The sequence below is a fragment of the Cucumis sativus genome, chromosome 7, assembly GCF_000004075.3.
Source record: "Cucumis sativus cultivar 9930 chromosome 7, Cucumber_9930_V3, whole genome shotgun sequence".
NCBI classification, from domain to species: domain Eukaryota; kingdom Viridiplantae; phylum Streptophyta; class Magnoliopsida; order Cucurbitales; family Cucurbitaceae; genus Cucumis; species Cucumis sativus.
This window is the reverse complement of record NC_026661.2, coordinates 2,224,098-2,365,196: the sequence shown is the minus strand read 5'-3', so window position 1 is coordinate 2,365,196 and position 141,099 is coordinate 2,224,098. Positions and strand designations below refer to the sequence as shown.

Genomic DNA, 141,099 nt, shown 5'->3' with positions numbered 1-141,099 from the left:
AATTAATAAACAATTTGAGCTAATTTGTAATTTAAAACATTTTTCTTTAAAATAATTAGACACTTATGTAATTTTGGTTTCTATATATACCAAAAACATAAATATTTAACTTCTAACATAAATATTTAACTTCTAAGTATTAATTATTTTACATTTCTAATCACAAACAATAATTATTTCAAATATATAATTAAATTTCATATATTTAAGGATTCTTTTAAAAAATATAACAAAGTGCGAAAATATTTATACTGTATAGAACAATTTTAAAAAAGAAAAAAATAAATAGGCTGACAATGTGAAATAACAAAAATATCCCTGCAATTAATTGGTCACACGCGCGTACGAAAATGGTTTTGTATTCTGTCTAGACAATCTTGTATTCAATTTAAACGATATCGTAGCATGTCTAAATGATCTTGTACCATTGTACCTAGTTTAAACGATCTTGTACTCAGTCTAAACGATCTCGTAACAAGTTTAAATTATCTCATATACCAAGTCTAAACGATCTTGTACCCACTTTAAACAATCTTATATCAAATCTAAATGATCTTGTATCAAGTCTAAACGATCTTATACTAATAATCTAAACGATCTATTAGTGACAGTGATCTATCTTTGTTTATCTGGGTTAGACAACTTACCGTTTAGATATTAGTATACGATCGTTTAAATCTTGTACCAACATCGTTTAAATTGATCTTGTACCAAGAAAAAAAAATGAGAAATGAAGAAGAAGGGAAAAAATTCTTGACGAAGACATAAAGAAATTAGTAAATATTTACATAAAGAATCATAAATTGTAAACGGAAGAAGTAATAATACGAATAGAAGATGAATAAATAAGAAAGAGAGAAAATGTAAAAGTAAAAAATAATCCACACTATTGAAAGACAAACCTGAAATTTACGAAAATATTATAAATTTTTTTATTTTGTTACATGCACGGTAATATTTTGATGTTTTATTATATTTATAAAAATTAATCTATATTTAATATTCATATCCAATTAAACAATATCCATCACGTGATCAAAATAGAAAATCCACACACCCTAATTAATTCTCTCAAAATACTCTTTTCTTGTCGCCACTGAAGTAGCAACTAATATATATTTTGAATCTAACACACTTCTTTTAATTCATATATGTTAATTTTCCATATCTCATATCATATAGTTGCAAGCAATTTGAGAATAATTACTTTGGCAAAAGGTACGTATTTTTAGTTTTCATGTTTCATTTGCTTGTACAAATTTAGCTTTCATGCTTCAATATTACTTTTATTAATTTATATATATATAGGACTATTCAGTTACATGTACATCATTCTAGATTTAATTCAAAATTTTAGTGGAGAGATATTATTAAAAAAATTAGTAAGATCATCATCAAATTCTCGCATATAACAACTTTGTTATTATCTATCTTATTAAGAATTCTATTTCTTACACACCAATCTTTCCGTAATTACTTTTATGTATAATATCTTTCTGGATTACTACGGAAAGACCAGAAAGATATTATACATAAAAGTAATTACGGAAAGATCGTTGTGTAAGAACTAGAATTCTTAATAAGATAGATAATAACAAAGTTGTTATATACGAGAATTTGATGATATGAAATCTAGCTTGTAGAGGACATGACGGTGATGAGTTAAATTAATTTTTTTCAATTGTTTGCTTATAAATAATTTCTTTATATATCCATTTTTGAGTAAAACTCTCCCCAACAAAAGTTTTAGTGCTTTAGTTTTCCTTCGTTTGCTCTATAAATATTGTGTATGCCATGTTACTAAACACAATTCAATTAAATTCTTCAATCTGTTTGGTTTGTTTTGTTTGTTCATAGGAGAAAGGCAAAACAAACAAAGCTAAATTCTGTGTGTAATCAATTCGGATTTTGATTTTTTTTTTTAAGTTTTATCCAAATAATAATTTAGTCTATGTTTTTCGACTAATGTGAATAATGCTATATATTTCCACACATATGATGGGTCATCAAAACGTCAGTGGGTACTACATGACTGGAGGGATGAAGAATGTGTGAAAATTTGGAAGAAATGCCAAAGAAGCAATCAATGGGAATGAGAAGAAAGGAAAAGTAAAGGTAATGGGTATGGTGGTGGGCAATAACAAAACAGATGATTCCATTGAAACTCAACTGTTCTTTGATATGATGGTGATATGCTAATGGTTTGTGGAAAAGAGAGAGATGTGAAAAAGAATGGACTCGTCTTATTAAAGAAGCTGGATTTAGTGGCTACAACATATTTCCAATTTTGGGTTTAAGGTCGATCTCTTATTGAAATTTATCCTTAACAATTAATTACATACATCTTATGTAAGTTCAGATCAAATTTATTATTGTTATTGTGGTAAAATAAAAGCTATGTTTAGAGCTAATTGTGTTGTAAGGTGAAAATTGAAAACATTTTTTTATTAAGGAAAAAATTAAATTCAAATTAATTAAGTATATAGTACAATTTTAAAAAATTTGTTAAATTCTATCAATGATATAAGTCTATCACTGATAGACCATGTTGTAAATATTAGTCTATTACTGATATATCATATAAAATCTATCAGCGATACAAGTCTATCAATGATAATTGTTATATTTGTAATTTTTTTAAAATATTGTTATATCCTTAATTATTATTACTAAAATATTCCTTCATTTCAGTTTCCCTTTACCTTTAAAGTATGCCATGACTTTTAAACCATTGGCCAAACATGGGCTTGGCATCATGCCAAACCCACCTTATGCCAAGCCCCATAAGAGTAAAGAGGGGGAAAATGAGTTATTTGTACCAGCGGTTGCATTAGAATGGCCATTTCATTTCATTATAAACTGAATGAAACCTAATAATATCCTCACACAAGAAGACTCTTTATTTTACAAACTTAGATGAAAACTGAAAAACATAAGAGCATCCTCCACACAAGATGCTAAGACTGATCTAAATGCAGTTAAACGACAACGACAAGGACGAGGATGACAATGCATAACACCTGGTCAGTTCTACATTCCATAACAATCTTCTTTCCCTTTCATAAATACAGAAGAGGGGGTGAAGAAGCCAAACTCTACCAATCAGTAAAGGGATTGAATGCTCAAACTTCATTTCCTTGGGGTATAACAATCTGAATTTGAAGTATGTCACTTCATTCTTGAGATCTTGTCACCTTGGTGGGTATCTGTTCATCTTCCACGACTATGAAATCTAAAAAGTACAAATAAAAGTTATGATGACGAATTACAATTCCAGAAAGATAAAAGATGGGTGCTGAGCAGCGTGGCTTGTGATTCAAATGTAAACCATCTTCATCCTTGGAAAAGTATCCAACTTCAGAATGAATCTGTTTGAGCACAATTTGTTGCCAACCATAAAAATCAGTGAGAACACAAATTGACACCATCCGTGAAGAAATATGAATGAAAGCATTATTTACTAGAGGAAGTCTATCATATGAACAAAAGCAAGTTCAATATTTTTGTTTGAGTCTAACCAATCAGCCCAGTGAAAACTTTTTCAGTACGACTGCAAGGTGGGGGATCAAATCACCCACCACTAAGGAGAAGGTCATGTCAATATCAACTAAGCTAACCTTAGTTTGGCTTATGTAAGCAAGTTCATGTGTGTCTGTGTGATGGGGAAGAAGGGTGCATTTATTAATCAAATGTCGAAGGATAAAAAAGGCGGCCTAATTCTATAGGTAAAATTCAACGGCCAACACATTTACAAAATTTTAGCACGACAAACAATCAAATTCTCTAGAACTCAAGAACCCAGTTGTACAGCCTATAGAATAGAGCATCAAGTAAGCATGTGGAATCATAAAATTTTATCAGGAACATCTGTTTTGAAGGTTTGACCTATTGGAAATGCATAATTCATCACATCATTTCTTCAAAATCCATAATTTTCAACTATGAAAATGTAAAGCCCACAAAGAGAATGTCCAATACACGATCTAAATCAAGCATCTCACACAAACACATCATCTCGTTCTCAAACTTCTTCAAATCCATGTTACATATACTAGAACTCCCAAATCTATATGAAGCACCCCTTGATTAAAAAAAAATGTCACAAGCCAGTGACACGACCCGAGGAAAACAATTAAACACAAGTCCAAAAGTTGAACCTCTTCATGCTCATAGAACATTCTGCATTCTAAAAAAGGTTTGTAATCAAAGAAAAACAACTTAGGCAGCCAATGTTCTTCTTTCCTAAGAGAACCTTACACGTTAATGGCCAACACTCAACAGTCGAAAAACAGGAAACATAAGGAGCCATCTGCTCTATGATTTATTCATGAGATTAAATAGTTTGATTCAATCCGCACAGCTCTTCAGAATCAAGAGAATCTCATAAAAATAAAAAAAAAATAAAAACCCATAAACAAGAGCATCTCACTATCTTGGTAAAAAGGTAATAAGGCAATTACAATTTCCATACCTAAAATCCAATGCCAAAATTAGCTACATGGTTGTATCAATGATCCTAATTCATTGAGACAGAAGGATCCGTCTACTTTGTAATCATGGGATTAAAGCGATTCATCTCAAAGCCAACAAACATGAAGGGAGTGTCGTATGAATCAAAAAGCCATAGCCAAAGGCCCAACAGCATCTAGTGTCATGATAAAAGTGCACTCAAATAAGGCAATTCCATACCATACCTAAAATCCAGTGCCTGTATTAACCAAGCCTTTGTGTATCAAATTATCAATAATCCCAATTCATTGAGACAAAAGGATCCATCTAATCTATAATCATGAGAGAACATCACAGAGAAACTCTCCTAAAAAGCCATAGCCAGCAGCCCGGCAGAATCTCGGTGACATGGTAAAAGGGCATCCAAAGAAGGCAATTCTATACCCAAAATGCAGGGCCAAAATAGTTCATTTTTAAGTACGATTAACTACACGTTTATGCTCCACAATCCCAATTAATTAACCACGACATAGAATTTAAAAAGAGCAAGTACTTGACAGAAACATACCATCCACTAGAACTCGGCCGATTCCCACTGGATCTTGGCCGATTCACCATCGCCCCCAGATCTGCCTCACCCACCTCTTTCATCCTCTCATACCCACCACCGGATTTCGGCCGCCCATCTTCACCGTACCGGCCCGAAGACCCATAATTCCCGTACTGCCTCTGGTTCCCTTCCCTAGATCGGATCCCAACGTTCACAGGTCTCTCCTCCTTCCCGACGAACCCCGCCCGAAGATGAGGGGGCACAAATTTCTCCGGCTTATGCAACGTCACAACCGGAGGGGTAATCTCCCTGTCCTTCTCCAACACCGGAATCGGAGAGGGAGCGATCGCACCGGTACCGGTCCGACCGAGAGGGCGAAGAGAGATCGAATCGGAATCGGATTGCGGACGAGGGTGATCCGGAACAGGACGATGATCGGCGGATGAAGGTCGAGACTGGGGTTGAGGGGAAAGGGGTTGAGGCGAGGTAATGGGTCTGGGGGTGGGACGGGTCAGGACAAGCATGCGGCCATGGGACTTGTTAGGGGAAGAAATGGAAGAATAAGTTGCAGTGGCGAAAGAGGAGGAAGAAGAAGAAGATGGGTTTTTATTAGAGGATGGATTGTTGCCAGTTTTGGAATTGGAGGAGAGATTCTTGTCGTAGATGTGATTGAAATTGATGGAGGTGTATTTGTTGGTTTTTGCCATCCACCACCACCAATATAGAACTTTGAAGGTTGTTGGGATTTGTTGGTATGATCAGAAACAAAGGAATTAAGAAGCTTTTTGAGAGGATCTAAAGGAGGAAGAAGAAGAAGAAGAAGAAGGAGAATGAAAGAGATCTTTATAATTGAAGCGAAAATGGATTGCTTGGCAATGGGGAGATTGTTGAAGACTTCACCGTTTTGAGGTGTCGTCAAAGGAAGATCATAGATTCAACTTTAAAGCCAATTTGGATATAGTGATTAAGCCATGGGATTGAAGGAAACAAAAATACTATTTTTGAGATTTCTCTCTCTATATATAAACAATCTTCTTATCTCCTTTTCCACAACTGAATTTAGTACGATTGAACAAACTACTTTACAAGTTTTGTTTGTGGTTGCTAATTGGTTGTCCTATGATCGTTTTACCTCTTTTAATACAATTCAATCCTATGCATTATGCCTAACAAATAGAAACTATACATTTTGTTCCATCCAAATTTGTGAGACTTCACAATGTTTGCATTAGATTAGTTGAAAGGTTGTGTAAAATCTTTTATTATCTCCCAAACTGCTTTCTTGTCTTGGTCTCATCATCTTCAAAACCATAAATGGTTATCTAATTCTTAAATTTTGTATTCATTACATTCTTACATTATAAGTTTTTTAACTTATATTTATCAAACCCTTATAATTTGTATAGTATCGTTCAATTTGTTAATATTTAAGAAAGAAATTGGATGATAAATAATAAGTAATTACCTAAGCTCCAACTTTACACCATAAAAGTTGGACCTAAATTAACATTAAACTTTATAATGGAAGGATTGAGTGTTACACTACAATAAAGTTTTAATTGAATGGTAAATAAGTTGATCTTTATCAATTTTAGGACCAAATAGATGTGAAGTTTTTAGAGAATGTTTGCGATGAGGAGTGGGTTATTATAGTTTTAGATTATTATAATTATGCTATAGTAATTTGTGTCAAGGGTATAGATTATTTTAGTTTTGGTTATAAAAGTATGTATTTGTGGTTTATATTTTTACAATAAATATATAATTGTTTTCTTAACTTCATATGAATCGACAAAATTTAGTTTTCTTTTGCAACACCAGATGTCAAATCATTATTATCAAGGTTTGACATAAGACATTCGGCTTTTTTAAGTGCCAAAGCTTCATATGTGTTTGCTGATTAGAAAATAGAAAAAGATTTCTTGTTCTGATTTTTAGTATAATAGATAGTTATTTTTTATAGTAATACGGAATTATCATATAAAATGCTTTTATTTTTGTCAATTTAGTTCCTCGTTCAATTGACTTCTAATTATCATATATAATTACTATATATTCTTTTTCACATAACTTATAACTTTTAATAAAATTACAAAATAAAATATTAAGCACCTGACAAACAAATAGAAATCATAAATTACTTTAAAATATCTATTAAAAATTACATGACAATCAAATAAAAATCACAAAACAATCAAACAAAAATCACAAAGTAAACTCTAAACTTACGTACTTAATATCATTTAATTAGAAAGCAATCACATAACTGCACGATTTGTAATTTAACCAAAAATAAAAGTTTGAGCAAACTTTGAAATTTTGTGATTGTTAATTAAGTTGTGGAGACCCAAGTTGAAGCCCAAGATTCAAGCCCATGTTGTTTAAATACTTATGGGCTCATAAGACAATAAAAAAAGGCCGCTGTATCATAAAGAAGCCCAAGTGCAAACAATTTTTAAAATTTACTAATAAATCAATAAAATTGAAAACTCATACATTTGAGTAAAACTTTTCTTCTACTATTTTTTTGTCTAATCATTTCTTCTACTATTTTTTTGTCTAATCATTTCTTCAAAAAAAATGTAATATTTGCAGATGTTTCAATAATTTGTGAATCCAATGGATATGTGTTTTTCTTATTTTTGGTATATTCTTGCCTAATTTTCCATTTACCTTTTATATAATATAAGAGATACATTTTCAAATTAAATAAAATATAATAAACCAAAATATCAAAATATCATATTCGTATTTAAACTTTGAATTTTTTTTATATTTTGTAAATTAATTTTAACAGTTTTACCATTTACAATGTTATTTCTTATTAATATTTAATTTTTATAGTACATTATTAAAAAAAAGTAACAAATTATTCCACAAACCTTCAAGTTAACCTTAACCAATCTCCAAATAATTCATTAGGTCACCCCTCCTCCTAAGGATGTGTATTATTAACATCTAAAATCTTGTCAAAGCTCTAAACTTAACTAACTCAATAGTATATACATCATCTCTATCAAATAAATGTGACAAAAACACATTAACAATGGAAGGATATCATTAACTATACTACATTAACAGTTAAGAAGTTAACATTTTATACCAACTAAGGAAAGCAAATCCTGAGTTCAAATCCCCTTTTTCCAATTTACACTTGAAAGAAAAAGGAAAACAACTAAGACTTTTCCAATTGTTTATCATTTACAAGTTTTGAAGAGAGAGCAGAGCACCTACTAAAGAAACAAAATTTGGGTAAATATAATGTATTGAGAGAGTGCATAATATACATAACATAACACCGTAGACTTTTGGACATTATTATTCTCTCTATATATAATTCTATTCTATCTTTTCTCTCTTTGCGTCAAGCTCTTAGTTGTCACCATTAAGTCCAGCTCATTCCCAACCAATCCCATCATCTCCCTTTAATATATAAATTACCACTTATCTCCTCCTCTCCTTCACTCCTATATCTATTATAACTACTCTCTCCGCCATGGCCTCCGCCGCTCTCCTCCTCCTCCTCCTTCCCTTTGCTCTCTTCTGCCAAACTCTTGCCCAAACTCCGGCTGCACCGGGTCCATCTCCTCCTGGACCCATCAACTTAACCGGCATTTTGTCCGAAGGCGGCCAATTCAGTACCTTCATCCGTTTGCTGAATGAAAGTAGATTAATTACTCAGCTTGATAATCAGCTCAACAATTCTCAAGGGGGAGGATTGACCATTCTTGCTCCAACTGATAATGGCTTCAATTCCCTTAGACCCGGCGCCCTCAACGCCCTTGACGACCAGCAGAAGAGCCAGCTTCTCCTTTACCACGTCTTGCCTAAGGTATATATGTATATATATCTTTAAGATACTCTCGCGCTATGGTTGCATTATCTCAGTCTAATCACACTTTAATTGTAGAAATTTATTCCAAGAATATAACTGTAATATGAGGCTGCAATTCTAAGTATTACTCTATTTTCATTTACGTTTTCTAGCGCATATCTATGGATGCAATAGTTATATAGCAACTTATTGACAAAATAGATTTCAAACTTAACTATATGTTCTCCAAATTAACACCTAGAATTCATCTAGTGAGTAGTTGAAATTTTCCAAACACTCATTTGCTAAATTAAATAAATAACTCTAAATATTACTTTCGGTTTTTGTTTGAAAAATAGTAATCATTCTTGCAAAAAGAAAAAAAGTTTTGAGTTATTTCAAATCTATTTTAGTGAAAATTATTATTCTTTCGAACGAAAATTAGAACTTTGAAATGTCGTGTGATAGTGACTTGAAAGAATATTAAAGTTTAAGTGCCACCACATTATTTTAGGTCACTCTCATACTCGAACACGATTTAAATCTTATAGTTGATCTATCAATATTTTCAAAAAAATTTAGTTTTAACAGTACCAAGAAAAAGTTAATATGCAAGATCTCAACTATTTTTAGAGAATAATAATATGAATTTTTTAATTGAGACTTATCAATTTTTTTATAGAATAGTGAGAAGTGGTTTTTCTTTTCTATTTACTTTAAAAAATGGTCATAGGATGCATAATTTATTTGTTTAATTGTCAACATCCACCGACGTTATTTTTCATGCAATTGAAAGCTATGGTATTCAAAATTTAAAATTTTGGTTTTTTGAATTTTGATGACATACAGTTCTACACTTTGATCGAGCTGCAAACAGTCAGTAATCCAGTGAGGACTCAAGCTGGAGATTGGGGGCTAAATTTCACTGGCCAAGCAAACTCGAACCAAGTCAACGTTTCCACCGGTATTATCACAGCGCCAATCAACAATAAGCTCAGAGAGCAATCTCCATTGTCTATTTTTGTGGTAGACCAAGTTTTATTGCCAGATGCTCTTTTTGGGAACCACACTGCTGCACCTCCTAAAGCTCCAGCTCCAGGGACCGATAAGGCACCTGTCGACGGCGAAACACCGCCAAAATCCGATGCTGCAAAGCCACCAGCTAACGATAAGAGTGCAGTTACCAAAAATGGTGTTGGATTGGGTTTAATTTTGAGTTTTGGTTTGATTGTGATTAGTGTTGTTTCTTAAGATCATTTATGATGATGAGTTGAGTTTGAGGAAAAGTACTATTTGTTCTTTGTGTGCTTTTTCTTGTCATATATGCTTTGATTTTTTAAAAATTTTCTTGTAATTTTAACATTGAATTATTATTTCTTTTCATAATTTATATGCATATAAATTGAAAATAAACCTTCTTCCATTTATTTTATTTATTAACCTTTTTTAGTTTGACTAATCTCAACTTGGAAAATGTTCAACCATTACAATAAGGGCTATTGGCAAATATCAATATCCTAACATGTGGCAATAAATGAGCTATCTACTAATAATACACCACTTTGTTCATTTTTAATTAACCACTTTTCTCATTGTCTTTTTGAAAAATAAAAATTGAATCACGTTGACATATGAGTATTGAAGAACTACATAAATTCAAATAATTAAAAAAAAAAAATTGGAGTTAGATAGTGACTCTCTATGCAAGCAAGACGTATTTTTCTAGATCTTCTAAATGATCGAATCATATGAATTCTTAAGCTAAAGGTAAGACGTTTGAGTTAGAGCGGTTTTATAGTTGGATGAGCTAGCTTTCTAGTTTCATTTTCCAAAAAATATTATATCAAATGATTTAGTTAATTTTCACTCTAAAAAGTGTATCGAGTAGGTTGATAGAATGATCCATGTCAAGGTCGTAAAGTGTCGAATCTAAATTTCATAAAACATTGATGGTTGTTTCTTCTATTTGCTTTTTTAGAAGAAAGCAAGTTATTGAGACTCTAGGAGTATCGACAAAGTTCCATAATTTGGTTCACTTGACCTTTCAATATCCGATTGTAATACAATTTGTAACTAAGAATATAAGTAAATTGATGGTTAAAATAACATAACTCAATTGACGTAAAACATATATTATATATCAAACTTGAAGTTAGAACTCTTTTTTCTTTTTTATTTTGTTCTCTTTTTGTTGACAAATGTGACGAATCAAACATCTAGCTTCGAGATTAAAATAGTGCAAACATTATATCAATTAAGTACGAATAGAGGTGGAGGATTTGCACCACGAACTCTTTTGATCTTCAACATACAATGATGTTAGCTGAACTAAGTTTTTGTCCGACCAATTTATAGCTTGTTTAATTTAAGATTTGATTATTGAATTCTCAACATTGGATAAGACTTTATTCAAAATGGAAAATAATTGGAAGATCGATGGGACTGAATTAAAAAAAAAAGGAATTAAAAGAATAGGAAGTCACATGGTATAGCACATGCAATGAAGTATGAGTGGAAGCAAATGACAAACAATTAGAGACGAAATGTGTTCTTATATGGAACCACCACTTTTGCTCTGCTCTGCTCTTTCTAATCCTTTTATTTACATCTTCATCTACCTGCTTCTTTTGACTTCTTTCATATAATCAGTTAATCAATGAATCAATTATAAGTTTAAATCTTCGTTAAGTCTCCACAACATGTGAAAATAAATTGTGATTGAGTAGAGTAAGATATATCACAGCTAAAATAGACCCCTTCTTTGTTGGGACAAAACCTCCCAATTAGCAACCACATAGGTCTTCCACCTAATTGTAGAGTCCAAAGAAACTCAACCATCAAATCAAGTAAATTCAATGGCTCAAAATTCACCTCTAACGACATCCTAAACTATGTACAAAATTTAAAAATAACCAAAAGTATAAAATCAAAACAAACTTAACCTAACAAAAATTGACAAAAATGAAAAAGTTATTCAAATCCACTATTGTACTTAAAATATAAATATATATTATTTGATCTCCGCCGACGTTGTGACAAACAATGGATGAAATTAATTAATTTAATTTGATTGAAGAGAAATGAATTGATATATACAACAGTGTCTCCAACCAACCATTAATTGAATCATTTCGTGGTTTAATATAGGGTGTTACAAATATTTAATTTTTGGACATTAATATACGCATTTTTCCCCTCTTATCTTTACAATTAATAATTAAGATTTAATAGAGAGTTTGAATAATCAAAATTTTAATTATTTTTAGAGTGTTTTTATAATGGGTGTGGAAGTGGAAGAGCCATAAGTGCTTATCAGTTTCAATGTATAATATAATGACATCTTGACACGTTCTTCAAACAAATACCAATTCTACCAATTATTATTTTAATCCCCACTTTTCTTTTCTCTTTTTTCTCTCTTTGGTAAGATGCTTTACTTTGAATTTTGTCCAATGCCAAATTTTCATTCCTATTCTAATCTATATATAAACACACACTACTGTACTTCTTAACTTTTGAGTTTCTCTCTCTCCCAAAAAATTAATTAACTTTTGAGATAAGTTTGAATTATATTCCTTGAATTTCTTTTTAATAAAGAATAAAAATGGATGCGATCTCTGTAGTACAAGTATTAGAAGGCAGTGATTTGGAAGATGGCTGGAAATAATTTTAAAAAGTATCGATTAAAGTCTTTCTCGATGGAAAATTGTCTAAAAACCTATTAAAGATTTCATGTTATCAAAATAGCACTCTTTTTTTAAAAGTCGTTCAACTAGTTTTTTTAGTTTTTTCGCTCAAGATCTAACATCTTTTCAAATGTTATCAATTGTTTTGAGAAATCTCGAAAAATCTTCGAGTAGTATTAACACCGAGATTCTACCCGTTTTTCCATAAAAAATGAAAGCTTTAGATGAAGTTAAGAAGTTAACTTTTAGACAAAATCTCGGTCTTTATCTCGGGTGAGTAACAACAAAAAAAAAGAAAAGTAGTTTGGCAATTTTTCAAAAAAAGAAATCTATTTTGTTGAAGTGAAATCAGACAATTTTCCTTTTCTCAACCAATCTTCTGCAAATAATATTTTTCCAATCCTTTTGTTTCCTCATCTAATTAGATTGGAATTTGGGAATGGACGCTTGGAATAAGAAATATTTGAAGAAGATCACCAACCTAAAAGATTAGGTAAGATTATTTGTGTTATTTGAGGAATTAGTGAATTAGGGATTTGGATTAAGAATAGAGAATTTAAAAAACAAAGTTTACCTACCTATAATATTTGGAAAAAAATATTTGGGAATAGTAACAAAATAAAAGTATTTGGCCCTAATCAAGATTTGGCTTTAAATTGATGATTGGAATGCTTTGTTAAAATATTTAAACTTTTGTTTGGTTTCTAATCATGACCATTAGCACAATTGGCTAAAAAGATTGTTATCTTATTCTAAAAAGGTTTTATTTATAAGAGAGAGAAGTTTTTTTAAAGAAAATAATTTTGCTCAATAATTTCTTCTTATTAAGGAAAATCACTCCATCAATGTTTAATTTCAAAATTCAAGGGTAAGATTGAAGCTTCAAACACAATTTAAACACTTAGGTTAAACCCAAAATATTAGTTTTTGTCACTGTATAAAGTTTATCCAAGGCTTGGGACATGGTAATTAATTCATACATGTAGGAAACAGAAATTAAAGATAGATTTCAATAATTAAAAATTGGAAAAAAGAAAAAGAAAACAAAGATACAAAAAGAGTAGATGCCAGTTGGTTTGAATTTGGATTTATTAAGAAAGTAAATCAGAGAGAGAATATTAAGAATCAAGCCAACTGCTGTGGTCCATATAACAATAGTTGCAATTGATAACTATTAATAGCTGTTGAAACCCCTCGATATTTCAATCTCCATCTAAAATCCACTTTATAAAGAAATAATAAATCAATTCCAACCACTATTTGGATCACTTGATTGACACCCATAACAGATAAGAACCTTGTGAGCAAATTTCTAGTTGTCTATACAGAAGAAAGAAGTATGTAGTGTACTACCATAGTAGTACAATTTTTTCTAGAAGCACATTGAAATTAGTGCACATACTAAATTAGTAAATTACTACATAACAAATTAGTTTACATGGGGGGTTGTATGAAAAGAGTAATAATGCCAGCCCCAGTAGTGTTAAGATTAAAATAATGGTACTATCTAGCTCAAAAAAATGAAACAGGTAACTATAGCACAGACTAAATTATCATGTATCAAATTCATTTACTTACAGAGTTCAAATTGAATCAATCCAAGAATCAAAATCATCCTTGGCAATGGAGTTGGTTCCAGAATGGAGTGAAAGAGATTGGATATGAGTGTTGATAGGCTTTTCTATATGGGATGTTAGATAGGATGTATCTTGAAGCAATTCATCCAACGCATCATCAAGTTCTGAAGCAATGGGTGGCTTCTTTGTTGAATATGGACCTTTATTTGGAAGGTGAAAAGAAGGTTTAGACACTTCATCTATGCGGGACGAGCTACTTGCAGCGGTGGTGCCCAGGTCTATTGTATCACTGAATGAGTTCAGAAGCATATCCAATTCGGCTTCTGCAGTTGTTGCTTCAAGCTTCGTGAGTTTTTTGTTTGAATTTTCAGTTGTGAACTTTGTGTTAGCTTGGTCTGTGTACTTTGGATCCTTAGTTTGGCTGGATATTTCCAACTCAATTGGACAGGCATTATATTGGACCTGATTTGACAAAGTTGGTGATGGATTGAAGGTTGGATCTTGCTGGTTACTTCCAAAGTAGCTAGATGAAGAAGCAACGATCGCATCCTGAACTCTGTCTTCGACATTTCCTTTCTCAGTGACTGATGAATCAATATTTCTTTCTGCCTCTTGACACTCAGATGGTTGCATCTGTAGCAATGAAAAAATAATAGTATCAACAAGCAAACTTCAGAGCAATTTGACTTTCAAGGATAACATCCAAACTTCTAAATTTGAAGGAAGAAGAGCATTTTTAAATGAGGATTTAAGAAGCAACCAATTCAACTGAGGCATTTAAAGTTCACTCCAAACAAAAATTTATAGTTTATCCAAGAGTGAAACGTCAGACATACCAGTTCTGATGGTAATATATCCTCCTCAATAAAGAGCCTTTGTGCTACGTTTAATTTCTGTAGTTGATCTGCTAACATATGCAGATTTAATGAAAGAAATGATGCCTGCAAAAATGAAGAAAAAAATCCAGTTTCCATAAAAAGGTGGAACAGACCTATGAAATGTTATGATAAGAAAAAGAGAGAAATGGCTGAATTTTAAAAGTATATTCTAGGCTATCAGAATTTTATTTTTGATAGAAATTGCTTGTAGGAATAAAAGGACAAACAAAAAAAACAAGCCCAGAAGAAACCCTCTAAAGGAAGGTTTCCAACTTAGTAACATGCTACCTATAAAATAATTACAAAAAGTATTTGAAACTGAAACCAGAAGAGAAACATGAAACCTTACCAAGGACCAAATATTGGTCACTCCACAACTCTAAAGATTAGGAGCTTAGTACATAGTTAGAATACGCCCGATCTGTCCCCGAGGTAGAGTCAGAGTGTAGCACTTGGTGACCCCCCCCCCCAAAAAAAAAAAACCGACAATAAGGTACACACCCCCAGCAAACAATAAAAAGTAACTTCCCCTTGAAGAAACATGGAGGAGGAGCTCCTTGATCAACTCCTAAACATCCCTCTAGCAAGCTAACACGACATGGCCCACAGGAATTGTAGTCCAGTAAACAGATACATTGAAAAATTATCAAAAGAAGATTATACTAACAATTGTCAAGGAAGGGAACAAATAATCATGCAAATTTCTTTTGGTCCCATCGAACAGCTGAAATAACATGTAAAACAAACTCCAAATGGCTGTAAGGAATTGATATTTGGTTCACCAATCTTGACCGGATCACAATTTCATTTTACTGGACTGAATACTTTTTCGGGCTTTATGGCCTCTGAGGCCATGTTTGATAGCATTGGGTTCCATCTCAAACCCAATTAGTCATAAAAGGAGTAGACCATCTATCTTATAAAAAGTTAATCCCCTTGGTTTTTCTAACGTTCTCAACAGTTGTGCTTCAAAGACATGGCAAACATGAGAAGGTGTAAAATGTTATAAGCCTATGCTTCAAAAGTTCTTGAACACAGTATGATTCATATTTAAAATTCTGTGCTCAGGTTCCCCATCATTTTTTAAATGAAACAACTACTTTCAGACCAAATGAAAGAATACAAAGTCAGAACAAAAAAAATAAGGTGATAGTTATGAATAGCACAAAAAATGAAACTATTTACAAAATATATCAAAATTGATTTCAAATGTGCTATAGAGAGTTTAATGAATTTTGCTATATTTTGTAAATAGTTTCAATATCTTGCTATATGTGAAAATGTCCCAAAAGAATAAAGTCAATAAAAACTCCACTTGTGGTCGGGTTCTCCAACATATATGATAGACCATAAATGGTTTTCACTAATCAAAAAGTACTACTTTATATTATTCTCAACACAAAGAAATATTAATAAACGACTGATTACCTCAGGAATTGAAGTGGCTGTTTCATCCACAATGAAACTATCATCTTCAACCCAAGACAAGAGGCCTTCCCCCCTTGCTGCAAGCATAGCAGATCCTCCACCACTCAACTCACCTGTTAGATTATGCATATTAATATCTCTACCAAACTTTTCATTCTTGATATTGATATACTATTATTACTAACACTACTAGTTGAATCTATCAAAACAAAGAAACACAATTCTCTTTTATATGTTCATTGGAGGTCTAACCAACACAGTAAGGATGGTGGAAAATAAATGATTATATCATAATGTACAGAAAAAAACCGAAAATTTAGCTGGCATTAAAACCATAAACAGTTGCCAATTCAACCTTACCTCAGAACATGAATTACAGCAACTCTACAATCAACCAAACTAACTGAGACATATATTTTTCACCAACAACAATAGCACATTCATATATTCATATCAGCAACCATTCCAATGACTCAAAATTCGAAGAAGAAAAAAAAAATAAAAGTGACCTAATTACAACAATTCAAAAGAGAGAAAAAAAAACGCGGACTCACCCGGGAAAACATCATCCAAAGACGGAAAAACATCCGTAGAAGTACACGACTGCATCTGCGATCGAGCCTCGGCAATGAGGTGGCGGTAATCAGCCCCTTTGCTCTTGGGCAAAATAACATCGGGAAGCGGCGCTGGCGTAGCCTCAGCGGTGGAAGTATTTTGGCCGTAACGATCCCAATTTGAAGGAAGATTATCGTTGGGAAGCGGGTTTTTGAGAGATTCATTGGTGGTGCCATTGAAGGGTTTCTGTTTGTGATTGGAATGGTACTTCTTGGTATGGTGTTGAGAGTGAGCTCTCTTAGATTTGGCTAAACTTTTTGCATCCATTTGCAAATTGATGCGGCTCGTCTGTTGGGAAGTTTTGAGAGTACCGATCGTAAAAGATGGAAGGGTTTCTGGAAAGAAATTGGAATTTTTGTTAACGAATGAAAATTTGTTATCACAAGTAAGGGATTATCGGATTTAATAGAGAATTAAAAATAAACGTATAATGTCCCAAAATTAAAATCTAAATAGGAATATCAATTTATATAAATTTCCATAAATATATGGAAACACCAAAATATTTTTCTTTTTCTTCCCTGCATTTGATAATTTCCTTTCTCTATTGAAAATTTTTCTTTCGACAAATTTGCCTCCTACTTACCAACGATCAAACTCCACTAAAAAGTATACATAAGTTTAAAAATATTTTTTGTTAAGGTAAATTTTGGTAAGCATCCTAACCAGCAAGTTTCATTCAACATAATATGTTTTATTTTGTTTCGTCAAAAAAGCTCCAGATTTGTCCTCATTTTCGCCTTTTTTTTTTCATTTTACATTTTTTTCTTTCTTTTTTTATTTTAGAAAATTCTTAAAAATGGAAGAACTGGTAAACTATTTACGGTTCATACTAAAATTTTAATTCGAGTCCAAAATGTATAACCAAAATTTTGACCCAACTTCAAATATTTTTTTTTCTAGGATGTAAGTACTTTTCATTTTCTTCCATTTATGTAAATTTTCATTTATTTTATCGTTGTTGAAATTTGGCAAACCAAAATCAATGTGTACTAAATCACTCATACCAAATATATTAGGCCTACAGCACTTAATCTCGTGTTAACGACACATTTTGTGTATTTTTTTATCGTAGATCTATGAGTTTTTTTCATTTTGAGAGATGTAATTATATTTTTAAAAAAAAACATTTATCATATATTTATCATTACCTTATTATAATACATTTTTTTTTAACTTATAAAGAAAGAAAAAAAAGTTTGTGTTTTATAGTTTAGGTTAAAAATCACACTTTGGTATAAAAGCATTGATAAAATTAAAACGATAATCAAATCATTCAATTCCAATAAATAATAATTTTAAAATTAAATGAAAATAAATATATTAAATTATAGGTAGTTTTGTTATTTGGACTCGATATATATATAAATTTGTGCTTGAAAATTATGGCAATACTTTGTTGGAGAGATACTCTACTTAAAAGCCCTTTGGTTAAAGAAATTTAGGCTTTGGGCTTTTCCACCAAGTATTATGGGAGTTTTGGGCCAGGCTATAAGAACCTGAGAGCCCATGTAAGGCTTTGTTGAAGGCCCAAATTTACTCAAAAATAGGGAATAGCACATAATGAAAGTAATCTTTTTTGTTCTCTTTTTGAAACAAATGAAAGTGATCATACATAACATATATCTTCAGCTTAATTTCATTTCAATAGATTAATAAGTTAACACAAATGTCCCTCTCTTTAGGGACAGAGAGAAAGAAGAAGAAGGAATATAATGAATGAAATTAGTTGGGTCAAATTATCTCAAAAGGTATATATGTGATACTAACACCAAACAACAAAGAAGGTTGGTTGATTTTATAAATCAAAAAATGATAAAAAAAAAAACTGTTTAAATGTATAAAAAATTTATATTATTTAGTCATTCTGTGATTTAATAATAAGATATCAACTTGCATATCTATACATATTATATCATGAAAAAAATAAATATTATTTTTTGGTTGCTACTTTCTATCGATAAAACGTATAATTTAGATACTTTGTACCATTATAATTTCTCTTATAAATGGTTGAAGGTTTGAATCTTAATTCTTACATTTATAACCATATATATTTAGCTTTAAAAGAACCATATGTCTTATCTATCTGAGACGACATGCTTTGGATGTAATTCAATTTAATCATTTTCAACTAATTATCTAATCATGGAATACCTTTTATAATAATTTAGAAAAACATGGAAAAAAATAGTAAATGGGAAATGGGTCTTACCCTTTAGGAACGTGATTTTTGCAAACTATAATATATTTCCCATCAATGGATGAGATATTTCATATATATATATATATAGAATTTTGAACAATACTTTGTCTTTTCTTGAAACTCATACCCCTTTCTGTCTTGTCTTCCAATAATTCAAGAAATTGGTATCAATATTAATGAATAGTTCATCAATTTGAATTCTCCTCTCTCTCTCTTCCAAAAAGAAAAGAAAGAAAGAAAGAAAGAAAGAAAACTTTAATTTTGAAATAATTGTTTTATTTTTTTCTCTTTCTCTCTAAATGGGACAAAAGGGGTACCTTAGGTGCCTAAGTTTTCACTTGAAAATAAAAGGAACATTCTTGGCCCATAACATACAATTTTTTATTGGAATTTTGTTAAGAAGAGAGGTGAGGGTGGGAAAAAGTAAAGGATTTTTCAAATTTTAGTGTTTGCTTTCCAGGTAGAGAAAAAAGATAAACTTTACATTACATATATATATATATATATATACACACATATATATATATCCTTTACATATATATCTTTGCTTAATTATTTGGTGATTTGTCAATTTTATCCTTCATCCTTCGACAAAATTAATTATTCACGCCCACTCTCCACATATACAAAAACAAGGTTTCTTTTATAATATATATATAAATATGGTGTGTCAATTGTTCTTTTCTCTCTTTGGGTAATTGCAACATTTTTATAATGTTTCGTATAAGATTATTGATTCATCCTTTATCATATGAGGAGGAGGACTAGATTAAGTATTTTTAAAATAATAGTAATAATAATAAAAAAAAAAGTTAGAGTTTGAAATTTTGCTTTGAAATCAAAATATTTTTGTTTTTTTTTTTTAATGACTTAGGGTTTAGATTGAAATCGAAATATGAGATATGGTGTGATATAATGAGAGTGTGTTAAAGATATGTTAGTCTAATCGTGGTGCTTTGTTGTTATTGAGACTACTGATCTTTACTAAGAAAATAAATGTTGATTTAGAAAAATATGTTGTAAATAGAAAGTAAATATACACTCCAATTTAAAATGAAAATTATATTTTTGTTTACAAAATTATATATTTTTTAATAATATACAAAAGACAAGAGGAATTTCAATAGTCTTATATCTTAACTAGATTGACACATCCCTAACACCTTTATCCTCTTCTAACAAAATTCAAAATTTTAATCACATTTAATCGTGCTAAATAAAAAAAAAAAACATGATTACACTTCCAAACTTGTTAAGTCAATTTTTTTCTTCAAAAAAATACAAGAAGAAAAGGTATGGAAAGGTACATATTCTTATTAGTTTAATTTCTATATATGCATTAGTACTTATCCATAGCGTTGCATGCATGCTTACTAATAGGTTTAATTAAATAGGTTTAATTAAAGTTGTTTGATGCACATATCAACCATCTATATATCCTTTTCAATACAATACTTTTAACACCTACAAATCAAATAATTTGAAATTTCAAAAAAATATATTTATAAAACCTTCAAATTAAATTCGATTAATGATCCAAAAGAGCTCTCTTTTACGTATTTCTTTTAAGCAAGAGGAAAAGAAATATCTTATAAATTTTTTCAATGTTCATAGATTCGAACGTCTTTCTAAGAGGATATAGTGTATATAAATCTTTCATAGAAACCAACAAAAAGGGGGTGTGATATAGAATAATTTAGGACTAAAATGGAACTCTACAAAAGTAAAAATTAACAAATCAGAATTAGGTAGGAAGATATATATTGACCCAAATGCATCACAAATTAATATATATATATATATATAAATAAAGTTATAAACCCAAAAGGGTTGAGTTTTAGGGAAAAAAGAGATGAAAGGGTTAAAAAGAAGAAAGACAACATAATAAGATTAGGGTTTTGTAAAAAGGGATAGATTCTCCAACTTTTAAACAAGGCCAAGGCGAAGGGCCTAAGGGGCAACCTAAGGCACAAATGCATGTGAGTTTCTGTAAATGTTGGATTCCACAATCCAAACTTGCTCTTCTTTTTGGGGTTTTTTCTTTCTCTTTCTTTTTTTGTGTGTGTCAAAAGCCACACTTATCCCATATTTCCAATAATCTTCCTTACCAAATAAATTAAAATTAAAAGAAGCTGGAAAGAAAAAAAAAGCCCCATTACTCTAAATTAAATGCAAAGTTCGAATATATTTGTTGTGTCAACTTTTCCATCTTTGTTAAGTTTAATTTGTTTAGTACTTATAAATATACCCCTCCTATATACTCTCCTAAAAATAAAATCTCATTTAAATATATAGCTCTAAGAAAAGAAGAACCCTAAATAGATTAATTAGCTTTGTGTGTAAAAGACAAGGCAAAGAAAACAAACATCCCTCCTTAAATGACAATCATTTACTTTTTTCCCTAAACCCATTTGTCTTAACATTAATAATCATCAAGTATATATATATAATTAGTTAATTAATCAGCTATTAGATAGCTAGGGTTTTTCTTCTTATAGTGTATTATTAATCTGCCTTAATTAAATTAAATTTGATGAAAGTATATGTGTGTGTGTGTGTGTGTGGGAAAACAATAATAAAAAATAAAAATGTGAATTAAGAGAGGAATCTTTGAAAGGAGCCTCGAAAGTTGAGTGTGTGTTTGGGTGAAATGTGGGAGAAAGGGAAAAAGAATATTCTATAGTCATAAGAGTTCATTAGCAAAACTCCAAAAATTAAAAATTAAACAAAGTGTTAAAGCAAAAACATGATTAGATTATGATTAAGATTAGCAGGAAAAGTCAGCTCACAAGGGGACGACTGCTCACACTTCCAAAAATTCACTGCTCCCTTTGTCACCTAATTAAACTATATGTTTTCCCCTTATTAATTTATTTAATTACCCTAACTATTTATTCTCTCAACAACATTCAATTATCTATCATCAAATCAAACCAAATTAAGTAATGCAACATTCAATAATCAACATAGAGTTGTGAAAACTTAATCAACATGATGTGTTTTCTATTATAACTAGATGAAGTTTTAATGTGAACGCAACACGACATATAAAGAGATGTACACTACGTATTTCAAATTGCTATTAGAAGACAACCATATTTTGACGGTTTACGATGATCAATAATTTTTTTAACATTGTATATACATTTATTACAATAGTAACCTGTTTCCATATATGATAATATCCATAATATTAGACCTCTAAAAAGCAATATTTATTTTATTTCACATAATTGAGAGAGAGAGAGAGAAGGGCAAAGAAATTATGGGATAATCATTCAAAAGGAAAAGGTAGTAAAACTAGCTTTATGTATATAACTTCTCTCATCATATGTGTCATCATGCACCTTTGCCCATCAAATCCCTTCTCCCTCTAACCTTTAACTTTTTTCACCCCCTCCCCAACAAAAAAGAAAATATTTTTTATTATACTAGTTTTGAAATTATTGGAAAAAATTATTCAATAATCTAAATAGAGAGAGAAAGAGAAGAAAGATCCAAATCTTGTCAAATTTCTCTTCTCTTTATAACATATATATGAACACACTTGTTGCTTGGAGTCCAAACACTTTTACTTCTAGGTTTGTTGTAGATTGTTTGAGAGTGAGTCAAATAATTATACACTAAGAAGACAAACAACAAAAATCTTCTTAAATAAGATTATTTGTTGTTTTGTTAGAGAAGATCAAGAAAATGTCTGAAGAGCAAACAATTTCAAGTGCTTTCATTTGCAGCATCCCATCACTTGGATCCATCAACAACAACAACAATCCTTCTGTTATTGTCAAGAAGAAGAGGAATCTCCCAGGAAATCCAGGCAAGAACAAAAAAAGAGCTTTGCACTTATATGATCTTCTTTTTACTATTTTTGTGGCTTATGTTTCTTCTTTGTGTAGGGGGAATTTAGGGTAGAATATTTTGATGGATATATTCAACTTTTCCATCTTAAAACTCTTTGTTTCTCTCTGAAAAATGTCAGAAAACAACCTTTTCTCTCTCATTATTGCTCTTTTGGAACCCTCAGATTCTGTTCTTCTTTGAGTTTCTTAAAAGGAAAAAAAAAAAAAAAAAAACCCTCATGGAAAGGGTTATTACAAAGCAACCATCTTTTCCCTCATATCTTCATGAATATGAATAAAAAGATTAAAATTTTCATAACTCATCTGCTTAAACATTTGATTTTTGAGTCTGATATCAGAGTCGGTTTTCTTCGATTAATATTGATAATCATTTTTGACAGATCCTGAAGCAGAAGTAGTGTCGTTGTCACCAAAGACACTAATGGCAACGAACCGATTCTTGTGTGAGATATGTGGGAAGGGATTTCAAAGAGATCAAAACCTACAACTACATAGGAGAGGACACAATCTTCCATGGAAGCTAAAGCAAAGAAGCAATGGAAACAAAGAGCCAAGAAAGAGAGTTTATGTTTGTCCAGAGAAGAGTTGTGTTCATCATCATCCTTCAAGGGCTCTTGGAGATCTCACAGGAATTAAAAAGCACTTTTGTAGGAAGCATGGGGAGAAGAAGTGGAAGTGTGAGAAATGTTCTAAGAAATATGCTGTGCAATCAGATTGGAAAGCACACTCCAAAACATGTGGTACCAAAGAGTATAAATGTGACTGTGGGACTCCATTTTCAAGGTAACCCTTATTAATACATCTCTCGTTTTTTGTTTTTGAAAATTGCGCTTGTTTTCTCATCAACCCATTTCTTATTTGCAGTTTTCAATTTTGTATGTAAACATTTTAAGAAACAAATTTACCAAAAACTATCCTTTCTAGATTTCAAATTTTGGTTTTGATTTTAAAAATATATGACTAAAAAAAAAAATGTTTCTATAGATTTAACTTTCAAAAATATAAAACTAAACGATTACGAATCAAGGATTTAAATTTCCTTCTAGCATTATTTAAATAATATCATCCTAATGTAAAGAGTTTAAGCTTCCATAAATGTATTCTCTCACTGTGTGTATATATCAATATAGATTCATTCTATCGAGCTAAAGGTTTTCTGATCACATTGTTTGTTTGTTTTTTTTAGTTAACAGACAGAGAGAAGAATATATATAATGAAACTACATAAACATAATATCATGAAGATATTCAAATGGTTTAGGTTGAGATGACAAGGCAATCTAAAAGCTTAACTTGATGGGTCTATATATAGTAATTTACTTTCTACATTTGCCTTCATATTTTTATCTCTCACCACTCATTCATAGGTTTGAAAGCTATCACAAGATTCAGTCAGATTACTTGAAATTATATCATAGGAGTTTTGAATGTATGACCTTCTTTCTCTCTAATACTATACATAGGTACAATTTAAACTACTGATTTATGTTCTACTCAAGCGTTCTTAATTTATACTCTCTAACACATCCAATCACTCCTATCAACTTAAAAAGAAAATTTTAAATATTTCGCTATTATATTACTCACTTTGGACAAAAGTATTCGTGGTTTTGCCTTTGGATTACCAAGAAGGTTTTATACTATTGAAGCTAGCTTTCTTGAAATTATAAATCTATATATTTTTCTATGAGTTTCTTTGACATCCACGTTGTTAGAAGAATAGGCGAGTTGTTCTATGAAATTAGTTGTTATTAGAAGAAAATTGTTCTATAAAATTAGTTGAGGTGCATGTAAATTAGTTCAAATGTTCACTTATTTTAGAAAAGAAAAATATTTTCCTTATCAAGTCAAGATTGGACTTTGATATGATCCCAACAACTTCAATACGACGAACCTTGAGTTCAAAAATAATGATTAACTTTTGTTTTTCTTATTTCTTTCTTTTTTGTCCTTATAGAGATGGGTACATAAAAACGTTTGTGTATGTGAAAATGCAGGAGAGATAGCTATGTCACTCACAGAGCATATTGTGTAGCATTGGCAGAAGAAACAGCAAGATTAAATGCAGCATCAACCAACATTGCCAACAACAACAATTCATTAGCTGATAATTACATCAACAACAACAATCCTCCTCAATTGTTCTTCCCTAATTATTCCTCCAACCTTTTCAAACCAAATGAAACTTCCCCCTTCTTTTTCAATAACAATAATACTCCCACAATACCACTCCCTTTTTGGATCCCAACGAATCCTCACCAAATCAATAATTTCCATTATCCAACAACAACAACTACAACAGCAACAGCAACAACAAATTCTGATGTTCTTTCTGTTCCTTCCTTATTCAGCAATGAAGAACAACAATCATCCCATCAATTTATGTCTTCATCACCCAACATGTCAGCTACTCTTTTGCTACAAAAAGCTGCACAAATTGGTGTTACAACAGATCACCCTTCATCATTGATGGAAAGTCTTGGTTTGAAATTCAGTTCAATAACTGATGGCAAAGCCTTGCTTTCAGGGATTTATGGGTCAATGATAAACTCAAATTCCAATAATGTTATTATTCCTCTTAGTGAAGAAAACCATCATCATCATCACTACTCTGCACCACCAGCAAAGAGAATGAGACATACTGTCAGTGAAGAGAGTGTTAATGGTGGAGAAGGAGAAACAAGGGATTTCTTGGGTGTGGGAATGCACACCATATGTCATCCATCAACAGTAAATGGATGGATCTGATTTTAAATTAGATAAAAGGACCAAAAAGAGGGAGAGATGAGATCAATGCATATTCTTCAGTTTGAGGAAAAAGACAGAAAGCTGATAGCTTTTTGTGTTTTCTGTTTAAAGGGGCAGAGGAGAACAGAGCAATTGGGGGGGAAATGAAAAAAAAGTTGAAAACTTAAAAGGACCCATTTTGGAAATCATTCTATGTTATTTGTGTATTTCTTGCAATCTTTTGGTATCCTCTTTTTCTTGTGGTATCAAATGTGGGTATTGGGAAGAAGAGAAAAAGAGGGTATATTTTTATTTTATATTATTGAGTGAAAAGGGGCATGAATTCTTTTCGGTATAAATGTACCAGAAAAGTCTGGTCATTCAAAAGAAAAAGAAGAAGAGAGAGATGACGATGATGCTTACATATTTACTTCGTTGGTTTTTTCAAGATAGGAACATAGTCTCACGTCAATTAGAAGTACAAAGAATACGTTGTTTTTACACATTATATGATTAAATGCAATAACTTGTTTGATGAAATAATACTAAACTGTGTGAAATTAGGATTGGAGTATAGAGTTGTTTAGTTTGAAAGTAGGAAGCATATTACAGGGAGGGGAAAAGAAATTAATTAGAAGGTAAAAGCTTCAACTTTTTTCTTTTTTTTTTTGTTTCATTTTCGCTCTTAAATTATGCTTCACAAAATGGAAAATACTTTATGAATGGGAAGGTAAAAGAAGAAGAATCTTGAGACATGAACTATGTGAAAATAATTTTTTTAAAAAAATGGTATTTCTTTTCTTAATAAACCATTACTTTCCACTCTGGATAGCAGTGTACTTAACACATGCATGCATTTTTTTCCTTCCTTTTTATTATTGAAAAAAAAAGGTATGGTGAATAAAATGTAAAAAGAAAAAAGAGGAAAAAGTGAAGAGAAAAAAAGCAACCATTTCCCATTATGAATAATATATATTGAATTTATTTCTGCTCTATTGGTTGATAAATTCATGTATTTGAATCATTTTTTGAATGAAAAATTGAATTTTTGACTTTTCAAATTGAAGAAAAAGATTAAATTAGGACTTTGTTTGTTTGTTTGAATCAGAAGGGTGTTCTCCAAAGTTTGGCTTTTGAATAGTAATTATGGGTTTAAAAAGGTAAAGTTGGCCATGTTGACCCACTTCACCCATTATCTACTCTTTATGTTGACATTTATGATGTTATCTTTTCCATCTTCCTTTTCATTCAAATTAGGTTTAGTGTGGATCAAGAATCTCTTTTTACATCTCTCTTCTAGTTTTGTACAGCTTTACAATGGCCACCATTTTTAATGATAATATTTAAATGATGGCAACATTTAAAAAAAGATAAAAGAATTCCAAATATAACAAACTCTATTGATTATAGACTTTTTCATTGATACACTCTTACTCGTTTGATATAATCGATTACTCGTGGATTATATCAACTAATACTTTACGCTCGATTTCTTTAGTGGAGGCTAATTAGGGAGTCCATTAGTACCTTCTTAAACATTTTAGAAAATAAATTCATCTTAGTGGCATTTAATCTGATTATATATGTGTTTTTTTTAGTTGATTTGAACAAGGAATGCTGTTGGCCAAGAGTATATGTGAAAGTAGCTTAGTTATATTAAAGTTAGCATCTTAGGCATAAGATTATTTTAGCAATTCAAGGAATGTTTTATCTATGTTACCTTTTTGTTAGTTATAGGAAAATTGAAATGAAGGACTATTTTAGCAATAATAATTAAGGATATAACAATATTTTTAAAAAAATTTGCAAATATAGCAAAACTATCACTGATAGACTTGTATCGCTGATAGATTTCATATAGTATATCAGTGATAGACCAATATTTGCAACATGGTTTATCAGTCATAGACTTATATCATTGATAAAATTTGACAAATTTTGCTATATTTACAAATTTTTGACAAATTTTGCTATATTTACAAATTTTTTAAAATTATGTTATACACTTAACTAATTTGAATTTAATTGCTGAATTTGTAATATTATCAAAGAGAGGGCATGTTTGTAAGGTGTAATTGGGCCTACACCATTATTAAGCCCTAATCTCAAGAGCCCAAACACTTTGTCCATCCTTCATTTGTCTCCTAGAATGTTTCACTAAAACTCCCTTCAATGCCCAATATTACTATATGTAATTTTTAAAAAATATTGTTAAACAATTAGCTATTAAATTTTTGGTATCCGTTAAAAATTTTCGTAATGGAATGAGTTTGTAATGTAATAATCCAATTTGTAATACAAAACGCATTAGGTTTCGATAATTTTCCATCCAACCATTTTTTGACGCTTCACGATCTCATTTTCGTTTCGTCTTTGATTACTCTCGTTTTCCAACACTTTTCTAATTTTCAATAATCCATATTACATTTTAACTCCCTATGCAACCCCTAAATTTATTTATGGGTTAGTTGGACCCTAACTTCATGTAAAAATAGGTTACTTTAATTATAATAGTTGGTGTTTCCAACAATTATAACCTAATAGTTAACTACTATATACTATTTCAAATCTTTTATTGCTAATGTAATAACTACCCATTATAATAATTAAAACTTCCCCCAAACGTCCTCTTGCAAATTCCAACTACGGACCTACGTTATATAACTTGAAACACTTGTAATAAATTTATTTATGCACGATAAGTTAAAACAGTAGTATTTTAGATCAAGAAAACCATAAAACACTCTCAAATTTGCAAATATTTTATTTCAACAATGTCTTAACTTTGTATAAAGTCATTGCTTTAGTCTTTTAACACAGCCTGGAATTTATTTAAAACTCGAATTCCCAACCTACTTTATATCAATCAACTTCAATCACTCAACATCAAACATCAAGTTTAATTTTTGCTAAAGTGAGTATACTCCACAGCAAATTTTGTGGACTTATACCTTAGCCACTCCACTACGGTTCCTATCAATTTCATGTTTGAGCCTCCAGTGATAAACGCACACGAACAACCATTTGATTCACATGAAATATTATTGGATTACTAAAAATATAGGAATGAGCAAATGCCTTTTATAAGATATCGTCTTCTAAAATAGACATGTCAGGGGCATGTGTTCTTTGTGTGCAATATTCATCAAAACTCTTTCTTAAGTCTTTCATTGGCAAACGGTATTATGCCCCTAATGGTCGCTGACTTATCATCTTTCATATGTCACTACTACAGACATTTGTAAAGATTTAACGGATAAAACTACGATCTATAGACAAGAATTTGTGGCTACCTACACTAAAGCTTTTGAAGGACCAACTGCCATAATTCAATTATGCCACAAGTGTAACTTATATCAAACTAAATGTGTTAACTCTACGTTGAGTCAAAATTCTGTTTCAATCCAAATTCGATGTCATAGAAGGTCCATTGGAGGATTGGGTGCTAAAGAAACTAGAGGAGGTAACAAGCCATATCCTACTCAATCTCTCTCAGATGATGCAGTCAGAAGATCGGAAGGAGGTATGCATCCCTTAGAGTTGGAGTTCAATTTCTAAAATCTCATTTGACAGTCTAAAAACAAATCTAAATTTCTATTTTAAACTCGAGTATAAAAAGGAAAAGAAAATAGTGGGTCATAAAAGAAATAAATTTCTTCTGCAAAAATGAAAAACCAAATCAGAATCAAATCAAAATTTACAATACTAAAATTGAATTCAAACATAAAAACTCTGTTCTTTCTCTAGATTCATAATTTAACTAAAAAGATTTAATAAAGAATCAAAGAAAAATCATTCCTATGGGAACTTTTATGACACCAAACACTAGGCATTCATTTAAATCAATAATTGAAAGATATGGTAGCTGATTTCCATTGGAAAACAAGGGCCCCATTTTAGTAAATAAGGGTTGGCTAAGAAACAAGAGGCTATTGCCCCATTGGCTTAGCATTCATTCCATCTTTTATTACAAAACAAAACAAAATATATATATATTTATATAAAACATGTCCTGCCAAACAGGGACTTCCTCAATTGTCCCCACCAAAATTGTTGAATTTGTGGAAACAGCAATTTTTTAAGAAACTTTCTGGTTAAAAGAATTATTTGGTTTGTACCACAAATCTCTGCTGGCTGCCAATTGATGAACATTTACCCCCCTTTTTGACATTTCCTCATTACTTGCACCTTACATACCAAACTATGTACCAAATTACCAAACTTCTATGTTACAGAAACCTACAGACCTTTAATTAAAATCATTGATGAATGATGTCTACATTGTAGAGGTTGATTGTAACTTGTAAGAGTAAGATTTTAGCAATTCTACATGAGCTTTTCTTCAAAATGTCATGTAATAGAATTCGATATACAAGTTAGAGAGTAGGAAATTTCAGGCATTTGATGTGAATTAGAGATTAGTAAGTGTTCAGAGACATACTAGGACAAATATGGAGAAAGTTTGACTTCCTTTTTAACAATGGCGGGTGGTCTGGTTTCTATGGCAGCCTCCTGCAGTAGTTTAACGACTCTCCTCATTGAGGGGCGGTTGATAGGGAGTGAGCTTGTGCAAAGCAGTCCAACATCAAGGACTCTGTATATTTCTTCCTTGTATTCAGAACCGAGCTTAGGATCAATTACTCGGTCGAGTTCTCTGCCATCGACAGTAGCATATACCCACTTTGCCAAGTCTTTATCTCCAAATTCTGGATCATTTGGTGGCCGTCCTGTCACTAGCTCTAAAATCACCACCCCAAAGCTGTAGATGTCACTCTTTTCGTTTACTCTTAAAGTATAAGCATATTCTGCATCAAGCATATGACAGTCAAAAAAAGTAGGCAAATTCTATAATCCAAATATGAACAAAGAAATCCCAAGGAAAATGTTCATTTGTATAACAACATCTAAAAGTTAATACGAAGGCATTCAAGTCTCACAGATTCATCCCACCTTATATTTAAGTAGACAAGATCATAACATCCATAGAAATAATAAAGATGGTCATTTGCCCAACACAGGTTTATAATCATATAATGTAAGAATTACTCATATTTCAATTCATGAAAGAAGGTAGAGAAACCAAGTTGGTACCTGGTGCAATATAACCACAAGAACCAGCAATGACAGACATAGATTCTGATCCCTTGCCAGCATTCAAAAACTTTGCCAATCCAAAGTCAGCAACTCTAGCCCCAAACTCAGAATCAAGCAATATATTGTTGGACTTAATGTCCCTATGAACAATTGGAGGAGCACAGTCGTGATGCAGGTAAGAAAGCCCTTCAGCTGCATCCAAAACTACTTTATACCTTGTAGGCCAATCCAGAAAGCGCTTCTTGCTGCCGTGCAACAAATCTCCCAAACTTCCATTGGGCATGTACTCATAAACAAGCAGCTTGCAGTTGCCTGTGTTGCAGCAGCACCATAACCTTACAATATTCTTGTGACGAATCTTCCCTAAAGTCTCGACTTCAGCCTCAAATCCATCTTTCTCTGACTCCAAACTTGTGTCCTCTTTTCTTGTTCCTTGCCATAGCTTCTTCACCGCCACAACCTCCCCATTTTTTAGCACGACTTTGTACACTTTGCCGGACGCTCCACTTCCAATGACTTTGTCTTCACTGAGACAGTCTGCTATTTCATATTCACTAAAACCAAGTTTATGAAACGATCTCCACTTGGAAATGGCAATTCCTTTCTTACTCTTCTTGAATTCCTTGTACTTGAAGAAAAACCAAATGACCCCAACAACAAAAACAATGATAGCAAGTAGAAAAATGGACCTGAGAAGCCAATAGCCTTGGTTTTTTCCTTTTCCAACGTGAGGACAAAGACTTGGGTCGTTATTGCACAAACCTGGATTACCCAGGAAGCTATCTCTGTAAATATCCTCAGCATAAAGAGGAGGAAGTACACCTGATAACAGATTGTTCGACAAATTTAGTAAATTCAGTTTCAAATTCTGCAATTCAAGAGGTATACTTCCACTGAGATGATTACTAGAGAGATCAAGATAATTAAGCACTGGAAGGTTTCCAATTTCACTCGGGATATTGCCAGATAGTCTATTACTTGCTAAATTTAACTCATTTAGCCTTTTCAAAGCTCCAATTCCCATTGGCAATTCACCAGAAAGTTTGTTCTTGCTTAGATCGAGTGTGCTCAACAGGTTTAACTTTACCAAAGCTCCTGGGATTCGACCGGAAAACATATTGTCATTACCTGAGAGTTCAGTCAGATTGCTTAGCAACCCAATCTCGTTAGGAATTGACCCTGAAAATTGATTTTCTGAAATCACCAGAATAGAGAGATTCTTAGCGCCAGATATCATCGAAGAAATAGACCCAGAAAGAGAATTCTCAACGAGCTCAAGCAAATACACATTGGGCAGACCCCAAAATTCATCAGGAACCGGACCAGAGAGTCTGTTGTTCCTCATTCGAATCCGGCTTAAGCTGGTGCATTTTCCAAGGCTTGCCGGGATTCTTCCAGAAAACGAATTGTAAATCAATATAAGCTCTTCCAATTTCCCTTTTGCACACAAGTTTTCAGGAATTCCGCCAGAAAACCCGTTGTATGAAACATCAAGATGAACTAATGGCGAGTTTTGGCCGAGTTTACTAGGTAACTGTCCACTAAGCTTGTTGTTAAACAATTTGAGCTCATTCAAGTATGGGGAATTAACGATACTCTCCGGCAAAGGGCCTTCCAATCGATTCTCGAACAAATTTAACGACTCAAGCTGTAATGCGCACAGTTCATCCGGAATCATTCCCGTCAAGTGGTTCATGGACACATCAATTCGTCGAAGTGAAGTTAAATTAGACAGTCGTAAAGGCAACTCCCCAGAGAGCGAGTTGTTAAAAAGTTCAATTTGAACTAAACTTTTCATTTGAGTGAGTGAAACCGGAATCGACCCACTGAGTCTATTATTAGACAAGTCAAGATTCTTAAGCCGAGTCATCCCGCCAATGGTTGCCGGAATCTGACCGGCAAGATTACAATTAGCAAGCCAGAGAACCTCCAGCTTCGTCAAGTTACCGAATGCACTCGGAATCTCACTCCGCATAAACGGATTATAAGCAAGTTGAAGCTCTTTCAAACTCGAAACGTTACCCAAACTCCCCGGAATAGTTCCATTCAATAGATTATCAACCAAATTCAGCGTCTCAAGTTGCGTAAACCCACCGAAACTCGTGGGAATCTCCCCAGAAAAATTATTTCCAGAGAGATCCAGAGAACGAAGATTGAAGATCTTGGAAATCCCATCGGGAATAGAACCAGCAAGAAGATTCTGAGACATGTTAAGGAAGTGAAGGCCAGAACAGGAAGCAACATCGTCGGAAAGAGAAGCGTTAATAGCGTTATTAGAGAGGGAGAGCGAAGAAAGAGAAGGAAGACGACAAATAAAAGTGGGAAAGGGTCCGGAGAGCTGAAAGTTGGAGAGGTCGACGGCGATGACAGAATGAGTGAGGGAATCGCAAGTGATGCCGGACCAGTTGCAGGGAGTGTTGTCGCGAGGGTTCCATGAAGAGAGGGAGTGAGTGGGATCGGAGAGACCGAGTTTGACTCGTTGAAGATACAATCCTTCTTGATTGAGAGAAGAGATCAATGGAAGAAAAGGAAGAAGAAGAAGAAGAAGAAGAAGAGGAGGAGGAGGAGGCATGTCTGCAGGGAGAGAGTTAGGGGAAATGAAATGAAATGGAATTGAAGAGTGGGAGTGAAATATGAAGGCGTGAAAAAGATGGGGCAATGTAAAGTTGTAAAAAACAAACAAATTTAAAAAGATATTGGGGGAAATTGTAGATTTTCGGCCCCCACGTTCTTATTTCTTTCTAACCAAAAACTACTACTCCTTCCCCTTCAAATTTAAAACTATTTCTATCACATAAGACACCAAATATCGTACTCTCCCATTAGAGTGTGATACATATTTATTAAATAAGATATGAGTCAAACCAAAACAAAGTCTCATCAAATTCTATGATTACGATGAAATCAGAAATGAAAAGAATATTTTAAGAAAGAAAGAAAAGGAAATGAATTGAGTAGGAGTAGAGAGTGGGATTAGAATTAATGAGTCGATGATAATTGTGTTGGGGAAATGCGCAATACGCGCACATTTACGAGAAGTTCTAGAAATAATTTTAAAAAAATATTCTTCTTATTTACGTGAAAATAGAAGAAAAAGGGAAGGCATTTTTAATGTAATTAGAGAAGGGGGTTGGGATGCCATTCTTCCCCTCTACCCTCTAACTCCATCTTCTCTCCCTCTTTTATTCCAAATTTTCCGAGAAAATTCACCCTGTGGCTTTACGTGGAATTTTATAATAAAATCTTTAAATCACTAAAACACAATTATTTTGTTCTTTTTTTTCTTTTAACAATTTTTTTTTCTTTTAACAATTTTTTTTGTAGAATTGTTTTTAAAAATAGTAAAATAAATTAAAATATTTACGAGCTATACCAAAATAAGATAGACGGTCACATTTTGTTATATTTGTAAATATTTTTTTATGATTTAAAATTAATAAATAACTTAAACCTTTTTTTATATGCAACATATATAAGGTTAAAAAGTAGTTGGGTATTGGCAATTGAGATTAAGATGGATGTGTACAGTACAACAACAAAGACTCCATTGAATAAAACTTAGATGAAGTGCACAATCAGACGATCCCTACTCTACGTTACTCTTCTTCCTTCTTCTTCTTTTTTTTTTTTAAGAAATTAGTGTTCTATGCTTATATGTTTATTATCAAATCAAACAATCTCATGAATCTCATTTTGACAAACGACTTGTAATTGAGTTTGGTTGATAAAAAAAAGGAAAAATTCAACTACCAAATATATTAACAATTTAAGAGGGTTGTTATTTTGTTATTTGAGTTAGTCATAGTTCTCACCCCGTAACTTGTATAAACTTATATTTTTCATTTCGTTACTTGTGAAAACTTTTAATTACTCTTTCCTGTAATAATTATTAACTCAACTTCCCAAAAAAATAACCCTAATTAAATATCTTCAACACATTTGTATAATTAAATGTTAATTAATCCAAGCAACCATTTTTATAAAAAGATTCAAAACCTACCGGGGTCAAATTTGAGCAAATTTTAATATAAGGTTTGAGATTCAATTCTAATTTTATAAACAAGTTTGAGATTATATAAATGATAGATAATTGATAGAATATAAAATATTGTTATATTTTGTAAATATTTTAACACGGTTGTCACTTATAAAAGTATCCTTAATTTGTAAATATCATTAATTTTCTTCTATTACTTATAAAATGTAATGAAAATAAGGAATAGTGGTAAATATTGCAATTAGATTCAAAATAATTAGGTATATGACAACACATATAAAAATTACAAATATAACAAAATTTGTCAAAATCTATCATTGATAAATCATAAATAACTATTGAACTATATCATTTATAAATTTTGCTATATTTACAATTTTAAAAAAAATATTGTTATATACTTAATAATTATTCATAAAATTGTTAACTATTATAATTATCCTTATACTTAGATGTGGGGTGAGAATAAAAGGCATGTATATATCTAAGATGAAATCAACTCGGCTTAAGAAATCTTAAGAATAACATTAAGAGTATCATTTATTTTATTTATAAAGTTTACATAAAAGGTTCAAACTTAGGTTATGGATTAAAATTTGAAATCGAAAACATCATCACAAACAGATCCAGTGATAATGAAGTATGAAAATCTCAAATTCTTGAACACGTTAGCATGAAGAAGGTGGGGCCTTTAGCAAATGAAATTGACAATTTTTCGAAACCTTTAAATAGCTCATCATATGGTTTGCAAAAGTGGTCACTATGGGGGTGGAGTAGTGTTTTTTCTTCCTTAGAAAAAAAAACCCTAAAACCATCAAAAGTGACCACTGCATGCGCTAGATGGTGAGCAACGACCGTTTGTCAGCAGTAGGGACAATCAAAAGACATTACCTATGGATACATCAGAAGCGTCTTGATCTTTGAGACCAAAGAAGACAGCTTAGTCAGGTCCAACCCTATCCCAGAGAGAGCATGAACAAGTTGATCAGAATAATCATACTAAAAGACATGGAAATGGGGAAATACAATACATAACCTAAAAAGTATAATAAATGTCACCGCAAGAGCTTCCAGGTTTTTAGTGCCCTAGTCATAGTGAATCAACTAGAATAAGAGAACGAGTGAAGTCACGAACCACCCAACTAATACTACTAGAATTGAGATTACTATATTTAATACTATAATGTTTAGTATAATATAATTAAAGTTAAAAATTGAGAAGCTAAATTTAAGATTCATCAAATTAAAAAAAAAAAAAAAAAAAAGAAAGAAAGAAGAAAAATTGAAAATGGAAGAGGACAATGTGAGGGTCAAAAGAAGAAGAGGAATAATAATAGAAGAAGAAGAAGAATTTTGAAGGAACTTTTTAGGAGAGGACCCACGTAGAGCAGTGGTTATCTTATAAGAAAAACAAACAATAATTTTAAAAGCTACGCTAAGTTCGGGTCCTTCTCCCCTATCTCTCACATTTTCTTCTCTTTTAGATTCTCCCATATCAATTATTATCAAAACAAATACACTCTCCAAAATTAATTTAACATCAATCAAAACAAATTTGCCTTTCTTTTTTCTTTTTTCCTTTTTATTCCTAAAATTTGTATTTAGTTGTTACCTACCTAAACAATGGAAAGACGACGAATCTAAAATTATAAAAACTATAACAAATAAAAGATTTGAAACAGTGCTAATGATAAATAACTCGAGAGTACAAAATAGTATTTAATATAAGTAATAAGTGGTTATTTTAATTTTAGGATAGTTGTTAAAGCTTGACAATCACTTAAAATTGCTTTTGAATTGTATTTTAAACCGTTTTTATCAAACGAGTTTAAATAAAAATAATTTATAAAAAAATCATTTTTTTCTTAAATGTTCAATTCAGAATCGCTTAAAAGATATTCCAAACGTGTTTTTACGCTTTATATATATTAAAATAATCCAGATACCCTTCAATAACAAATTGAAAATATAGATAGTATGTTATTTAATAGTATACTTTTTTTAATTTCATGTAACTATGTTAATTAAATTATAAAATGTTGTAACATAGAGGTTTGATTATTAACAATCAATATAATTTGTTGGTGGTATGTACATTATTTTATAATACTTGAACAATTGACAATAGTAAAAGTAGCATTGGTAACTTTTTCTTAATTTTTTTATTCCAAAAAAGGGGGTAAATTAGATATTTAATTATGTTTTAAGAACTAATATTAAATTATTGGGAGAAAGAAAAATGTTTATTAGTGGTTATGGTCCTAACTTTATTTGCTTTAGGTTAAACTTTAATAATGGACTTAATTTATAATTTGTTCAAAAAAGCAATTCCATTAACGTTGAAACATTAATTACTTTCCTTTGTTTATTGCAACAACTTTAGTGATTAGTTCTAGATATATATCATATATATATATATATATATATCTTTCAAATTAATCGAGATGGCTAAACTACTAATTTGATTTATTAATATATTATAGATTAGTTTATTAGTTAAAAAATATATAGTCTAAAAAATAAGACGATGAATTGTTATATGAGATTAATCGAGGTGATCCCAACACTTATAAGTATTTAGAAAAATATATATTTTTGAGAAAAATATATATAATTTTGGCATTTAATGTTTTTTAAAGCTTTGTTTATAAAATTTAATATTACACATTATTTTATACATTTTCAATAGTGCAAAACTATAATTAAATTATATTTATAGCACAATTCCATTCGAAGACAAATAAAATAAATTTAAATGTTGTGCAATTTTCAATATAATTAATCTCTCTCTAATAATTTGAAATGGAGGAGAGAGAACCTCATTTGAGATTGACAAAATTAAGCATTACTTAGTTGAATTATACCAAATGCCTCTAAATAATAATAGAGTGGGTTTGATGTATAAACAAAAATGAGATATTATTTACAGCAATTAACTATCTCAAATCTCATCATTTATTTTATACAAAATATATTTTTAATACATATATATTAAATAATTATATTACAATTAAATTAAAAAGTAAATTGAGAGAGAAATAATTATAACCACATGATATGAAAATTTTCTAAAATTAATTTTTTTAATTTAAAATTTCATAAGAAAAATACCATTCTTTTAAATTTGAAGAACTAAAATAATAATTTTTCATATGCATTTTCAAATATACCAAAAAATTTAATTAGACCGTTTTACAAAATATAACAAATTCTATGAAATTCTCAATGTATTTGATAAACAATTCCACTTTTTTAGGTCCATAATAATTTATCTTTTAACTTTTCCATTAAAAATAGAGTCGAAAAATGTCATTTATCCCATTTGGTTTAACATCCAAACAAATTGATAGTATATGTTGTCTGGTTCATCCTATGCAACAACTAATCACATACTATATTAATTTAATTAAATTATAAGTTTATAATAATAAGTTAAATATGTAGGTGAAATGATAAGACATTTCCCATTACTTTAGGGAATCATTTAATGTGAAAGTGATGAAGAGAAAGAAAAACTAACCATTTTTATTTATTTATTTAAAATTAAATTTTTTAAAAAATGGGGGTAGGAGAAATATATATATATAGTGTTGGTGATTTTGATGTGAGTCAAGTTTGAATGAATAATAAATGACAAAGTTTGAATATTCATAAATCTGAAATGTCTAAGTATTAATGTAATTATTTAAAAGAGGTTGGTTGCAATCTCCTAATGTAACAATGACTTATGACCCCCACCAAATCCCTACTACCACACACCTCCCCTCCTTCTCCTAAATTCAACCTCCCAATAAGTACATATATGTATGTATATCAATAAAACATAAACATTGGCGAGTATCTTTTTAAGAAGTTGTTAACGAAAATATTGAAAACATATAAGTTAAGTCATTCTTTGTATTCATTTTAAATCTACGAAAATGTAAAAATATTGACAAGTCAATCAAAATTAACTAATATCATATAGATACAAAATTAAAATTTAGACTTATTAAACAAGATTAGGTATGATTTTGTTGTAAAGTATTTTTAATTATATAGTTTGAAAAAGAAGTAATTAAAAGAAAATGATAAATGAATTGAGAAGGGAAGGGCAGTGAGGTTGTTGGAAAGTTAAGTGAAAGTCTAAAGTACATAATTATTAAGGATGGAGACGAGAGCCAATTGAGGTGCCTTATCTTTTTGACCAATTTAATTTCTAATTTCACTCTCAACCAATAATTCAAACTCACAAATTATGTTTAAGAAACCTCCCATGTGCTCGAGTCCAATTCTATGCTTAGTATGTTACCGTATTTACAATTTTTTTCAAACTAAAATAAATTACTCATTTAAATTAAAATATTCTACGCTCTAAACACAAATCACATTCCAACTTAACTACGTAATATAATATAGGTTACGTGGCAAATTTTCAAGTTCATATGGATATAAATTCATCCCCTTTAACATAAAAATTTAAAAAAGTCAAAGAATAATATTGAGGTGGAAAACGTATAAGTATTCTGATTCAACCACCCAAAATTAAAAAGAATAAGTTAAAAGATGTTAAAGGTTACATCGATTTATGTATATGTTTTGCAACTTTGAATGTTAAATTTTTCATTTGCATTTACGTTGTGAAACAAGAACCGAGTTAACATGCTACACACACCCCACAGGGATACTCTAATTTATATTTATGCTCTTACGAATTAAAAAGTTGTTTGAGAATGTTCAAAACCATGTAGCTAAGGGGTGTAGAATTAAGTGGAGTTGTAATTTTTATGAAACGAAAATAGTTGAGAGAGTTGACGCGAATAACAAAGTGAGAAATATTAGGTGAGTTTTTTTAGCTAATGCCTATGGTGAACCAACCTAACTTTCATAATCTTCAACACAACTCAAGGGTATCGATCAAAACTATATTGAACAAACTTATTGTTTGGCATCATTGTTTCATTTCTTTAGCCCTGGTCAAATTATGCTGCTGTGTGAAGAACAATCAAGATTATGTAACTGCTGCAATTTCGAATGAGCATATCAAAGCTCTGATCAGGGACAGCTAGATTGCAAACGAAGACAAGAGAGTATTAGAGGTGGAAAAGCACTGAATAGAACAAATTGCTTGAGGACTGTATCCAGCAAGGGAAGTACTGGCACCAACAACAAAATAGCAAGGCAGGAGGATGAACAGGGAGGATTTAGGCGTGGTCGTCGAACTGCTAGAAAGTAAATAGCAGGAAGGAAGATTGAGTAAAATCAGCTTGAATAAACTATCAATGAGACATCAACTTTAAGTTTGCAAGAACAACAGCTGTGAATTCTTTCAATTACACTTCCTTTCCATTTGAAACCCGATTCTATTCACAACTTAAACACCGCAAATATAGTGAGAATCCTGCATTTGTTGCTGCTAGGCAATTCAATTATTTTAGCTCCAAAGAACCATTCAACAAAACCACCATTGCTCTTGTCCTTGTTTGAACAACTGATGCCTCAAATTCGTTGGAAGATGAAGGCTGTAAAGCAAGAATTTCTACTTCATACTTAAAGCACCTAGAGAATTCATTATTCTCATTGGGCAAGGATGATAAATTCATTGGGCAAGATTTTTTGAGAAATGAGACACACATTGAAGTTCATCACCTGCCTGAATAAATTTGCTTTTGACGATGTTTAGAAATGACATGATCCCACGCTTTATCGATTTACCATATTTAGAGCTGTCACAGTTACTAGTAACTAAAGTTCAGTTCGTATCCACAAGTCCCACAGCTGAAATAAACATCTGTGTGAGAAGAAGGAAAGAGTGAAGGCAACAAAAAGAACTAGATGTGAGTTTCAAGGGCGTTAACCGTTTTTGAAGACCGGTGATTGCCTCAGAATACCACTGAGACATCAATATTATCCCAAGACAACAGTAAAAATGGGATGACAACCGAAACATTAGGATGTTTCAACAAAGTAATGAAAGTCTAAGCAGCTCTGGTAAGTTCCTTTCCATAGATAACATTGTCAGAGTTGAATATAACGATATGCCAGTAGATGACCATATTCGATCTCGACAAGCTGACTATCCACCAGTTAGCCAAAGTAATGAAATGGATGAAAACATAGAACATGATCTCTCTGATGGAGACGGAGAGAGGGGTGTACACACCATGGACGAAGAAGGCAATGAGTATGACCTTTCTGTTGATGGAGAGAAGGGTAACGTTGAACAGAATGGGGAGCACAATGAAGAAAATAATTTATAGGATAGTATGGTATCAGAAGATATACAATCTGCCTCCTCCTCAGATTACAGCTACTAAAAGTCTAAAACAGGATTCAAAAAATTAGGCTGTGTTCTGCCCACGGTCTTGATAGGAAGTTGATAGATACCTTAGAACTAATGTAATATCATTGTACATATCTTGCACAACTTTGATTAATGTGAACATGACTTTTCCTAACAAGAGACAACACGTAGTCATTGATTACAATCGGTCAACTTCTACTTAATAGCTTTATTATCACCTCCACAATGAATGTCCTTCGCACTCTTTTCAATAGGTATAATATCAAATAAATAAAAACAGATCTACAGAAGTTGAGAATCCTCATAACCTGAGCTCTCCAACGTTTGAATCTTGATACAAATGTTGGCAAGCATTCACCTATTTTAGGTAGAAAAGAAATTACTGCATGGCTAAAGAATTCATTTGATGTTACTCTAAGGAAATATATTTACGGAGAAGTTAATGAATTCCTTAAATACAAAAACAAGATGGGCCCATTTTAGCAAAATTTTCAAACACTGTATTGTATTCGCAATGAGTGGTTCCTGGGTTGATTACAGAAAACCAAACCAACAAATCATAATATTACTGACCCAAGAGTTTCTTGATCCCAGCCTTCTGCTCTGTAGTCAGCCTTGATGGGAACTTGATGTTAAATTTAATTCTCAAGCTCCCCTTCTTTGTTGGATCTTTCTGCATAGGCATTCCTTCTCTCGGGACAACCTCCTCGTAACTTGGATTTACCACATTGTTAATTGGGATCGTTAGACTTCTCCCATCCAAGGTGTTAAGATGGACAGTGTAACCAGTCAATGCCTCGGCTAGAGATATCTTCTGGGTGACAATTAGGTCATTCCCGTCACGAGTGAACACACTGTGTGGTTTCTCATCAATGATGAAAACAAGATCTGCAGGTATTACATTAGGCTGCTCATTCCCTTTCTCAGGAAATGTGATCTTTGTTCCTTTCTTCCAACCTGGTTTTATATCAATTGTTAAGATCTCTTCCACTGTTACAATCTTCCTGTTCAAAAGGAATGTGGAGAGAGAGACAGAGAGAGGGGAGAGATGGATGAGTGTATATAGAGAGAATAAGAGGGGGAAACATGCAGCTTCAAATGAGCATTGAATCCACAAAATAAACTAAATTTGGAAGCTATCCTACATGCTTCATGACCCCCACATACATATATTGCATCTAACGAACAAAGTTCCTTTTCCTAAATAGCAAGAAACAAGAATTTACCCCGTTTGCAACCGTAACAGACAACTAGCCAAACTCATCCATAAGACCAAATATTCAAGAGGGCGAACAACAACAATCCAGAGTAAATGGTAGAGCTCTTGGAGCTGAAGACCACAAATTACATAGTCACACACAAAATTTATAAAACAACATTTCCATTTGGGAAATGGAAAAGAACAGTCATTTTGATAATTGAAGGACGAAACTTTAAAACTAGTTCGAGCAAACAAGTTGCATGCAATCAAATCAGTATAAGTACAGCAAAGAAAGATGATTACCCGGTCGTGTCTGAAACTTCTCTAGATATTTTCATTTTCTTGGTAGTTCCTTTGTACAAATCTTCAAGGCTACAAGGCAATCTATTCTCAATTGGAGCAGCTTTACGAGAAGACGCTTGGTTCATGGATCCTCCCCCACTTTCTCTAAAAGAAGTAAATATATCATCACCAAAAATGCTACTTGAAAACCTTGGTCCCCCTCCCATTCCTCCAAACGGGTTTGAAGACCCAAAAAATTCAGCATAAATATCTTCAGCATTGCGCGGATTGAATCTAAATGTTGATGACCGGTCGCCGGTGGAAAAGAAAGAAGCCCCTCCAGCTGGGCCACCAGTATCAGGCGGCGGCACCTGACCCTTTAAACCCTCTTCACCGTATTGATCATAAATTTCTTTCTTCTGGGGGTCGCTAAGAACCTAAATGCAACATTCAAACAGAACCACAGAACCAAATCTAACATGAGGTAATCGAAAAATCCGAGAAATAGAAGAACGAATTCCAGAAGTATTGATATTCAATATAAGACATAAGAGGCAAACCACATGTCAATTTCAACGCAGACAAGTGCAATAATCTGATGGATCGATCTCAACAAAGTCGTGGGCTTTTTTATTCAGATAAGAGAGGGGGGAAAGTGATGAAAGACGAACCTCGTAAGCTTCAGAGATCTGCTTGAATTTGGCTTCGGCTTCTTTCTTGTTATTTGGGTTCTTATCGGGATGCCATTTCATGGCGAGCTTCCTGTAAGCCTTCTTCAAATCATCATCTTTGGCATTGCGATCAACTTGTAAAACCTTGTAATAGTCGATTCCCATCTCCCCTTTACGCTATCCCTCGGGTTAGTCCCTTCTTCTTCCGATGGTGTTCTTCAAGGGCATAGAAGAATAAACACTATTGGTTCGATTGAGCAAACTCCGTAGAAAGTTCCAGAAATTATCCTTCTTCAACAACCTTCCTTTCATAAACCAAAATTTAGGGTTTTTTTTTCATTAAAATAACATTAGGGTTTTTTTAAAAAAAAAACTTATTCCTCTCATTTTACATTTATGTTTCTTTTTATTTTGTAAATTTGGTTGTAGTTATTTCTTTGGGAGGTTTTAATTTTTTATTGAACAACGAAAATATTTACATTTTGAAAAAAAGAAAAAACAAATAACAAAAATATGATTAATCGGTCGTGTTCAGTGTAAACGATTTTGTACCAAGTCTACCTCAATTACACATAGTTATCAAACATCCCCTTTACACTATCATCTAATAATAAAGTAATAGAAAAAATTGACACGAATTAATAAACCTCTTCAATTCTTGGTACACCTAAACAGTGCGTACGTTTTTTTTATCGATCTACCTCAATTACATATAGTTATCAAACATCCCATTTTCATTAAAGTTTAAATTTAAAAGTAGGAGGGTAATCAAATCATCCATTATTTAAAAATCAAAATTAATTATCACCCTATTTTAAAAGAAACATTATCTTCAACTAGTGTCAATTTCACATTAAGCAAATTAATATGATTTTAGAAAAATCATATTTGGTTATTTAATGCATGTTATATATATATATATATTTTTTTCTTATCATTTAAACTAAATAGTTTTTTTTTTTTTAACGTTGGTATGAGTTTAAGATTTTTTTCTTAAGCCAGTGAAAATGGAACTGCCTAACAATCTAATCTAATTAAAACATAGTATAGTTGATGTAATCATAAATTAAAGTACGAAATGCACTGCTCACTACTCACCTTTCTAGAGTTAAGATTCAAATCCTCTCATTCATACTACAGAAAATATAAAATATTTGTTCTACCAAAAAAATAAACATTCCACTGAAATTTCATCCTAAATTTTGTATGCATAACTTTTATTTTTATATAAAATATATTTAGATGATATAAAAAAATTGGTACTAAATTGTTGGTTTTGTGAAAGTTGGGTGAGCTAAAATTAAAATAATATGACCAAATTTACCTGATACAGTAATCATACTCAAATTACATACGTTTCATTCATAGAAAATTTTAGATTTAATTATCAAAGTATTAAAGATAATTGATGACAATTTTTGAAATAATAATTAAATATACCATATCCCAATTGTTTCTAAATCTCAACAATTGGGCTTCGACTTTGTAAAAGCAAAGCAAACAATTGGACTCTAGTTTCCACCTTCCAAACCGTGGGTCATGCAACCGGGCCGGCCCAACCCAGACAATATGCATGCATTACAGGCCGAAAGCCCAAAGTGAGAGGTGACATTTCTCTGTGTCATAGTCCACCAAACTTTCCCTTTTATTTAGAAAGCTAAAGAAAAAAGAAGTAGAGATTTGAATTAAAAGAGAGAGAGAGAGAGGTAAAGGTCAAAGAGTTTGTTTAACCAATAAATGAAAAGGCGACATAAACAGTTAGAAAAAGCAAAGGGTGTGGGCTGTGGAGGTAATTGGTTCCTATGATTACGCCATGGATCCCTAAATCCATATTTCCTTCAACTTTACTTTATCATTTTGTTCAACATCACGTCCCCAAATCTTCCTCTTCCCACCCCTTCCAATTCAATCATATCTTTCTTCTTTTCTTCCTCCTTACCTTTTACCAAAACTAAGTTCAAATTTAAGGCTTTTTATTGTGTTTATTTATTCCCCTTTTAATTTCATCCCAATAAATGCAAAAATAGAAATCTAAACAACTTAAAAAGTATATACCTCAAATACTCTCGTATAAGTAGTTTCAAATATAACTCTTAAATTACTAGTTGAGTGGCTGTTCTATTTTTTTTTTTTTTTTGTCATTTATTTGAAATATTTAAATTTATTTATCACATCTGTATTATAACTATAATCATAAAATCCTAACAAAAAATATAATAAAAGTTTATAAATTCACACAAAAGAAATGATTTTTTTAATACTATTCTAACGTGGAAATTGTTTTTGTTCTCGTTGGTACATTTAAAGGAGAAACTTTTTGAAGAGAGAAAAAATATCAGATTATTTACGTAATAGAAAAACCATCAATAGTCATTAAAAACAAATAATGCTGACTCCTACGTAAATTTGTCAGAAACATCTATCGATGATAAAACTTGCATCGATTTCTTTGAATGATAGTAACAATAATAGATTTTTATTGATGTGTACATGAACTGAACTGAAATAAATTAATTTTTCTTTTGTTATAATTTGTAAATAGTTCAACTAACAAAAAGTGGTGGATGATTTTAAAGTAAATAAAAATGGATGGTTGGTAATTGGCTTCATCTCTAGTCCAATCTCTTTTAATGTCCATGGAAAAGCAAAAAAAAGTGTTTACACTATAATTTTAACGACCACTAAAGGAAAAAACAAAATGGTACCTTTTTGACTATGGAACATTTCCTAATTTTCTCTTCTTTTTTTCTTTTTCTTCTTCTTCTTCTTTTTCATTTCCATTATTTTTATATAGAATTTCTCATCAAACGTACCTTTTGGTTAACTATCCATTTTACTAAGTAGGATTAAAAAAGATTATCGTTTTTCATATTTTCATTTAATACAAATATTTTTAATGTTAGTTGAGGTGATCTTGTCATTCATGAATTGTCACGTAACTTTGCGGTGGGAATAAACTTATATTCCTACTGAAAATGAAGAAAGTAATGTGTGTTTTGGATGTAATTACATTAAAAGTGGAGCATGCAAGTAATGTGTGATTTAATTGTCACGTAACTTTATAAAGTGGAGCATGCAAGGTTAAGGGAAGGAGAAGCAAAAGAAGAGAGAGTGAGAGGAATACAAAGATAAATTGTTTTCTTTTCAAAAATCTTAGTAATTGTAGTAAACAAAAAATAATAATATCATATTGTAAATCTTTTAAAACAATTTTTCAAAACATATGAACTTTATAGTCTGCGCTATGAAATGTTAGACGAAAACAATCAATCATGAAAATTTAAAACTAAGAAAAATATAATTGTGGGTGAAAAAAGTATGATAAGTTACATCTTCAATTCTTAAAATTTTAAGTACGTGTCTTAAAAGATCAACAAACTTTGAACTTTGTGCTTAAAAGAGTTAGTTACTGTGTATTTAATAGACCCTTAACCTTTTCAAACTTTGGAAAAACTAGCCTAAGGATATTACACATAAAATTTAAATTTATGTCCTAAGGCTCTGTTAGATATGTGATTCATTTTCATTTTCGTTTGTATATTTTAAAAAACAAAAGAATACAAATAAAATAATTAAAACGTGTTTGGTATACATGATTGTAAAAAGGATTTTTGAAAACAACACGAGAAATAACCCATTTTCGAAGACAATAAATTGTCGTATTCTTTGTTTTAAAAATAACTGTGAATGTGAGATATACAGTTGCATTTTCACAATTCACAATGAAACACAAAACTTTTTTATTTTTGAATTTGAATTTTAAAATATCAAATTGAAACTAAACATGTTTTCAAACACACTGGAGAATAAGAATTTGTTTTTGTTTTTTTCACAAAACAAACGGAGCCTAAACTTTTTACTAAGTGCCTAATAAAAAATAACGTGTCAAAAATCCACTCAACATTTAAATTCCAACGCCTTATCAAATGCATAAATAAAACCTAAAAGTTCCTAAAAAGATATTAGCATTTTTACGAAATCATGAGACTAAATAAACACAAGCTAATTTAAATACTATCTTGATCTTGATCGTTATGCTCTCAACTTTCATTAAATTTGTATCATTATACTTTCAAAATGTTCATTATAGCTAGCTCCTTGCTACACATTACCCATTAGCTAGGACTATTAACATCATTTTAGTTAAGTTATGATAGTTTTATTTTTATAATCTTAAAGAGAACTTGTAATTATATAACAAAAATAGTATTTGAATTAAATAGAAAGATGAAAGTGTAATGTATAGCAAATTTAAAAGTTAGAAAGGTAAAATTGGAATTAATAATATGGAAATGTTTGTAGTTTTGGGGAAGAAAAATTAGGTGCGCCTATAATAGTGGACATTCAAGTGCTTTCCACATGCAGCGTCAGCGTGCACTCCATCTTTCCATTACCATTATGTTCTCCTCTGTCCCACACTTCCTTCTTCTTCTTCTTCTTCTTCTTCATCTAATTCCCTCAATCCCCGCATAATTCATCGCCTCCATAATCACACAAACAACAATTCCAAAGTTCCCATCAACCCCTTTCTCTCTCTTTTTATATAAATTCACCCATTACGATCCTTCCATTTCCATACCTTTTTTGTTTTCTTTTTGTTTTGCTTCAGTAGCCATGGCAGCAGCTTCAGCTTCCGCTACTTTCAAGTTCAACCATCTCTCCTTCTCCTTCTTCTTCTTCTTCCTTCTCCTTATCTCCTCTGTTCAAATTGAAGCTAGAGTCAACAAATTCTTCAGTAAATTCATTCATACAGATCACGAGGTTGTTCCCAACACACTTTCCCCGGCGCCCCTCTCTGTTCCGCCTGAGACTTCTCCATCTCTTGCACCGACACCGGCTCCTGCGCCATTTTTCGACGAATCCCAGAATGCTTACGGTCTATACGGCAGTGATCCCGATGCCGATGAAAACACTCGGACGATTACCGACGTGGAAGAGGAGATTCTCGGAGGAGAAGGCGATCAGGACGAGGGGAATGACAAATCTGGGTTTCCGATGAACAATTTTGTTGAAACGAGAAATGAGGAGGAGCAGTACCAGAACAAGAACTATGAGAACAACAATGGGTTTAGAAATTCCGAGTACGATAACCGCAATGAGTACAGAAATTCGGAGTACGAGAACAATAACAATGAGGGTAGAAATTACGAGGACCAGAGGAATTTTGAAGAGGGCGGGTACAGGAGGAGCCGATTCGAACCGACAGAGCAGGAAGGGATGAGCGATACCAGATTCATGGAGAATGGAAGGTATTTTCATGACATTAACTCGAGGAATGATGAAGAAAATGGATCGTACGGAAGTAAGAAGAAGTATCCAAAGTACGAGTTCGATTCAATGGAGGAGTATGAGAGGAGTGAGGGATTGCTTCCTTGATGAAGAGAAGGGGGGATTTTAATTAGGGTTTAACTTAAATCTATGGAAGTTTTTTCATATATATGTTGTGTGTGTGTTTATTATCTTTGAGTTGTGATTGTTTTTGCACAACTTGAATGGATATGTTGTTCTTGGATGTGATTTGAATGGAAGGGAAGAAAAAAACATGGTGTTTCCATTTTGGAAATAAATTCCATAATGAGATTTTATAGATTATATTCAATGTTTACATTTCTTTACAAAACTTGGTACGTGTGAAACTATACTTTGAATTTACGAGTTGGTACATCTCAATTTGTGGAAGAACAAAAATTAAAAGCTATCAGTTCTTTAATGTTAAGTCTAAATGTATATGTCTAAGTTCCCTACAAGAAAAATTAAAAGCTATTAAGTTATTCGTAAGAAGTACGTTTTTATTTTCGGTGGTCTGTCCATTTATTTTGATAATATTTTATATTCTCCATGTGTTAGTTAAGCTCAAGAATTTGTTCTTATCAAAGTTGTCGTACGCATATGTTGTATGAGTTTGATAATAGAGCTTTGTTACTTGTTAGTGACTTTTGCACTAATTATTGTGTTTGAATACTTGAGTTTTCTTCAAGTGTGGTGACACATTTTGCGAATTATTTATGCTAAGATTGCATAAGAATGTGTGAACCAATATACAACTTTAGGATGAGAGCCTGAAGTCAAATCATTCGATAAGGATTTCTCAGCCTTAGAGGAATCCTAAGGCACATTCTCACGAGAATGGAGTTCTCAAATGGGGGAGCCTAAGTTGCTCAAATGAACGGAGTTCACATGAAGAAGGAAAGATAACCTCAAGTAAGAGAGAGTCTCACATACTTATAGTGAGTCTAAGTCTACTTCATTGATATTCACATACTTAGGGTGAGCATAAGTACAAAGAGAAAGGGAGTCTCGCATTTAGGAGAGACTAAAATTTTAAACGAGTTAGATTTTACAATTGCCGTTGTATTAATGATTAACTACATATAAGTACAACATTGTAATAACTTAACTTGACTATGTTAGTATACTATTTTTCCTGCCCCAAACGTAGGTATTGTATCACCGAACTGGATTACCAACTCTTATGTGTGATTGATATGACGTTCTATATGACATCTCTAATATGCATGAAATAGCAACCTCCAAAAAAATTTAAAACATTTAAAGTGAATCTAAATTTCCAATTCCACCAAGAAATTAATTAAGGATGCAAGATTTTTAATCTTTATCCAATGACTTTCGAATGGAAACAAAATTTGAGACTTACCTCCTCAAGCTCGAAATCAAGTTAGTTAGGTTAGATTTTGTTCATACAAAATTGATCCCGAACTCGATTGGTTTAAAATAAATTCAATCCATGTGATTTAAATGTTAATTATGCTCAACTAGATAAAAAGAAAGAAAGAAATAAAAGGATGAATATTGTTAGTCTAAGAAATGGACAATGTTATGATAAAGTAGGTATGATAATGTTGTATTTCTAGGCACATATACATTTATATCATTAGAGGGGACCCTTTTCAACTTTCTTGTTAGATTTAGTTTAGCCGTAACAAGGAAGATACCAATCAATTTATTTGGGTGGCCCAACTTCATTTTCTCCTTTGTTCGTGATTAAAACAATATTTAAGTTTACCACTTTCCATATAATTCAATTCGATGAACATTTGGAAATATAAGTATATTATGTTACAAGTTAGATCCATCTTTTTAAAACTAAAATATGTAATAGGTAAAGTATTATAAATTAGATACAACTATAAAAACTAACAACTTCAATCTTAGGAAGAGGATTGTTAGTAAATTTAATGGATAAGTATAGCATAGTGAGTATCAATTATCCAACACATTGCGTAGGACAATGATTTTATGGGCTGCATTTGAAAAAGCCCAATAAAAGAGGAGCACTCAAGAATTGTTCGGGTCTAATTAGATTGGGCCCATGCAAAGTCCACAGAAAAGCCCATTAAGTCACACGATCGAATATAACCCGACCCGACTGGAGAGAGGAGAAAACCCCCTAAAACACCCCAGGTTCAAGTTTCTTGCTCAGGAGGAAAAGGAAAAAGCAATACCCTTTCGCTTATTTTCTTCGGTAGAAGAACATACACACAATCCCCATATCATTCGGGGTCAATTTCTTCCATTTCCATTTCTCTTACTGATTTACTTCACTCCCTTTTTCTCGTCTTCTTCATTTTGCCATTTCATTCGAGGGTTTTGATTCTGCTTATCTCCTTCTCTGCTCAATGGCGCGTGACCCCAATGGCTCTGCTGGCGGCGGTGCTAGTAACAACACCCAGCGTGAGGAGGCCACTCTGAAGGTCCCATCGAAGGACCCCAAGAAGAAGGATGAGAAGAAGGATGAGGATCTGGTATGTTTCATTCAATTCTTCACTAGTTAGTGCTGTTTGATTTCCAGGACATCAGAAAAACCCAAATTTCAACTTGGGATGGTCGGTTTGGTGTAAACCGTTTTTGGTGTACTTTGAAATTTGTTTACTCAGCTTAGCTTAAGTCGTTTCTGTACTTGTATGAGGTTAATTCGTAGTACGAATGGAAGCCAAGGGAATGCGTAGATTAGTTCATGTGTCTCTTGTGTTTCCTGTAGTCAGTTGGGTATTGATCTGATATGGGTTATTGCTTGTACAGTCGGAGGAGGATCTGGCCTTGAAGCAACAGTTGGAGTTGTACGTGGAGAGAGTTCAAGACCCCGATCCTGGGTTGCAGAAAGTTGCCCTTGAGAGTATGAGGTTTGCATTTTTATCTATAATTCAGTTAATGCAGAAACTGTTGCTTTATAGGTATTGTACACTGAGTGTGGAGGTTTACAATTATGATATAGATTGGCATGTCGGGTTGAATAGGTTTATGCAGAGTGTACATTTTCTTCGGGCTTTTATTTTTTGAATTTATTTGAGAATTTTTAATTCTAGGCAGGAAATCCGAACCTCCACAAGCTCTATGACTTCTGTTCCAAAGCCTCTAAAGTTCCTTCGCCCACATTATGGAACCTTGAAAGCTTATTATGAAACAATGGCAGACACAGATTTAAAGGTCGTCTTCTTGATTATGGCCCTTCAAATTTTAATATGTTTCCCATTATCGATTTAGTTTTTCTAAAAATTGTAACTCTACTTGCTTCTAAATTGCAGAAATACATGGCGGACATTCTATCAGTATTGGCACTGACAATGTCTGCAGAGGGAGAACGGGTTTGTCTGCTTTCCATAATATTTGATCGCAATATGTTTACTTCATTTCTTTGTTTTAATATCATGTGTATGGAGCATTTTCTTTGCTTTTGATGTCTCTGTGTCTTATGCCCGTATGTGTATGTCTTTTCTAGCTCTGTTACATATCCATTTGCAATTGTACTTACATATAAATCATTGCTTGTGAAACTATCTCAGGAAAGCCTGAAATACAGATTATTAGGTTCGGAAGGTGATATTGGTTCATGGGGTCATGAGTATGTAAGGTGAGCGTATGGTTAGTACAACATTCCAGTGCTTCTAAATACATGTTTTTTTTTTCCTGGTCAGAGTGGCACTCGTTAGAAATATTTTAGAAAGTAGTATCTGTATTATTCTCATTAAATTTTAATGATTTGTAACCTCAGGAACTTGGCTGGAGAGATTGCTCAAGAATACACCAAGCGACAGGTAATGGCAGTTGCAATAACTTCTCTTTTCTTCTTTTCTGATCTAATTAAGAGATTATAACATAAATATGCATGCTGTCTTTATGCTTGGTATTCATTTAATATTTTTCTACTATAGAGATGTACTTACCGCTGCCTTCTTTTTTCTTTTTTTCTTTGTTTCAGGCTGAAGAGGCTCCCATTGATGATCTTATGGAACTTGTTCAAGAAATTGTTGCTTTTCACATGAAAGTATGTCTATATAATAAGACGGTTGATAAACTTTGTTTGAATCTTCTTTGGACACCAAGCCATAGTTTTCTGTAGATAAGACCATACTTTTAGCAACGTCTCTAATTAATGTTATTGATCTTCAGCACAATGCCGAACCTGAAGCTGTTGATCTACTAATGGAGGTGAGACCCTATTTTCTATTATTGTTATTTTTGGTATTTTTTTTGGGGTGGGGGGTGGGGAATGGTGTATGACTGACTGAATTATCCAATTGACTTATACCAGGTTGAAGATCTTGATCTGTTAGTTGAGCATGTTGACAGCACAAATTTCAAAAGGACCTGTATCTATCTTACCAGTTCAGCCAAGTATGCAAGATCATTTTTTTGAATTCTTGTAATTCATATAATTGCACTTCCTTCAGTTTTGCTATATTATAGGAATTATTGTCTGATACGAATGGTTTTTCTCTTTAACTTGTTTTGGTTCTCTGTCTATGATGGACGAGTGTAATGTCTTATCAATTATGTGTATGGTTGTGATACGAGGAAATCAATTTATTGTTGTTTTACCCTTCTTCTAAAGTAAATGGTTTACCTATTTAGTAGTTGAATGTTGACATATTATATTATGACAATGAAGAAATATGTTACCGCCTGTTAGACCTTTGTCAATTTTGAACAGGCCTCATGGCTTTTTCTGCTTTTTTCTTTGTGGGGGGTGGGGGGTGTTGTGGTCTTTGCTTGAGAATATAAGGAGGATGTTTAGACAGGTTTAGTGGTCTTGAGAGAGGCTTGGTTTGTCTTAAGGTTTAATATCTTTTGATGTTGGTCCCAATGGTTTAATTGTCCAGTAAGCTCAATTATTTTAGATTGGAGCTCTGTTAATTTTTTAACTTATTTTTTTGGTCTTGTATGCTTCTCTGTAATATTTTCTTGAAGAGGCTAGATTTTCTATTAAGAAGTCATAGTATATGATTATTATTTATTTGCAAACTTATAACCTCCACGCAAACTTATAGCCTCCACTAGTGTTGGTTTTTCCTTTTCCTTTTTTTGAATAAATTTCCTTGATTATGATAGTTAACTCAGCTAACATCACAGATATCTACCTGGACCTGATGACATGCTAGCTTTGGACATTGCATATATGATATATCTAAAATTTGAAGAATATACCAATGCGCTTCAGATTGCTTTGTTCCTTGACAACTTGCAGGTTTTCCCCCTATTTATTACCTTAACACTTTTGCCCTTCTCCAATTTTTATGTAACTAGTATATTTTTACTACTTAACCATTGAACTTTGTCCAAAACCACCTATGTCTGTTTCTAACAATTTAATATGCCTGTTGTCAGTATGTCAGGCAGATCTATCAATCCTGTGATGATTTGCAGCGTAAAAAGCAATTTTCGTACATACTTGCTCGACAGGTAACTTTTGAAAAATCCATATTTTAATTCTTATCTAATTTGATATCGATTCATTGGATCTATTTTCTGATGCATTAATGTTAAGCGTTTTGTTTCCAATTTTAATTTGTATCTTATACAAAATTGATGTATTGGTTTTGGTTTTGGGTAAAATGCTTAGAATGTGAATCCAATGTCACAATTGTGTAGTAGTTTTTCCCGTATTGCCTTGAATTTGATTCCTTTGGGCGTGAAGAGATGGTTGAGTGGGGTACAAGATTGTATAGTACACTATGGTGCATATGTATCACTATCTACCATCATAGGCTGGTTGCTGGATTATTTTGTGAGATACAGCATTTATGATTTATGAATGCTTGACATGACCAGTTCTTCAGTGACCAACTATTATCTATTCATTTGGTTCATTTTTTAAAAAATTTCATTTCACACAGGGCACTTGTTTTGAGCTTGACGAGGAGATGTGTGCAGATGACGATGATAGGGAGGCATTGCAGGAAATTATCAATAATTCCAAACTAAGTGAAGGTTATCTCACACTGGCTCGTGACATTGAGGTCATGGAGCCTAAATCTCCAGAAGACATCTATAAGGTATGGGTATTCTCTTTGAGATAGTGTTTGAAAGAATACACAATCCTTGGAGTATTTTTCTTCATTTTCTTAGGATAATAAACAATATTTTCAAAAGGACAGAATGGCCTAAAAGATCAAGGGAAGAAGAAACTCATGCCACAAAGTAGTTAAACGAAGGAAAGGCTGTCTAGGTTGATACTAAATACTTCATAAAGACTTGTGGAGGGCACTCTGGTTATAAGTCATAATTTGTACAAGATCACAAAAGGAAGTACAGTAGTTCTGTTGTTTTTGTCTGAGGAGTTGCTTTAGCAACACTTTCTTCTGAGTGAACATAAGGTTAACTGTAATCAAAGATAATTAAGACATTGCAGGTGGCTCAGTTTGTACTCTTTCTTCATGTACTTTTTTCATAATTTTAGATGGTTATTTCATTTCCTGTTAAGTGTATTTTAATCCTTTTTAAATGAGTGACTATGCAAATGATATTCATTCCCCATAATACACCGATGTTAGTTTCTTTGGCGAATTCTTTTAAAAAGTTTCATTAGTTATTTTAAATGTATAACACTCCTGATTCTTCAGGGAGCTTTCTGTTAAGATTGGTTAACACTTTTACGATGTAGATGGCTGTTTGATCCATACACAATGCGGTTTAGCTTTTAATGTTCCTTAGTTGTTGAGTATCTGACGGCTGCTTGTTCATTACTTCGATATCCTTTACATTGGTTGAGGTGGTTTAGCTTGTTGTTTTCACATAGTATGATATTTATTTATTTATTTTTATCAATTTTGTTGTTTCTGTGACCCATTTGAGAGTCTGAAGACGGTCAGTTTTATTCTGATCTGAAGCACAAAATTCTGTAAACTTCTTTTCTTTTAATTGTTTTTGTTATTCACGAGTGTTACATCCACGTTCTCATTATACTGGTTTTCATCCATGAAATATTTCAGGCACATTTGCTTGATGGCCGGGCTAGTGCTGGTGCAAGTGTTGATTCTGCTCGTCAAAATTTGGCTGCTACCTTCGTCAATGCTTTTGTGAATGCTGGTTTCGGTCAGGTAGAAGGCGTTCAATTGATATGCAGAGGAAATGACTTATTATTTTGGCTTATCATTTATTATTGTCATTCCAGGATAAGTTAATGACAGTTACACCAGATGCATCCAGTGGTGCTTCTACGGGAAATTGGTTATTTAAGAATAAAGAACATGGGAAGATGAGTGCTGCAGCAAGTTTGGTAAGTTATCATTTACAATATTTGTCTTTCCATTTTGATTAGTATCTGGTTGTCTTATCATTTTTCATCATAACTGCAGGGTATGATTTTGCTTTGGGATGTGGATGCTGGACTTTCTCAAATTGACAAATTTTTGCACAGCAACGATAACCATGTTGTTGCTGGTGCATTGCTGGGAGTTGGTATTGTCAATTGTGCTATCAAGAATGATTGTGATCCTGTAAGTGTTACTTCTTTATTGTGTAGAATGTTGGAACCACTTCAATTTTCTTAACCTTGGCATCCACCTTTGCAGGCATTAGCACTTTTAATAGAATATGTAGACAAAGAAGATGCATCGACTCGTATAGGTGCAATAATGGGCTTGGGAATTACGTATGCCGGAACTCAAAATGAGCAGGTTATCCATCTTTCTTCTTTCTGTTTTTTGGTTTAATGAATGAATTAGTCTTTTGGAAACTACATTTTTTACCACTGACAGTGCCAATGGTGCTTTTGGGATTTTTACCAGTCACTGGTGCTTTGGTTTCTTATTTTGTTTGATTCTTTTCAGGTTTTTATGTCCTTTTCTTTTTGTCCTGACATTAATTGGGACTTTGTATATTAAAAGTTTTTTCTTCCTTTTCATTTATCAAGGAAAAATTTGTCTCTGGTTAAAATATATAAAAATATATGACACTCTACTTTATCAGTGTGTTTCCGCATGTTAATTATTTTTTTCACTTCTAATTGATATTTTTCATTGTACATTCTTCCAGCTACGTCGAAAACTGACCCCCATATTAAGTGATTCAAGAGCATCACTTGATGTGATTGCATTCACTTCACTCTCGTTGGGCTTAATCTATCTTGGCTCCTGCAATGAGGAGGTTGCTCAAGCAATTATATTTACATTAATGGATCGAAATGAGAATGAATTGGGGGATGCTCTAGGTCGCCTTCTACCACTTAGCCTTGGTCTTCTATACCTTGGAAAGCAGGTATGCCAGCAGTCTACCGTGAATACATTATCTGTTATAATTTATGATTGTTTTCTTGTTTTTTAAGAATTGACCTTGAACTGAGGTTTTAGGGATTATGCATTTTGAGGAAATTGAGGCTCTTCCTTTGTAACTCCCTTCTGTTGGTTATAACAGGAAAGTGTGGAGGCCACAGCTGAGGTTTCCAAGACATTTAACGAGAAAATCAGAAAATATTGTGACATGACGTTGCTCTCCTGTGCATATGCTGGAACTGGGAATGTACTTAAGGTATGCAGCTTTGTTTATCAATTTATAAATACAATGCAGCAAGAATTAAACTGAGTTGTCTGTTTCTCACTCATTCAGGTTCAAAACCTTCTTGGTCATTGTTCTCAACATCTTGAGAAGGGTGAAACCCACCAAGGAGCTGCTGTGCTTGGAATTGCAATGGTGGCAATGGCCGAAGAATTGGGTTTGGAGATGGCAATTCGTTCATTAGAGCATCTTTTGCAGTATGGAGAGCAAAATATTCGTCGTGCTGTTCCCTTGGCTCTTGGCCTCCTTTGTATTTCAAACCCCAAGGTCAGTGTGAATTGTTCTTTGACCAAGAACCTGTTATGTTTCAATCTATTCGTTAATTTCCAAACTATACAAAAAAGGTTTCGAGCAAAAAAATAGTGGAAAAAATTGTAATTGCAAGGGTCAAGAGCTTTATAGTTTAATGAAATCAGTTAGCAGTATGGTACTAAGGTTTATAGCATGTTTCAATTACTTGTACATAAACATTCCAACGTCCTAGTATAGAGAAGTCGCCACAAATTCCTACTACTAATAGGGAGGCTACATTATGCCAAGGCAAGTTTTTTGGTGAGTTGGTTTTGAGTGCGGATGTTTTCATGCCAAATTTAATTGTACGATTGGATAATTTGACCAGGTTAATGTTATGGACACGTTAAGCAGACTGAGTCATGACACGGATTCCGAAGTAGCGATGGTGAGGGCAAAGTTTTTTTTAAAAATTTTTTATGTCTACATTAATTTTGTTGAGATTCAACATCACAATTCTTAAATGGATGTCACAGGCAGCAGTAATCTCCTTGGGTTTGATTGGTGCGGGAACCAATAATGCAAGAATAGCTGGCATGCTTCGAAATCTTTCGAGTTATTACTACAAAGACGCAAGCCTTCTTTTCTGTGTAATGAGGCTTCTGAAATTTTATATTTTGGAGTTCTCCTTCTACTTTGTGGGAATAATTAGTGTCTGATCCCTTCACCTTGTAAATGTTTGCAGGTCAGGATTGCCCAAGGGCTTGTACATTTGGGGAAGGGCCTGTTAACATTGAATCCTTATCATTCTGACCGATTCTTATTGGCACCGTTAGTGACTGCTATGGAGAATCCTTGTTCTTTTACTTTATCTTCTGGAAGTTGTTTTATAATCTACTGTCTTGTTTTTCATTGCAGGACTGCGCTGGCAGGATTAATAATTACGTTGCATGCATGTCTTGACATGAAAGCCATTATCCTGGGGAAATATCATTATGTGCTCTACTACCTTGTCTTGGCAATGCAGGTCAGTGTTGGTTGTTGTTCAACTCTTGTCGAAGTCAGTTTTATATTATTTTGCAGCATTCTTACTTTCAAATATGATGTCTGGCAGCCGAGAATGCTGTTGACTGTGGATGAGAATCTTAAGCCTCTCTCAGTACCTGTTCGGGTGGGTCAAGCTGTTGATGTCGTTGGACAGGCGGGTCGGCCAAAGACAATCACTGGTTTTCAAACACACTCAACCCCAGTTCTTCTTGCTGCTGGTGACAGGGCAGAACTGGCAACTGAGAAGTACTAGATTTAGCCTTATTGTTTGTGTAACTCCCTTCGACATTGATTAGTCCTGAGCTAACTTAGCTTATGTTTGTTCAGGTACATTCCTCTTTCGCCAATCCTAGAAGGATTCGTTGTTTTACAGGAGAACCCAGAATATAGAGAGGAACAGTAGCAAGCCATTGTAATTAGAGGAATGGTTAAATCACTGCTGATTGATATCAATTCTAACCAGCATGTTGCTGGACGGCAAAAACATAATGCGGGATGCGGGGTTCGAGTTTAGTTATGATCGTCTTAATCTCATCCGAGCAGTGCATTGTTAGTTTTGATGAACAGCCATGAGTTCGAAAACGTGCTTGAATTGATCTTATTCATGTTTTCATGGTGTTCCTATTTTAGTTCCCATTGACTCGGGATCTTTTTGTATTTGATTTTTTGGGAATAGAATCTCTATTTGCTTAGTCTAATTTGATGCAACCTCGATGTTGTGTCCCATCTTTGCATGGTATAAAATGTTATCGATCTTTTTTATTGTTTTTGGGCCTTTTTGACCATTATTTTAAAGCACAAGGAGATTGAACAACCAAGCTTATGCCCATGCTACTGAGTTAGGTTTCATTTTAGTTGGTCCTTCTTTGGCTACTTGTTTTTCAGCTTTCTTTTGGTGGGATGAAATGATCGTGACTACCTAGTTTTGCTGCCCACATTCTCTTTTCGAAGAGAATTTAAAATTTAAAGCAGTTCATATAATATGTATCTATTATAAAAACTAATATACTATATCATTTTAGTTTCTTTTTACAAATACTATATTTCAAGAGAAGGTTTGAGCTTTTGGGTTTATCTACGTACATTTCGAGATGTGCTTAATAAACTTTTGAGTTTTTAATTTTGTTTTCTAAATAAGTCATTAAATATTCAATTTTGTATTAAAAAGTTCCTTCATAATCAACATTTTTTAAAAAGAAAATCTACTAAATTGATTATTAGAGTTTGTGGGTATTGTATTTTTGTGGTTCTAATAATCTACTTTGTGGTGCATTGTCCTTATCGTTCCATATTAAACATTAAATTTACCCTTTCTAATTATTATCTCCTACCATTAATATTACTCTATTTTTTGTCATACTATTTTTTATTTTTTGTTAGACTAATTCAATGCTCTCCCATTTTGAATTTCTTGGTACATATTTAAAGTTTCGAGTACCTGAATTAAATAGCCAAAAAAAATTAGGAAATTGAAAATTAGCCATTAATATCCATATATACCGGGTCAGGGGTATAATTGTAATCCGCCACTCATTTTGAGCACGTGTCCTAGAGTGCAAAAGTTGGACAAGTCCCACGAATCGAACCGCCAGCTGCGCGGCCATCTTCAGCTGCCGTTCATCTCATCCACGAAATTCTTCGTCTTCAGCTGCTCCTCTTCGCCTCCACGTTCACGGCCAGCTTCTCTCCAGTTCCCCAAGCCTTCATCTTCACCGTTCAACAATTCTATTTTTCTTCCAAAAGCCTCCATCTCGCCACCGCATCAAAATCGGTTAAAAACTGACCGGCCGTTATGAACCGGAGTCGGTTGGTTCGGTTCACAAACTTAACTGATGGTTCTTAATTTGGCCCATCAGTGCAGGGTTTAACTCCTTCAACCTCGTTTCTCCATCTCCTCTCTTTCCCTAGTTAGGGTTTTACTCAACGATGAAGGTCAAGGTGATATCCCGCTCTACTGATGAATTCACTCGAGAACGAAGCCATGACCTCCAGGTGATTAACCGGCGGGATTTACTTATTTATTTATTTATTGTTCGATTTCATCTTGCTTCAAGTATTGACTCTGTATTGCTTCAATTAGAGGGTATTTCGGAACTTCGACCCCAGTCTCCGTACGCAAGAGAAGGCGGTTGAGTATGTCCGTGCTGTTAATGCTGCGAAATTGGACAAGGTAATGTTGGGATTTGAATCATTGTTTCAAGTTGCCGAGTTGTTGGGAAAGTTCAATCAATTAGTAAAGATTCTTATGTTTTCTATGTTTAGATGTTTGCAAAACCATTTATAGGAGCAATGGATGGGCATATGGACTCCGTTTCATGTATGGCGAAGAATCCTAATCACTTGAAAGGGATATTTTCCGGTTCGATGGATGGAGGTAAATTATTCAATGATTCAGCTGCTAGGTTAACATTGTTAGTTTCTTCTTCCTTATGATTTCTTCCTCTGTTTTTTGTTGAGTTCACAGAAGTTTGGTCGGAAGTTTTTGGGAAATTTACTTCTTTGTGTGTTTGTGTTTAATTCTTGTGCTGTTCTGGTAACCATTTATAGTTGTACTGTTGCTGGGTGTTTATATTCTAGAATTTTTTACTTAATTTGCAATAGCTTTACTTTTTCTTCATTTTAATTTGTAGTCTCCATTCAGTAAATAGTGCTGCAATGCTCTTGTTCCATTAAAACAATGATATTAATTTGTCTTGCATTTTTGTTGTTTTATATCTCCATCAATAATTGATTTTTATGTCTACAGATATTCGTCTGTGGGATATTGCAAACAGGTAAGATGATGGTTTTTAACATTTAGTTCTATGCAGTTCTGTTTTTATAGTGGTCAACAAGCTTGACACAAATTAGGCTACAATTAAAAATCTGAAAAAAAAAAATGCTGACCCACATACGTTATAGGCGAACTGTTTATCAGTTTCCTGGACATCAAGGTGCTGTTCGAGGCTTGACTGCATCTACCGATGGACGCATCTTGATATCATGTGGGACAGATTGCACGTAAGACACAATTTTGTAATTACATTATTTGATGCATTGTAGAATGTTAAGACTTTTATAAATTTTTACTTGGGACCGAAATTTTCTTGTTTGTTGTTTTAGTGTCAGGCTATGGAATGTTCCAGTTCCCACTCTGAATTCATATGAAACTTCAAATAATTCATCCGAGGTGTGCACTTGAATTATCCATGCGTTGTAATGCTTGAGTTATCTTTGTTGTGTTATTCCCAACTAACCTTATGAAAACCATGTTTTCAGCCTCTGGCAGTTTATGTCTGGAAGAATGCTTTCTGGTAAGCTACTAATTTTAGACAATGCTATAACCCTTTTTTTCTGCTTCTTTTTATTTAAAGGTCTTTTTGAATTTTGAGCCCTTAGTTTCTGATTATAGGGCTATTGATCATCAGTGGGATGGAAATCTTTTTGCTACTGCTGGTGCTCAATTAGATATCTGGGATCACAACAGGTATTCATCACCATTCATTTCACTTGGCACTTTCTTTTCCTTATTATATATTGAAGTTTTTTTTTTTTTTGGTAGGTCTCAACCAGTGAGCAGTTATGAGTGGGGAACAGACTCAGTTATCTCTGTTCGTTTTAATCCTGGGGAACCCAATGTCCTGGCAACGTCGGCTAGGTATGTATGATCACAAATGCTAGTTTACTTGCTAACGGTCCATGCATATCAATTTGAGCATAGCCATAGGTTGATGGGTGGATCGTTGAACCTTGCACAATTTGAACTAAAACAGAAAAATAATGGTCAATACATGTTATGCATTTTTCTGTTGTACAAGATCTGTCCTTCCACTATTTCCAACCCCCCCCCCCCCGCCCCTCATTTTGTTGCATCAATTTTTGGACCGTAAACAAAATTTGAGCTAATAGGTTCTGTTTTTGCTTTTTTATTTTTTTTAATTTAATTTTTTCGTGGTCAGAGTGAAAGTTACTTGGGGCATTATTACATTATCTTTATCCTACTTCTCCATGACAGGGATCTGTGAATATTTGATTCAATAAGTTGTTTATGCTTTAGTAAATAGTTCCTATTGATAGTGGGCATTCATGGAAATACACGATTTCTTTTCCCTCTGAGTTAAAAGAACCTCTGATATTATGGATGTCGGGAGTTTTGTGGTGATTAAATATATGTATTACATCTTCATAAATGAAGTAGTGTGGATTTGAACTAGCTCTATCAAAGGAAAAAAAGAAAAGAAAAAGGATGAAAAGGGCAATATGGAACTAGTAATGGTGTTTAATCCAGTAAAATTTTCCGTGTTGCTGATCACTTCATTTTCATTTTTATATGATGGGAGTATTTTTAACCCTCTATGCTATTTTTTTTCATCTTGTAGTGATCGAAGTATTGCATTGTATGATTTGCGCATGTCATCCCCTGCAAGGAAAGTAATTATGAGGGTATGATGGTGGCAGTTAGTCAAAAGAGTTGCTTTGAAATCTTTTGTTTCGTTTTGTGTATTCTTATGGGTACCTTTCTTGTGACAGACAAAAACTAATTCTATTTGTTGGAATCCAAGGGAGCCAATGAACTTCACTGCTGTAAGCACATGAATGGATCTTTAAGATTTGATATTGCTTGATGTTGTCTTAGCTTTTTGGCTTTGTTGCTTTTATCAAAATGCAGACAATATAATAATCAAATACTTCTTTGTTCTTACGTGTATAATAGTTTATAGCAGGCCTCATTAAATTTTATAAGTAGTCTAACTTTTTATGTTCTTGTCATTCTTTTAACCATCTAGTATGTTTACAATTGTTCTTTGTTCCCTTAAGAATAATTCCTCTTACTCTATGCTTTCCAGGCAAATGAAGATTGCAACTGTTATAGCTACGATTCTAGGAAACTTGATGAGGCAAAATGTGTGCACAGAGATCATGTATCTGCAGTGTATGAAACAAACTTTTTATTTTGGTTTATAAGAATTAAATAGTGCCACTCCTTAACTTCAAGCTTTAGTAAAACTCGTGTTAACATTTAGCACTTTCTTTCAGAATGGATATTGATTTTTCACCAAGTGGTCGAGAATTTGTTACTGGCTCATACGATAGAACAGTGAGTTCCAACCCAGGTTATGTTCAACATTTTGTATCTTATTTTTCAAGTTATGTTTTTAACCTATCATGTAATTAATTTTGCAGATAAGAATCTTTCCATATAACGGGGGTCACAGCCGTGAGATTTATCATACCAAAAGAATGCAAAGGTTGCACCATTATTCTAGCCTTTGGTCCAAGTTAATTATTTGTTTTGTAGGTTTATCATTTGATTGAAGCCTTCCGATGTGCAATTAGTTTCAATACATTTAATGTGATTGGTGAATGCTCAAATATGAATAATGATCGTTCTTTTTTGCTGATGTTACTGCATCCTTTTTGGTTTTTTAGGGTGTTCTGCGTCAGGTTCAGCTGTGATGCAAGTTATGTGATATCAGGGAGTGATGACACCAACCTTCGGCTTTGGAAAGCCAAGGCATCTGAACAATTAGGAGTTGTAAGAATCCTCTCTCTCTTTATTTTTGCCAAGTATCTGCACTTGCTCGAGCTGGATAATGAATACGTCAATGTTTACAGCCCTATTTTTATTTTACAAATTCTCTTTTGATTGGAGTGTATTAAGTGCATATTAGCGATTAGTTGAGTTGTTAGAGAAGATGGTTGTTAATACAGCGAGGTGATCTCAAGATTGGTATGGTCCAAGTACATCTACCACATGAATTTATCGGGTTTATCTTGTTTTCAATTACATTTATCTTTCAATACATTTGGGATTTATCAATTTACTTCTAAATTAATATTTGCTGCAGCTTCTTCCGAGGGAGAAAAGAAAACATGAATATCAAGAGGCTGTTAAGAATCGTTATAAACATCTTCCTGAGGTTAAGCGTATTGTGAGGTAAAACTCTTGTCCGGTATTCATGCACTGCTTATTTGTTTAGCCTCTATCTGCATCCTATAATTTCATGACACCAAGTCTGATGTGTATGCATCATACACACGCACATTTAATCGGTTTCTCTTTTACCATCGGAAAGAGGATTCCTCATTGCCGTCTCTTGTTCTTAACTGCCGTTTCATATGCTGTAACAATAAGGAAACAGTAGTATTGGAAAGGGATTTTAAAACTTTAAACTCGGGTTTTTCACTACAGGCATAGACACTTACCGAAACCGATATTCAAAGCCGCTGCACTCCGACGCACGATTATTGACGCCGAGAGAAGGAAAGAAGAGAGGAGGAAAGCTCACAGCGCTCCTGGGAGCATTTCGACTGTGCCACTCCGTAGGAGAAGAATTATCAAAGAAGTTGAGTAAACTGAGTTCGAAACAAGAGAAGGGACGTTCCTTGGCTGTGGTGGTTAAACACTTTGAGGCACCAATACCTCAGGAAATCTTCCATAGATTCCGTCTCATGACACTACTTCGACTGACAGTTAATCATGAATGAGAGAAGGAATTGAAATTTTGCGGTGTTGTACAAATTCTTGATTGTCGAGAATTTTCAGCTTGCTTAGTTTAGCTTCATGAATTTGTTAAAGCTTATGATATTTTAGCTCAAATGTTCTTCAACTATTTTATAAAAGATGGATACACATTATACAAATTAGCACATTTTGCTATTGTGTGACATTTTTGTAATTTCAATTGTACTTCCAAATTTTAGTAGGTTTCAATTATGCTTATATTGTTTCGTAGTCTTTATATTAACCTTTATTTCTATTTCTGAAACAATCATCTCCTTATCTTTGCCCATTTAAAACGAAATAGGCCTACACACACAAATTAGAGAAATTTAGTTCATTAAAGTTATGTTATGCATTTCGGGGGCAGAGGCGTTGTTGGAGTGGGAGGAGGATTTGAATCATATACTTCATTGCTAATAAGATGTTGAATTTCTTAGTTTATCATTTCCCCATTTTAGTTAGTAATACACACAACAGAGATTCAAACATTAAAGTTTTTGTTGGAGGAGATTTTCATTAAACATAGCATCTTGTTAAAACCATTTTTAAAATCAGTTCCCAAAATTTTTAAAGTTTAAATGAAAATCTAGACCTCCAATCGAGTTTCGAACAAGTTTTCTAATTTTCAAGTATATGTATATCTGGTAAGTTTTGGACTTATCACATTTTTTTCCCTCAACTTAAGTGAAAATTGTGAAGGTTCTTTACGGCTCAAGGAAAGAGCTTTGCAAAAAGATCAAAAGAAGAGTAATACATCAATTATAGACGTCACAACTTTCATTTGGTCGTGATATGAATAGTAATTTTGATGCACATAATTTTTTTTTATTGTTTTAGCAAAAAATAGTGATGATCACGAATTAAATATAGCAGGAAAAAAGAATGTGATTTTACAAAACTGATCATAAAACAAATTTACCTCAAAACACTGCTTATATTAACGAAATCATTGGCTTTGTGGTGAGGGTTGAGAACACATATACGTATCAATAGGAGCCATGGTTCCTAAGGGGTTTACGATTTGTTTATTGATGATAGGGCGTGGAATAAGTCCTCTGTCTTCGAAAATTTTCTCCCAAGTGATGCAATGACTATCCTGAATATCCTTGTTAGGGGTTGTCGTGGTGATGATGAAAACCTTTCTGTTGAGGGAGGTGTGTTCCGTGACGGGGTTGGCTCCCCTTTAGATGGAAACCTTTATGGAAAGCTATATGGAAACTTGAGGTGCCCCTAAGGGTGAACGCTGTCTCCGACTCCCTACCTTTGCCATAATTTGTAAAAAAATGGAATCTCTATTAACCCGCTTTGTTTTCTTTGTAGGAAATGTTTTATGGGCTGCGATGCAAGTTTTGTAGAAGCATTTGATTATTATTCTTCCCTTCCTTATTTGGGCTTTTTGGCGATTTCAAGAATTGTTGGAGTCTGTCGAACTGCTGATATAGGGTGGTTTCTACGACCGAGGTGCGTAACAGGGTTTGCGGCTATCCTACTGTGGGATGTGTGGAATTACGGAAATGTGGTGAAGCGTTGCGGGTTCGAGCCTGATCGTGATGCTCTGTTGAGAAGAATCTTCTTTACACTTGAAGGGAGATGGGGCTCCATTTTCGCTTAGGAGGGGGGAACCCGGTGCATCATGCTTCTTAGATTCCGCCTAACGTTGGGGTGTGGATGCTCAATATCGACGCCTCGTGGTTGGAGGATGTTGGGGCGGGTGGGGTTGTTCGTGACCTCTCAAGGTCTCTCTCATCTACGGGTTGCATGCCCGTTCTCTCAAAGTGGCCAATAACATTTTTGGAAGCCTTTGGCCTTATCAAACGGCTCCAGTCTCTGTTTTCTCTATTTCCTAGTGTCATTCTATTTCTCATTGTGATTGTTTGATTGTTTTGATCTTACTTGTGTCCTTCGACTTAGTGTTGTGAACCTCTATGAGATGAATGATTTTTTGGCTGAGATTAAAGGTCTGTTGTGTTGTGATTACTCACTCTCAGGTAATGCGAATGATATGGTTCGTTGTCTTGCAGGTGGTTCGTGTGTAATTTTCTTTAAGTATAAAGTATTTTATCTCTTCAATTTCTTATTTTTGTCGATTCTTTCACTTCAATTTCTTAATAAGTATAAAGTGTTGTGAACCTCTATGAGATGAATATTTATTATTTTTGTTAATAAATATTAAATAACATTGCAAAAATATAATTGACTTCTCCTAATAGTTGATACGAAGAGTCAAGTAAATCTGACAAAGTATATCGATAAGGGGTCGATTTCCATGAATGCAAAGGCTACAATGTATGTATCAAATATACCTTTCCTCAAATGCAAGTTAGCAGAATACCCCAATAGTTAATAGAAATAAGGGACCAAAACAAAGCTACATTGGTAAAGCATTCTATTTACTTTTCAAAATAATAAGTAGACCAGATAGTAACGTTTGCACTTTGCCTTTGAAGATCTTTATCACATCAGATCCAAATTAAGCATAGTTGGGCACATCAATAATCAACTTATATTACTCTCAGCAAGATTTTTGTGTTGCCATATAGAAACTGTATACCAGTTAAATAGCAGTCCACCACACAATAAAGAAAGTAAATCCATGATAATTAACACTGCATAATTTCAAGTCATTCTTCAACGTTAACCAATTCATATTCAACCAGTGAGAGATTGTTGTCTTCTTTAGCCTCAAAGTTGGCTGGTTCAGCTACTTCAACTCGTCCCCATTTATCTACTGCTAACCTCATAGAACCTTTGAACATGTCAATCTTTGCATTCCTTAGGGTCACAGTGTTTCCTGGCTTCATGAGATCAACTGCAGAGTTTACAACCATTCGTTTAGATAATATTACACAATAAACATTAATTACATACAAACATACACAAGTTTGTTTGGGAGCAGGGGGGAGGATGAGCAACGATTGAAGATCACTTCCACCAATACAAGCATTTTACCGCCTATAATATACACGATACATAGCAATAGGTTGTTGATACCAAGCAGACACATAAAAAAATATCAATCACTAAGTAAGAGGCAATATATAAAGAAACGGGCCAAACGGCTCTGCAATTAAAATGACAACAATGCAACATGAAGACTAAGTATGTCTACACCCATGAACCTAAATCCACCATCTCAACGGTCCTGACTTGAAGGAGATAAACATAAAAGAAGCTCTATCCTGACCAGTAACATCTAATCCCACAGACTAAAAAACTCACACACTAACTGTCCTTGAGGATCATTTCAAGTGCTTGAACAAAAGATATCCTACCCTACAGTAATTCTTAGTGTTCTGTTTTTGACAATGTAGTTCACTTTGCGCAACTAGTACATAAAGGCTAAAAAGAAGTGTTTTTAAGTGTTAAAAAAAAGTAACTTTAAGCATGTAGAAAGTCAATCCAAAACACCCAAGTGTTCTGCCCAAAGTGTATTCCTATTACAGACCTTGTTAAACGCATTTTCAAGTTATCTTGAATCTCAATGTTTGATTATGATTACATTCCTTGTAATACAATTATCTCAACATTCAAATTCTGTTTATATTAGAATATAACTATTAAATAACTATTATCCACGGTGGTTCAGCACAGAGGAGGTCATCCCTAGGGTGAAATAAATTTTCATTGGTGCAACTCTAAAAGATTATGTAACACTGTAAAGGAGAGTTCTTTGCAGTCTATATTGTAACTTCTCAGTTATCAAGGACTTCCACAAACAAAAAAGAAGACCACTAACTGTTCCAGAAGAATTCAAAATCACCAAATGACATCCAACGAAATGGAAACATACAAAAAATCGTCTCAGCAAGCACTCAATACATTCAAAAGATGAGAAAAACGTAAGCTTTCAAACAAAATCATCAGAGAAACACACCTTGGTCGTTTCGAGCTGTGAAGACGATGGAACCAGTCTCATCACCAACAAGACATTCAGAGATTCGAGTTAATTGCTGAGGGCGAGCAGTAAGCATGGTGGATCGTCCACCTTTATTAACAACCTTAACATTTTTGGAACTCACAACCTTGACGGTGAGAGTGTGGCCACTGGTACCAGGCTTTAGCTCTTCTACTTTTACGAACACAGGCTTCCTCTTTGCTGGAGCATTGGCTGCTGGCGTCGCCATGGAAATCCAAGAATATGAACGAATTTCCGTTGCCGATGAAAATAGAACGCGAAAATGGAGAATGAAACCGAACCTGAGGGTCAAAACCCTAACCCTAAGAAATTAATTTCGCGTTCTACTCACATTTGGGATTTCCAGATTGGGTTTTAGAATATGGGCTCATTTTCCAGCCAATGAATTGGGCTGCTTTCCCTTTGTTTGGCCCTCGTGCTTAAATAATTCCATAATTATAATTGGTCGCAACTTCACAAATAATAATTAGATATATAATAACATCTTAACAAAATTTAGGAAAATTTATTGTTATTATCCACCATAAATTAATATTTATCACTTTAACAGATTTTGCTATATTTATAATTTTTTAAAAATGTTATTATATACTTAATTATTTTGAATCTAATGGTTATATTTATTATTATTATTGTAGACTATACAATTAAAATATTCAAAATTTAATTAAAAACAGATTTTTTTATTTAACAAAGACTGTTAATTGTTGAGCATGTTGAATATTTCTTATAAGATTTTTATATTAAACTGAAAGTTGAGATATTTATTTGGACATAATTTTAAAAATAATAATTAAATTTATATCGTTTAAAATAATGGTAAAGTAAATAACAAAGGGAAAAAAAGAAAGTTTACACATATATGTATACACACCCAGATACAAAAAAATCTTAAGTTTTATTTTCCCATGTTTATATATACTAATTTTAACTATATGTGTTGCACGAGTCTCATAATGTATGTATATATGTATGTATGAATGTATATAATTGAATTAAAAGTCTTATAGGCAATAAACATAATAAATCAAATTTGTTAGAAAAAAACAAACAAATTATTGGTTATAATAATAATAGTAATAAGAAAATAACACCTAGGATTTGAATCTGATCACCAAGTCCGAGTTGAAAGGTACCTCGTCCTATAATACCATCATTTGATATAGATTAAATGTAGTTTGGCACATATTTCATCTAGTATTTTATTGAGTGTTTTTGTGCAAAAGAGTCATTCTTAGTATTAAACTACAAATATTATAATAAACTTATTTTTAATAAGAAAAACTTATATAATAACAGTAAAAAAGAAGAGTTGTACACAAGAAATAAATTTGATAGACGATGGGTAATGCAAAACCTCCATTATGAACTTGATTACAAGACACATTCTACATAAATTTGTTCGTGAGGCACTAAAAACATAAAAATTATAAACAATAATCTTTCAAATTTGTTGGACTATATAAGAATGACAATATAAAATCAATCATTTTCCTTATCTTGACAGAAACCAACTAGTCATAGAAATCATAGATACTCCAAATGATTTTCAATAACAATACAACAATGTGACGTTAAAAAAAAATCCACCAATTTATAGGGATTGTTATAAATAACCCCAGGGGTTTTACATTTTTAAGTAACATGTGTGGCTAAGAAAAAAAAAAAGAACGTTGATTCTGTTTCTTGCATGATGGGTTCTTGTTTGATTGGTTTTGTAAATTTTTTTATTCTTATAATCAAGAAATGTGATTGTTTATATTGGTGGGTGAAGGAAATTTTGCAGCAAACCCATTCAACCTAGAGATCCTTAATGGAAAATAAAACAGATTGTGAACAATAAACAAATTTTAGTTATCAAAATTTGTGCATAGATGAAAGTGATGGACGGTGGGTTAAACAATATATCACAAACTAAGTTCACAATCCTCGTAACCTCTTTTAGGTTCATTGCATATTGTCTTTCAATTGATATATATATATAGAGATCTTGAATGCAAAATAAAACATCATCCTCATACAAAGTTTCCAAACATCAAACATAAAGAAGAATTTAAAAGAGAAAAAAAAACGATATGGGTGTGATTAAGCATTTGATCTTATTGGTTACTACATTCTTGATGTCATTGCTATCATTTACTATTGAGGCTCGATCCCATGTTGACATTTTTTCTTTGAGGAAGTATGGTAATATTGTGTCTGGTGCCGATGTCACTGAGGTATAAATACATAATAAAAGTATATACCAAAGTGATGACTTAATGAATTAATTAATTGTTTTTGCTAACTTTTGTAGTCTTGTTGCTTGTGAAACATAGGCTTTGAAAGATGCATGGAATGACGCATGTGCATCTGATCGTCCAAGTGCAGTGGTTATTCCAAAAGGAACATTTAAAGTAAGAGAAGGAGAATTTAAAGGCCCTTGCAAGAGCCCTATTGAATTTCGAGTTCATGGAACATTGCAGGCTCCAAAACATCCTCATGGAGATAGTTGGATTACTTTTGCATATGTTGATAGATTGAGACTATCAGGTGGAGGAGTTTTTGATGGCCAAGGAAAGGCAGGTTGGGAAAAGAATGATTGCCATAAACGTATAGATTGTGCTAAACTCCCAATTGTAAGTTCTATATCTTTTGTTTTCCTATCCATTAACTACATTCGTCTTTGTTCATTATGAAGAGGTTTGTTAGATTTTCGTTCTCTATTATTTTCATTTTTACAATTTGGTAAATGTGTTCTTAATACCATACGATAATGATTAAGAAATTAAATATTGAACGAAACTTAACCATAAAAAATTAGGCAAAAGAGCCATTTTTTTATATAAAAATATAAAGACTAAATAGATAGAGAAAACTCATAATTTTCATCCCTCCCTAATAGTTTGTGCATGACTTTCTCCCCCATCTCTGACACGACTTATTGATCGCATATCAAATGAGCAGAGTTTAAGATTCGACTTCATTACCAATTCAATTGTGAGGAGAATAACATCACTCGATAGCAAAAACTTTCATGTCAACATCCTAGGGTGCAACAACCTCACATTCCAAGGTGTTAACATAATTGCACCAGAAAATAGTCCCAACACAGATGGAATACACATTGGTCGATCAATTGGGATCTCAATCTTGAAATCTCGAATAGCAACAGGAGATGATTGCATCTCACTTGGAGATGGAAGTAAACGAATAAAAGTCAATAATGTGATATGTGGGCCAGGGCATGGAATAAGCATAGGAAGTCTTGGAAAATACAATAACGAAGAACCTGTTGAAGGTGTCATAGTAAATAATTGCACAATAATAAACACCACCAATGGTGTTAGGATCAAAACATGGCCAGCCTCTCCCGTTGCTGGTATTGCCACCAACATGCATTTTTCAGACATTACAATGGTCAACGTTAGCAACCCAATTCTCATAGACCAGGAGTACTGTCCATGGAATCAGTGCAATCGTGAGGTATTGATCACATTCTTAAAACTTTGATTTTGAAATTCCTTCATACATTTCAACTTCACGAATAAACTTTGATTTTCACTTTCAATTTTTCAGATTCCGTCAAATATTAAGATTAATAAGGTGAGCTTCAAGAACATTAGAGGAAGTTCTGCAACTCCAGTGGCAGTCAAACTTATTTGTAGTAGCAACCTACCATGTGAAGAAGTAAAAGTAGCCAACATTGACCTCGTTTATAATGGAATAAAAGGTTCTATTACTTCTGAATGCATGAATGTGAAACCAATCATTTCAGGAATACAAAATCCTCCGATTTGCTCTTCTTCTTACACCACTGCTTCAAAATGATGGACAACCTTAATTAGAATATAAGACAACTCCTTTGTCTTTTAATTTACTTTTATTTTTTACTTTTCCAAACAAACAAGAGGCTGAAATGTTTGAGACAAACTTGGTAATATGAGTACCCTAGATTTATTAATGAAAATTCTTGGGTAATTAATATAAGAAGTAATCCTAAATTTAGATTGCTTTTGTCACTTTCAATGAAATGCCAATATTTGTTCAAAAAATTTACCAAAAATTATGAAACATTTCCTTTTATATATACATGTGTGTATGAAATCATAATGGACTTCAAACATAATAACTATAAATTCTTTAGAGGCTTTTACTTGAACTATGCATTCATAATCAATATCTCATGTTATATATCTTCTTATTTGGATATGAATTCTATTCATTCATGTACTTTCATATAAATTCAAGTGTAAAAACATCAAATAAAATCAATATACCTTTTGTTCTGGAACGAATGAGAGCTTAATTTAAAATATCATCACTCGAAGTTATTTCAAATACACACTTATATAAGTTTTGCTCAGAATCCATGTTTAATAAATTCATCAAACATCTCAACTTTCATTTTATTTATTGTATATTGGATTACATTGTGTGACGTGGACATCCATGTTGGTCTTCAAGCAAGAACTTACATTTATTCGAGTGAAAAAATTAATCCTTCCAATGTTTAAGTAAAAGTTAATTTTTTGCCAAACAAATAATGGTTTAACTACATCATACGTCTTGTATGGGATGTATAATTTTTGTCGACATTGGGTAGCCTACTAATACTATTGATATATGATGAATTTTTTACAGATATTTTAAGGTAATTACAATGGGTGACCATTTTAGAAATAATAATTAATTATATAGAAAGTTTAACAACATTTAAAAAAATTACAAATATAACAAAGTTTATCAACTTGTAGTTAGATCAATATTTGCAACATGATCTACTAATGATAAGATTTAACCTTGAATACTTTTTCTGTTTTAATAATTTTTATAAGAAACTTTTAGACAAAAGGTCTTAATTTATTAAGAAATTTCACAAATATCGTACATTGAAAATTATTTTCTTAAATATAAAAAATAATACTTTACGGACAATTATAACCTTTCATTAATTATTAATTATATATTATATTCTTAAGATTATTTAAAAAATTACTTTATTTAAAACGATTTGTATTTAATATGAATTCCATAACTTCCTAATATTTGTTTGAGAATTAATACGTTAATAAATTTCAAGTATCTTTTAAATTAATTATAAATCAGAATATATTATAATAATTATAATTTTATTTTATTTTGTAATAAACTATTTAATTATTCTTTCTAAAAATATAACTTAACTTAATTGTTCACTTTCTCCGGCAGCCATTACATTATCTTCTCCATCGTCGACAGTTTTTTTTTTTTTTTTTTTTTTTTGCTATTCTTCTCCATCATTTGAACTTCTTATTACATCTTATTATAAATTTGTATTCAAATTTATCATAACCGTAAGCTGCAGAATCTTAACAAATCGCCGCCATATACAATTATTCATCAGCTGAAGATACGATAAAATCTAGTCATTTGTTATTTTGCTCATTTAAAATTAGTTCATTATGAGTATATCATATGCATATATATAATATATTAACAATATTCCTCTTATTTTAATGTTATTCTGTTTTGATTTTACCAGTTTTTTAATATTCCCTTTAAACATATACCACATATTATTTATGATTATACTAGTTTTAGAATATTATTGCATAATATAATAGGTTGTATATGTTATTTATTATATATATACCACATCTTATTTATATTTATATTAGTTTTATATATTAATTGTGAGATATAATACTTTTAGTTGATGTTTTATACGAAGAATAACATAAGTATGTCATTTGATATTTTACCAATTTAAAATTAGTTCATTTTGAGTATATCATATGCGTATATATATATATATATTATATATTAACAATATTTCCCTTATTTTAACGTTATTTTGTTCTGAATTTACCAGTTTTTTAATATTTCCCTTGAATATATACCACATATTATTTATGATTATACTAGTTTTATAATATTATCGCATTATATAATAGGTTGTATATGTTCTTGATTGTCGAAATGACAAGCTTTTCGTTGAATATGGAAAGTGAGAAAACGGTAAAGAAGTTTACTATTTTAATGTTGCACGATTTCCTCTCATTTTCTATATTAATATAATAGGTATATTTTGTTAAAAAACTGCCTAATGGGCAACTTTAATACATAATCAATATTATTTCAAACATAACGTATTATTTACCACATAATATATGAATATTTAAATAAAAAACATAAACAAATTTATATAATAACCTTTCACTAATAAAATATACACTGAATTCATATATGTTATTTAGTATATATATACCTCATATTATATACAATAATACCTTATACATAATTCATACAGAATTTGTGTTTAAATTTTTTGTTTGTAGAATAAATATTACTAAAATAGTAGTAAACGACATGATCATACATACATATTTTTCCTATAAATGCATTTGATTACATTATACTTTAATATATCCGCAATCTATAATAGTTATGTTCTATGTTTTAGTATATATGTACCTCATATTATATACAATAATACTATATACTGACATATAGTTCTATTATTTTTTTGATAGGATGACCGTTCTTTTTCAACGTTGAAATCTTAATAAACTCGAGAATGTATCACATTCAAAACTAAATTTTCGTTTGTTTGTCTATTTAATCTAATATTTAAAATATACCTAATATACCAAATGTTTCATATATTTTGAATATAATATAAAATATACATAATATACCGAATGTTTCATTTGTTTTAAATATATATAATATTAAGCACAAATTTTCTAGCTAGATTCTCTCGGATAAGTTTTGTATTTTTTGGCCATCGAAAGTTTTTTTTTTCACCGCCAAAATCTCAATAAACCCTAAAATGTATCACATTTAAAACTACATTTTCATTTGATTGACTATTTAATTGAATATCTAAAATATACATAATATACCTAATGTTTTATATGTGTTGAATATATGCAATACTAACCTCAAAGTTTTTAACTAGATTATGTTCGAGAAGTTTTGTATTTGTGAGCCGTCAACTGTCTTCTTCTTCACCTCCGAACTCCCTAAAATTTTGAAGTAAAAATCGTAATCCACGTTGGAAGGAGTAGACAACCATTTTCATAGAAGGAAAACATGAAAAGTTTTCCATTTCTTTTTCAAAACTGTACCTCATTATTTTTTCAAAACTGTACCTCATTATTTTTTCCATTTAGATATTTATTATAAATCAATTAAACAATAGAAATTTGTATTAAATTATTTTGGGCCCCACTTATTTCCAAAACAGTGTCCCACCATTTTTTCCATTTAAATATTTGTTATAAATCAATTAAATTAAATAATAGAAATTGATATTAAATTAATTTAGACCTCACTTCTTTCCAAAACTATATCCCACCATTTTTTCTATTTAGATATTTATTATAAATTAATTAAATAATAGAAATAAGTATTAAAGTAATTTAAGCCTTCATGTAATATACTAGTTCATTTAGGACTTTTATAAAATTTATTAGTAATTTGGATTTTTTTACGTAATATCATACATCAATTTAGGTTAAAAACCATTTTTATAAAATCGTTACTATGTATATTATTAAGTTGAATAGGATGTTAAGCCTGCTAAATTTGGCGGTTGTTTTGGGCTAGCCCAAATCAGGAATTCATTGTTATAGGGCTAAAAATCGGCCCGGTCCATTGGGGGATTCTCTCTTTTTATTTTATTTTTTTAATACTTTTAGGTTGCGTAATAATAAGAAGATAGAAGAACATTCTTAATTCTCAGATTACATAGCTTTCTTCTGCAAAATTGCTCGATTGAACCATCTGTGCGAGAAAAGGTACTCTTCGATTGTTCCTTTCCTTCTAATTCATACCCATATTTTTGCATGTCAATATTATGTTTAACCCTTCTTTTGTTCGGCCATTTTCTTCTTTTGATGAAGATTATGATAGCTTGATTAGTGTGAATATTTTGGATTTTCGTATTGTCTCATCATTTTTTCTTTCTTTTTTGATTTCCTGGTCTTTAATTGTGTTCATCGCATGTAAAATGAATTTTGATTATGTTAAAAGGTTGCAGTAACTAGCTAGGGTTGTGGGTCATGAGTGACTAAAATCATGTCCAATTATTATGATTAAGAATTAACATTTAAAAAGTGTAAATTAAACATCATATTAGTTTCAGAGTGATTTTGAATATCAAAAGAAAATTATTTTAGCCTTTTCAAAATTAGCCAAAACATGCAATTATTAGAGAGCTGAAAGAAAATTATCTGTTTTACTAGTTAAACCCCACATGATCATATTTGTTGATTGATCAGTGGTTTTGTTTTGTGCATACATGCTCGTACCCTAGTCTATTCATGATAGGTCATAAGTGTTGAAACTCCTCTTTTGCTCCTTTTTGGCAAATGCAAATCTATTTTGATAATTCATGATTAATTCAGATTTTGCTAATGCTCTTTTTTACAAATACTCTTTTGGCTTTTACATTCTAGCTTAGTTTATGCATCTATGTTTCTGGTGGCTATTTTTTCATTATATTGATGGTATAATCTGCAACCATGCCGAAGAACAAGGGAAAGGGAGAATTCAGATTTTGCTAATGCTCTTTTTTACAAACACTTCTTTGGCTTTTACTTTCTAGCTTAGTTTATGAATCTATGTTTCTGGTGACTAATTTTCCATTATATTGATAGTATAATCTGCAACCATGCCGAAGAACAAGGGAAAAGGAGGAAAGAATAGGAAGAGAGGTAAGAACGAGGCAGATGATGAGAAGCGTGAGCTTGTGTTTAAGGAAGATGGACAGGAATATGCTCAAGTGCTTCGAATGCTAGGTAATGGTCGGTGTGAAGCGATGTGTATTGATGGAACTAAACGTCTTTGTCATATTCGAGGAAAAATGCACAAGAAAGTTTGGATTGCAGCTGGGGATATCATACTAGTTGGTCTTCGTGACTATCAAGACGACAAAGCTGATGTGATTCTCAAATACATGCCTGATGAAGCCAGGCTTTTGAAAGCTTACGGTGAGTTACCTGAGAATACACGTCTTAATGAGGGTATTGTTGGGGGTATGGATGATGATGACGAAGGTGGTGGTGATGCTTATATCGAGTTTGAGGATGAAGACATTGATAAGATCTAGATGTTAGTCCTTTATTTTGAATAATCTCTTAGTAAATGATAACTATATACTAAAGTGGGGTGAGGTTTTATAACCGAATTCCATTTCGTAATAGTCTGAAAATGCAGATGGGAATCGGTTCAATCCCATGTAACATCTGTTCGTTTATACTGAATGATTGCATATGCCCCTTCTAGCCAATAATACTTCTATTGAAATACAACTTCACCCCGTTGTTGAGATGGTTTTGTACCATTCTTTTTAAATGCAAGATGTGATATTTTTTCTTATTTTAAGAGTAAATGAATAGACATTCTACACTATATGGAATTGTACTTTTTTCTTCTGTTGTCGTGTGTCAGGTATACATTCATTGCTTAATGTACAAAATAGTTATGATGTCTTCTCAACTTGCTTCAATAGTGTTCATCAGTCTGCACTAGTTAAGGTCAATTATAAGCCTTTTACTTTAGATCCATTGGTCTTTGTGGTGGGAAAGTTATTATTGTACAAAGATTTCTGCATTTTATTTAAGGAAATACTTTGCACTATTGGAGAATAGTTTTGTGTTATTATAGTTTGATTAGAATAGTTTGTGTTCGAGGTGTAGATTATTTTCGTTTGAATTACATATGTGTTTAGTGTGTAGACTATTTTAGTTTGATAAGGAAATAGTAAACACTATAGCAAATAATATAATAAAAAAATGATGGTTGTCAGATAATAAAAACTGTAGCAAATAGTATTTACGTAGTTATTATAGTCCTAGATAAGTTTTGTTCCAAACGGTAGTTATTATGGTCTTACTAGTCCTAGATAAGTTTTGTTCCAAACGGTAGTTATTATGGTCCTAGACAAGCTTTGCTCCAAACGGTTTCTAAGTGGTTACCGACTGATTATGAGAGTTTTTATCCTTAATATACATGGGGTTGCCTTATAACATAAATAACATCAAAGATGATGGACTGGGAGATTTCAATGTCTAAATTACACACCGATTCTAGATTCAAGTGGAGAGGAACTTGGAGAACTGTTGATATATGCATCGTTACATTTGATTTCTCCTCTGCCCCCAGCTTGCTTTTGTCTGCTCTTTTTATCTCTTTCACTCTCTGCTAGTGTTACCCAATCCCGTTTGCTCACCTAAATTGAGAAGAAACAATAAATATACAATGAAAAACAGAGAATAATGGGCCTTTTAAGTTGAAGCTACTTGGGTTGGTCTTTGCTTTTTATGGTTTCCGAACTAGGTCCGAAATGACTTTTAAAGTGTTAAAAAAATGTGAAAAAGGGTTTTCAAGCAAAAGCCATTCCGATTAGGTCTTTCATTAGTCAAAGTGGATTGAGATATACCTTTGTAAAATATCCATCAAAGTGGAGGCTTGGTACTGTTTTTCTCCTTGATATATCACTTGAACCTTTTGATCTGTTCTTAGCCAAGTTGCTATCTGTATTCTTCAAAGCATCAGCAGAGAAGTTAATAGATCTTACAGATACTTCATTAGATCCGCAGCTTTCCTTTTCTTCTGCACTTATATCAAAGAGCCTTTGGCTTATCATCAATCTATGATTGTTGTCAATCACTTCTGATGGCTTCCTCGTGTGAGTTTCAACCGAGGATCCTTCAGGAAGGCGGGTGGCCATCCATCGCTCTAGCCAGCTCCAGCTCATGTTCGCTTCTATGACGTCGGATTTCGAGTGCTTTCTCTTCGAGCAAATTCTTAACTAACGATGCGATAGGAGTAACAAGAATTATTTCACCAAACAATCCGACTTCTTTATTTTCTAAGGAATTATTATAATTGTACCTGTTGTGAGAAAGCATAAGCTAGAGCCCTTTCACGCCTGGTTGATGCTTCTAGCCTGTTTTGAATCCTCATTTTTGTTACATTGCTACTCACTGTACTATCATCCCATTCTTCCTACAAAATCCAGAGGGCTAAACAGGTTACATATGATCATTACTAGCTTTCAAAGAATTACGAGAGCATGTCGTCTTCAACCTTCAGCCTATGTAATTGGGTTTTGGATTTCTGTTGTACTCGGTTGGAAAGAAAAGTTCTTTCATCTTGAACGGAGAAAGCTTCGGAATTCCCAGTCTGAACTTCAATGGACGTTCTTAGAGACTCTCCACTTGGACTTTCTATTCCCTCGATGATGTCCTTACAATCATTATCCATCGTCTTTATTTGCTCATCTCTACGCCGAGCCTGCAATTCAAATTCATCAATTCACAAAGTTCATTTCTATCCTTTTCGCTATAAAGCTCAAGAAGTTTGATGTTCCACTTCATTTTGTTGAATCAAAGAAGATTCAACCAAAAGTTTTGGGATCCAAATGTTTTAACACAAAGCAAAAGTGTTAAAATGACCAGAAAGCTTCTAAATGCTGACTGGATGATGAATGCTGCTTGTTCTTGGCGCTTCAACAATTGAGAGCTTAATTCCGATTCCTCCACTCCAGGTTCTTGTTTCTGTTTTGAAACCTCTAGCTCCTCAACAGGCTGTGTCACAGTCGCTTCAGAGCTTCTAATGGAAGCTGCATCTTCCTCAACAAGAACTGAATTGTACTCATCCCCACACAGGTAAGATCTAACAGAGTGCCATTTTTTCCTTTCCACAGAACTATGGCTCCTCGTCTGAAAAATTCGGATCAGAAATCAAAACAACAAAAGTTCACTCAGAAACCACGATCATCTTGGAAAGAAAACAAATAATTGGGATACAAATGAAATTGAAGATGAAAGCAAGTTAAAGAACAAAAGAAAAATCAAGAAGATTCAGCTTGGCATTTCATGAAGCACATAGACAGCAATGATTAGAAGAAAAAAAAAGTAGAACAAGTTCACAGAAAATGAACACTAACTATACTCCAAACTTACATTTTTCTCATGGGTCTTGAAAGAACGATTCCTCAAGAACACATTCCTAACCAATTCTCCTTTAATTCCCATGACATTCAACAAAACAGAGAAAACCCAGAAGGGAAATCTACAGAAAAACAGCTTCTTTAAGTCTTTGTGGTGCTGAAAGTCATGCAATGAGAGAGAAAGAGATAAATAAACCTGCGAGTAATTGACACAACTCAGAGAAAATGCAAATGGGGGCAGTATTATAAAGGTTAAAAAAGAGGGAAATGGAAGCAAATTGTTAGAGAGAAATTATCAAATACCCTTTAGAGCTGGACATGGGATAATTAAATCTCAAAGGAAATAATGGAAGATGAAGAAAAAGTAAAGGATTAGATTGGTAAGAGTTTAATTGCTTTGCAGATAACTTTTTGCACATGGTTGCCACACACTGCTTTGTGGTTTCATCAAACCAAACCCCCCTCAAAAGAAAAAAAGGTTTGCTTGGCAATGAGGATATGTCTATTCCTTTTCATTACACTCTGACATAACATAACCATCTTTTTTTCCCTTCTGGATTAAATTAACTATATTGGTCCCAAAATTATTCGGTTTCATTTTAGTCCCTACGATTTATAAATTTTTATTTTAATCCTTATGATTCTCTAAAATCTTTGGATGTGTCTTTGGTTGTTTTCATGTGTTAAACAATTTTCTTATTTGCTTTTGTTTCTTAAAACGAAAACGTCACAAAGAGTGATGATAGTATTTTTCCTTTTTGGGAAGATTTAACTATCCTTGTAGTACAACTTAGAATAAAAAAGTTCGAACAGATCTCGCTTTGTTGTTACTAGTACATATGAATTCACATGACAATTGAGTCATGCTTTCTTTAACTTCGAAACAAATATAAACGTATTTAAGTGTACAATCCACTTACTACCATTTAAAAAAGTCAAGTCAAGCCCTCCTTTGCCATTGCTTAGCAGAAGAAAAAAAGAACAAAAAAACATAAGTCATAAGGATGAAAATGACAATTTAACTGTTTTTTAAGTAATATATATCGTGTTTATTGATGACTTGTAGCATAGTAATAAATATCAATTTATGAAAGCGACTATACCCATAATTGATATTCACTCATTCTGTTAAAGGTAGATTTAATTTTTCATACTTCACTTATTCAATTAACAAACAATCATCCATTCAACTTTTTAATCCCTTCTCATCTTTTAATTACCTCTGTGGCCACTAGCCAAAACATATTAGTCTGTCACTTAACCAAAAGTAATGTACTGAAAAATTGTGAATAGTTGATTAGAAATGAGGATTGGATTTGAATATTTATAGTTTCTTATATTGTGGTTAATGCCTCAGGTTTAAATTTAATAATTTTTTCTCAATGGGTTCTTGTAATTTTGAAATGTTCTTTTGCCTTTCAACATGTCCATTTCATCTTTAGTAAACAACTTAATCATGTGCTAAAGTTAGAGGGTAACCTTTTGTGCATACAATGTTAAAAGTTTTGCTAATAGAATATATAGCAAAATCCATCCCTCTCTATATCTTATTTAAGTTTTGTTGTCTTATTTTGTAAATATTTTAGATAAGATCCAAATCCAATTAGTTGATTAGGGAACGGGTCTATGAATCAAATAAATTTAAATCCATAAAGCTTACCAAAGATCCCTAGAGATAAAAGATTTCTTCTTCATTTGTAAGGTAAGAAACTATATACTTCGAAAGTATATAAAGAAATTTTCATAGTCAGAAGTTAAACTTGACCACACTTGAAGACTCAAGTTCTTTTAAAGATATAAACATTATTCGAAGGCATTAATTTCATGAACATCAACACGTTTCACTTTCTCAAATCAAGCATACACATACAACTAAGAGAGAATAAGAGAATCAAATTCTACAAATCAAATCACATCGCATCAAGATCAAAATCAACAACACAGTTTTAACCATTGGATTTAGTAAACATAACCTCATCAAATCAAAATTAATATAAGGCGAACATTTAGTATCATTACTATAACTTTTCCCTTTACAAAAAATATCATTTTTTTTAAAAGACTATTTTATGAATATGACCTAACCTAATTTAAATTATATTACAAAAGTTAGTATATTCATTTTTTTTCTTTAGAAAAAACATTCTTGGACCCGTAGGAAGGGAGAACGAGAAGTCCAATATTATTACGAGTTGTATCGAATCAAATCAAAAACAAAATTGTACTTATTTTATTGCATGTCTTTACATTCAATTTTATGTTTTATTGGATATAAGCTTCTTCATCTCTTTCGTTAAGATTTTAATCCTACGTGATTTTTTAAGATAAGTTTATGTTTAATATGTAAGTTTGTTTATTGTGGTACATTCGATAATTTAATAGGGTAAATAAGTAACTTTGACTTTTTAATATAAATAAAGTGGATACAAAAATTCAAAATTCCAACTTCAAGAAAGAAAGAGTAAATGTCAAATAAAACAAAAAGTTTGGAGGATCGAATCTTCATCGTTACACATTGTTAAACTAACAAGACACTTTTATATTGCATCCCATCAAATTCAAACTTCAAACACATTGCTGGTTGATTCTTTAAGACAACCAACAAGTTATAAACCAATCCAAAAAGATGACAAACAAATCAAGAATCAAAGAGATTACAATATCAAATGCACAACTAAAATCAAGTTTACTTTACTGCACATTATTGATATTCGTGAAAAGTTCAACACCTACATGTAAGTAATTGTTTGAGATTACTGCAAATGAATAAAACAAATCTTACACGAGAAACACGCATGAATGCACAAACATAATTAACTTGTATGTGTATTGGAGACTTTAACCAATTTATTAAAGGATTAACTTTTTAATAATTCGCTTAATACATCTAATTATTTGTACGCTTTTAATTTAAAGATAGAAAAATAGCAAAATAAATTAAAATATTTGAAGTATATCAAATAAATGGCTACAGAAATGAAATGTTTATTAGGAATAGAATAAGAAATTTGGTTAAATTTGTGAGTTTTTTTATATATGTACTTTTATTTTTTAGAAAATATATTATATTTGGGGAAATTTGTAAAAATTTCGAATTGGGATTGGGAAGTTGGGTTACCCGCTTCATTCGGGTTTGCTTCCTTCCATTATTTTTGTGTTCTTCGAACTTCAAAGTCCACCGCGAAAAAACTCGGATACTGAATCCTGCGGATTTTCCTTATATAAATTGCCAAAGCTTCAAATTTTCTACTCCGCTTAAGCTCATGCAGTGCCATTCATCACCGTAATCGCCAATCGTAAGCTTTTGGCTCTTTGAAATCTTGCTGGTTGATCTTAGATTCAATTTCCATGGAGTAAAGCTGTTTATCGATTGTAGAACAAATCCGGAGAAGCCATTTCTTCATTTCTACCTTTATTACTTTATTGGGCCTGTGCAATTTGCCCCAAAGGCGGTCTAAGCTTAAGCTTAACAGAATCGGTTGGAATGCCTTGAATATCGCTACAAACCACAGCGCTGACGTGACGTGGGTTTCGTAACATAATCTTTCACTCTTCTTCTTTTTCTTATAATATGAATGTTATCTACTCTTACAGAGGTTTTAATTGATGGGTGTTTTACATTGTAGGACGTATCTGGTTACTTGGGCGCTCCGTACATGAGATCTTGAAGAAACAAAATGAGTGCTGTACCTAAAGAAAACATTGAGGTCATTGCTCAATGTGTTGGGATCAATAACTTATCCCCAGATGTCGCATTGGCAGTTGCTCCTGATGTGGAATATCGTTTGCGGGAGATCATGCAGGTATTTTTGTTGTTTATGCTTAAACTAAGGTATATGTTCGGCACAAGGAGAGTTTTTTTTTTAGGCTATACTTGTTTAGGTGTTGCTTAACAATGACTTTAGGTTCATAAAAATCGAGGGTCACCTGCGTGGCTGCCTTATACCAAAGAGAAGAATTGGGTGACTGGTATCTTTAAAACGGTTGGATGTTGGCAATGGCATTTATGAGCCCAATGCACGGCGTGGCTAAATTGAATAAGAGGTCACAGTATCTGTTCTAGTGGTTCTATGTCATGATACTCAAAAACTTGTAAAATCTTTATATAATAGAAACATTTCATTGATGAATGAACTAAAGAATAAACCTGACATTAATAGGCGTTTACAATAAAAGTCTCCAATTAGAGCATAAGTATGGTAAGCTGAAATGTGAAAAAAGGGTGCTTACTGCTTGGTTTTGTACCAAAAAAAAAAAAAAAAAAGCAGTAGAAAGCACTAATTCCATAAGACGATCAAAAGTGGAAAAAGAGTCTCTTATAAATATAGTGTGTCGTAGAATAATAAATGATGGAGGAGTTAATATTTATCTTCCTTGGAATCTAGGAGGCCATCAAATGCATGCGTCACTCCAAGAGAACTACGTTGACAGCAGATGATGTTGATGGTGCATTAAACCTGAGAAATGTAGAGGTAAGTACAATGCTAGAGCAAATGGCTTCTGTGCGTGTTTTAAATCTGCATGCCTTTGATGGTAGTTTTTCTATCATCTTTATATGCAAATATTCTTTTATTTCTTATATCTTGATTTAGGACTTGGAGTGATGTAATAGTCTGTCCTTGTCAATTCTGACAAGTGATGCACTATGTAAACCATAAGTTTCCTTATATAAGCGATCTGGGTTGGGATTAGTATGATCTCTTTTTGTTGATAATGTCCTGTCTTTAGTGCCTATTGACGTCAACTATCATAATGTTTGACTTGAAATATCCCTGCATTAGTGACCACTCCTAGAAAACAATCAACAAAAGGAAAACTTTGGTGTGTTTGATTTACAAGATAAGAAAGGCGTTTATTCTTGATTTTTTGGTATAACTTAAACGCTTCCATAATATAAAAATATCTTGTAAAGTTGATGTGTTATATTCATCAGATATAAAGGATGCATGATTTTTGTGCGTTTTATCTTGAAGATCCTGCTGGAGCAATTCAACATACCCTATGTTTCTTTTATCAGTTTCTAATAATGATTCACTCTCCTTTCTGATGTTAATGTGGCAGCCAATGTATGGCTTTGCCTCAGGAGGGCCCTTGCGATTTAAGAGAGCCATGGGACATAGGGATTTGTTTTACCTCGAGGACAAGGACCTGGAATTTAAAGACGTAAGACAAAGTTCATCACTCAACATGTCCCATTTAGGCCAATGTTAATTAGTGTAAATGTGGGTTTTACTTCTAGGTTATTGACGCCCCATTGCCAAAAGCTCCTCTTGATGCAGCAGTTTTTTGCCATTGGCTAGCAATTGAAGGTGTACAGCCTGCAATACCAGAAAATGCTCCTGTAGAAGGTTTGTCTCAAATCTGATTAAAACGTTGATTGTTATAACTCTCAAGTCAGGCAGATATGTATTTGGATCCCCAAAATGTAAACGACTAACTTTTGCTGGTAACATTTAACTTGCTAGCATGTAGTAGATATTTGTGTGTTTGTTGGTTTTGAAGAAGAAACGTTTCTTTAAGAGCAGTGTTTTACAAAGCCTTCCGGGAGGTACCTAGATGCACACCTTTCTTGAAGGCCCAAGCCCCAAAACCTTGGGGCTTGGGGGTTTTTTCATTACTTTTAACTGGTAGTAATAATTAGGTTTTTTCATTCTTTATTAGCTAAAAAATAAAATTACTAAGCCTAAATGCAAACTTTTTGTGTCTATGGGTCTTTTCTATTTCTTATGGATTTTTCATATTTTCATTTCAACTATGTTTTCTCTTCTTAGTTTATTACTTTTATATATAGTGCACCTCACAAAAAAAAAAGCCCACACATTTTTTATGCCTTGAAAACTATTGTGCTTTATTGCACCTTGAGCTTTAAAACCATGGATCAAGAGTGATGAGTGGTTCAAGGGCTCGAGTGAAAACCAACTGTAGTTATTGAAATGAAGAGGGAAAAGGAAATGGAGAGATGTACGTTTAGTTTTGTTTCATTTATTACAACTTTGCAAGGTTCAAGTTCAAATATAACTGTCTGAGTTTGGTTGTTCTAAGAATTGGCTTGAGGTTTTATGATCTTCAGTCTAACAATTTCTGCAAATGCTGAATCACTTGTGTGATTTTTCTGCAATTATGCAAGACTTTCTGCTCTGTTGGTTATGTGGGATTCTTTTAATGGTCAAAAGCAACCATGCTTAGATTGTTTTTAATATTTCCCAAAGGAAGAAGGAATTGGATGTACTTTTTCTTTAACATTTCTTCCTCTTTCCTGTTTTCTCCAGTTGTTGCAACCCAATTTATTTAGTAACCTCTATTTTGTATCTTTCCTTTCTACAGTAATTTTACCACCTTCTGATACCAAAAGTAGTGAACAAAAGGATGAGGTTCCAGTTGACATCAAATTACCAGTGAAGCATATACTTTCCAAGGAACTTCAGGTAAATGACTTGTTATTGGCTTATATTTTTATATTAAAGTTTAATTTATATCTAACCTACACGTTTTCAAACATTATTTGCAGCTTTATTTTGACAAAATCACAGAGCTTGTTGTTAGTAGATCCAGTACGGACCTTTTTAAGAAGGCATTAGTGAGTTTAGCTACGGACTCGGGACTTCACCCATTGGTTCCTTATTTTACGTGCTATATAGCTGACGAGGTATAAATGTTTGAACACAAGATTGGATTAGAATTTCTTGAGATTTGTTTTTTAATTTTAAATTTACTGTTGTTGATTCTCCAATGATATCAGGTTGCTCGTGGACTGGGTGATTATTCCCTTCTTTTTGCTTTGATGCGTGTTGTTTGGAGTCTTCTTCAGAACCCTCATATCCACATTGAACCTTATGTGAGTTGAATGTTGTGTAATCTTCTTTTTCTGAAGGTTGAGTTGAGATTCATGAATGTTCAAGTCCAGTAAGTATTGTGAGGACAACTCATTGATCTTCTATAGTGGCTGTATTACTATCATCATCTTGTGCTGCCTTGTCTTCCATGATTCTGGGCAGTCAGTGTAACTGATATTAGAATACGAATTAGAATAGAAGTCATTCAAATTTAGATAATTGAGTGAGACAAAGATGCATATTTGATTCATCTGCATTGTAGAGATGCTAAAAAGGAATTCATATCGATAAGTTCATTTGTGGATCCTGAAAGTTCGTGGAATTATTTCATTAGCAGGACATAGACATATCAATTATACTCCTTTTGTGATAAGCTCAAATTCAGATGGGTTTTTCTGTGAGGTTCTTCAGGGTGTCTTTAGCTTTTATCTGTAGTATTCCCTTTTTTCCCTCCTTCTACTTCCTTTGCAATTGCATATCAATGAAGGTAACATTTCTTGTGAATATAATATTTCAAGTTGATCACTAAAATAGGCTGATAGATGTTTCCAATTTCAAATGTTTGGCCTTGTGAATAATTTTCCTCCTATTATCTCTATCAAATACCAACTTGGGCTTTTTTTGTGGGCTTGGCTTTTTTGAATGCCTGTATATTCTTTCCTTCTTTCTCAATGAAAGTTGTGATTTTCCTGAAGAAAAAACGAATTTGGGCTTTTGATCATTCTTCAACTTGTTCAAAAGATATCTTTAGTATGCGTTTTATTCTTACATTGTGAGTCGGTTTTAATTCAACAAAAAGGATAAATACATGGTTTTGTTTGGTGCTTTGTGTGGAAGGTATTCATTCTGTCTCTGAGACAAGCATATTTTCTTCTCAGCTACACCAAATGATGCCATCTGTTGTGACCTGCCTCGTTGCAAAAAGGTTAGGGAGTAGGTTTTCAGACAACCATTGGGAGCTTAGAGACTTCACAGCAAAAGTGGTTGCTTTAATATGTAAAAGGTGAGATTTGATTTGTCAGGTTCTGTTTAGTCAAATGCTTATCATTTTTTATTATGGCCATAGGCAATTGAGACTGACTTTCTACATGGTTATGAAACTGCATGCCCGTATGGAATATCAACTTAAATTAGTTATATATTCTAGAGTTTTTATTTAAATAAAAATTAATTTTATATTTTATTGGCTTGCTTCTTATTGATCACTTGCAGTAATTGCAATGCTTCATTTCAACTACCACCTTAAACAAGTTAGCTGTAGTATACTGCATATCAAACTGGATTTGGTCTATATGAATTTTAATTTACAACACTCTGCAGAAAATAGGTTCCTCTAATACTTAGTGGGAGCTTGCTAAGGTATGATTTAGGAAGGGCTCTTCCATTCCCCTGTTGTATTACACGTTGATTTTGGGGCATTGTGCTTTCTCTACTTTTGTTTGGGAATATGGCTAGAGAGGATTGAGAGTTTGTGAGGGGCTTGAGGGATCTCAAGAGGAGGTGTGGTCTCTTGTTTGATTTAATATATCTCTTTTAGGCATCTGTTACTTGTGCTTTTTGTAATTATCCTTTCAGCCTTGTGCTTTTAGATTGAACTCCTTTATTTATTGCTAGTTTGGGACTTGGACGTCCCCTTTTATTGTGTTATCTTATCTTTTTGTATGCTCTTTTTGATTTTTCCATTTATCTCAGTGGAAGTAGGTTTTTGATCTTTAAGTAATACTACTAATAGACACACTACTAAAACATCTTTCTTCAGAGCATAGTATAATTCTTTGTCATCTGTAACATTACTTCCAAGATGTTTCGCTCTTTGCTAAGGTTGCAGTTTTAGTGTTGCAGGTTTGGTCATGTTTACAACACTCTGCAGACAAAGCTCACAAAAACTCTTCTCAATGCATTTTTAGACCCAAAGCGGTCTTTGACTCAACATTATGGTGCAATTCGAGGATTAGCTGCCTTAGGGATGAATGTGGTATGCTTTTTCTTACATGCTTCTTTATCTTTAATTAGACTATCTAGAGGGTTGGAGGTTGGAGAAGGATGCAAAAGAAAACATGACCGTGTGGAAATAAAACTGACGTGTTTGTCTCAAAAGTATGAAAAACAATGCTATTAGAGAGAAGGGAAGTGATCATGTTTATATAGTTTGCCTCTGTTTGCTATTTGAGATGAACAAGACAAATCAGGTTGAACTTAAAAGATGGCTATGATTAGTGTGTTGATTTTATCTGAATAGAATTTTTACCTCGTTGAGTTCATCCTTGTTTGGTTTTCTAACCTTTATAAGCTTGATATGATCGAAGTGAAAATAATCTAGCTTGATATTTCTTTTTATCTCACCAACACGAAGAGAATCCGGTCTGTTGGCCCTGCAGCTTCTTTTCTTTAATTTAAACACGTATTAGTTTCTCATTACCAAATAAAATTGTATACCAGAAAAGCCTTTGACCTTCGGATTCATTCCATGTTCAGACGTATGATAATGATGATCGCATATCTTTCAAGTGCAATAGTAAACATATGAAAAGTAAAAAGGTCTTTTGACTTCATAATTATTTGTAGTATTTAATATTTTATAGGTTCATCTTCTTATACTACCAAATCTTGAGCCATATCTGGGACTTCTGGAACCTGAGATGCTTCTTGCTAATCAAAAGAATGAGATGAAGAGGCATGAAGCGTGGCATGTTTATGGAGCCTTGCTCGTGAGTTCTTTTGTTAGGATCTGGTGTAGCATTCTTAGTTTCTTACCTGAATATTCTGTGGGAACTGATGTAATCTTTTAATGACACAAAATGGCTTACAGAGAGCTGTCGGTCAGTGCATATATGAACGCATCAAGATTTTTCCTCCTTTGCTTAGTACGCCAGCAGGTTCTGTTTTGCGGACAAATGCAAGAACTATCACCACCACTTTCCCAAGTAAGCTCTTGCAACTTTCTCTGAATCAAACTGAGATACAAAATGGTATCAATTTTAGTTCGCTTTTCTCTAAGCTGGAAAGTTTTATTCCTTGAATGACGTGATTTTCGGCACCTACTTCTCTTGAATTTTTGTTTCTGAGTTTTATTTAATGAATGGCACTGCATACAGAAACGTCCCCCTAGTATACCTTGAATTATATGAATAGTGAGCCTGCTGAACTAAAATGGTAAATATTTGATTTGTCCTAATTGTTGCATGCTGATTTTTTCTCTTGTTAAGTGACCAAATCCTTCAAATCCTACAACTTTTGGAATCTTCTAGTTTTTGATGCAAGTTGTATACTGCTTGAAGTTGACATGCTAAAATTCATTTTTTTTCCTGCACGTGTAATATTAGACAAACGCAAGGCAAATGCAGACTACTTAGAAGGGCAGCCTCCTCTCAAGAGGATGTCAATTGATGGTCCAATGGGCGTCATGTTAACTAATTCATCGGCATCACACATGGAAGGAACAGTTGTTCCGGCTGCCTCTGGCAATTCCAATCTGGTTTCGCCTACATCTTCTGGACAGATGCAAAATGAAGCCATATCATCGGGCAGCACTAGTAGAAAGGGGAAGCATGATGATCAAATTCTTAAAAAATCAGCTGTCCTATCTCAAGTCTGGAAGGAGGATCTTAATTCTGGAAAGTTGTTAACATCTATGTTAGATTTGTTTGGTGAAAGTATGTTCTGCTTCATTCCTGCTCCTGAATTGTCCCTGTTCTTATAATAACCATCATCCATTTTCAAGTAGAAAACACTGTTCATGTTGCTGTGGAATTGGCGTGTAAGTTAATGGCTACTAATCTTTTGAATTTAGAGGAAATTTATATGACAAAAAGAAAAACATCTTATTTCAGTTAACAAAAACCTCACTCTTTTGAATTGTTTCTTGAATTTACTAATACAGCGAGTTAAAAGGTAACTTTACTCAAGCAGCCATTATGGCAGTTTCACGCTCAACAGCCTTCATCAAGAAGCTGCCCTCTTCAAGCACCATCTGAACAGGTAAGAAGCCAATCCCATTAGCCATAGCTAGCATCATTCTTTTGATCTCAGTCTTATACGCATCCAGATCAACCATTCCATCCGAGTCACGATCAAATTGCAAAAACAGAGAACTATAGACAGACGAAAGCTCATCTGGACCAAGCTTCTCATCATTTCCGAAATCGGCATCGAACACCCTGAGGCTCTGTAACTCCTCCAGCATCTCATTATAGGAAAGGAGACCATCATGGTCAGTGTCGAGGTGAGCGAATTGGGCTCTTATATAGGCATTAAAAGCTGCCTCATCTTCAACAAAGTTGACAATTGTGGTACCGTCCAATATTTCCACACTCATTTTTCCTAGTTCTGATATTTAGGTGAATTAAAGAGGAAATTGGAAGGTATTGGAAAAGATTTTGAGTTGGGTTTTTTATGAGCAGAAGGTTGGGTCAGGTTTCTTCATATAAATAGGTCTCAGGAGGGTTTATTTCTCTTTTAGCCATTTGTTTATGCCACTGTTGAAGGTTCTTGGGGGCCAATCCTTGATTTGATTTAATGGATGTGAAAAAGGATGTTCAAATGGAATTTTATACAACACATTTTAATAATGAACCAAAGTCAACACAAGGAGAGGTCGGTGAGTAGAGCGTTAAGAATCCAATTGGTCGGTTTACAAAATCATGGCAGTTTTATTGCATGTTTGAGAATGATTTTAAAATGCTTAACATCACTTTTATCACATATTAGTAATATTAAAAATTTGATATCAAAAAGTGATTACAATTTACTTTTAAACATGCACTTATTTTAAACCTGCTTTTAACAACACCTAAGTCTATTGCTTATTATAATTAGTTTTTTTAAAAAAGAGATTTTTTCTCTTTTTTTAAAAAAGTTTAGAAAGTTAACCTCTAAAGTAAGTTACAAATTTATTCCTTACTAGCTACTGTATACTGAGAAGATATGCTGTCAAACTCTATTGACAATAATCTTTAAGGTTAAGGAATATTACGACTAAGATTTGAGAGAAAATTCTGCATGAATAAGTAAAAAAATAGTTTAAAGAATAAAATTTTACTTTGAAATGAAACCCTTCGACACGTTTTGTTTTGATGAAGAAAAAAAAAAAGCAAAGCTTTACAAAATATAGCAAAAAAATTTCAAATAAACTATAAAGAATTTAATAATTTTGGTATAGCTATATTTGAAAATGTTATATAGAGATTAAAACATACTATTAAATAATTATCCTCTTACTTCACTTTCAAATTTCTTCTCTCTTTCCATTACTAATATTCTCTTTATCTGATGTATATCTTGAATTTATGTCTTTTGCTTTTAACCTATGTTTAATTTATTGATCCACTCCATCTTTTTTTTTAAACAGCATCTATTGCTCTTTAATTTCTTACTATAATATTCTCTCTAACATTTCATTCTCTTTCTACACCGTTCTTTCTCTAAAACCTTTTTTTATTTCTTTGTCTATTTTACATAAACTTTTTCTTTAAATTATATATATATATATATATATATATATATATATATATATATATATATAAAATTATATCTTTACATCGTTTAATATTTCCCTTTACCTCTCTAAAAGTTTATTTTAAAAAAAATATTTTACCAAACAAAAAATTATTATTTTTTATTAAGTAATTGTAATTATGATAATTTTAAAAATAATAAATAAGAATATAACAACATTTTTAAACAATTGCAAATATAGCAAAACAATTCTTGATAGACTTGTATGTATGAATAGAATTTGACAATTTTTTTAAAATGTTGCTATAAAGTTAATTATTTTAAATGTAATTGCTAAATTTACAACTATGTCTATTATTTTTTATTTAAAGAAAAAGAAAACAATAAAGCAAACAAATGCTCAAATAATGTGTTGTTTTGGCCCATTCTATTGGTATAGAGACGTTTTATTAGGGAGAATCTTATGTTTTTGCTCTCTTCTTCTTTTCATGCTTTAGTTTTCTTATTTCCAATACTAATTTTCGGCCTCTGCTTATTAATGTTTTAAGAATTTTTTGTGGATGATTAAAATGAACGAGAATTTTAGGGACAATAATTTAGTGTATAATAACTATTTAAAATGTTACAAATATAGTACAATCTACTTTTATGGCTATCGACTCTTATAGTCGAATAGAAACAAATCAATATTTGTAACATGGTTTATCACTTTGTTTTACTATATTTTGAATGAATTATTATATTATTATTATAAGTTCAATCAATAGATTGTATTGTACGTAAAAGTTCAAAAAAAAAAAAATATATATATATTTCTAATTTAAACATGTATTATAGTTCAAGAGGTCGGAAGTCAAATTCTTGAATTAATTTAGCCATTATAATTTATATACGGAAACGAATAATAAAGAAATAAAAGATTATCCAAGAATTTTTTTCATTTTACTATTCACAAGACTAAAAGCTGTTTTAAAAGTGAAGCATATTTCTCCACGCTAATTTAACTCAACTAATATACCATATGTAACGTATGTGTGTGATTAAGAAATTTGTGGTTCGAAATCTTCAATTTTCACTCGAAAGTACCCAAGAAAAAGAGGGAAGCATCTTCAATGGATGTGATTCCCCAAATTTGTTGGCATCAATTCAAAAACGTATTTAATTTAATTACCACATTCTTAGAATTTTAAAAATAGAACAAAGTATTCCTTCAATACAAATCCTATAGCATATTTATTCTTATTAGAAATATATATAACATGTGTTGTACAAAAATTTCTCTACAATGACCCAATTATTTGACATCTTTCCTTCCTCTCCTTAAAAGTTGATTGTTCAAGTTTTTTTGTATATTCCAATTGAGATGACAAACACTTCTATCTATAGTTTTGAAGAAAATTCAAATTAATTAGTTTCAATAATTTCAAAAGTTAAAACTTTATATAAATATATAGTTTATATGATTGGATATGAATTCCACCTTATGCTTATTGTCTTCTAGCTAATTTTAACAATTGTGTATCATATATGGTTCGTGTAACATGTGAAATTCACCTAATTAAATTCGCAGCTATAAGATAAATAAATTACTGTCTCAAAGCTAGATTATATTACATCCTTGTCAAAAATGGAAAAAAGGCAGATTTGATTTCTACCATTATCATACACAAAAATGTAAAAGTTCATCAATCGAAAGAAAAAAGATGAATGATTTCAGTTTTGCTCTAACATTTTGTTAGGATGAAATGAGCATCCTTCCAAAGAAAATCAAAATTCAACTCAATTAATCTTAGCTCTGCATGTCGTAATAATTGGTATACACCTTCTCGGAAAGAACTTATATATATATTGCAATTAAGCCGCAGCGAGTTTGGTGGATTCTCTATCCACAGCTTTCTTCAAGAAACTATTTTCTTCCAACAACATTTGAACAGGAGAAAGGCCAATTCCATTAGCCATGGCCAACATCATCTTCTTGGTTTCTTCCATAAATTCACCAAGATCAACTTTTCCATTGCAGTCGCGATCGAACTGTAAAAACAAGGAGCCGTAGACGGACGAAAGCTCGTTGGGGTCGGGTTTCGTATCAATCCCAAAATGAGTCTCCAACACCCTAAGACTCTGCAACTCCTTCAACATCTCTCCATAACAAAGAACTCCATCTCTATCAATGTCAAGATGGCTAAAACGCTCTCTTATCCAACCACTGAAAGCTTCTTCATCTTCCACAAAATTCATAATGGTTGCACTGTTCAAGATCTCTACGCTCATTTTGAATCGCTTTTAATTTGTTGAAAGCAAAGAAAACAAATAGTACTTGATGATTTAATGAAGAACGAACTTGATCATATATATATATATACACAGACACACACACTTCTAGGATGGATTTATGTACTGCATAGAGTGATTTTTGGGCGTTGTTTAAGGCTGTTTCCTTTTTCATTGAGTCTTTTTAGGTGTTTTGAGCCGTTGGTTTCTTTTTTCGCATGTTTTTGACTGTCATCCAACCAATGGATCGGTTGAACATAGGAATCGGAGAGTTTTATTTTAGTAATAAACTATTATTTTTTAATATTACTTTAAATGTATTCATGGTTTCATTACAAATTCAAATATTTAAAATACTACAAGTAATTAGTTATTGTTCATGCCCTTGATGTCTCAATTTTTTAAAACATAAATATTAATAGATATTATTTCTAAAAAAATATAAAGACAAAAGATTTTAATTTTTTTAATAGTAAATAAATGTTGCATCTTTTTTGTAAACAAATTGAAGTGTTTGTTAATTTATATCAAGTTACATTTTGTTACTTATTTTATTAGTTTTTTTACCATGTATGTAGTAAAAACATTGATTAATGTCCTCTCATGTCAATATCTTATTTATGGAGATATCTAACCTATGAAGTAGAAATATAGATATAGGTACGAAAAATAGATATAATAATATAAGATGATAAATTTTTAAAATGTTAAGATATTGATACATTTGAAAATACTTTTTTTTCTTACCAACAACATTGGACATAGGTAAATATTAAAGGAGAATTCACATAATTGGAAGAAAATAAAAAGTATTTTGATTATTTATTTTGGGTTTGAATTAAAATTTTACTATTTATCGTAAATAGTTTGTTAATTGTTTGTGCATTCACCGACAGAACTAAGGTTTTCATTTATTTATAATGGAAGAACTAAGGTTAAAGTTTAATTACGATTCTTTGTTTTGAGTTACCAATAATTTCCACCGTTGATTTGTTTTGCATTACCATGGATTAGTCGGCAGAATAATGCATGAGAATGTGCTGTCAAATAATGATGAAAAAGCTGATGGCTTTATATTTGTTATGTAATTATGGTCAAATCTTTTTGTTTTCAAAATATTTATCTACCAATTAATGAAATTAAAATGTTATCAAATTGGATTTAGCTTAATTTTTTTTATTAATAAAATAAACTTACTTGGTTTCATTGTTAACTTTAAGTTATATTAATGTTAAAATACTCATTTTATTTATTTGTACTTTCAATTCATTAATTTCTTGATTTTTTTGTTGAGGATGGGATTAATTCATCATGAAATTAATGCAATATATTAAAAAAAAGATTTACAAAAGTAATCCATACTGTCATAATAAAAGCGATAATGCTGTTCATATTTAGGGAATAATATGCACTAAAACCAATCAAATAAGCCGTTATAGTTGATGATTAGATGGACCCTTGGGAAGTAGATTTTCAAAGAGATTGTTGAATTTTGACAAAATATCAAAAGAGTAATCGTTATGTAATCATCCAAATTTGTAATTAGAGTCCGAGAGAGAATTTTGTATAGTTGTAATAAATTTTAACATATTAATTTTGTTTTTGTTGGTTGGTAGTATTTTCTTCGAATGTTGGTGGAACTTTTTAGAAACCTTGTCTTCAACATTCTGCTGTTGGTTTCTTTGAGAGGACCCAAAATTACTCCCAGTCAAGAAAATGCTATCAATTTATGAAAGAAGGTGCACTTTTATTTAGGAGGCTGTCAAATGTGTAGTAATTAGTAAAGAAAAAAAAATGAAAACCCAATTGTGGGGTTGAAGATTCCCAATTCAATTCAAAAAATTGAGACACTAATTTAACTATAAATAAATGCAAGAATTGATGTTTGGTTAAAGTTGATAGGTAGCTAGGAGATCTTGAATTATATTAAATGAAAAATTTGACGGATGAACATTTATAAAATATATAGTTCACATTTTGGGTCATTACTCACTCTTCATCTCAACATATTGGGTGTGTGTACTTTTTGGAGATTTTTTTTATTGTATTGTGTGTGGAACTTCTAAAGTTGAGATAATATGGTGTGTGCATGTTTGTGAGAGTAATAAATTCTATATTCTTTATGTATATGAGCGTGGTCGATTAAGAATCAAAACTAACCGATCGATTTTATATGTACTAATTGATTTAGTTCAATTTTGATTGATTTTTCTTAATAAAAAGACGCTCCAAATAAATGACTTTTTGATTTTTCTCCAAATATATAAATCAAAGATATGTCCAACATTATACTAAAAAAAACTAACTCAAACCATTAGATTGATTTGATTTTTTGTTGCACCCTTACGTAGGCTATTTAGTATATAGTCATTAGATTGATTAATGGTATCATGACTAAAAATTGGAGCAAAAAACGTTGAATTGTATTAACTAAAATGATATTTTAACATTTTAATAGATATATTTTTAATACTATTAATAAATTCCTAATAAAGTAGACCGAAAGGAAAGGGGGTCATCAAAATTTAATTTGGTATGTCTGTTTGTAGCGTTCTGGGTCGTTTGAAATAACTTTTCCACAAAACAATTATTTGGATTCATTTTAAGTTATATGTATGTTTGTGTTATTCATTTAAATATTCGATTATAAATTTAATTTTTTTTTCTATTTAATTATGGTTTTTAATATATTTACAACATGATCTATCGGTGATAGACTTCTATCATTGACAGAATTGGATAAATTTTACTATATTTGCAATTTTTTAAAATATTGCTATATACTTAATTGTTTTGCATCTTTCCAACTATCTATATTAATCTTGTATATCGCTTGTGCATATAAAATATTATAGAATGAGAAGAGGTGCAAAATTTTCTCATTCCCTCTTCAAAATTACAAGTTAATTACTGGAAAGAAAAGGAACATTGAAAAATGAATTATTCCAACTCCAAGAGGAATTTTCCTCTTGTTTTCTCCATCATAGTCGTTCTTGTCCAGTCCTCAAAAGTGGCAGCAAGAGACCTTTTACGTGACGGCCGCTGCAGCTCCGTGGACACCCCTGGCTGCGGAAATTAATCTAGAAATTCATGCGGTGGGTATGGTAGAGGTGGACATGGTTGCTCACATGGTTGCTGTCGTTTCAATCGTTTTAGTCGACAATGCATCCAATGTTGCAACTATGCTAATGAAGTCACAAATGTAACACCCTAAGATAATATATAGTTAGGCTCATGAGTTCAAATAAGTGAAGTCATTTGTTTAACTTAAGAAGTTTTTACGTCACATGCTGAAAAAACCATCAAATTTCATGATTTATATACTTCTAGTTTGGATTCACGATTATACAACTTTTCAGACTGATATAACTTCACACCTCTTTAAATAAAAGTTTTAAGACTTTTTTTTTTCTTTTATCTTCATCTTATATTTTTCTCTCATATTTCAAATTGAGTTTATCATCTTAGATAGAAATAGAGCTAATGAGAGAGAAAGATGAAAGTTATTTGATGTATTGATGCAGAATAAATATAATGTAATTAATGGTGGACATTAGTCCCTGTGGCCAATTTTTTTTCCTTTTTTTTGGCAAAGGCACATTGAATAGCTTTGATCTTTTTTATCAAACCACAAATAATGGAATGTTCAAATTTAAAAGTTAGCTTTCATGCTCAAGCCCATATGACATTAAATAAATTTGAGAAATCTATGACCTAACTTGTCTCTCTGATCTTTCTAATTAAATAGAAACATTTGGTAAATCTCGCAAGAACATACAACATCGATGAAATTTTTTAAAAAATTGGAAGGGAGTGGATTTCCAAAATTTTGGAAGTTGGTGGAAATTTTTGAGGAATTTGAGAAATTCTATATTATATATATTATTTTTATTGTGTGTGAACATTTTGGAGAATTAGAAGTTCTATATATATATATTACTATATTGGGTGTTTGAAATTATTTGAGATTTTTTTTATTTTATCTTATTGTGGAAATATTTGGAAGTCGATTAAGAATCAAAACTCACCAATCGATTTTATATAAACTAATTGATTTAGTTCCATTTACATAACTTTTCTTTTCTACAAATATAAATTGAAGATATGTCCAACTTTATACTAAAAAAACCAAACCAACCCATTAGTTTGGTTTGATTTTTTGTTCTTCGGTTTTTTATTGCACCCTTACATAGACTAGTTAGTACATATTCATTAGAATGATATGACTAAAAATTGGAGAAAAAAAGACTTACAATACAAAAATGATATCTTAACATTTTAATAAATATATCTTTTAAAATACTATTGTTGAATTGATTGCATGATGCTTTCTTAATCAAGTAGACCTAAACGAAAGAAACGTATGTGGAAAATTGGAGTCAATGTTAGTCAAGTTTTAATTTGTGGCATTGTGATTCATTTGAAATAATATTTTTCATAATACATTCAATTCCAATAATACATTCTAACGTATCTTTCTTCTTCTTCTTCTTTTTTTTTTTTTTTTGTTTACCTTTTACATTTATAAAGAAAAATCCTAGTTTTTCTCTTTATGTTTACTTCCTATATTTTTAGACTAATCTCATCTCTTCTCATTTTTCTTTAATTTTTATTATCAAACAAATGTGAAAGAGATTTAAACTTTTACTTAGGAGTTATTTAATAATTAGCATTAATATATCTTTACGTTGGCACATATTTATATTGATATATTGAATGTTTTGTTGATGTTAAATTTTGGGCAATAAAAAACTTACATCAACATTCCTATTAAATTTGTAATTTGGAAACAAAACAAAGAAAAAGTGCTTTGATACAAAAGTTATGAATCAAAATTTATAAAATAAAAAAAAATGAGAATTTAAAAGTTTAATTTATATTTTTTAATTTTATTATAAGAGATTACATAAAATCTTAAATTTGAAAAACGAAATTGTGTATAATTTAACCTTAATTAAATTAAATGTATTATGTTACAAAAATTTCTCTGTGTTCTTTTGATTAATTAGCTCTGGATTGATCTCCATATTTCATTCCATGCATTAAACTATAATCAATTAAAACTTTTCTTCATATTTCGAGTAAATGAATATAAGTCAATGCATGGTCGTCCAACTTGGTAGGCCTATTGTGGCCCATAATTTCCATCATTAATCGCCACCTTCAATTCCATGAAGTTTTTTATTTTAATATAATGAAAAGGATATCAAGAAAAAAAAATCAAGACGAATGACAGTGATACAAGGAAGGACAAATTTAGAATTTTTAAAAAATAGTCAGTTTTATACTTTTTCTATTTCTTAAACGGACGGACCCTAAATAATTGATTAAATAATTATCAAATCACATTTAGCTCCAACATAATTTGTAGAGACATTTTTAAAATAATAAAATAAATTAAAATATTTATAAATTTCAATCACCAATCTAATTAGCAAAATTTTATATTTATATCTCATGATATAACAAACAAATTTAAAGTTCAAATGAACGTTTGATAATAAATAAAAGAAATTACTCCACACTTTAGAAGTTGGACGTGTGACACAAACTCAAGATTTTTTTTCTTTTCATTTTAGTTTTAAATTTTCTTTTGAAAACAATTGCAGTGGATAGGAAAAAACCAACCAAAGTATGATAAAGGAAGAAAAATAAGAATATTAATGACAGAAAAGTTTGTGTATATTATATATTGCTTATATGAACCATCTAGACATATTGTTTCGTACCAATTTATAACTTCTATGATTGGTTAGTGATCCAAGTTAAAATTGAATTGGTAGGGAATGAAATAATGAGATTAAGAGAGTGGAAAAAAATGTCTAGCTAGATTGAAAGAGACACAAGAAAAAAAATAAAAGAGCAAGGTCGTTAAATTGTTTTCATCCATATACTAACCATGGTAGCATTGTTAGAAGTATTGTTGATGCAATATAAGCCATCATAATTTTGTCCACATATACAAACGATAAAGACATTTTTTTAAAATTTTTTGTAATTTTAAAAATATCGTGGCAACATTTTTTAAAAAAAAACCTAAATTTATCTTTACTTCTTACCATTTAAATTTCATTATCTCATACTTTTGCAATTTAAAAATAACAGTGATATAGACTTTATTATCATTCTTTTCTCTATTTTTGCAAATGTCCCTAATTAAAATATATTATCTTAAAAAAATCTTGAATTAAAAGAATGTAATATTTTGATTAACGGTTGATTGATGCTACATATTTTAATCAATTAAACTATAATAATGACACTTTTGTTTGTTAAAACTAAATGAAAAGAAAATTTTTGTAGGGAAATATGAGTCAATGCATGGTCGTCTTCCAAATTGGTAGCCCTATTAATTGTCATTATAATTACACTTCAATTTTATGAAGTTTTTTCCTCTAATAAAATGAAGGGTAATTATAATAGATGACCATTTGAGGAATAATAATTAAGGATACAACAACATTTTAAAAAAATTGCAAATATAACAAAATTATAGCTGATAGACTTGTATTGTATGTGAAATTTTTGGAGTAGTTGAGATATTATTGTTGGTGCATGTGTGTGAGAGTAAGAAATTCAATAATATATATATTACATATATTTATTTATTGTATGCTTGTGTGGTTGATTAAGAATCAAAACTAACCTATAGATTCTAGATGTATTAATTGATTTAGTTGTTGATTGATTTTTCTAATAAAAAACCATTCTAAAATATAACCTTAGATTTGGTTTGATATTTTGTTTTTGGGTTTTTCATTATTGCACCCCACATAGGGGTATTTAGTATATAATGAGTTGAATGATTAAAGGTAGCATGCATGACTATAAATTTGGAGCAAAAAACTTTAATTGTATTGACTAAAATCCTATTTTAACATTTTAATAATTATCTTTTTAATACTATTTTATTGGTTGAGTTTAATGAAGCATTCTTTCTTAATCAAGTAGACCCCAACTAAAGGAACTTATGTGGAAAATTGAAGTCAATGGTCTTCATAATTTAATTTGGCATGCCATGGAGTTGTGGGTCATTTGAAATAAGATGTTTACGAAAAAATTATTTTGATACATTTTAAACTACATATATGTTTGTGTCACTCATATTTAAGTGTTCAATTATAAATTTTATTTTATTTTTCCTTTTAGAGATGTTTTGTAAAGTCATATGTGATTGAAGGATAACAATGCATGAAGATAAATGCATACACGAGTTGGCCTTTAGTATTGTCTTTTTTCTTGATTATCATGAATGTTTCATACATCAATTTTATCAATTTTTTAATTATTTTACTTTTTACGAGAAAAATAATATTTATAAATGTATGCATGATGATTAATGTATAAGATTTTAAATTTTGAAAAATTATTATAAAATAAAAATGTTGATAAAATTTCAGATTTTATCGATATTATTATAGTTATACAATTATATACATGTGTTTGTAGATGCATTGCACAATTATTTATTTAGACTATTCAAAACTAATAATGCAAATTGATTTGACAGGAAATATATATATATATTACATTTATAAAAAAAAACCTAGTTATTCTCTTTATGTTTACTTCCTATATTTTTAGACTAATCCCATTTCTTCTCCTTTTTCTTTCATTTTTATATTTATCAAACAAAAGTGAAGGTACATGCATTTAAACTTTTGATTTGAAAAGGAGTTATTTAATTTTGGACAATAAAAAAACATACATCAATATTCCTATTAAATTTGTAATTTAAGAACAAAACAAGGAAAAAGTGCTTTGATATAAAGTTATGAATCAAATATTATAAAATAAAAAGAAAATTCGAACCCAAAAGTTTAATTTATTTGATATGAAGCTATATTTTTTAATTTTATTTTAAGAGATTACATTACATCTTAAATTTGAAAAACTAAACGGTGTATAATAAATTTGAAAAACTAAACTGTGTATAATATAACCTTAATTATTATTAAGGATAAATGGTCATCCATTATAATTTCTATTTAGTGAGTTTGAACCGTATATAATTTTTGGTCTTTCATCTTTTAAATACAAGTTTTCTTATGATCTATACATATTATTTACGTCCATATCCATAACAAATTTATTGATTAAATTTTCATAGTAATTATCCAAAACAAAATTTATTAATTAAATTTTCGTTTTTTTTCCACTCTCTTTTGGCTATAAAAGATAATCGGAAATGATTCTCAAACTTCATCTTCAAAACAAATTCAATTCTCTCTCCATAATAGTGAGAAAGGAATAAGAATGAGTAGTGGAAAGGGACGTGGTTATTCATTGCTGGCTTTTTTCTTCTTCTTCGTTCTCTTCATCTCCTCGGAGGTGACTGCAGCAAGGAAGCTGAAGATGCACCAAAACAACGGTGAGCTTCTATTTATATTATGATATTATGTGGCATTCAAAATGATTGTTATTATGAAACAAATTTTGATAAAATTGAACATGGAAGGAAGCATTAAATTGAAAATGGTTGTTTTTAAAAATAAACTATTTTTGTTGATTTATTTTAAATGGTTTCCAAACGCAGAAAAGGGAATTGTTTACTTGACTCCGAGAACAGCAATTCGCAACAAACCAATCTGCGATGGTAGCGGTCCTTATAGCCGTTGCATCCCTAGAAGTAAGCCACCAAAGGAAAAGTGCAATCCTTATGTTAGAGGATGCAGCTTGCCGTAGACTGAGGACTATCACCTGTTTTTCAAAAAATGAATAAATGATTCCGAAATCACATGGATTTAAATCCTATTTTAAAGTTTTTGTGTATTAATTTATCCTTTCAAAAAAAGAGTGTAATCAATATATATAGTAGTTTATATGATATGTCACTTTGAAGTTTAGTATGTTTTATTGTATGATTATCTCTATGTACTCAGAATCAATTTGGACTTTCCATATATATATATTACCAAACATTTGGACTACTACTTTGTTTATTTCTTGTTTTTCATTTTTGTATTTTTAATAAAAAGCTAAAAATAACAAATGTAATATAGTTCCATTTTTTAAAGTTAATTCTCAAACAAATCGAAACATGTTACCATAAACAATCTTTGTATTTTTGTGAATAAATAAAGAAATAAAAGATACACATATTATGTACATATTATGTATAATTATAAATCATCACATTTTATTTACGATGAATCACGATAGAGTACTATCTATTTCAATTTTTAAACCCAGTTTATATATAACTATGTCTATGATCAGTTTATCTTAATTTATGTGTATCTTCGTCCATTACAAATTGTATTGTTGGGTTATATAAACTAATTATCACATATTATATTGTGTGTGCAAGTGCATGCATGGTCGATTAAGAATTAAAACCAAACCAATCGATTTTATATAAACTAATTGATTTAGTTCAATTTTGATTGATCTTTTTTAATAAAAATTCGGTCGGATCCGATACGTTTTTGGTTTGATTTTTTGTTTTTTGATTTTTGATTGCACCCTACATAGACTATTTAGTATATAATCAGTTGAATGATTAAAGGTAGCATGCATGACTAAAAAAAATTGGAGCCAAAAACTTTAATTGAATGGACTAAAATGGTATTTTAACATTTTAATAAATATGTTTTTAATACTATTTTATTGGTTGGGTTTAATACAAGGTTATTTCTTAATCAAGTAGACCCCAAGGAAAGGAACTTATGTGGAAAATTGAAGTCAATGGTCTTCATAATTTAATTTAGCATGTCTGTTTGTGGCGTTGTGGGTCGTTATTTCAAAAAATCATTTGGATGCATTTTAAGCTATATGTATTCTTGTGTTACTCTTTCCAGTATTCAATTATAAATTTTATTTTCTGCTTATTTTTAAAGATGTTTTTAATATATTTTTTGTTATATGTACTGGTTGAAGGGTAATTATGCATGATAGATTCTTGTGTACATGAGTTCGTCCTCGGGTATTGCTCTTTTTTTATTACCACAAATGTTTCATTTATCAATTCTATATCTTTTACAAGGAAAAAATATATATTCATAAATATGCATCATGATTTTGTAAGATTGGTAAACAAAGCAAATTTCCACCTTCAATACCATTGCTGCAACTTTATTGACTTTGTCTGGAAAGAAACAATAGAATGCTCAAAGGGTCTGAAAAAAGCTTTGGTGAAATGGGGGACGACATTCAAGGGCTTAACTCTAGCCCTCTCTTGCTCCCTTGAGATATCTTTAACGAAGTGGGAGTGATGAGGGTGCTATTAAATGTCTACTTAGTGGAGATATCCGGATGCACCACCTTTTTCAAAACGAATAAATATAAAGCAAATTTCTTAATTTTGATTTAGATTTTTTTTATAAAAAATTAATTTATCATACCATTTTACTACACATAATAGTTTGGATATTCAAGAAAACGAAAAGACAAAGATACAAAATTATCTATGTAGACTTTTCAAAACTAATAATGCAAATTGATTTGACAGGATATAAATGTTATGCAGAATCTTATGGTTTTTTTTTTGGGGAAAGGTTGATGTAAACAATATAATACATTCAATTCCAGTAACAAACAATATCGAAAATTACATTATTTAATTATCGAGCAACTAACCACGCATCTTTCTTTTTTTAATGTTACATTTATAAAAAAAAAATCTATTTTTTCTCTTTATTTTTACTTTCTATATTTTTCGATTAATCTTATCTTCTTCTTTTTCTTTAATTTTTATATTTATCAAACTAGAATTTTATTAAACATTAGTATCTTTTCTAAAAAGAAACGATAACTTTATTTAAACAAAAGTTGAAAGTAAATTTTTATCTTTATAAAAAAATGATTTAATATATTCATTTCCATATGGGCTCACATGATCATACATGGTAAAATAATAAATTATCAAATTAAAAATTATACCCTTCCAAATCCTTTTATGATAAAATATATCTATAAATTATTTAATAATAATGTTTATACTTAATCTTAATTAAACACATATGAAAAACATGAGATGTAATCCTATTTTTATTGGATTTCTTATTTTCATCTTACAAAAGTTGTATATTAATTAGAATCTAAATCTATATACATATAGATATTTTTTCCAAAAAAAGAAAATTATAGATAATTTGTATTTTTACACCTAAGGATGTTGGAACTCCAAGTGAGTTATTATAATATTAGGTTATCATAGTTGAATTAGAATAATTTGAAACCAAATTAGTTTGAGTTATAATGATATGTGTGTTTGGTTCATAAACTATTTTAGTTTTGTAAGTAAATAATAAAGATGGTAGAAAATAATAATAAAATTATTAATATAAAATAGTAAAGACTATAGAAAGACTTTTGAAATAGTGTTTATGGTAGTAATGGAGGAATTTTAAATAATATTCATTCAGGAGGTGGAGGTGATTATTATAATTACACATTATTTAACATTTTCAAAGATCAAACCTCATGGTCTCCCACACTTTAATTAGCGCTATTTGGGTTGCAAAATTTGTTACAATATATAGTGTGATTATTATAAACGGTGAGTTAAAATAGGTTTATGGAATTAGATGGCCTGGATGTAGATTATTTTAATATGGGTTTTCTAGATGCATTAAATAAAAAGAATGAAACGAGATGATTGTAAATTTTAAAACGGATAGTTATCAAATAGTTTTGTCCTAGTTCTTTGATATATCTACTTACTTGTTATATTTGTAATATGCAAAAGAGGTGTTATAGGCTACTTATTTTATTTTTTTAAAATTTTTGTGTGATGTGATGCAATTTTTCAAAAGTTTAAGATCATGGTAACTATTATTACCACTATTGATATAGATATATATTTCTAAATTTTGTATTGACATCTATTTTTTAATAGTAGTTTTTTTTTCTTTAGCATTTTGACCAACTAGTTTAAGATATAGTTTGTATGGAATGATTTTTATATTAACCAAGTAAAGGAAGAACTGATTATGACCAGGTTTAAATATATGAAAATTAGTCTTGAAAATTTAGGATAAAATATTAATATGGTTATACTAAAAAGAAAGTAATCTTTTGCTTTATGTGGAATCAGTTGGTGAGGTTGTGGTGAATAGAATTACAGTCCATGAGTTTTGTTTCATGTCTGAGAGGTACATATGTTTTGAAGAAGTGTTTTCTTTGCAAAGCAAAGCATTTACTTGTTAAGTTTTTACCATTGGCAGAGTGGATTATGAGGAGGTGTTAATTAGATATAAAATTGTAATCTTCTTTTCTTATTCTTTTTTGAAAAACGATATAAAATTGGGAGTTGATTGACCTATATTGTTTTTAACGATTTTCCTTTTGAGTTACATTTTTGTTTGTTTGTAGCTTTTTTTTTTTTTTTTGAAAAAGATACATTGGGTCAGTACATCTCTACTAGGTGGACATCCCCGCTTTCACTAATATAGGAAGAAGAGACACCACTTTGCACCCTCATCATCCCCGCTTTCATTAATATATGAAGAATTAGTACAATTACAGTATGGGACAAAAGCCAAACACAGCGCGAAAGCTAAAGAGCTAGAGCTAAGCCCACAACAAAAAGTTAGAAAGCATTTAAATTGATAGCGATAGAGGAAGCACTATAATTTGCAAACATAGGGTATTTGCTAGCCCACAGCCATGAGAAAGAGAAATGATGTCTTCCCAAAGATCAAAAGTAGATTTTTTATTGAGAAAAGGAAAGAGCATAAGCTCACCAGAAGATAAATTGATGATGCGATTATTTCTCTCCAACCATAAGATTCACAACACTGATGCAATAGTATTAAAAATGATGATAGTTTTATTGAGCAAAGGAAAGAGCATAAGGAAACAACATTTTGTTGTTGGTTTTTCCATCCAAGAAGTCCTTCAAGCTTGTTCCATCGAATTTTAGCAGTACAACAATCTATGAAAAGTGTCTTTTACATAAAGAACACCAATTTGGACTTAGATTGAAAGACTGAGTTTGTAGCTGTTTTTAGATGGTATAACAAAATAAAAAGTTTCATATATTTCATATATGTTATTGCAATTTAAATCTTTATAATTAAAGTCAAAAGTTTTTCTTTTTAGGAATCTCAGGCGGTGTATGTTCGAGATAGAATAAAATAAAGATAAATTTTATGCCTAACAAATTTCTTTAACTCCTAACCATCTTGGTGACGCTAAGACCAGAGATCTAATTATCCAATTTCAATAACTAAAGGTAGAATTATTTAGTCCGAGACATGGTTCGGAGCATCTCGTACATCTCGAGGCACGATATGCCCAATATCATGTATCGCATGTGCAGCGGAATGACTGAGGTAATTAATTTTAGGTTTATACATTGTTTTATATGGTGCACCAGTTTATATATTTTTTTTTTAAAAAGCCATTTTTTTTCTATAATTATATAAAAAAAGATTTAATTTACCTTTAATAAAAAAAATTAATCAAATCAAACACATCACCCGAAGATAAATTGTACCTAAATAAATTTACTAAATCAAATAGAACACAACAAAATACATCATACCTAATAAATTTAATTAAATACCGAACAAATTTGATTTGCTTGACCATCTTCATGAATCTAACAAAGGACCAAATTAAAATACAAATACATCGTAGGTAAACAATGCAGAAGGAAAAAAAGTACAAATTTGATTCCATTTACCTTTCTCCCTGAATTTAACAATTACCAAAAGAAGAAGAAGAAAAACAAGTAATCAAATTATTATAATAAAACTAACGATTTCGTAGAGCTTTTACATCATAGTCATTCCCAAAGTTGAATCCAGAACTCGTAAGCAAAATTGAGGTAAGAACCAAGTAGCATGAATTGGAACCATCACGACGATATTGTACCATCTTTTCCCCCATTATAATACATGTTTCTGTTTTAACCAACAAAGAGATTATATGGAAGATCAAATTTGTAAAACAAGCTTAAAAATATATATATAACAGATGAGTATATATATACACACACACATTCAAATTATGTATAAAAACCCAAACCAACAACAGAAGATACCCTAGGACAGATATACTACTTAAATTAGAAATTTAAATCTAATTACGAAGAAAAATCAGGAATTTAAATCTAGGATATACTTACTATTTATCATGATGATGAAGGGCAATTTTTAACTCATTAAGTGCAATCTGTGAATAAAGGAAAGATGGACACATGCATGTATGGAGATTCAATTTGCTAAGAAACAAAAAACGTTTTTTCTTTTTTCCATATTTGCAAGTTTAACCTTGAAAATGGCTATTTACTCCTAATTCCCAATTAAAAAAGGAAAATAATTGAAAACCCTAATTCAATAATGAACCAACGAAAATCCTTGTTTTGGAAACCACCGCCAATTAAGTTATAGAGAGAGGCCTTTATATACCAAACCCACCAAGGAAATCTCATCTCAATCTCTTCTCTCACCAACAATCGAAGATGAGCGTAGAATTACTTGACGGCGCCACCATAGTCAACTTTGTGGAAGACGAAGAAGCTTTCAATGGTTGGACTAGAGAGCACTTCACCCGTCTTGACACTGACCGCGACGGCTTCCTCTCCTACGCCGAGATGCTGAAGGAGTTGCATGCTTTGAGAGTCTCCGAAGCTGACTTTGGAACCGATGTGAAACCTGATGCCGATGAGCTCTCTCAACTCTACAGTGCCGTCTTCAAGCAGTTCGATCGGGATTCGGATGGAAAAGTTGACGTGGATGAGTTCATGATGGGGATGAAGAATATGATGTTGGCTATTGCTGAGGGAATGGGATTCTTGCCTATTCAAATGGCTTTGGAAAAAGATGGGTTCTTGATGAAAGCTGTTCAAAGAGAAGCCACCAAAGCCTTTTCTTGAATCAAGAATTCAACCTTTTTTTTTTTTTTAATTCTTTGTTTTTTCTGGTTGGAATTGAAAAGGGCTTGATCATGAGTGTGGAGATAGGAAGATATTAGTAGTTCCTATTGGATTTGGATATGGAGTTTTTTTTTTTTTCTCTCTATTTGATTGAGGGCTCATGCTTCGAGGATTGAAAGAAAATTCTAGCGTTTAGTGCACAAAGTTTTTCCATTTGTTGCTGTGATCAATATTTATGTGTGCAATTATGCACAAAATGTTGCACTCTGGCTCTTTTACATGTTTGACTCACTTTCCTGCTGCTGGCCATTGGGTGTCGATAAAGTCACCGAAAGGACGTATGTGAGAAATATATCACCAAATATGAGGAAAAAGGGTCTGCTTTTTTGTCATAGAATTATGCATGAGGCCACATAAAAGCGAACTTGGTTTGTGTCTTCATCTGAATCAATTTATATTAACTTAGACAATTTTGATTTCTTTCAAATTAAAATCAGGTGGTAATTTTGAACTTTAAAAAAAGATTTTGAATTACTTGTTAGGTTTCTTATGAGGTTGATTTGCTTAGGTTGGAATCTATTTTGTTGGATTTGGGTATCTCATCGTTTGAATTTGGTGTGTTATATAGTACTGTTTTTTTTTTCATAGCTTTGATCTACGATATTATATATGATCATGGTTGTTCTTCTGGCATATACTTGTTCCTAATTTCCTATTAATTTCAAGCTTGCTAGTTTAGGATAACTAATTTATTTGGTAAATTTAGTGTCTTGTTAATTACCATCCTATTCTTTGTGATTTTTTAAAGCTCAAATTTTTAGTTAACCCATCAACAAGTTTGTACTTATACCCTTTATAATATAATGAAATAAAGGTGATTTAGTACACACAACCTAACAAAACTGTTGCATACAATACCAGAACATAACATAGAGTTTTGGTAGCAATACTAGCACATATGCAGAGTGGTATTTTTACTAATATAATGTTATATATACTATTTTTACTGATATAATGTTTTACTTATTTGTAAAGACTTGATGATTACCAGTGTAAATTGCTAACTTTCCATCTTTCCACATTTAAATGAAGAGTACTCCAACCATTTGATGAATTTTAGGCTCTCCTAAATTCGAGAATTTTTTCTCAAGTTACTAATTGTGCTTCAAGAACAAACTTCCGCAATTTTAAGGATTGACACGACTTATGATTTTCAAAAACACAGAAGACAAAACGACTCAAATATTGTTCAAAGTGGTCAACCCAAAAGATGAACAAGACCCAGATCTTCAAAGAACGAATATATCAATCATAGTAGGCCACAAATATTGTAGAATCTCACCGACGGATAAGAATAATTTTTTTTTGCAACCTTTGTTGCCTTTTACCTTACAATGTGATTTCCAATATTCCAACATTTTGCAAGACATGACGATGGTAGGAAGTCACCCAACAAATGTGCACTACATATACCAACATCTAAACAAACCAATCTCAAGATAAAATCAACAAACTAACATGGAACAAGCTGTTCAATCAAGTTTTTCCAATAATAAAATTAGCCAATCATACCTAAGAAATAAAACCAACAACACTTTAGAATGTGTTTAATAAATCTCTAACTTTTCAATTTGAGTTACATAAAGAAATCCTCACATAAAGAAATCAGGTTTGTATTGTGGTTACTCCAATTGATCGTTTGTTCAATCAGCTTGCCCCCATATATATCTTTAGTGACAGCACAATTGATGAAGATGTATGTTCTATATCCTCTAAGTGGTTCTTACAGAGAATGCACCAATTTGGATTAAGGTTACAATTTGCGAATCTTCTTTGGAGCTTTCCAGTGTTGATACATTTGTGCAAAAGAGTCCAAATGAAGAATTGACATTTCTTTTGGATACTTGACTTCCAAAGGTTTTTGAAGATATTAGGATTGATGTTGGATTCATCTCTTTGGTCCACAATATGTATAGCTTTTTTTAAGGAGGCAATAGAGAACTGACCATTAGAATTCAGCTTCCATGTTGGTGTATCAGTACCACCAACGATGTTAGGAGCAGGAAGGAAAGATTTCATATTAGCTCATTGTTGGAGTTCAAAGCTTCTCAATGATCTTAGGTGTAAATTCTAGTCGAAAATATTGAGGTTGGACATATCTCTTTTTCACACTACCCGATTGAAGATTTGAGAGGACAAAATGTCTAGGCCTGTAAAGAATAGAAGGAATTTTTCATTCCAAGGCCCATTCCAGAAAGAGATTTTTCCTACATTGTTGAGTTGCCAATGTACGTTTTCAAGGAACCAATCAATCCTCTTTGGTGTAGATCTCCACGGGGCTTTTAAGCTGCTGAACTTACCTTTTTCATAGAGTTCGTTGTTCGTATATGAAGCGTCAAAGCCATCTACTGAGCAATGCAAAGTTTGTGTGTCCAAGACTTTTATTTATACTTAGGCCACACCTTTTTCTTTTGATGCCGTAAATTTTTGCCCATGGAGATCATCATTATCTTCCACAAAGAGTAAGATGTCCTTGGCAAATAACAAGTGAGTTAAATTGAAATCATTCTCGACCTTGACCCCTCTGATTTCATCTTTTTGCTCCAAGTAGGTTAATAAAAGCCTAAACAAATATGAAGGGGGTATATGGTCACCTCGTCTGAGTCCCTACTGGGATTAATCATACCTCGGAGTTCTTCCTAATAGAGTATTGGACACAAGAGATGCAAGCCTAATTAATCCATTTGCTCTGTTCGAATGGATAATTTTTTTTTATAAACATAGAATCAATCAACCTCCAACTAATTTTGTCGAAAACTTTTTCAATATCGAGCTTGATCACCAGACCTTTGTTTTTTTTGTTTCTTCAATAGTCTATCACATCATTTGCTACTAGAATAGTATCTGTCATTTGTCTGCCTTTTCAATTATTAAAACATGATTTTTCAACCATAGACTTGTTTAATTTATTTTTTAGTTTTAAATTTTTAAATTTTTGATAATATGTGCCAAGTCCACTAATCAATTTTTAATTTCAATAAAATATTTTTTAAAGGAAAATTATTTAGAACGAAATTTTTTAAAAATATTTACAAATATAATAAAATGTCACAATATATTTTACTATATTGGTAAACATTTTATTTTATCTTGTTATATTCAAAAGTAGTCTATTTAAAAAAGTATACATATTTCTTTTTTAATAAGATACGGTGAGTCAATAGGTGTATCCGAATACCACTTTTATCATTTTCGCTTCATCAATGATATAAAAAAATATATAATAAGTTTTTAGGATAGTGGCTTAATTTTGTAGAGAAAAAAAATATATTAGAGTGAGATTTTTTTAGAGATAAAAGGAAGATTTAAAGACATGACAAATCAGGTTTAAGGTACTTAAGGTGAAAATAAATTTATAAAAGGAAAAAATATTTTTTTTCATAAAAGAATATATTGACTAAGAATACTTCTTTCTCTGTAAGCAATACTAATTTTCTTTTGGAAGTGAATATAAGGGCATTTTTTTATTTTTGCCTCATATTTTAAAAAATAAATATGATTGATAACTCTTTTTGTTTTTCGTTTTTAAATTATGAAGGCGTTTCTAAAAATTAGACAAAATTAAAAAATCATGAAGAGTAGTTTCTCCCAATTTTGTTTTACTCTATTTTCTTTAAGTTCTAAAAGTTTTAGGACAAATCACTACCTTTCATATTACATCAACATCATTTAGGACAAATGAATTAAATGAGAGATAATATTTTAAATTAAAATTTAACAACATATAATTAATAAAAACTATTATACTATAGCTATTAAATTTGCATCGGCTTACGTAAATATTTGATCATGTCAATATTTTATAACTAATTTTTATATTTTAATGAATTCTATATATTTTATATTTTATGTAATTAATTTAAACTATAAAAATAAGAAAAAATGTTTGAGAAAATAACAAAAGAAACGAAAAACAATAAATAATTATTAAAAAAATCTTTTTCTTTTTCTAAGAAACAATAAAAGTTATTAAACACATTCGAAAACAAAAAAACATGAAACAAAAAACGTTATCGAATCGAGCCATAATCTCTCAGTTTTTTATTATATGTGATGTTATTTATCAAATTTGTGTATGATTATTTTGTTTTTATCTCTTTAATTAATATTTTGATATTTTTATCTAGCTGAATATTCTCTCTTTAAAATATCTCTCAAACCTTTTTTTTTTCTCTCTCTCTAACATTGATTCTCCATTCTCAAGTTTTCTCTCTCTATATATTATCAACTTTTCCCCCAACTCTGTAAGATTTATCTTCTCTAACTTTTCCCTTTATTAAACAAATTATCTATCTATACCTTAACTTTTATTTCTGTAATTACATCCTATTTTGTTTTCTGTAACGTTTCTTTTTCAAAAACAACATTTATATTAATAGAAAAATAAGTACCAAACATACATAAGCTAAGTGGAGCGATTTAGAATATCACTGCGTTCAAAAAATCAACATCCACAATCTAATTTTCATTCTAATTTTTTTTTGTTGTTCATTTGTGTATATATGTGTATAATGTTCTACTCTATATATATGAATCAAAATAATAATAAAGTATCTTGTTTTATTTTTGTGATAAACTTTTAAAATGTGTTCTGTTATAGTTTTTCAAACTTTAATAAAAAGCTTACCACAATTCTTGTTTTAATTTAGAATTCTATTAATTCTTTAAAAGAATGTTGATGTAACTTCTAGATGATCATAATCTAGATTTATTATATTACTTAAATAGATAAATAATTGAAAAATCTTACTAATTTATTTTATAGATCTTTTATGTCAACATAGAAACATAACTAACACATTTATCAAATAAACCTAAGTACTAATTTTGTTCTCTTTGTTTTTCTTTTATAAACTCAAATCTCTCTCATTTCTTTCGTAGTTCACTCACTTTTTACTATAATTATCTTATTTGACAATATAATCATTCATACGTAGAAATTATCTTTTCATTTCGTTAAAGAGTTAATAAAATTCTAATTACAATATATGTTATTTTTAAACATTTAGACATTAAAACAAACGTTTTAAAATGTTTAGAAACCAAAATAAAAAAAAAAGTTGGAAAGTTTTAGAAATGAACTAAAAAAATAATCTATAAATGCACATATTTTCTCATTCGAGTATTGTATTAAATGCATTCATATTGACTGGAGACAGATGATCCTTGGTGGCTTTGTACAAATGGGAAGAACATTGACACCTTTTTCCTACCCCGCCAACCAGATTTGACTATGCTAACTTACTTTTGCCTATCTATTTATTAGAACTTATTAACTAATTAATACTCTAACCAATTCATTTTTGCTTCAATTAATTAAATAAATTTCTTTTCAAATCACTCATCTGTTTATAGCTTCATTGTTTTGGTACTATTTATGGTGAAAATTTAGTCTAACAACTTAATTATTTAGATCTAATCTTTACGTGATGTCAATGATAAATTCTATATTGACATAGAAGTCACCTACAAAGTAATTTCTTTTTTTTTAAAAAAAAATAATTGTGTTATACTGCATCTAGGAGTCTCCACTTTAATTTGTGGACACTCCTTGAGCACTATCAAATCCTCACTCGTATATTCAATAATAAGCAAGGTTGCATGGCCATGATATTCAAAAGGCTAGAATAAAAACCAAAGTTTATAGTCATTATTCTAACAAAGCTCTAAATTAAAGTTTAGTGAGATTGTGCTCGGGTTGTAGAATAATAAATACTAGATACATACGTGTGATGTTTGCTACGAATACTATGCTTCTTAAGTTAATTTGTCTTCAACGTAGGGATAAGAAGTTTTTTAGGGAAGAAGGAGATCAACTTCAACTTTACTTAATCATGCTCTAACTATCTATCTATTTATAGGTAGAAATTAAAGTTTAATAACAAAATTAATTAAAATTTAGAGATGAAATAAGATGTTTATAAGCTTACCTTTAAAAAAAACTAAAAACACACAAAATGTTTAGAATTGTGTATAACAACTCTTGTAAGCTTTAAAATATTAAGTAATATGTGTTTAAACTTTTAATTTTTTTTTTTGCTAGTTAATAAGTCAATCAATGTATTATATATCTGGTGCTAATTAACATTTGAATTTTGTTTCTATTCATTTTTATCAATGTCCCAAATAAACACAACTGTAATGATATAAAAATGTAATTCATAGTTTATAAACTTTCAAACAAAGATAAACGTTGTTAAATTCTTTTAAAATTAAAATATCTATTAGACACTTTAAAAAAACGTAGATAAAGGATTCCAACCAAACATAAGTAAAAAAATTTGTAATCAAATATCAATCCTTATGCAGAGTCCATCACTTTAAAGGATAGATATATAAACTTTTAATGGAAAAGTACTAATCCGATCATTTTAGATTACACACAAATCTTTTAACAATCGACCACACTCTATTATTTAATCTCAGTTTAACATAGAATGAGTCTTTTTAAAAAACAATATTTTTCTTTAACTGCCATTAAAGTGTGGATGAGTTGTAGAAACGTTTGTAGAGAGACTAAGATGCAATTAAATAATATATTTTCTAGAAAATCATAAAATTTTGAAAAGTGATCCCACAAGTGGTTACCCCCATTCCTTGGCAATGAAATAATAGATATACACATCCCCTAAGAAAGGCTTTGCTCTGACGTAAATAAGAGATGAATAATTAGACCCCACTCAATAAATTTGAAAGGATCCACTTTCTGAATTGCACAATAAATTTGCAAGTTTGAAAGTTTGAAAATGGATCAACTCAATAAAGTCTCAGCATTTAATAACCAATTTAACTGATTCACACTTATCATTGCTCATTTGCAGACACAAATCAGAGATGAAAATGACATGGAAAAACCCAACTCTTCAATCTGCTCATGAGCCAATACCCTTTCGCATTATGTTATCCTAACTATTAGTTCTCTTGTGTGATAATCTTATCACTTTACTCAGCTACCTTTACGTGCATATCTTAAATGATTTTCTATCTTTAATCATAGGTGGTGATCAATTTATTGAGGTATATTTGTTATAAAAAATTCAAAAATTCGAATATATAATTAATATTATGTAGCTGGTTTGGAGATCAACTAGGATACACATGATGTTCGAATACCTTATATTCGTTAAGTAGCACTACACGAAAACTCCATAGATTCTTTAGTTTTTCATAATTGTGCATACGTAGTCATTCATGATTTTGATTTTAGGGTTTAGAGAAGTGCATATATAAACTTTCAAATCAAGTAATGTCATATTGTACTATAAACATTGTTCTATCTAATCTAGTGGTGCCATATTCTCTCTAACAATATTTATTCTCCCTTTGTTCGTGGATGTTGCTGCTAATACAATGTTAGTGTTAATCATGTTTATTTATGTGTCGATCTTTACAATTTTCTTTTACTTAATTTGTTGATTCATAACACATGAGGTCATAAGTTTGCGTGTGTTGAGTATTTTGTAAAGAATTTTGAATATCTTATGTATACAATTGACATACATTACAAGTTATGTAAAGATTACAAAAACCACATTTAAAATAGAATGGTAGTTGCAATTACATTATCAAACTTTCAATTATAAAAATTGAGCCTTCAAACTTATACGACGGTGTTCTAATTAACTTACAATAGCCGTAAAAGTGGAACGTTGAAATGATAAAAAATTGAATCCTCCCACTCAAATAAATGTTACCATTTCTACCGTCACCTAAGTTTGGTGGTTGAATGTAAGGTGTTTAATTTTTACGGCCAATAGTATTCCATCACTACAATTTGGTGCTTTTTTCAATTTGTCATTTCCTTTAAAGAGAGAAGAAATCTTTTCCATCCATTTGTAAAATTTAATCCTCCATTCATTGAATTGAAAGGAAGAGAGACTGTGTGTGTGGATGATAGGATTTGGAGATATTGCCAGAATTTTCATGAAATTTATGTCGGCTATCCTTCAAAACAATAAAATTCTAATACTATCTGAGAATCATATAAATTTTATTTATTCATGCCACACAGTTTATACTTTAAAGTGCATCTACTCATCCAGTCCTATATTTTTCTAAAAAGAGGGTTTTTACTTTCCAAAACACCTCAATTGTTTATCATCTTCAAAATATTACGTATTATCTAATACTTTTATTTATGTATTATCTAATACTTTTATTTCTGTATTATCTAATACTTTTGTTTCTGTTTCTTTTTTTCCTTCTCAATTGAACATAAAAATGAAAAAAATTACATTAATATTTAATTTTTAGAGAGGTCGTTGATGTCTTCTTTCAATTCAACTATATTTACATCGAACACGGTAACAACCAAAACAGTCAATTTAGTTTGGGTGCATCACTATCACTATCACTACCCAGTATCGTGCATGCTCTGCGAGTTAGGTTTTATAAAGGTCTCTTAAATTTATTGCAAATATAGTATAAAATAAATAAGTGTTGTTTTGACGTTTTCATATAAGTTGATAAATATTATAAATATGAATGATATTTACAACTTGGGTTCAGGGGAAGCTATTCAATGACATTTCTTAGTGCATGTGCATGTGCTGTGTTTTTTTTTTTCTTGTCTATTTAAATTTTATATAAGAAAAATCATTTGAAATTTTTTTAATATTTATAAATATTATAAAATTTTAAAGTATGAATAGTATAAATATTGGTCCATACTGATTATATTATATAAATATTTCTATAAATTTAATTGATAAATTAATTTTGAAATTTAATTTTATTATATTTAAAAGCAAGCTTTAAAAATGATATTAACATCCTTTTATCAAAATATCAATCATTAATAAAAAAAAATCTAAACATCAATTTCTTTTACAATACCTGAGGGAAAAAATGAATCCTAAATAACTAACCTACAGTATCTACTTAATAGATTCTGCTAAATAATTTATGTAAAAGATTAATTTTAACTTTTAAGACAAACAATTTTGTTTGTCAAGTTTGGGAATAGAAATTGAAAGCATGCTACAAATTGTTTTTCCATAATTATATTATTATTATTGATAATTGGATAGAAGAAGCTCTTGGAGTTTGATACAGTCACACTACTAAAGAGTTTGACTGATTACAAATCATTTAAAAGATAAAGATTTTTGAAGAGAGCTGACTCAAATTTTCTTCTTCATTTCAAAATACTTCTCAATCAGTTCATCTAACACCCAACCAAATTATGGGCCAGTCTTTAATTGCAATTGTCTCAATTCTCATCTCTCTTTCTCTTTTGTACGCCTATAAATACCTCTATAAGAATGCAAATCTTTCTCATCCCTCTCTCCCAAAATCAATCTCTTACTATACACACAAATATGAGTTCCAAAGCCTTTGTTTTTCTCGGCCTTCTTCTCGCCTTTGTTCTTCTCCTATCGTCTGAGGTGGCCGCAAGAGACCTTGCGGAGACCTCCTCCAAGACGGACAACGGTGAGTTCTATGTTATAATAAATTTTTTAAGTTATTCAAAAAGTTTTAATTCATGGTAGTCACCTATTTAGAGTTTAATATTCTTTGTCCTTGTTCCTGATAATGATTACAGAGCTAACCAAGTTGTTCAGTTTACTTAGTTTAGAGGCAAATAAGCTAACCTGAATTGAATGTTCACAAATATTAAAAAAATACTCATGTAAAATGTATAAAATATACATACTCATTATTAAACTTTTTTACATACAGATTTTGAATTTATATAACATTTTCATAAAGTTATGGATTAATTTTAAAGATAACATTGCAGAGGCCACGGTGGAAACCAATGGCGTAGAGGATGCCAAGTATGGAAGAGGAGGGTATGACAGAGGCTATGGCGGAGGGCACGACAGAGGCTATGGCGGTGGTCGTGGTGGGTATGGTCGTGGTCATTACGGTGGCCGTGGAGGCTATGGTGGTGGCCGTGGTGGCTACGGCAGAGGTTGCCGATATGGTCGATGTGGGCACAAGTGCTGCAGCTACGCTGGTGAAGTGGTAGAGGGTGCAAAACCCTAAGAGAAGGTGTAGAATGGGATGAAATAATAAAAAGGTTTAAAGTTTGTGTGTTTGGTTAAATGTGTGAACGGTAGAAGTTTGAGAAATAAATAGATGGGGAATGGAAGGAGTGGGTTCTGTAGTTTTTCTTTTCCCCATGTTTGGGTTTGTTTTAGTATGTTATTTCAAACATTTGCTTTTGCAAATTTTAATTTTATAATATCACCAAACATATTTTCATTTCCTGTAATTAACGCTTTTATTTCCATAACTTGAACATAAATTTTAATAGTTAACGTATATGTTGATATTTTTGTCAACAACACCAATAAATTTCTTTTTATTATTAACTTCCTTATTTAAAGATTAGGATATTATTTAAAGATAAAATATTTTTCTTTCCTAACATGAATCTTTTATCTATATCTCTCCATAAAGAAGTTACCGGAAATATATTATATCGATCTTTAAATAATTAAACTATATTGGCTTAGTTCGACGTGCAAATTGATAGAAAATTGATTTCAAAGAAGTTCTCTTTCGAAGATCAAATTATTGTTTGTGAAGGTTGTCGAATTGCATTCTTTATATGAAGATGGAATATTATTGAAGTTCTGCAAGTGGTTTTTACGCTGCACCTGTTGATAAGAAATATGAAAGAAGACTGAAATAGTTGAACTGTGGTGAATGAATTCAAGGGAGTTTGAGTTTATCTTCAAAAAGATTCAAACACAAATTCAATGAAAGTCGGTCTTTAATTAAGTTTTTGTAATAACTTAAAAGTGTTTTCCTTGCTCATTTAAATCTTATATAATAATATTTCTTATATGAGCTAAGAAGCTTCCAGATATAGGTGGTATTCGTCAAATTAGGCTAACAAAGTCTTCTGTATTATTTGTTTTGTCTGTTTCTTTAGCTATTCTCTCAGTTAATTACTTTCAGATATTATTGATCGTCTCACTTATTTTTAGTATACACACATTCTTTCATCTTTAGTTAAAATCTTCAATATATTTCGTTAGAAAAAAGAAAGAAAGAAAAAAACTCACATGATCACTCATACTAAATAATAATAATAATAAAAGAAAACATCTAAATATTAAAATCGGTGAAAATATTTACCTACATATAATAAAATCTTAATTCTATTAACCACCTTGCCTGCAATATCCAAAGTTTACGGTGGTACTCAAAATGGCAACCACAACTAAATAAATTTATCTATATTTCATGGTCTCTCCTATTCTATGCAATAATAGTAATAATAATTGTCGTTGTTGTTATTATTATTATTATTATTATTATTATTCATTAGCTCAATTTTAAAGCTATATAAAATTTTCTTCTTCCCTTCTATCACTCACACATTCTCTCTCATCTTCTTTGTGACTCATGTTCACGTTCCCAATCATTTTCTTTCTGTGTATTTTTATATAAAATAAAATCTAATGAAATTGTGAGCAATCAAATAAATCCACGTATAGGAGAATAATTATTTGGTGTAAAACAAGGAGAATTTCTGTGTTTTTCAACAAATGTATAGAGAATCCAAGGAGGCCTCCAACGATGTCAACTATGTCTCGAATAAGCAATATTTCTACAATACTTACTATGCACTATAATTTTATTTCATTTATGTATCTATAATCTATTAATTAAATTTTGGTCGTCTTTTAGCATTATATTTTGGATTGGAGAGACTTCTTTATCCATCATTTGATCTCTTTTTATTTTCTTATTTTTTAATTTATTTTCAATGAAAAAAAAGTACATGTTATATTATGGTTGCTCACTAATTTTCTCTCCTTGTTTATATAATATTTTGTAGTTATATAGTTGTATATTTCATAAACTTATATTGTTATATAGGTCCTTTATATTCTCTGGTTAAGATCTAATTGTCCAATCTGGTCACCTTATTATTGGTAGATTTGAATTTAATAATAGCATATATATATATATAAACTAAAGATATTGTTTATAATTAGTTTTTAACTTGTGACACTAAAATTAAATTTAAGATTTAAAATTACACTTTTCACGTACAAAACACGTGTTCTTTCTAGTATATATATATATATATATATATTGGTTTAATGTTTGAGAGAGAAATTGTTGTTACTCTATGAACTTTTCTTAGACTGTAATTATTTTGGAACCTATTTGTGATAGAGGATGCATTGAGGGAGATGCCTGGGCCTAGGGACGGAGACAAAGATGAGGATGATTGGAGCGACAATAACTGGAAGGTATGTTAAGAAAAGAAGAAAAATTAACGGATGAAAGACAAATTTAATACCATATCATTCAACTTAGATTAAAAATAAATAAACATGTCAAAAACAAGAAAATGCAATTAAGAAAAAGAAATAAATTACAAATTAATACTTGTTTGCCTAACTCATTTAAATTTTACGAACTCATGGAGTCCGATCACTTAAATAACTGTTATGGCCATAAATATTGAAAATAGAAATTTTAGGCCAACTTAATTTTTTGAATTGTTTTGAATATAAAAAATTATTATAAATATTTATAAATAGAATAAAATTTTACTTTTATTATCAATACAATATAACGCCTAAAATAATATATGATGTCTATCAGGTTTACCACAACCTTCACGATCTGAAAGTAAAATTTTGTCGTTACATTTGTAAATATTATACGTTCTATCATATTTGTTATTTTAAATAAAATTTTTTAAAATTTGTTCATTTAGTTTTATGAATTAGTTTCGCTAGTTCAAATTCATTAGTCATATAGGAGTAATGTCTAGGATGCGAATGTTGATGAAAATGCTTATATTTCTCAATTTCACGAATTTATAAAACAAAAATCAATATCATATCCATATCGATTGAATATTTCTAAAGAAGTTATAAAAATAATAAAACTTGCCAAACATTTATTTACATTTAGTGATATTTTGTTATCTTTATTGCCACACGTGTATAGAAGAGTAATTTTTTAAACTTTATTAAGCATGCTTAGCTCAATTGATCTTTATAGTGATATTTATAGTAAATAAACATGACTGAGATAATTAATTTAATTAAAAGTTTGAATTTCACCACCAAAAATTAATACGCATTAAAATAAATAGATGTAACATGAAACATGTGGACCTATCTACTTATTAGGAGTTATGAATGAGAAAAATAAAGTGAAAATTTCTAATACTTCGTTTTGTTGAACACTATTTGGGAATTAAACTGTACATGTGGACACTAAATGATAATTAATTAAAGATGATATATACAAGTAGGAGCAGATGATGGAGAAATTTATGTTCACAGGAACTTTACTATTAATAAAATATTTTTAAAATAAAAAGGTAATAAACGAAGTTTGAACTACATGACTATAGTATACTATTATAGTTTTATATATATATATTATATAAATAGCATATAAATTTGAGGATAGTTTCACTTGTGTACAACCTATGGATATAAATATATATGTGAAAGAGTTATGCAGGGATAATAATTAAAATAGAAACTGTGGCAATTCTTTTTTAGTATAATCATCTTGCTCTCTTCTTTCTCTTTCTTTTTTGGCATAAAAAATTGAACCAACACGGTCCTCTCTCCTTTGGCTTCCCCAAGCTTTTTGCTTCATCCCTTGGCGCAAATAGCTCGATTAAAGATTGGTTGGGATATTAAGCCTAGAGGACCCCTCCGGGATAGGGACATTAGCATATGGGATAATGTCAAAGCATCTTTCCCTAAGCCTAACGAGGAAAGAGGAAATGATCTTCCAAAGATAGAAAATCTTAGTCCTGACAATCTTTAATAATTTGTAAAAATCTCCCATTCTAATTAAGAAGTGAAATTTTTTCTTATGCTAAATTCTACCCGGGAAACACTGTGGAGATTATTCTGCTAAATAGCCTCCCAAATCACTGCCTTAATCCAAGTTGGCGTGCTCGGTCTGCAACCAAAACAATGAGAATTTCATTGGATGCACTCTATCCAGCTACATTTGTATTAGAAAACACTCTCTCCTAACCATATTTTTTCTTCCTTTGTTTGTGGATGTAGTTGCTAATACACTGTTAGTGAACCATGTTTTATCTGTGTGTCGATCTTTACGGTCTTCTATTACTTAATTGTTGATTTCAAGTTTGTGTGTTATGAAATCAACAATTACAGTCTGTTGATGGGGTTATCTGGAACATTTGGTTGGAAAGGAACAAGAGGATATTCAACAATACAAGTGGAACCAAATTTTATTTATTCATGCTTTCAAGAGTACTTCAAATTTTTTTCATCTTCAAAATATTTTTATTACCTAATACTTTTGCTTTCGTTTCTTTTTTTTTTCTTCTTCTTCTCAATTTAACATAAAAATGAAAATTTTAGATTAATATATTTAAGTTTTAGAGAGGATGTTGATATTCTTCTTTCCATTGATCTATATTCATATCGACCACTGTAACAACCAAAATAGTAAATTTAGTTTAGGTGCATCGCTATTGTCACACTCTGTTCCGACAACAAAATTGCAGGAAGTTGTGCGGATAGGACGTGATTTAACTTTAAACTTTACATGATTTAACTTTAAACTTTACAAGATTTAACTTTAATTAAACTTTACAATTAGTCTTACTGCCTAGCTTATTCTCAACTCCTTTCAAACTATGAAGTGAAACTCAAAACGTAGCGAAAATCAACTTTAAATGCCAAGTACAATAAGTAACATAACCTGAAACACACACTTTAATATATTAATAACAGGCGTTTGGTATGAACAAACAATTACAACATTTTGATCAAATAATTAACATTTATCGATCAAAGCTCTTTAACGCCTCGTGGCTTTCTCAACTTGCCGCAAGCCCTTCAACCTTCTTCTTTAATTGGCCTAAATGCTAAATCTTGGAAGATAAAATTTAAAATGCAAGTTTAAAAGATTTAGTGAGGTTTTAATGAAATCCTTTTTGCAATGCTCTTTGAAAATGTTTTTCGTCAAATCATAAATTTCAACACAAATCAGTTTATCAATAAACACTTCATTTGGCAAAACATATCAAAACGTATATAATCATTTTTACAATAAAATTAGTTCAACTTGTGAATCACATCAAGATTCATTTCACAATAACACCCATTAGTCAATTATACTTTTCATCAAGGATCTCGAATCGTTTTCTACGTTTGGTCTCATTACCCTACATTTAGACTGTTGTATCAACAACATCCGAAAACATACAGATTGTCCTTGTTGCTCAGGCCAACTAAGCTTTATACGCTCATTTCAAAGCATAAACCAGCTTCTTATCACCATGTAGCCTTGTACACCCCATAGTAACCTTGACTCTTTATGTGCACATAAAAGTTAGCATCATCTCAAGAAAACAACTTTAACATTATAAATCATACTTGAAAACATATAGACTTTTGATATAAATTTCATTTGAAACACTTATCATTGGAATTCTTCTTTTAAATAAGTAAAGAGAAATTATAATAAATTTTTTAACATAATTAATTCATTTAAGAGAAAACATTCCCACACTTTATCAAAAATCCTTCTCTTCCTTTTCTTTTGTGGAGCCTTCTTGTGAAACACATCGTAGCACTTAACACTTTGTTTTTTTTTTTCTTTTTCTCGTCAAGCAAAACAACAACATTTTAGTAATTTTTTTTTAATAAAATCTATGTGCTTACTTAATGACTAGGTCCTTTATTTACATAGCTCTTAAACTAACTTAGTCATGCTTAAACTCTTTTAAGTTCGCTGGTTCCTGATTAAAACTTTACACATGTAAATTTAATATTTAACTCAGTCATGCTTAAACCTTTAATCTTACACATTAACCCCTGTCAAATCAGATAGACGTTTTCTTTGCCAGACCTTACTTCTCGCCTATTTCCATTCTACGAATAACTTCAACATTTTCTCGTGAAGACTCTTTCTATTGAAAGTGTTTATAGGTCCTATTGCAAATCATTCTTTTCTCAAAACTCCCTCGTGAATTAACTTCTTAATAACAAAACTTATACTTAACCATAAAAGATTTTATCACTTAATCATTTCTGTGGATTGATTCAAACACATACTTCTTATCGCAAAGTCTTATTTCAAAATGTCTCCTCTTATCCAAAATACAAATTTTCAAAATACTTAACCAAATTTTACTTTCTATACTCAAATTAGAAATAGGTTTCACAACTATCACTACCCCGCATAGTTTGGGAGTTAGTTTTATAAAGGTCTCTTAAATTTATTGCAAAATTATAGTATACGAAATATATAAATGTTTTTTTTTTTTTAAAAAAGATACGAGATAGGTCAATAGATGCACTAAGACATCTCATCATCTCCACTATGTGAACAGTACCTTCGTAGCATCATCATCATTCATGCTTCATTAATATATAATAGATAATATGGAAAGAAGGGAAAACAAAAGCAAGGGTTAGAGGAAAGTCCAAGAAAGACCCAAAGTCAGTACAATTAAACAAAAGCATAAATACTTAGAGCAATAGAGCTATCAAAATAATTTTTGAAGAGAGGAGATATGCTTGTCCAATGATCCGTAAGGGCGTTGATATCTTCTCAAATTTCGAGAGATTTTTATGAGCTTTGAAAATTCTATTTAAAGAATGACAGACACCAAGTTGAAGAGTATGAAATAAATAAATGTTGTTTTGACATTTTCATATAAGTTGATGAGTTTCACATAAATATAAAAATATCCTCTCGTTATCTTGTAAGAAAACATAGCATTAAAAGAATATTACAAATATCAATGATATTTGCAAATTGGGTTCAGTGGAAGCTATTCAATAACGTTTTCTTTATTGTGCTGTGCTTTATTTTATGTTTGTCTATTCAAATTTTATATAAGATAAACCATTTGAAAATGTATAAACTAAAATTCTTGAAAATATTTATAAATATAGCCAAATTTAGAAATATAAAAAATATAGATATTAGTAGACACAAAAAACTTCAATCATATTAGTGTTTATTTATATCACATATACTATATAAATATTTCTACCAATTTCTTTGATAGATTTTGAAATTTACTGTATTTATAAATATTTTTTTAAGAGAGAATGGTAAAAAATAGTAAATTTGACAAAATATTTACAACAAATAGTACGATTTTCATATTTTATCAATAATAGACATTGATAGACATTAACATGTTTCTATTAGTGAGATGGATAGACAGTGATAGTAGCATATCAGTTTCTATCATTGATAGAATTTAAAATTTTGTTATACTTTGTAAATATTTTAATTTATTTTTTATTTTAAAAAATGTCACATATTTTGTTCATTTTGTTATATTGGATCGAAAATGATATACCAAAACAAATCAATCATTAATAGAAAAAAAAATCTAATTAAACATCAATTTTTTTAAGAAAAAACACAAGGTGAAAAAAATGAACCCTAAATAACTAACCTACAGTATTTACTTGATAGATTTTGGTAAGTAATTTATGAAAAATATTAGTTTTAATTTTTAAGACAAATAACTTTGTTTACCAAGTTTAGGAAATAGAAAATGAAAGCATGCTACAAATTGTTTTTCCATAATTATATTATTATTATTGATAATTGGATAGAAGAAGCTCTTGGAGTTTGATACAGTCACACTACTAAAGAGTTTGACTGATTACAAATCATTTAAAAGATAAAGATTTTTGAAGAGAGCTGACTCAAATTTTCTTCTTCATTTCAAAATACTTCTCAATCAGTTCATCTAACACCCAACCAAATTATGGGCCAGTCTTTAATTGCCATTGCCATTGTCTCAATTCTCATCTCACTTTCCCTTTTATGGACCTATAAATACCTCCATAAGAATGCAAATCTTTCTCATCCCTCTCCCCCAAAACCAATCTCTTACAATACACACAAATATGAGTTCCAAAGCCTTTGTTTTCCTTGGCCTTCTTCTCGCCTTCGTTCTTCTCCTCTCCTCTGAAGTGGCTGCAAGGGACCTTGCGGAGACCTCCTCCAAGACTGACAACGGTGAGTTTTATGTTATAATAAATTTTAAGTCATCTAAGAAGTTGAATGCATAGTAGTCTTCTATTGATGATTTAATATTCTTTGTGCTTGTTCCTTTCACATCCAAATTTGTTCGGTAAACTTAGTTTAGGTACACATAAACTAACTCCGAACAGACACGAATATTAAGAAAAAACTCATGTAAAATATATATACTCATTATTTAACATCTTTATATACAGATTTTGATTTTATATAACATTTTCGTAAAGTTAAGGATTAATTTTAAATATAACATTGCAGAGGTCACAGTGGAAACCAATGGCGTAGAGGATGCCAAGTATGGAAGAGGTGGGTACGACAGAGGCTATGGTGGAGGGTACGACAGAGGCTATGGTGGAGGGTACGACAGAGGCTATGGCGGTGGGTACGACAGAGGCTATGGCGGTGGTCGTGGTGGGTATGGTCGTGGTCATTACGGTGGCCGTGGAGGCTATGGTGGTGGCCGTGGTGGCTACGGCAGAGGTTGCCGATATGGTCGATGTGGGCACAAGTGCTGCAGCTACGCTGGTGAAGTGGTAGAGGGTGCAAAACCCTAAGAGAAGGTGTAGAATGGGATGAAATAATAAAAAGGTTTAAAGTTTGTGTGTTTGGTTAAATGTGTGAACGGTAGAAGTTTGAGAAATAAATAGATGGGGAATGGAAGGAGTGGGTTCTGTAGTTTTTCTTTTTCCCCATGTTTGGGTTTTAGTATGTTATTGCAAAGATTTGGTTTTTGTAAAATTTTATAATATCAACAAACATATTTTCATTTTGTGTAATTAAGGGTTTTATTTCCATAACTTGAACATAAATTTTAATAGTTAAGGTATACACGCTTTCTTTCGTCTTTAGTCAAAACGATATATGGTGGCAATATATTTTGCATACAAATGAGAAAAGAAAGTAAAAAAATGTTTGCTCAGCCTGCATTATCTAAAGTTTATGGTGGTACTGACAAGTGACAAGGACACAATTAAATAAATTTATCAACATTTCATGGTGTTCTATCCTACGCAATAATAGTAATAATAATAATAGTAATAATTATTACTATTATTATTTTGAGGTGTTATTGGAGTTTTCAACAAATATCTCCAATCAGAGATGAAGAGGAAGTTCAACTTTTAAAAAGTACGTATTTCTTTTACGACCATCCATATATAGTATTTTTACCAATACTGTTAACATATTTCATATTGAACTTTCCACATATATATATGTATGGATCATTTATATATATTGGTTTAATGTTTGAGAGAGAAATTGTTTTTACTCTCTAAACTTTTCTCAGACTGTAATTATTTTGGAACGGAAGTATTTGTGAAAGAGGATGCATTAAGAGAGATGTAGGGTTTGGAACACAATTTTTTAATTTCTTGATGGTCATGATAAATGATCATTAAGAAATATATTTTTCTTAATACAATATCTATCTTCACCGTGATACATAAAGAAAAGTTCTCTTATTTTATTAAAGAAATATGAAAGAATGTAAGAAATAAACAACGTGGATTATTTATTTTCTTAATAAACAAAGTTTTTTTAGTTTTGTTGATGGCGGAATAACAAGAACACATTTTTGCAATTATTCACATCACTTGCCATTTTTAATACAGTGAAAAGAAAAGGAGAGAGGTGAGGGGTTGCCGCAATACACAAGAATAGAGAGAGAGGAAAGTTGAAGTTTCTTCTACAAACACAGTAGAGAGAAGAGCAGGGGCCGACGGTGAACGGGTTGACGTTGATGGCGTTTACCGGACGGCCACGCGACGGAGATTCTGAGGTTCTTCGTCGGGTCGGGCGTTTTCCGGTGAGGAGAGAGCTTTAGCATCCGCGTTTCGGTCTCGTTTTTCGGGCAGTACGGCGTCTGACTGAGCTTTAACGTCGGCGAGTTTCCATGTTCTACCGGCGGATTTCGCGCGGTGTGGCGGCTGGTTTAGCAGTGGGTTCGAGCCATCAGAGAGGTTGTTTCAGCCGTGGTTGTTCTTGGGGTTTGCAGTTGGTTGTTCGACATGTGGGTCTCCAGTGAAGGCAATTTCCGGTGGCTTTTGGGTGAGGCAACATCCGCCACGTGGGTCTCTCAGTTTCTAAACGATATAGTTGGGTTCGTAGTTTGTAACTTGTTTTTGCTGTTTGGTACAATCATAAACCAGTCCATATTCCAACAACTTTGCTAAATAATTTATGAAAATATTAGTTTTAATTTTTAAGACAAAGAATTTTGTTTACCAAGTTTAGGAATAGAAAATGAAAGCATGCTAGAAATTGTTTTTCCAGAATTATATTTATTATTATTATTGATAATTGGCTAAAAGAAGCTCTTGGAGTTTGATACAGTCACACTACTAAAGAGTTTGACTAATTACAAATCATTTAAACGATAAAGATTATTTAAGAGAGCTGACTCAAATTTTAATTTCCTTCTTCATTTCAGAATACTTCTCAATCAGTTCATCTAATGCCCAACTAAATTACGGGCCAGTCTTTAATTGCAATTGTCTCAATATTCTCATCTCCCTTTCTCTTTTATGTACCAATAAATACCATAAGAATTCAAATCTTTCTCATCCATATCTCCCAAAAGCAATCTCTTATTAAACACAAACATGAGTTCAAAAGCCTTTGTTTTCCTCGGCCTTCTTCTCGCCTTCATTGCAGAGGCCACAGTGGAAACCAATGGCGTAGAGGATGCTAAGTATGGAGGACGGAACGACAAAATCTACAGCGGTGGTGGTGGTTAGCATCGTGGTGGCTATGGTCGTGATGACTTCGGTCTTGGTGGCTATAGTGGTGGCTACGGCAGAGGTTGCACATATGGTCCATGCGTGTACAGGTGCTGCAGGTACGCTGGTGAAGTAGTAGAGGGTGCAAAACCATAAGACAAGGTGTGGAATATGGGATGAAATAATAAAAAAAGTAAAAAGTTTGTGTTTGATGAAATGTGTGAAGTGTGGAAGTTTGAGAAATAAATTCATGGGGAATGGAAGGAGTGGCTTCTGTAGTTTTTCTTTTCCCCATGTTTGGGTTTTAGTATGTTATTGCAAAGATCTGCTTTTTATCAGATTTTTATAATATCTACCATCATATTTTGATTTAGTGTAATTACGGTTTTATTTCCATAACTTTAATAGAAATGCAATAGAGACTACAGCAATAGAGAGATGTCTACCATCTACGTTTACATCTACTTATCATAAATTAAAAGTAAAATTTTGCTATATTTATAAATATTATATATTTAACCATTTTGTCATTTAAAACAAAATTTTTTCATTTAGTTTTATGATATAATTTTGTTTATATTTTAAAAGTTCTTGTTAAAATTGACTAGTCACATAGATGTCAATGTAAATGAAGATGCTGGTATTTCTCAATCTTATGAGTATGTCAATAAAAGTATCAATAATATATCGATCTCGATTAGATATTTATTTACTTTTGGTGATATTTTATTATTATTTTATTACCACATGTACAGAAAAGTAATATTTTAAACTTCATTTAGCATATGCTTACCTCAATCCACACTTATGAATATTAACACTCATAAATATTTGAGAACTAAGAAAACTTAGTTCAAATCCTCGCACTCAATTTATAGTAAATAAATATAACTGAATGATTAATTTAATTAAAAGTTTGAATTTCACCATCAAAATTTAATAAGCATTGAAATAAATATATCTACGTAACATGAAACATGTGGACCTATCTACTTATTAGGAGTTATGAATGAGAAAAATAAAGTGAAAATTTCTAATACTTTTTTCACCAAAATTCTCAATTCTTCCTTTTTTGAGTTGTTCTCGAACAGAAATTTGATTGAATTGAGGGAATGATTAATAAATTCCAATTGTCATGAAATGGCTAATTTTATGACACACAGCTAATGGTTTAACTTCAATATTTCAACGATCATTTTCAAATTTAGCAACCAAATTTTTTTGGAAAGTATAAAGAAGGGTTGAATGACTGCACATATATTTGAATCATTCATTCCATTTTCATAGTTAATTAACAATTAGAATAAAGAGAAGATCATAAGCAAAAAGCAGAAGGCAATAAATAAAAATGATGGGATTGAGGTCAAACATTATGACATTACTATTACATTTGTTGTTAATGTTGGCATCAACTGCAAAAGGTCAATCCATTTTTGATATCACTACATATGGTGCCAAACCTAATACTGATATTACTCAGGTAAATATATATTAACTTGATAAATTTCGTACTTTATGTATTTTTTTTTTTGTTTAATCAAATGATTCACAATTTATAGGCTTTGGCAAATGCATGGAAGGATGCATGTGCATCGACCTATTCTAGTAAATTGTTGATTCCAATGGGAGTTTACCATCTAAACCAATCCATTCTCCATGGTCCTTGCAAAAGTACTATTGAGGTTCGGATGGAAGGAACATTACAAGCTCATCCAGATCCAATAGGAGATGGGTTGGTTCTTTTTCAATATATCGATCAATTGACATTGTCAGGCACAGGTGCTTTTGATGGTCAAGGAGAAAAAGGTTGGGAAAAGAATGATTGTCACCTGAAGAAAATATGCACTAAACTTCCTATGGTAAATTAATTCTCTAATTGTATTAGCTTCTTTCTTTTTAATCTCGTTGATTATATAATTTTGTCGATTAACATAATGCATTGTTTTTAACTCGGATACCTTTTCTTTTTGTGGGGCGGGCCGGGGTTAAATTTGTAAGAATGTGAAGTTCAGTTTCGTAACCAATTCAATGGTGAAGGACATAACTTCGTTGGATAGTAAGAATTTTCACTTCAATCTTTTGGGTTGCAAGAATGTTACTTTTCAAAATGTGACAATTATTGCACCAGAGAATAGTCCCAACACCGATGGAATTCATGTGAGCAGTTCAGAAGTGATTAACATTTTCAATACACGTATCTCAACCGGAGATGATTGTATATCTGTTGGAGACAGCAACAAGCAAATAACTATTACTAATGTAACTTGCGGACCAGGTCATGGCATAAGTATAGGAAGTTTAGGCAAGTACACCAAGGAGAAAGAGGTGGCAGGAGTTACAGTGAAATCATGTAAACTTATCAATACTTCAAATGGTGTTAGAATCAAGACATGGCCAGATTGTGCAGTTGCATACACAGCCTCTGACTTGCATTTTGAAGATATTGAAATGGTTAATGTTAGCAATCCTGTGATTATTGACCAAGAATATTGTCCATCTAATCAATGCAACAAAAAGGTATATGTATTGAAATTATTCCTTATTCATAAATTTCAACTAATTAATTAATTAACTTCAATTAAGGAATATTTTTTCTTATATATAACAAATGCAAAACTAACCTGATTTAATTTTTGGTTTTCTTTATGTATACATTTGTTCAGATTCCATCAAAAATTAAGATCAACAACGTTAGTTTCAAGAATATCAGAGGCACTTCTGCTACTTTCGTTGCTGTTAAATTTATTTGTAGCACAGTCTTTTCGTGTGAAGGTGTGGAAGTTACAGATATTGACCTCGCTTACATCGGAACTCAAGGACGGATTACGTCTCAGTGTAGAAATGTGATTCCCATCATTACTGGAAAGCAAAATCCTCGTGCGTGTGTTGAAGCTGCTCCTGTTAATTCTCCATCCACGGACTGATCTTTTTCCCAACTATAGAACAGAAGTTCCAAAAACAAAACCATTTTTTGAAGAGTTGGATATATCTTTGTCTGATCTCTCATCATTTTTTTACATTTCAAAATTCTATTTATTCATTTAAGAAATGCATGCAACATAATGGATCATGCATATGTACTATACATTATTCTTTCAATTATTTGTTAATATGATCAAAGATTATTTTTCTCTTTAATTTGCCCTTAACACAGAAAGAAGACTTGAAATTTCTAACCATTTTGTTTTAGATTGAAAAACACATCTTTCGAACCTAATGACACCGTTTTGTAATATTAGAATAAATATTCTCTGTCCTGATCGCTATATGTTTATATTACTTGGTTGTTCATTTCCTAACTTTCTTTTAACTTCTTATTTTCGTTCGTTTATTTATTTATTTCAGAAATTTTTAACTAAATTGTTTTAAGACTAGATCTTGGCGTGTGATTCAATAAATTCTTTTATCTAAAAATAGGTGAAGAAATCCGCTTAACATTTTCAAATATATAACAAAATAAACAAAAATATTTACAAAAACTAGATATATATATAAAAAACACTTGAGAATATAGATCAGGTACATATATTAGACACTTGAGAATATAGATCAGGTACATATATTAGTGAACAGGAGTCTACCGTTGATATACTTATTTTTTAGCCCCTCCAAACTGTGATTAAATGATGTTATTTTAATACAAAAAGATTTCTACGAATGTATAACCTAAAGAAATAACTAAAGTTGATGGAACCCAACAATGTTAAATTGTACAATTAACATTTTTAACATTATCTAATCTGAGTCTATTACTTTGACGTGCCTGTCCATTGAACAGACTCCACGGTAAGAAACCTTTGTTCTACTTTTCTTATAAAGATAAGCTCATTATAATTATTCCACAAAAACTTATCTACCTTTGAAAATTGGGACTAAGGATGTCCCACCTTGACATGAATTTTATGTCATCACTACTATAAATACAATTGCAATCCTACAATACTTTCTCACCCCATCACCTCCAAATTAAATTGATCATATCTCTAATCAATAGAGAGAGAATGAGTTCCAAGTCCTTCATCTTGCTCGGTCTTCTTTTTGCCGTCGTCCTCTTTTCCTCGGAGGCGATAACTGTTACAGCAAGGGATGCGAAATTGAGTGAGTTTCATTTTTTAAACCTGCAATGCGATGTATACTCGCTACTTTTAATTCCTTCAATTAGTGTTATGTACTATACCACAGCTTGGGCTTATGACAAATAATTTTTTTATTTAGTTGAGGTTTATGACAAACAAACCGCCAATGAAATTTTTAATTACAGCTTAAAATCAATGTAGGTTTTTTAATTAGTTGATGGACAATAAACATCAACAGAAACTATTTGTATTTGACGTTGATTTTTGCCGATAACAAAATTATTTTTGTTGATGTCAAAAGTTTTGTTGACACTGCTTCATTGATAATATTTTTAGTTATCAATAAAGGTCAAATTTGTGGTAGTATATAATGATTATATCAATGATTTACTTTGCAGAAGAAGCTACGATGGAAACTGGTGAAGTTGACAATGTGGAGCGCCACAGTTATGGAGGAGCTCATTCTCGGAACCTTGCGGAATGCCTCCACGGTTGCAACCGAGGTTGTTGCGAATGCTTTCGCGGCCGTTGCATCAGGTGCTGCAGCTTTGCTGGTGAGGCTGGTATTGTTGATGGAAAGCCTCAAGCTAAGCCTAACAATTAAGCACATGTTATTGTGTAACATTAAATAAAATGGCTTTATTTTCTGAAGTTGGTGTTTGTAAGTTATGAATAAATGCATATATGCTCGTGAGATTAATTATTATATATGTTAATCGTATTACAATGAACAACGTATAATATGGTTCTGATCAAAGAAATGTGGCTGCTTTATTATTAATTATTTATATAAACTATCCAATGCCGTGTCTAATTAATTAATTATTACGTTTCACTTATATAATAAATTTGGGGAATTTGAAGTCTCTATTGAGATAAATTTAAACAATCACATAAAGCAGTTCTCTCCCTGACCCAATTACAAAAGAATAATCTCTCAAAACTTTTATGTTACCCACGTCTAAATCGTAAGTGTTGTTACTTGAAATATAATGCTTTAAAAGCAAGAGCAATATCTAATGTTTTTTTTACGGTGCTTGGAGGCTACCATTTCCAATTTGCCAAAGTTCAACCATAGGACTTAAAACCAAATGTTAAAAGAAAGAAGTAGAAAATAACCCCACAATAAAAAACAAAATAATAAAGGAAGAGAAAAACAATCTCACACAAATCAAGAGCATTACTTTAATATGAGAAAAGAGAGAGAGGAAGCCAAAAACAAAGGGAAAAGAAAACTCAAACACGTAAGAAACAAAATATTATTTAAATAGAGATATTTTTAAAAATTACAAAATAAATTAAAATATTACGAAAGATTCTACCAATCATATTTTTTTATCACTATATCATATGAATGACTATGAGTGATAGAATTTGGTATATGTTGTAAATAATTTTTAAAAATAGAACAATGTACTACTATCTAATATAAAAAGAAGCAATGAAATCAGGAGCACTACTCTCTCTTGTCAGCTCTATGGAGTATGGGGTACCAAAATTATTTCAGTCACCTAATTTTGTTGGATGAATTGCTAGATTAATGTTTGCTTTAAATTGGCTAAAATTTTTAATTTTGTGATTAACCAACTTTGTAAAAAATAAATTTATTTAACTAATTGTTTAGTTGGAGTAACTAAATCAATTAGTTAGTCTAATTAAGTAGGTGGAAAAATACTAAATATAGTATCTTTTTAATTTTGTTTTGTTTATTAGAGGCTCCATGCCATTTTGAGATGTAGGTCAAAATTAGTATTATTTTCAAATTAAAAAAAACTAGCCATTTGAAGAAGCTTTTTTTTTGCCATTGATAATTCTTTCTTTTTTGATCATGGGAGATGCAACACAAAAAATAAATTAAAATATTTTTTAGTTAAATGTAGGGTACTGTAGAATGTATTTTTTTAATTTTTTCTTGTCATCTGATACAATTTTCTAAAAATATAACTCTAATTTAAATGTAGGTATATGGTAGAGTTTTGGTGGAAATGATCCACAGTTTAAAACGTGAGTTAGGATTTCAACCTTTCTTTCTTTTCTTTTCTTTTTCTTCATCTTATTATTTTGTTTATTTTTCTTCAAAGTTCTTTATTCTTTATTCTTTATTATTCTTACTATTCTCATTACTTTATTTATTTTTCTTCAAGCTTCCATTTAAAGAAATGCAAAACAAAAACTAAATGATTAAATATTTATCTATTTTTCTTGTTCTTATTTATCTACTTTTCTTTCTCTTATAATTATTTATTTATTATCTTTTGAACTTCTCTTATATATATATTATAACATATTTCTTCCTATCTCGTTGTTTATCTCTTTTTTATTTTTTTAATTTATTCTTAAGCTTTATTTTCTATATATTGTATCATTACTTTTTTTGTAATTAGCACTTTTATTTATTTAATTATTTTTTTCTTCTTATGGCATTGATTATTGCTTCTTTAATTAATATTATCTTCTTTTATATGTTATTTAATATATTTTACACTCTTGTTTTGTGGTCAATTTAATATGTTATTGCTAATAATTGTTTAAATTTGTTAACATTTAATTTTCTTAATCTCCAAAATTTGGAAGATCAATTTTTTAGAATTTTTAAGGTGAGAAGTCGATTCTTTAGAAGTTCGATTTCCAATCATTTTTCTATAGAATGTTAATGTGTTTTTTTAATGTTTATTAATGTATGGTTATGCTTCTTTAAATGATATTGGTTGTTTACATAATATTTTTCATTAATGGCTACTTTCATGTTCAATTTAATATTTATTTACATGTTAAATTTCTCTTGAGACATTTAAAAGTTCGTTAAGTTATATGTTTTACAATTTTTTGTTTCGAGCATATTTATTTTCGAAAACGAAATATAAAAAATTTAAGAGTTCGATTTTCTAGAATTATTGAGGTGAAGGAATTGATTCTTTTAAAGTTCTAGATCGATCACTCATATGTTTTTATTAAAATCTCAATATGTTATTTTATATTTGCATAATTTTCTATGATGCTTATTTATCCTTATTTTTACTTATTTAATTTTTCTATTAAGCCTCATATTTTTTCTTATATAAAAATTTCAACTATTTCTTAATTAATATTTTCAATGTTTTAAAATCCTACCAATTTAAAGTTCTCTATGTTTTAAAATAAAAACTCCTTTTTAATAATTTAGAAAATTTGTCTATAATGTTATATATATATTTTTTATGCTTTTCAAACATTCAAATTTTAATCAATCATTTCATAAGGTTTCCTATCTTTTATATTAACTTATATATCATTTTCCTTTAACAAAATTCTAAGACAGAATCTAGAAAATTTGAAAATCCGATTTTCTAAAATTCTTGAGGAGAGAACACATTTTTTGTAGTCCAAGATTTGATTTAAAACTAACGATTTAATTTGAAAACGTTGGTCACTCTGCATCGTCTCGGACACATGGTGACATTTAGCACAAGATTCAATTATTTTGCTTTATAGATTCCTCTTTTTGTTTCGTGCAAAGCTATTTTTTATTGAATGAATGCATCACTACTAGATGTATTTGAGTTGAGATATTCTAAAGTATCTAATAAATCCACTTCTCTTCTTTGTGGTATAGGAAAAATCAAAAACAAGGAAATAGAAAAAGAAAACTAAAAGACATGCAAGAGTTTGTTTCTTCGTTCTTCTTTTTTCTTAGTTTGCGTGAAACTTCATGCAATTGCAAATAATAATATTATCTTCGTTACATGCAAGACTTGTTGTACCAAATATTTCATGATCCTTCATTTTTTATACGTTTTTCATGAAGCTAACATGTTAACTAATTATATATATTAAACAAAGTTTTAAGACTTTTACTTATAATATAACATGAAAACTATTTTGTATATATGTTTAAACTTTGAAAGGTCATAGCCTTTAATTTCACTCAAATTTTAAACATTGATTTGCTTTTCTCTATTTTATTATTTTAGGTGACGAAAACTTTTAAAAATCTACTTACAAGCAAGTTACGAAAGGAAAAGAAAAGTCAGTGATCAAAATTGAGAATAAAAGAGATTTGAAATGAGGGAGGAAAGGATGAAGTTAGTCAAACAGAAATTTCTATCAATAATTCTTAAAACCAAAATCTATCACTAATAAACTTTTTAATGTCAATTATATAGATTAATTTGTTTCTTTTAACTAAAAATTAGTTTTAGGGTTACACATGTATTCTTGGACCTCTAACTCTCACGCATACCAAGCTTATGAGATAATATAATAAATACAGAGCATATATTAGGTGTACAAAAAACCAAATACAAAACTGCACAAAATAGGATTCTTAAAATCTTAACCCCTTCCAAAGTTTATAATACATCTTTTTCATGGTATGAAAATTTCTACATGATATGTTGGAATAGAGGTAATTAATTAAAGTGGAATTTGGTCCTTTTTTCTTTTGAAATTCGTTTTATTCTTGACTTGTTAAGTCAAAGTTGGCGTACAAAGAAACCAATTTGATAGAAGGACTGAAAGCTACACCCACACCAAACGACATTATAAAAATATATTGCCCTAACCCCACATTTGAAAGAAAAAGTTCTTTAGAGATGTAAAAAAAAGTTTTTATAAACATTAGAAAAGTTGATATAATCAAGTCTTTAATATTGTTGCTATACGAAAAGTTGGTCAAATTTGTTGTAACCTCATACTTCCTTTTCATTTGAGCATGGTTCAATAGGTTAAAACATTATTTACATATATTGTTTAAACATGTTCAAATTTTTATTCGCGCAATATTGAAAAAAAAACTTGTTAATACTTTTAGTAGCAAGGTTCGAATTATATGTATCTTGTCAAATAAATTTAACTTAGTCGTAATTAGTTGGGTATGTTTATTCTCTTAAGGTTAAAAGTAGAATGTCACGTGCTCGTGAGTGTAAGCTTTTCGTTGGTCGTTGAATACTTAGAGAAGCCTATAGGATTTCACGTATTGTAACATTGATAAATTTTAAATTTAATGATAAAAATAGATTTCAAGAAAGTAATATTTATTGGAAACGACTAAAACTCAGCCAGTGTCATTGCGTTTCTCTTTTATGGTATTGGAAAATTCAACGATTAAAACAACACACTTCCACATGCACTGTACCTTTATAATTTGTACTATTAAAAATAAATGTTTGTGTATCGTTTAATAACTATTTGATTTTTAATGTTTAATGTTTAAAAAATTAGAGTTTCGGTTTGGTACATCTGTTATATGTTTTTTTTGTTATTGTGTTTTTTTTAACTTTCAATAATTTGCATATTTTTTTAAATACGATCGTTCAATTCTTAGTTGTATTCGAAAAGCAAAAACAAAATCTGGCTTTTTAAATAAAAATTAAATGAATATTTCACATTTCCAAAATGTTTATTTAAATATTAGTTCTAAAACAATTTAGTAAAATATGATTGAGTGGAAATATTTGATTTTGTGTCTCTGACAACAAAAAATGTTTTCCATTATCAATTATCATTCTGGTTGGTGTCCTATTGTGCCATGTGTTATTTCACAATTTTTTTATTATATGTATTGAAGATATCAAACTCGTAGTAGTCAATATAATCGAGTTTGTCAAATTGTCTATAAGTAGTGATATTTATTGAGTTTAGTAAGATACAAGTTGAAATTTTTTTCAAATAAATAGAAGAATGGGGAGTTTGTGAGATTTTTTATGTTTTATTTTCTTAATTTTTATTTATATTATTTTATAGAGTTATTTTACAAATAGAACTAAAAACAAACTAGTTACTCCAAAGAAAAAATCACTAAAAAAAATTCTAAAATTTATTAAGCCTTATTTTCCATAAAAAAATGTAAATATTTTGTCAAATTTTCTATTATCGACAAATTTTCTTATTTTTTATATATATAATATTTTATTTATTTTAATACTTATTTCAACACCAACCATTTTTTAAATTTAATACTTATTTCCTCTTCTTTTTTAACTCAAAACCAAATGCAATTTTTTTAAAAAAATTTAATACTTCTTTACATTTTTTCCAATAAAAATGCAACAACTACAGATTTTCGAACATTCTATAATGCACGGACGAAGAGCATCCTTAAAATTTTGGAGGCATCCTAAAAGATAATTTCTAACTTTGTGACATTTCTTTACATAGTTCTCTTTTTATATTTGGAGCA

At 31.1% G+C, this 141,099-nt stretch overlaps 22 protein-coding genes across 23 annotated transcripts; 14 read left to right on the top strand and 8 right to left on the bottom strand.

Moving 5' to 3' along the window:
* Window positions 1-2,825: 2,825 nt before the first annotated feature.
* LOC101206223 lies at window positions 2,826-6,082 on the bottom strand. Its single transcript, XM_004144470.3, has 2 exons — window positions 5,018-6,082; window positions 2,826-3,368 (listed from the first exon to the last, which is right to left on the bottom strand). Coding segments are annotated over exons 1-2 (690 nt in total). The 5' UTR covers window positions 5,707-6,082; the 3' UTR covers window positions 2,826-3,367.
* A 2,312-nt stretch (window positions 6,083-8,394) lies between these two features.
* Window positions 8,395-10,199, top strand: LOC101206457 (fasciclin-like arabinogalactan protein 13). The gene is made up of 2 exons (XM_004144471.3): window positions 8,395-8,831; window positions 9,663-10,199. Exons 1-2 carry the CDS (start codon window positions 8,496-8,498, stop codon window positions 10,062-10,064), a joined length of 738 nt encoding a protein of 245 aa, XP_004144519.1. The 5' UTR covers window positions 8,395-8,495; the 3' UTR covers window positions 10,065-10,199.
* Window positions 10,200-13,797: 3,598 nt separating this feature from the next.
* LOC101207751 lies at window positions 13,798-17,398 on the bottom strand. Its single transcript, XM_011660383.2, has 4 exons — window positions 16,937-17,398; window positions 16,383-16,495; window positions 14,913-15,017; window positions 13,798-14,709 (listed from the first exon to the last, which is right to left on the bottom strand). The coding sequence occupies exons 1-4, from the start codon at window positions 17,262-17,264 to the stop codon at window positions 14,083-14,085; spliced, it is 1,173 nt and encodes a 390-aa protein (XP_011658685.1). The 5' UTR covers window positions 17,265-17,398; the 3' UTR covers window positions 13,798-14,082.
* A 5,294-nt stretch (window positions 17,399-22,692) lies between these two features.
* On the top strand, window positions 22,693-26,220 carry LOC101207997 (zinc finger protein NUTCRACKER). The gene is made up of 3 exons (XM_004144557.3): window positions 22,693-23,020; window positions 23,444-23,846; window positions 25,061-26,220. The coding sequence occupies exons 1-3, from the start codon at window positions 22,897-22,899 to the stop codon at window positions 25,809-25,811; spliced, it is 1,278 nt and encodes a 425-aa protein (XP_004144605.2). The 5' UTR covers window positions 22,693-22,896; the 3' UTR covers window positions 25,812-26,220.
* Window positions 26,221-30,017: 3,797 nt separating this feature from the next.
* LOC101208240 (receptor-like protein kinase HSL1) lies at window positions 30,018-33,632 on the bottom strand. The gene is made up of 2 exons (XM_011660382.2): window positions 30,882-33,632; window positions 30,018-30,595 (listed from the first exon to the last, which is right to left on the bottom strand). Exons 1-2 carry the CDS (start codon window positions 33,454-33,456, stop codon window positions 30,231-30,233), a joined length of 2,940 nt encoding a protein of 979 aa, XP_011658684.2. The 5' UTR covers window positions 33,457-33,632; the 3' UTR covers window positions 30,018-30,230.
* A 7,710-nt stretch (window positions 33,633-41,342) lies between these two features.
* Window positions 41,343-43,629, bottom strand: LOC101206699 (dnaJ homolog subfamily B member 1). Its single transcript, XM_004144472.3, has 3 exons — window positions 43,319-43,629; window positions 42,669-43,084; window positions 41,343-42,168 (listed from the first exon to the last, which is right to left on the bottom strand). The coding sequence occupies exons 1-3, from the start codon at window positions 43,481-43,483 to the stop codon at window positions 41,730-41,732; spliced, it is 1,020 nt and encodes a 339-aa protein (XP_004144520.1). The 5' UTR covers window positions 43,484-43,629; the 3' UTR covers window positions 41,343-41,729.
* A 4,303-nt stretch (window positions 43,630-47,932) lies between these two features.
* On the top strand, window positions 47,933-48,694 carry LOC105436228 (protein E6). Its single transcript, XM_011661398.1, has one exon. The coding sequence runs from the start codon at window positions 47,933-47,935 to the stop codon at window positions 48,692-48,694; it is 762 nt and encodes a 253-aa protein (XP_011659700.1).
* A 2,041-nt stretch (window positions 48,695-50,735) lies between these two features.
* Window positions 50,736-59,162, top strand: LOC101206940 (26S proteasome non-ATPase regulatory subunit 2 homolog A). The gene is made up of 25 exons (XM_004144473.3): window positions 50,736-51,081; window positions 51,359-51,459; window positions 51,643-51,763; window positions 51,862-51,921; window positions 52,120-52,187; window positions 52,329-52,371; window positions 52,536-52,601; window positions 52,727-52,765; window positions 52,869-52,951; window positions 53,687-53,801; window positions 53,942-54,016; window positions 54,451-54,609; window positions 55,546-55,653; window positions 55,728-55,832; window positions 55,912-56,052; window positions 56,128-56,232; window positions 56,591-56,812; window positions 56,969-57,082; window positions 57,161-57,376; window positions 57,729-57,788; window positions 57,877-57,990; window positions 58,086-58,171; window positions 58,259-58,367; window positions 58,455-58,633; window positions 58,715-59,162. The coding sequence occupies exons 1-25, from the start codon at window positions 50,956-50,958 to the stop codon at window positions 58,788-58,790; spliced, it is 2,691 nt and encodes an 896-aa protein (XP_004144521.1). The 5' UTR covers window positions 50,736-50,955; the 3' UTR covers window positions 58,791-59,162.
* Window positions 59,163-60,022: 860 nt separating this feature from the next.
* Window positions 60,023-65,090, top strand: LOC101207346 (DDB1- and CUL4-associated factor 13). The gene is made up of 17 exons (XM_004144474.3): window positions 60,023-60,379; window positions 60,468-60,557; window positions 60,650-60,761; window positions 61,134-61,161; window positions 61,289-61,387; window positions 61,490-61,556; window positions 61,646-61,680; window positions 61,779-61,853; window positions 61,929-62,024; window positions 62,746-62,809; window positions 62,897-62,950; window positions 63,214-63,299; window positions 63,404-63,464; window positions 63,551-63,615; window positions 63,797-63,902; window positions 64,216-64,304; window positions 64,560-65,090. Exons 1-17 carry the CDS (start codon window positions 60,314-60,316, stop codon window positions 64,720-64,722), a joined length of 1,356 nt encoding a protein of 451 aa, XP_004144522.1. The 5' UTR covers window positions 60,023-60,313; the 3' UTR covers window positions 64,723-65,090.
* A 755-nt stretch (window positions 65,091-65,845) lies between these two features.
* On the top strand, window positions 65,846-66,941 carry LOC105436073. Its single transcript, XM_011660381.2, has 2 exons — window positions 65,846-66,095; window positions 66,192-66,941. The coding sequence occupies exons 1-2, from the start codon at window positions 65,959-65,961 to the stop codon at window positions 66,481-66,483; spliced, it is 429 nt and encodes a 142-aa protein (XP_011658683.1). The 5' UTR covers window positions 65,846-65,958; the 3' UTR covers window positions 66,484-66,941.
* A 299-nt stretch (window positions 66,942-67,240) lies between these two features.
* LOC101207595 (uncharacterized protein At4g28440) lies at window positions 67,241-69,150 on the bottom strand. The gene is made up of 2 exons (XM_004144475.2): window positions 68,746-69,150; window positions 67,241-67,680 (listed from the first exon to the last, which is right to left on the bottom strand). The coding sequence occupies exons 1-2, from the start codon at window positions 68,993-68,995 to the stop codon at window positions 67,493-67,495; spliced, it is 438 nt and encodes a 145-aa protein (XP_004144523.1). The 5' UTR covers window positions 68,996-69,150; the 3' UTR covers window positions 67,241-67,492.
* Window positions 69,151-70,862: 1,712 nt separating this feature from the next.
* Window positions 70,863-72,597, top strand: LOC101208480 (exopolygalacturonase). Its single transcript, XM_011661397.2, has 4 exons — window positions 70,863-71,006; window positions 71,106-71,405; window positions 71,734-72,252; window positions 72,346-72,597. The coding sequence occupies exons 1-4, from the start codon at window positions 70,863-70,865 to the stop codon at window positions 72,595-72,597; spliced, it is 1,215 nt and encodes a 404-aa protein (XP_011659699.2).
* Window positions 72,598-76,430: 3,833 nt separating this feature from the next.
* On the top strand, window positions 76,431-78,165 carry LOC101207840 (eukaryotic translation initiation factor 1A). Its single transcript, XM_004144476.3, has 2 exons — window positions 76,431-76,550; window positions 77,412-78,165. Exon 2 carries the CDS (start codon window positions 77,426-77,428, stop codon window positions 77,861-77,863), a length of 438 nt encoding a protein of 145 aa, XP_004144524.1. The 5' UTR covers window positions 76,431-76,550; window positions 77,412-77,425; the 3' UTR covers window positions 77,864-78,165.
* Window positions 78,166-78,555: 390 nt separating this feature from the next.
* LOC101208081 (protein IQ-DOMAIN 1) lies at window positions 78,556-81,158 on the bottom strand. 2 transcript variants are annotated; one of them, XM_011660379.2, is made up of 7 exons: window positions 81,014-81,158; window positions 80,724-80,906; window positions 80,214-80,480; window positions 79,846-80,052; window positions 79,651-79,764; window positions 79,196-79,567; window positions 78,556-78,985 (listed from the first exon to the last, which is right to left on the bottom strand). In XM_011660379.2, exons 2-7 carry the CDS (start codon window positions 80,793-80,795, stop codon window positions 78,830-78,832), a joined length of 1,188 nt encoding a protein of 395 aa, XP_011658681.1. In that variant the 5' UTR covers window positions 80,796-80,906; window positions 81,014-81,158; the 3' UTR covers window positions 78,556-78,829. The 2 variants fall into 2 exon arrangements, with proteins under 2 accessions (XP_011658681.1, XP_011658680.1); XM_011660378.2 differs by lacking the exon at window positions 81,014-81,158 and having other exon boundaries at window positions 80,724-80,974.
* A 2,649-nt stretch (window positions 81,159-83,807) lies between these two features.
* Window positions 83,808-91,377, top strand: LOC101208326 (transcription initiation factor TFIID subunit 6). The gene is made up of 13 exons (XM_031889053.1): window positions 83,808-84,234; window positions 84,337-84,513; window positions 85,096-85,182; window positions 85,772-85,873; window positions 85,950-86,058; window positions 87,035-87,135; window positions 87,219-87,356; window positions 87,450-87,545; window positions 88,422-88,546; window positions 89,386-89,518; window positions 90,126-90,251; window positions 90,353-90,467; window positions 90,867-91,377. Exons 2-13 carry the CDS (start codon window positions 84,388-84,390, stop codon window positions 91,241-91,243), a joined length of 1,635 nt encoding a protein of 544 aa, XP_031744913.1. The 5' UTR covers window positions 83,808-84,234; window positions 84,337-84,387; the 3' UTR covers window positions 91,244-91,377.
* LOC105436072 lies at window positions 91,346-92,069 on the bottom strand. The gene has a single exon (XM_011660377.2). It carries the CDS (start codon window positions 91,856-91,858, stop codon window positions 91,445-91,447), a length of 414 nt encoding a protein of 137 aa, XP_011658679.1. The 5' UTR covers window positions 91,859-92,069; the 3' UTR covers window positions 91,346-91,444.
* Window positions 92,070-94,555: 2,486 nt separating this feature from the next.
* Window positions 94,556-95,347, bottom strand: LOC101208564. The gene has a single exon (XM_004144479.3). It carries the CDS (start codon window positions 95,266-95,268, stop codon window positions 94,852-94,854), a length of 417 nt encoding a protein of 138 aa, XP_004144527.1. The 5' UTR covers window positions 95,269-95,347; the 3' UTR covers window positions 94,556-94,851.
* Window positions 95,348-103,452: 8,105 nt separating this feature from the next.
* On the top strand, window positions 103,453-104,198 carry LOC101208804 (pathogen-induced protein CuPi1). Its single transcript, XM_004144480.2, has 2 exons — window positions 103,453-103,639; window positions 103,805-104,198. The coding sequence occupies exons 1-2, from the start codon at window positions 103,525-103,527 to the stop codon at window positions 103,951-103,953; spliced, it is 264 nt and encodes an 87-aa protein (XP_004144528.1). The 5' UTR covers window positions 103,453-103,524; the 3' UTR covers window positions 103,954-104,198.
* A 5,480-nt stretch (window positions 104,199-109,678) lies between these two features.
* Window positions 109,679-110,092, top strand: LOC101208968. The gene has a single exon (XM_004144561.1). The coding sequence runs from the start codon at window positions 109,679-109,681 to the stop codon at window positions 110,090-110,092; it is 414 nt and encodes a 137-aa protein (XP_004144609.1).
* A 9,380-nt stretch (window positions 110,093-119,472) lies between these two features.
* On the top strand, window positions 119,473-120,142 carry LOC101209294 (glycine-rich protein-like). The gene is made up of 2 exons (NM_001280779.1): window positions 119,473-119,584; window positions 119,895-120,142. The coding sequence occupies exons 1-2, from the start codon at window positions 119,473-119,475 to the stop codon at window positions 120,140-120,142; spliced, it is 360 nt and encodes a 119-aa protein (NP_001267708.1).
* An 8,352-nt stretch (window positions 120,143-128,494) lies between these two features.
* On the top strand, window positions 128,495-133,885 carry LOC101209047 (exopolygalacturonase). Its single transcript, XM_031889008.1, has 5 exons — window positions 128,495-128,513; window positions 132,207-132,346; window positions 132,426-132,725; window positions 132,865-133,383; window positions 133,530-133,885. The coding sequence occupies exons 1-5, from the start codon at window positions 128,495-128,497 to the stop codon at window positions 133,788-133,790; spliced, it is 1,239 nt and encodes a 412-aa protein (XP_031744868.1). The 3' UTR covers window positions 133,791-133,885.
* Window positions 133,886-134,815: 930 nt separating this feature from the next.
* Window positions 134,816-135,703, top strand: LOC101209541 (glycine-rich protein). Its single transcript, XM_004144483.3, has 2 exons — window positions 134,816-134,964; window positions 135,341-135,703. The coding sequence occupies exons 1-2, from the start codon at window positions 134,868-134,870 to the stop codon at window positions 135,544-135,546; spliced, it is 303 nt and encodes a 100-aa protein (XP_004144531.1). The 5' UTR covers window positions 134,816-134,867; the 3' UTR covers window positions 135,547-135,703.
* Window positions 135,704-141,099: the final 5,396 nt, after the last annotated feature.

Excerpts from the sequence above, each read along its gene's own strand:
- LOC101206223 (XM_004144470.3), bottom strand. The coding sequence starts at position 5,706 with ATGGCAAAAACCAACAAATACACCTCCATCAATTTCAATCACATCTAC.
- LOC101206457 (XM_004144471.3), top strand. The coding sequence starts at position 8,496 with ATGGCCTCCGCCGCTCTCCTCCTCCTCCTCCTTCCCTTTGCTCTCTTC. Across the intron at positions 8,832-9,662 it reads TTTACCACGTCTTGCCTAAG|TTCTACACTTTGATCGAGCT; the intron begins GTATATATGTAT and ends GATGACATACAG.
- LOC101207751 (XM_011660383.2), bottom strand. The coding sequence starts at position 17,264 with ATGGATGCAAAAAGTTTAGCCAAATCTAAGAGAGCTCACTCTCAACAC. Across the intron at positions 15,018-16,382 it reads CAGCCACTTCAATTCCTGAG|GCATCATTTCTTTCATTAAA; the intron begins GTAATCAGTCGT and ends TCATTTTTGCAG. Across the intron at positions 14,710-14,912 it reads ATATATTACCATCAGAACTG|ATGCAACCATCTGAGTGTCA; the intron begins GTATGTCTGACG and ends TCATTGCTACAG.
- LOC101207997 (XM_004144557.3), top strand. The coding sequence starts at position 22,897 with ATGTCTGAAGAGCAAACAATTTCAAGTGCTTTCATTTGCAGCATCCCA. Across the intron at positions 23,021-23,443 it reads GAATCTCCCAGGAAATCCAG|ATCCTGAAGCAGAAGTAGTG; the intron begins GCAAGAACAAAA and ends CATTTTTGACAG. Across the intron at positions 23,847-25,060 it reads TGTGGGACTCCATTTTCAAG|GAGAGATAGCTATGTCACTC; the intron begins GTAACCCTTATT and ends GTGAAAATGCAG.
- LOC101208240 (XM_011660382.2), bottom strand. The coding sequence starts at position 33,456 with ATGCCTCCTCCTCCTCCTCTTCTTCTTCTTCTTCTTCTTCTTCCTTTT. Across the intron at positions 30,596-30,881 it reads TTGTGGTTATATTGCACCAG|AATATGCTTATACTTTAAGA; the intron begins GTACCAACTTGG and ends TGCTTGATGCAG.
- LOC101206699 (XM_004144472.3), bottom strand. The coding sequence starts at position 43,483 with ATGGGAATCGACTATTACAAGGTTTTACAAGTTGATCGCAATGCCAAA. Across the intron at positions 43,085-43,318 it reads AGATCTCTGAAGCTTACGAG|GTTCTTAGCGACCCCCAGAA; the intron begins GTTCGTCTTTCA and ends TGTTGCATTTAG. Across the intron at positions 42,169-42,668 it reads GAAGTTTCAGACACGACCGG|GAAGATTGTAACAGTGGAAG; the intron begins GTAATCATCTTT and ends CCTTTTGAACAG.
- LOC105436228 (XM_011661398.1), top strand. The coding sequence starts at position 47,933 with ATGGCAGCAGCTTCAGCTTCCGCTACTTTCAAGTTCAACCATCTCTCC.
- LOC101206940 (XM_004144473.3), top strand. The coding sequence starts at position 50,956 with ATGGCGCGTGACCCCAATGGCTCTGCTGGCGGCGGTGCTAGTAACAAC. Across the intron at positions 54,017-54,450 it reads CGTACATACTTGCTCGACAG|GGCACTTGTTTTGAGCTTGA; the intron begins GTAACTTTTGAA and ends CATTTCACACAG. Across the intron at positions 57,377-57,728 it reads TTTGTATTTCAAACCCCAAG|GTTAATGTTATGGACACGTT; the intron begins GTCAGTGTGAAT and ends TAATTTGACCAG.
- LOC101207346 (XM_004144474.3), top strand. The coding sequence starts at position 60,314 with ATGAAGGTCAAGGTGATATCCCGCTCTACTGATGAATTCACTCGAGAA. Across the intron at positions 60,558-60,649 it reads ATGCTGCGAAATTGGACAAG|ATGTTTGCAAAACCATTTAT; the intron begins GTAATGTTGGGA and ends TTCTATGTTTAG. Across the intron at positions 61,557-61,645 it reads CTTCAAATAATTCATCCGAG|CCTCTGGCAGTTTATGTCTG; the intron begins GTGTGCACTTGA and ends CCATGTTTTCAG.
- LOC105436073 (XM_011660381.2), top strand. The coding sequence starts at position 65,959 with ATGACTATCCTGAATATCCTTGTTAGGGGTTGTCGTGGTGATGATGAA. Across the intron at positions 66,096-66,191 it reads AAGCTATATGGAAACTTGAG|GAAATGTTTTATGGGCTGCG; the intron begins GTGCCCCTAAGG and ends TTTTCTTTGTAG.
- LOC101207595 (XM_004144475.2), bottom strand. The coding sequence starts at position 68,995 with ATGGCGACGCCAGCAGCCAATGCTCCAGCAAAGAGGAAGCCTGTGTTC. Across the intron at positions 67,681-68,745 it reads CACAGCTCGAAACGACCAAG|TTGATCTCATGAAGCCAGGA; the intron begins GTGTGTTTCTCT and ends TAAACTCTGCAG.
- LOC101208480 (XM_011661397.2), top strand. The coding sequence starts at position 70,863 with ATGGGTGTGATTAAGCATTTGATCTTATTGGTTACTACATTCTTGATG. Across the intron at positions 71,007-71,105 it reads CTGGTGCCGATGTCACTGAG|GCTTTGAAAGATGCATGGAA; the intron begins GTATAAATACAT and ends TGTGAAACATAG. Across the intron at positions 72,253-72,345 it reads GGAATCAGTGCAATCGTGAG|ATTCCGTCAAATATTAAGAT; the intron begins GTATTGATCACA and ends TCAATTTTTCAG.
- LOC101207840 (XM_004144476.3), top strand. The coding sequence starts at position 77,426 with ATGCCGAAGAACAAGGGAAAAGGAGGAAAGAATAGGAAGAGAGGTAAG.
- LOC101208081 (XM_011660379.2), bottom strand. The coding sequence starts at position 80,795 with ATGGGAATTAAAGGAGAATTGGTTAGGAATGTGTTCTTGAGGAATCGT. Across the intron at positions 79,765-79,845 it reads CCCAATTACATAGGCTGAAG|GAAGAATGGGATGATAGTAC; the intron begins GTTGAAGACGAC and ends TGGATTTTGTAG. Across the intron at positions 78,986-79,195 it reads TTGATGGATATTTTACAAAG|GTGAGCAAACGGGATTGGGT; the intron begins GTATATCTCAAT and ends TTCTCAATTTAG.
- LOC101208326 (XM_031889053.1), top strand. The coding sequence starts at position 84,388 with ATGAGTGCTGTACCTAAAGAAAACATTGAGGTCATTGCTCAATGTGTT. Across the intron at positions 87,136-87,218 it reads TACTTTCCAAGGAACTTCAG|CTTTATTTTGACAAAATCAC; the intron begins GTAAATGACTTG and ends CATTATTTGCAG. Across the intron at positions 87,546-88,421 it reads ATATCCACATTGAACCTTAT|CTACACCAAATGATGCCATC; the intron begins GTGAGTTGAATG and ends TTTTCTTCTCAG.
- LOC105436072 (XM_011660377.2), bottom strand. The coding sequence starts at position 91,858 with ATGAGTGTGGAAATATTGGACGGTACCACAATTGTCAACTTTGTTGAA.
- LOC101208564 (XM_004144479.3), bottom strand. The coding sequence starts at position 95,268 with ATGAGCGTAGAGATCTTGAACAGTGCAACCATTATGAATTTTGTGGAA.
- LOC101208804 (XM_004144480.2), top strand. The coding sequence starts at position 103,525 with ATGAGTAGTGGAAAGGGACGTGGTTATTCATTGCTGGCTTTTTTCTTC. Across the intron at positions 103,640-103,804 it reads GAAGATGCACCAAAACAACG|AAAAGGGAATTGTTTACTTG; the intron begins GTGAGCTTCTAT and ends TTCCAAACGCAG.
- LOC101208968 (XM_004144561.1), top strand. The coding sequence starts at position 109,679 with ATGAGCGTAGAATTACTTGACGGCGCCACCATAGTCAACTTTGTGGAA.
- LOC101209294 (NM_001280779.1), top strand. The coding sequence starts at position 119,473 with ATGAGTTCCAAAGCCTTTGTTTTTCTCGGCCTTCTTCTCGCCTTTGTT. Across the intron at positions 119,585-119,894 it reads CTCCTCCAAGACGGACAACG|AGGCCACGGTGGAAACCAAT; the intron begins GTGAGTTCTATG and ends ATAACATTGCAG.
- LOC101209047 (XM_031889008.1), top strand. Across the intron at positions 132,347-132,425 it reads CTAATACTGATATTACTCAG|GCTTTGGCAAATGCATGGAA; the intron begins GTAAATATATAT and ends CACAATTTATAG. Across the intron at positions 132,726-132,864 it reads TATGCACTAAACTTCCTATG|AATGTGAAGTTCAGTTTCGT; the intron begins GTAAATTAATTC and ends TAAATTTGTAAG.
- LOC101209541 (XM_004144483.3), top strand. The coding sequence starts at position 134,868 with ATGAGTTCCAAGTCCTTCATCTTGCTCGGTCTTCTTTTTGCCGTCGTC. Across the intron at positions 134,965-135,340 it reads AGCAAGGGATGCGAAATTGA|AAGAAGCTACGATGGAAACT; the intron begins GTGAGTTTCATT and ends TTTACTTTGCAG.